The 115,213-nt window shown below is 45.9% G+C and overlaps 2 protein-coding genes and 1 long non-coding RNA gene across 5 annotated transcripts; 1 reads left to right on the top strand and 2 right to left on the bottom strand.

Annotated features, from left to right (window-relative positions):
- The first annotated feature begins 26,387 nt into the window (after positions 1-26,387).
- LOC115094226 lies at positions 26,388-66,311 on the top strand. 2 transcript variants are annotated; one of them, XM_029607053.1, is made up of 12 exons: positions 26,388-26,705; positions 26,982-27,093; positions 38,496-38,589; positions 39,584-39,638; positions 51,541-51,681; positions 52,320-52,480; positions 52,819-52,917; positions 60,594-60,739; positions 62,263-62,347; positions 62,758-62,870; positions 63,344-63,428; positions 63,881-66,311. In XM_029607053.1, exons 1-12 carry the CDS (start codon positions 26,588-26,590, stop codon positions 63,935-63,937), a joined length of 1,266 nt encoding a protein of 421 aa, XP_029462913.1. In that variant the 5' UTR covers positions 26,388-26,587; the 3' UTR covers positions 63,938-66,311. The 2 variants fall into 2 exon arrangements, with proteins under 2 accessions (XP_029462913.1, XP_029462912.1); XM_029607052.1 differs by having other exon boundaries at positions 26,393-26,705; positions 62,263-62,434.
- A 680-nt stretch (positions 66,312-66,991) lies between these two features.
- NUPR1 (nuclear protein 1, transcriptional regulator) lies at positions 66,992-70,626 on the bottom strand. The gene is made up of 3 exons (XM_029607054.1): positions 70,302-70,626; positions 68,204-68,357; positions 66,992-68,050 (listed from the first exon to the last, which is right to left on the bottom strand). Exons 1-2 carry the CDS (start codon positions 70,609-70,611, stop codon positions 68,215-68,217), a joined length of 453 nt encoding a protein of 150 aa, XP_029462914.1. The 5' UTR covers positions 70,612-70,626; the 3' UTR covers positions 66,992-68,050; positions 68,204-68,214.
- Positions 70,627-85,395: 14,769 nt separating this feature from the next.
- Positions 85,396-114,965, bottom strand: LOC115094225. Of its 2 annotated transcripts, none has more exons than XR_003857512.1 (3): positions 113,880-114,965; positions 113,344-113,424; positions 85,396-86,012 (listed from the first exon to the last, which is right to left on the bottom strand). It is a non-coding gene; the product is annotated as an uncharacterized LOC115094225 (long non-coding RNA). The 2 variants fall into 2 exon arrangements; XR_003857513.1 differs by lacking the exon at positions 85,396-86,012 and adding an exon at positions 103,018-103,462.
- Positions 114,966-115,213: the final 248 nt, after the last annotated feature.

The following is a 115,213-nucleotide window of genomic DNA, read 5'->3' as shown; positions in this document are numbered from 1 at the left end:
GCGCCCATTGATGACATCAGCCTCCTAACCTTATAAAGGGCCTTCCCAGATGCTCACTCTCCACTTTAGCAATGGGTAACCTGCATCCTGTGGAGCTAGTTGCTGCCTTTCTGTGTTCCTGATCTTGCATCTCTCCAGCCCAGCCTGCCTTGTCCTTCCAGTCCTGCTGTCTCCACCTTTCCCAGTGTCTTCCATGCCTGCCCTTGGACTGACTACTGGATTCAACCCTAACCTGAACTCTTGACCATTCTTGCCAGCCATTCTGCTCTTGTCCATTCTTGACCATTCTGCTATTGACCTCAGCCTGGACCTCAACCATTCTGACCCTAGCTTAGATCAGGACTTACATCCTTACCAAATCCCAAGAGACTCACACCTAAGACCTGCCAGCCCCCAAAACTCAAGGGCTCAACCCAAGGGGAAAGGGATTGGTATAGTTGAAGTTCCTGACCAGTGCCTAACTAGCCTAGTCCCACCAGCTGTCGGGGAAGACCTACAGGGCCTTCCCTGTAGGTTGAATCAACATCCCCATAGCAACAAATGTCCACAAACCTTACAACTAGGCTTTTCTGGTTTATGGCTTTAACTGTCCCAGCAGCAACATGTGAAGTAGGACGGTAGATCCTGGCATTCATCACCTCCAGCACCTATTTGGTGGATTCCCATACCTACATCTCGTGCACCTCCTTTAGCTCCTGCTGCACAGGCATGCCAGACATCTATGGAGCAGCCCAAAGAGGAGAGAGATGGTAGGAGGAAAGGAGCCTCTTACTGGCTCCTCTTGTTGCTCCTGCCGGCCCCTGTTCCTCCCACTGTTGCTCCAAAGCAAAATGGGAGTTCAAAAGGTATATGAGGGAGATAACAGGGGAGACAAAGAAGAACATGGGAGGGAGGAAGTAGACAGAAATAGGAAGGGGTAGGTGGAGCTTATTACTGGTTCTTATTTTTGCTGCCATAGGTTCCTCTGTCACTCATGGTTCAATCAGCTGTTTGACAGTGGTGAATTTCTTTAAAACTTTTTACTGGATTGGGGCCAGTGGTGGCCTCCTCTTCCATTCTGACTACAGTGCAGTAAAGGAAGTGATTGACCACAACTCCAAAAGGTTCAAAGTCAGTGACCTGGCAGAAAATCAGTATCGGTTGCAGATGGTGTGATACATTATCATCTTTGCTCTATCCCCCTCCCCACTCTCATTTTCCCTTCTGTTATTTCTTCTCTCTCTCTCTCTCTCTGACTCCATTCTGCTCCTTCCAGGTTCCTTTCCATCTTCCCTCCAAAGTTGTCTCTCCACCTACCCCTTCCCAGTTCTGTCTTCCCCCCCCCCCCATGTTCCTTCAGGTACCTCTCCATTTCCCAAGTCCCTTAAATTTACCTCCATCTCCCCTTTCTGTCCTTCAGGTTCCTCTCAGTTTGTTGGGGCAGTGGCATATCAGCAGCTCTTACCCCCATGGTATTTGCTTCCTTTGTAATCAGGAAGCATTGGAGTGGAATGAGGTGAAGCCGCAGACATTGAGAGTCCATATTTACTGTGTCCCCATATTGCCGGCCTATCATCACTGCCACTGATCTGACTGCCATAGAGGAAGTAAGGCAAAGAAAGGTCAAGTCTTCTAAACACAGTAATGTTTGGTATGGTTTTTATCAGAGGGATGTCCTGTATTCTAAGCATACAAAAGTGGCCCCCTAGTGTTTTGACATTTACCACAGTCTTCAGCATTCCTGGGATGGTAGCAAAGCTCCCCATGGACTGCTGATGCACAGGAATTGTAGGATTTTGAAATATTCAGAAAAACTCCAGTTTAGGATTTTTTTTTTTTATTGGATAAATACCCTTTCCCGTCGATAGCAGGGCTGAATTAGCCATGCTGTCATGGGATCTGTCAATCAGGCCCGGGAGGCGGAGCTTGTCAAAGCAGAGAACAGAGCTTTGCTCTCTGCGGCTGCGCGTATGTTCCCGCGCAGGAAAGTAACGGACTCTCCTCAGTCTGTTTTTTCCGCGAGCGGGAACGCACGCGGAGCTGTTATTCTCCTCAGTTTAAAAACAGAAATAAAATGTCTAAACCCGGGTTTAAACCCTGTGGCTGTGGAAAACGGATGTCGGTAACGGATGGACATGATCGCTGTTATCAATGTCTCGGGCCGCATCACCATACAGAAAATTGTGAGTTTTGCTCAAAAATGTCACCACGAGCATTAAAACAGAGGGCCTATAGGCTTCAGGAACTTTTTGCCTCCCGCGATCCGTCAGAGGCTCATTCTTCGCCTGGCCCGTTCACTTCATCGGCTCCGACAAAAAAGAAATCTTTGCCGTTTAAACCTAAGTCCTCCACTATAGGAGGTAAGAGGAAAGCAAAAAATCAAAGGCCAGTGGGTTCTAATAAATCCCCAGTGCCTGTAGAGCCGCAACGTACCTCATCGGAGGAGGATTCCTCCGCGCCGAAGACTTCTGCGCCTACGGCGCCAAATGCGCATATACCGGCGCCAAAGTCAGAGTCTGCGCACAACTTAGCGATTCCGGCGCGCACGGCGCAGAGGAAACTACCGCGCCGACTAATTATGCGCACGGTGCCAGAAACACCTGTACGCACGGCGCCGAAGACATTTGAGCGCATGGTGCCGGAAACACTTACGCGCATGACGCCGGAAATACCTGCACGCACGGCGCCGAAAACATTTGAGCGCATGGCACCGACTATAAAGAAACTTATGCGCATGGCGCCGAAAAACCCTGTGCGCTTGGAATCAAAGGAACATGCGCATAAAACTACAACCGCGCACAATTCTACTTCCGCGCACAGACATTCAAGTGCGCATGAGTCTACAGTCGCGCATACGCGCATACCTGCGCATACCTCTACATCTGCGCGTAAACATATATCCGCGCATAAATCTAATTCAGCGCATACATCAAGATCTGGGCGTAGAGACCAAAATTACTCGCCTCAAAAATTAAAGAGGAAGTTGAAGCGAAAACGATACCCTTCACACACCTCTTCTTCCGAGACGGAAGTCACAGATACGGAGTCTGCATCTGAGGACTATCATAAGTACTCACATCACTCCCATTCTAAAAGATTAAAAAAGAGGAGTGCGACATGGGAGATGAGTCCTTCGACTTCTAAATCATCTCATAAAGTTCCGTCTACTACCGGCTCATTAAGAAAACCGGTACAAATTCTCTCCTCTAACACTTCTTCAGATTCAGAAGTTCTAAAAAATACTCCAGACAAAAAGACACGGAGAGATAGAGAGGTTCCTACAACGTCACCTCCAACAATTATTCCAAAACAACAAGACAATCGTATGATAATGCCCTCTCATGCAAGAGAAGCATTTTTTCAATTGTCGCAGTCTCTAGCAGGATTTTACGAGACGCTTCAATCATCATTTAAAATATCTAATACTTCTGAGGACAATGCTATAAAACATAAAGCACAGTCTAATGAAGAGCAGTCGGCGGAACCACCAACATCTCCCAGGACAAACCAACCAACTTCACCTACTCATCTACAGGATACATATTTTGATTCTCCTTCAATACAAACATCCCCATCATCATCGGTGGGATGTCTGTCAGACACACAGGACCAACTACAGGAGCCACATTCTCCTCCTGAAGACCTTACATACCCAAAATTCATAGAAAAAATGGGTACAATTCTACACCTAGAGGTCCAAAAAGAAGCAGACCCTAGAGCGGAAACTCTTGGACTTCTAAAGATATTTGATACTCAGGTGGAACCAACATCTCTTCCACCACAAGAAATTCTACACTCCGTATTACAAAAATCCTGGGAAACGCCTTATACAACTGCAGCTGTTTCTAAGAAAACAGACATGAAATTTCGTATGAAGAAAGCATCACTATATACTCTACCACAATTGCCTCACGCATCAATCGTAGTAGAGTCGGCGTTGCAAAGGTTCAAGAAAACAAAATTGCACACTACTTTCCCCCCAGGGAAAGACAACAAATATTTGGATGAATTTGGTAGGAAAATATACCATAATTCAATGTTAACGGCAAGAATTATGCAACATCAGTTCTACATGGTGCAATATCTGTATGAGTGTATGCAAGCTATGAAAGGTATACATTCCTCAGTAGCGGAACAAATACCTCAGCCTCTTCATGATATGGAAGAATGTTCTCGACATCTATTGAGATCAATCTATGAAGCACATGAAACGTCATCCAGAGCGTCTGCAGCAGCTATTGCAGCCCGCAGACTAGCATGGTTACGTTCAAGTTCCATAAGAGATGACTTGCATGTGAAACTAACGAACCTCCCATGCACGGGAGATAACTTGTTCGGAGAGAAGTTCCAGGACGCAGTAAGTAAATTAAAAGAGGAAGCTCTAGCAGTACAATCTCTAACATCAAATCCTATTTACTCGACTACACGTCGTTATGTGGGGTCTACCCGTAGACAATCATATGGCAGAAGACCCTATAGATCTTATCAATCTTTTCGTACGCAGCCATACCCTGCCTACCAACGTCCTGCTCCACAAAATAATACCTCAAATCAACGAAGAGGTAAACCACGTAACCAAAGGCAACAGGCACAACAGCCGACTACTGCTGTAAAGCCAACCTCATCTTTTTAGTTATTCAGCCGCCACCACAACATCAAGCTCCTCCAGGCAGAATTTGTGCTTGCCTGAAAGCCTGGGAAACAATAACATCAGATCAATGGGTTCTGGAGATAGTACGTCAAGGCTACCAACTCCAATTTGTAACAAAACCCATCTTGCCTCATCTTTCCACATTCAAGATCTACAATTCCCATCCACAACTGGGGGAGGAAATTGCTTTGCTTCGCAAGCAACAAGCAATTCGACAAATCCACCCACACCCCAAATTAGCAGCATTTTATTCCCCGTACTTCCTCATACCCAAGAAGTCTGGAGGCCTTCTCCCCATACTAGACCTAAGGGAGTTGAACAAATTTCTCACCAAGGAGAAATTCAAAATGGTATCGTTGAAGTCAATTCTTCCTCTCATTCAAACCAACGATTGGATGTGCTCCATCGATCTGAAGGATGCTTACACGCACATTCCAATCCATCCATCCTCGTGGCGTTACCTGTGCTTTCGCTACAGACATCAACACTACCAGTACAAATTTCTTCCCTTTGGACTATCGGCTGCACCCAGAGTTTTCACCAAATGCATGATAGTGGTGGTGGCTCATCTCAGGAAACAAGGTATAACCATCTTTCCATACCTGGACGATTGGCTAATAATAGCCTCAACTCCGAATATCTTACAGGATCACCTCAATCGTGTGATACTTTGCTTACAACAACTAGGGTTGGTGATAAATTTTCAGAAATCACATCTACAACCAACACAGCAGTTACAGTTCATAGGCGCATGCCTGGACACTACGTGCAACAGGGCATACCTCCCAGACGACAGAATATCACGTTTCCGTCAACTTCTGCACAACTTGAAACATACTCAGAGGCCATCAGCAAGACAAGTCCTGGTAATTTTGGGCCACATGGCAGCGGCGAATTTCATGGTGCCCAACACCAGGCTACACATGAGACGCCTACAATGGGGTCTGAAACGACAGTGGAAACAGCATTCACAGCCATTGACACAAAAAGTATTGCTGACTGCAGAAATGAAAAAAGATATAGCATGGTGGCTCCTAGACTCCACCATGTCCAAGGGAGAACTGTTCAGCCCCCCTCCTCACAATGCAGTCCTAACCACAGATGCATCTCGCAAAGGATGGGGTGCACACCTCGAGACTTACGAAACCCAAGGATTATGGACACTCTCAGAACAGAATCTACAAATAAATCTACTGGAACTCAGAGCGATTCGCAATGCATTGCGAGTCTTCCAAGACCACCTGAAGGGACGCAGGGTCATGATCTACACAGACAACCAAGTAGCGATGTTTTACATCAACAAACAAGGAGGGTCCGGTTCATGGCCCCTCTGCAAAGAGACCCTGACAATCTTCGAACATGCTCACAAAAATTGCATACACCTGCAAGCAACTTACCTACCAGGAGTTGCAAACACAAGAGCGGACAGACTAAGCCGCATCTTTCATCCCCACGAATGGACACTCAACTCAGAAGTAGTCCAGGACATATTTCTACAGTGGGGGACACCTTCCATAGATCTCTTTGCAACAGAGATCAATTCTCAAGTCTCCCAATTCTGCTCGATAAGGCCAAGCCAATTCAGGATTGCTCAAGATGCCTTCCTCATTCCGTGGACGACAGGCCTTCTGTATGCCTTTCCTCCCATACCTCTCATAACAAGAACAATTCAGAAGTGCATAGCGGACAAAGCTCAACTGATACTCATAGCCCCGGCATGGCCGAGGCAACCATGGTACAGTTTCCTACTTCGACTATCCATCAAGGATCCAATTCTATTACCGAATCGTCAAGATCTTCTAAGCCAAGAGCAAGGAACACTCCTACACCCACTACACTCATCTCTACACTTAACAGCTTGGAGATTGAAAGGCTCCTTCTGACAGAACAAGGAGTTTCCACTTCAGCACAATTCATCTTGTTACAATCAAGAAAACTCTCAACCAGGAAAAATTATAGCTATAAATGGAAATGCTACTCTACCTGGTGCACTTCCAAAGGTGTACCGCCATTGGACTGCTCCCCGGAATTGCTCATTGATTATCTTCATTCTCTATATGTAGTTGGACTAGCAACATCATCCATCAGAGTTCATCTCAGCGCCATAGGCGCCTATCATAGACCAATCAATGACATTCCTATATCCAATCACCCATTACTGACTCGTTTCATAAAGGGTTTAACACACATTCGTCCTCCGGTATCCAAACCTCCAGTTCCATGGAACCTCAACATAGTTCTGGAACAGCTCATGCTTTCTCCATTTGAACCTATGGACTCAGTACACATGAAATACCTCACTTGGAAGGTAGTATTCCTGGTTGCAGTAACATCAGCACGAAGAGTTAGTGAGTTACAAGCTTTGGTCCACTATCCTCCATACTTGCAATTTCATCAACAAAAGGTAGTTCTACGAACTCACCCATCCTTCCTACCAAAGGTAGTTACCCCATTCCATCTCAATCAGTCAATGGAATTACCAATATTTTTCCCTAAACCTCATGCAAACGATAGGGAAAAGCTACTGCACACACTGGATTGTAAAAGAGCTTTAACACACTACAAAGAAAGGACGAACTCGGACTCCCGTGTTTCTCAACTCTTTGTTTCCTACGACCCGAAGGCTCCTGGACTGCCAGTAGCCAAACGCACCATCTCCAGTTGGATAGCGCAATGCATCAAATTCTGCTACGACAAACAGAATTTACATTTACAATCTACTCCTAAAGCTCACCAAGTCAGAGCAGTAGCAACATCCTTGGCACACCTGAAGAATGTGCAACCCATAGACATTTGTAAGGCAGCTACATGGTCATCACTGCATACCTTCACATCTCATTACTGCCTTGACCAGCAAGCAACCACGGATGCGAAGATAGGGCAAGCAATACTGCACTCTCTATCCTCCTGTCCACAGTGACTGCCACACTGTCAATGATCACGTCCAACCACATATGTCATATATGACGTGATCGGGAGCTTTGGACTCCCATGACAGCATGGCTAATTCAGCCCTGCTATCGATGGGAAAAAGCAAGTTTGCTTACCGTAAACGATGTTTCCGTAGATAGCAGGATGAATTAGCCATGCTGACCCACCCTCCTCCCTGGCAGTCACCTAGTCTTCGACTACACTACAGCTTAATTACAGACTGAGGAGAGTCCGTTACTTTCCTGCGCGGGAACATACGCGCAGCCGCAGAGAGCAAAGCTCTGTTCTCTGCTTTGACAAGCTCCGCCTCCCGGGCCTGATTGACAGATCCCATGACAGCATGGCTAATTCATCCTGCTATCTACGGAAACATCGTTTACGGTAAGCAAACTTGCTTCTCTTCTGGGGTAAATGGGGCATGAGTCCCTGTTAAGGTCATGTCAAACGAATCTGATTTTTTATGGGGTAACTAGAGAATTAGATCAAGGACAGGCATATGATGTGATTTACCTGGAGTGCAGCAAAGCTTTTAATACAGTCCCACATAGGAGGCTTATGAATAAAATGAGAAGCCTAAGAGTGGGTTTTAAGGTGGTGGAGTGGATTTCAAATTGGCTAATTGACAGATGGCCGTGAGAAAATGGTAAATGGAACCTACTCCGAGGAGAGAAGCGTGATAAGTGGAGTGCCTCGAGGATCAGTTCTGGAGCCGGTTCTGTTCAATATCTTTGTGAGTGATATTGTGGAGAGGTTAGAAGGAAAAGTTTATCTTTTTGTTGATGACACTAAAATCTGCAATGGAGTGGACACACCTGAAGGAGCAGAGCTAATGAGAACTCATCTAAGAAAGGTTGAGGATCTCCCTCATATTTTTTGCAGTGAGATAGATTTTTTTGCCAGATCCCTTTTTGGGACTCCCATGAAGGGGCTGAAGACCTGGGAGCCTCACTCTACTCCTTAGGTGAGGCGAGCACCAGTGACAGTACCCAACAATGTGAGATTTTTGATGGCCAAGATGTATCCTTTTTTTTTCAGAAAGGAGGGCTACTTAAACCTTGCACCCTTTGGAGAAGGCCTTCCTGGATCCAAAGTACAAGGACTGAAGACCTGTGAACCCTAATCTACTCCCTAGATGGGGAAAGCACCGGTGACAGTATAACAACAGTCACCAAGAGATCTTTGTGGCAAGCATTTGGATATTGTTTTTTGGGAAGGTTTTTTGACCCACCCCTTCCCATAAGGGTTCCAGGGCTGGGATAGCCTGGTTCCCATTCTTAAGTCTTTTCCTGCACAAGAAGTCACCAAGACTAAAGATCAAGATCTTTGAAGACCTCCTCCTAGGATTCCCACCCTATGGGACCAAGATAGGCTGAGTGTCCATGAATAAATTGGGCTCAGGTAGGACTTTTCATGCTTAAGGGGACCCCTCCAATAGGATTCCCGTTTGGCCCACTGGGAGAGTTTTGTGCATTTTAAAATCATCATGGGAAGCTTTACCCAGATACCTGAGCTAAAAGACACCTACCCAGGAGAAAATTACCTCTGTACACCAGTCAGCTGTAATTTCACCTTTATGGATAAATGGACTTTAATTGTTAAAGAATGAGTAAACTTTTAATTTAATACATAATGCTTTGTCCTGCCTGCTTGTCCCAGCATCTCACCCCTTGAGATGCAGCATCTAACATGACACCATTGCCTGGGCCATAAGCAAGAGCTTCCCCCAACAAAAAGGATCCACCCTGTTGCATCAGAGGTGGACCCTTGGGCCGAGGTGGGGATGACGCAACCCGTAGGCAAGGTCCTACGGGTCCCCACCGTCAGCAGGCGGAGTGGGCTGATAGAGGCTGCTGGAGCTTCACCTACACCAGCCCTTGTTCCCTGTGGGTTGAGCCTTTGGGTGCCGGGGCCAGCAGGACTGAGGTGGGCCTCTGTATGTAGTTGCAGAAGAAGTTGGTTCAGCCCAGAGACAGCAGGTGAGAGATGGTACAGTCTTACTCTGGACTGGGTAATGTCCTGGAAACTCGGGCGCCAATGGAACAATGGCAGACAGGGGGTGCTCGAGCAAAGGCAGGCTGAAGCCTGAAGAAACCACGTCCAGGGAGTAAGTTGAAGAGGCATCCAAAGGCAGGCTAGAGACAGGGCTGGCGGCAATCTGAAGGCAGTGGCAAGCAAGACTGAGGTCTGATCACGGAGATAGTCAAAGACATAGGCAAAGCAGAGGTCTGGGTCCGGAGATAGGCAATGCGTAGTCGGACGAAGCAGAGGTCGGGGTCTGGAGATAGGCAGTAGCATAGCCAGGCGAAGCAGAGGTCTGGGTCTGGAGACAGGCAATAGTGTGGTCAGGTGAAGCAGAGGTCCGGGCTTGGAGAGAGTGAATAGCGTGGTCAGGCAAAGCAGAGATCCAGGCTTGGAGAGAGTCGATGGCCAAGTCAGGCAAAGCAGAGTCAAAGTCCGTGTAGTCAATCAGAGGGATGAAGCAGGATAGGAACAAGGAGACTGGAACCAGGAACAACGAGGAACATGAACGCAGGCTATGAGGAGAATCTCTAGGAGGCAACAAGTACTTGACCAGCGAGGAGAGCTGTTGGAAAGGCAATGCTAGGAAGCGGAGCCTGAGCTTAAATATTGTAGCAGCATTGACATCATCAACCGGGGCCAAGGCTAGGTTCCCGCCGCAGTCCCTACTTAAACTTCAGTGGTGCGTGCGTGCGCTCCTAGGGAGGGGCGCAGTGCAAGTAGCAGTGTCTCTCCGCGGGTCACGCAGAGAGGCCCAACGAGAAGTGGAGGCAGGACCGGGAACACCAGGAACTGCAGCAGGGCCGGAGGCACTGAGGGAGGCCTGAGGACAAAGCTGACAGCCAACCATAGCCAGCGAGGAGGAACCAGGAGCTGGAGCCACTGTAGAAAGGTGAGGGGGCCGTGCAGGGGGTCTGCAGCAGATGGCATGAGCAACAAAAACAGGCTCCTTCCTCTTCAGATGCTAAATCAAAATGACCACACTCTCTAGACCACTAGCCCCCCCCCCCAGTGCATTAACCCCTAGATTTATCAAAATGCTATAAATATAGTGGGGGAAAGTGCCCACGATAAAAAAGGGGGCATGGTTAGCCTAATTTAAATTGATTGCACTGATCAATGCACTGCAGAGTGCATTACTGGGAAAAGGGAGAGAGAGAACCTCTGTAGAGAACACCTTGTCACTCTACTATTTACCACTGTAAGAGGGGGCACTTTTAATGCGGCGTGGGGTTTGGGGGGTGGGGTAGGTTTGGGGAACAGTTTAACATACACAGTAGGAGGTACAAACAGCAAAGTTGACATCAGTGAAGATTTTCTGTCATTTGGAGTGATGAAAGGTAAAAGAGGCGGGGCCCCCTCTTACAGTGGTAAATAGTAAAGTGACATGGTGTTCTCTGTACAGGTCTTGCTCTCTCTCTCTCTCTCTCATATCTATGGCAGAGGGTGCATTGAGCTGGTCTCGGTTAAGTGCAGAGTCTACTTCACAGACAGGCAGAGTCATCTCAACCTCTGTTATTTCCTTTAGCTGTGGGTGTGAGAATGAACTGCTGTGCTCAGAGGCGAGTGTTAAGAAATAGTCTCTGGTAGGCTGAACAGGATCCTCTGAGGGAACCTGATAAATCTGGATCTCTCCACTTTCTTGTCCCGCTGCAGCTTGAAGGCTCTTAGCTTGGGCTTCTGCAGCAGCGGCTTTCCTCCCTTGACGCAGCACTTCTAGTTCAGCATCCAGCTCGGCCTTCCTGCGCGTGGCTGTTGCTGCTGCGACGATGATACTGCTTTCTGTTCTTCTGCTTGCAACTCAGTTTTCTTGCATGTACCGTAGCAGTGGCAGCTGCTGTACATTCTTCCTCTTCAATTCTAACTCTGGCAGCTTCTTGTTTACTGAAAAAAGCACGTGCTCGTGAAGGTTCTGCTTCTATATATGCTCTAGCTGTGGCCGCACTTAACCAGGACAGGTTCAAACAAACTGATTTCAATGACCTTGACGTCTTTGAGGATGGTCTGGAAAGGTTGGCGTACTGAGATGCAGTTTCCTTTAAATTCTCTTTGCTTGTACTTGTGCGACAGTGCCTTGCACTAAATTGTCATGTTTTAGATCAGTGTCCTTGTGTCAAACACTCCCTTCAACGCTCTTCTCAGTATTGATGCTTGTCAGAAATGCAAGGTATTTTTCTGACTGTCTATAACTATACTCAAGTTAAACTATGGCTTGTTGAATCTTTTCTATATGTGTAGCACTAGTGAGTTCATGTTTATGAGACTCTACATCTCCCCACATTTTATGTATATTCTTCAGATAACCAGTTTGCTCAGATTCAAAGTTTTTATAAGCTTTTGCTATTCACACATGCTTTTTCCTAGAAGCCATGGTCACTAAGGGGTCAGTCTCATTCACATATTTACTGGGCACAGCATTCCCTGATTAAAACGCTTCAGCCATTGTGACAATAGCAAAAACATCAAATTACAACTCTGAGCAGCTCAGCACTGCTGTGTAGGCTACTGATAAAATGTCTGTTAGAGGAGGGAACCGGTAGGGAATCTGAAACTGCTTCTTGACTGTATAACTGCTTTGCACAGTTGAATGATTTTAGACAGATGCAAACAGCAAAACACAAGACTGAGTTTAATTTGCAGATTGAAGTAACTTTGTTACTTCTTTTCCTAGGAGAGTTCACAAGGCTTGACTTCCAATGAATCCTTGGTTTATAACTCCTTTAATTGCTATGAGGCCGATATTCAGAAGCCATTTAGATAGATAATTGAAAAGGTATTAATCTAAATAGCAAACCAGCAATATTTGAAGCCATATGCAGCTAAATTTAGAATTTAGCTGCATAATTCGGTAGCGGTCCAAGGATAGACAGGAGGTGTTTCGGGGCAGGCTAGAGTTAGCCTAAGCGGCTAACTCTGGTCACATTCAGGCTGATACAGTACCGACGCGTAAAATAAAGTGCGGGACTGTCTAGCGCCCGCTCATTTGCCACGCGCACAGTTTGGTTCACAATCTGCTCGATTCAGTATTCAAATTAGACGCAAATCCAAGCGGCGCCTATCGCATGGTAGGCGCTCGCTATCGATTTTACTGTATAGTCTTTATAGAACTCCTATACAGTATCCAGAGTGTGCTGCTTCCATACATGTCATTTCAATGGAACGGTAATGTCATTTTTAAAATGTAACGAAAATGTAATGAATTCCAAACTTTTCATCGATCTGGAAACTTATCCCGTTGTTCCCCCTTTGTGACATCATTGCTATGTCATAATCCTACCTTGGAAGTGTATATAAGTCGCATTGCCAAGTAAGAAAGTCCCTTTGTATTTGGTTCGGGCCAGGACAGAGCAGTTACAGCGGTACCTTTGGATATCTTTCGGAAGATCGGCAACGCTTTCAGCAGGTAAGAGGCATATTAATGACGCTTGGACACCGCATGGACACCGGGAGTCATGTACGCTCAGAGGCCGCTGCCTTGAGCACCCGGACATCCATGATCAGAGGCCCCGCTCCCTTTCAACGTCCATGGCAGCTGCCTTCAGCACCCAGATGTGGAAGGGAGCATGGCCTCCAACCATGGACGTCCGGGTGGCCATGGACGTTGCAAGGTAGCGAGGCCTGCCTCAGACCACGCCGTGGACGTTCCTGCCTCTTTCCGGATGTCCATGATCGGAGGCCCACTCCCTTCCAACGTCCATGGCAGCTGCCCTGAGCGTCCGGAAAGGATCAGTAGCGGGGCCTATGACATAGAGGTTCCCGCCTCTTTCAGACCGACATCCTTCGGTCTTGGGCCATCCATTGTGTCATTTTTTCTTTCATTTTGCTGATTTGAGTCTTTGATGTATGCTCTCCATGTGCTCCTCTTCCTTTGGGGTCATTCTTTGGTTTTGCTGATTTTGACTCTTTGCTGTTTGCTCTCCACATGTGCTCCTCTTCTGTTTTGTTGATTTTGACTCTTAACTGTAGGCTCTGCATGTGCTCCTCTTCCTTGTTTTGCAGATTTTGACTCTTTGCTGTTTACTCTCCACATGTGCTCCTCTTCTGTTTTGTTGATTTTGACTCTTTACTGTATGCTCTGCCTGGGCTCCACTTCCTTCGGGGTCATTCTGTTCCTGATTATCTCTCCATTCATTAATCCCTTTCCTCCGTTTTTTTCTCTTATTCAGGCAATCATGCCAGGAAAACATTCCATTGCACGGGTAGAGGCAGAGTCCGGAGATCGGCAACCACTGGAAGGAACTAGTTCAGGCTCTTGCTTGATGCTGTCCATGGGCCCCTCTTGTTTCTGGTTCACAATTTTTTCATTAATTCTGCTTTTGTCTATTTCCGTCATGCTGTCTCTATTTTCATTAATCCCTATTCTTCTTTTTTTTCACATTCAGGCATTATGATGGCTGGAAAACTTTCTATTGCGCACGTCGAGGCAGAGTTCAGTGAACATCAACAGCTGGAAGGCACAAGTTCGAGCCAACCATCCAAAAAGCGAATCCGTAACGCTCGCTTCACGGATGAAGAAAAAGAGTTACTGTGCCGTGCTGTCTGTGACAAATATAAAGTTCTCTGCCAGTCCAAGGTTTCTGGCTCCACGAAGAAACGGAATTGGGAGAAAATCGCACATGATGTGTGCTCCCTTTCTGGCATGCCCAGGGACGTAAAACAGGTACAGCACCGTAGCGCAACACTAGAAAAGAGGTGAAAGAAAAGGCTGCCAAAATTGACGCAGCAGCAAAGAGGACCGGTGGAAGGCCACCTTGTCATATAGTGTTGACCCCTGTGGAGGAGCTGGTTCTCTGTACTGTGAGGCCAGAGGTCATCGTCAGCGTGCACACACAGTTCGGCACTGACACAGGAGCAAGTCCAGGTATGCATAAACATATATCTTGTTTGCATTGCATGTTAACTTTTGGGTTCATGAGGGGTAAACTGACAACTCTAACTGCAACCTCTTTCTCCATCTTTCTCCACAGATCGAGTGAACGATGGTGACGTAACTAGCGACGAATCCATTCCCACGCCTGACGAATTTATATTTCCCATGTCGAACGCGGACTCCCCCAGCCAACAAGTCTCCACAGAGGAAGTGGTCACACTTAATCTGTTCGATGTGTCTCCTGAGAGCCAACAACCTGAGGCATCTGCACCCCTGGAACCATTTGTAACACAACCCGAGGCATCTGTCGCCATGGAACTATTTCTAGCATCAGAACCATCTCCGCTACAGGCTGCTGCTCCACCGGCACATACAGTATAAGTATTTTCAAATATACTATGAAGGCAGAACATTGCAACGTAACTGGGGATCTCCCTACATACGTCTTATGGTGTTAACCAACTCCTGTACAGCTCTGTGAAGAGGGTGTGATTTTGATCCTTGACAGCATGTCTGTCTTTCGGCTGAGGAGTCAGACCTGGATTTGTCAATAGGCACACTAGGCCTATATCTAGATGGCAAAACACTTTGAGTAAAGGCTGACTGAAGATTTGCTGCCTTCCAGCTGTGCTGATTCTCACTCAGAACAGTCATTTGCTTCCTGATCCAACCCTCCCCTCCCAGACAGCATGCAGGGAACAAGAGAGGAAGGGTGAGTGTTGCGTCCGTCGGTCTCAGATGGCTTCGACCCTTCTGCCTCACCTTTTTCTCTGCTCTCCCCGCTAGCCTTGGGAAGATGGCCACCGCCGTGTCTGCAGGCCGCTCTCTCCGGGATCCCCGGAACGGCTATGGCAAAGCCGCAGGCCATGTTTCTCCTAAGGGCCTCCTAGGGTGCACGCGCGCACGCCAGCCACGTCTTTATCCACGTCATGGGGGGAACCTCGGGGGCGTCCCCCTTGAGTGACGTCACACCATCCGGGTATTTAGCCTACGCTTGTTTGCTAGCTCGTTGAGTTAGCAAGGATTGGATTGAAGGATTGGACTCGTCCGGTCTAAGCTACTCTGCCGCATCCGTGCTGCCGCTGGAAGCTCTCTCTGGCCTTCGGGGTATTCTCTAATCTGGGTACCCGCTCCTCGGGGGCCCTCTGCTTTCTTTCAGGGATCAGGGATCAGGGTTCATGAGGGGTAAACTGATCAGGTACCTGATCAGGTACCTTGAGGAGCGAGTACCTGATCAGGGATCAGGTACTCGCTCCTCAAGGGCCTGCTCTCCCTGCCTCGGTGCCTGTGCCATCTACTTCTGCCTGGTGGAATCGCCAACCTACAGCTACCATCTAGTGAGTAATCTAACTCTCAGTCTGTCTCATCTATAGCTCTGCTGTGCTGGGAAACCTACACCGGAATCCCCTATACCAACGTGGTGAGACGGGTTCCCTCTGCCGAGGGTCCCGGGACTGCTACCCCTGGATCACCTCACTGCTGCCACCTCTGGTGGTGCACATCAAGCTGTACAATAAAAGAGCTATTCTGTGTTTGTGCGTCCTGAGTCTAGCCCAGTACTGTGGCTCCCCACGGGGCTCCTCCCTGTGGGCGTGATCATCTCCCACAGTACCCAAGAATCCACCCAAACACCTCGAAACCATAACAGTGAGTATGGAGCAGACATAGCAGTGCAAAGAGAGTGGTCCAGAGAAAAGCAACCAAAATGTTGTGCGGTCTGTACAGAAAGCCATATGAGATGAGATTGAAGAACCTTAGGGGCGGATTTTAAGAGCCCTGCTCGCCTAAATCCGCCCAAAACCGGGCGGATTTAGGCGCGCAGGGCCCTGCGCGCCGGTGAGCCTATTTTACATAGGCTCACCGGCGCGCGCAGAGCCCCGGGGTTTTCGGAAGGGGCATGTCGGGGGGCGGGGCCGAGCGCCGCGCCGTTTTCGGGGCGTGTCGGCAGCATTTTGGGGGCGGGCCCGGGGGCGTGATTACAGCCCGGGGCGGTCCGGGGGCGTGGCCGTGCCCTCCGTACCCGCCCCCAGGTCACGTCCCGGCGCGCTAGGGGCCCGCTGGCGCGTGGGGATTTACGTCTCCCTCCGGGAGGCATAAATCCCCCGACAAAGGTAAGGGGGGGGGTTTAGACAGGGCCGGGGGGGTGGGTTAGGTAGAGGAAGGGAGGGGAAGGTGAGGGGAGGGCGTTAGAGGATTCCCTCCAAGGCCGCTCCGATTTCGGAGCGGCCTTGGAGGGAACGGGGGTAGGCTGCGAGGCTCGGCGTGCGCCGGCTATACGGAATTGATAGCCTTGCGCGCGCCAATCCAGGATTTTAGCAGATACGCGCGGCTACGCGCGTATCTACTAAAATCCCGCGCACTTTTGCTTGCGCCTGATGCACCAGCAAAAGTACGCCAAATCGCGCGGTTTGAAAATCTACCCCTTAATATGTATACCCTGGAAGAGAGAAGAGGCTGGTAAGATATAATATAGACCTTCAAATAGTGAAAAGAATTACTGATGTACAAAAATCAAATCTTTTCCGATGGAAAGAAAGCTGTAAAACGAGAGGTTATGATATAGATCTCCAAGGTAGAGACTCAGAACAATGTCATACAAACACTGCGGCTCTGTTGTGGCATTGTTTTGTCTTGCAGCAAAACAAAGCTGCATTGGCCCTTTAGGTGCATTGACGGTCCCAATCTCACAGGGATGCTTGATGCATCTCCCTGGGAATAGGGAAATACTACAGTACCTGAATGTAATCCGCTCTGAAGTGTCACGATAGGTGGATATAAATTGTAAAAAACTCCACCAACCTGTAATCGGATAACTTTAAGACTGCTGGGAGGCAGTCCTAGAATAATTATCTGGCTACCTCAGCTGGATAAGACTGAATATGGGCTGGATGATATTGCTCCACCCCAGAATGCCCCCAGCCCACCCCTGAATTATACTGGATAAATACTTAGCTGGATATGTCAGAAGCAGTGGCGTAGCCAGAATTGATTTTTGGGTGGGCACAAGGTTAACATGGGTGGGCTGTAGGCATGCAGGTCTACTAGTTGTTTTTTTTACTGATAAATAATGCCAAATTATGCAGCATAGCATTCACATCTACGCCTAAGTATGAGGTTTACTTAATGATACAAACATAATTCACGGTGATTTGTGGTACTTTAGCCTTCTTATTATTACGATTTTATACACGGCTCCTACCTGTCCATAAATTTTGAGAGAGCGGTTGTGTTGCTTATATTTAAATTGCTAACATCTCAAAATATAGATATATATTTTTACCTTTGTTGTCTGATCTTTGTATTTTTCTAATCAGTTGGTCCTGGTCTCTTTTTCCCATTTTTTCCCTTATAGCTCATTTCCTAATTCCTTTTCAGTGTCTTTCTTCTATTACTGTCTTCTTCCCTTCCACACACACACACACACACACACACACACATACACACTTTCTCTCACAGACTCCCTCTCACACACTCAAGCTCTCACTCTCATATGCTCTCTCCCCCCCCCCCCCCCCCCCCACAAGCTCACATTCAAGTTCTCACTTTCTCACCCCTCCCCAGGCTTATATTCTTATGCACACATAGACGCACATCCAGACTCCCATTCTCACCCACACACATAAACCCAGACTCCCATTCTCACCCACAAACCCATGCTCCCAGTCTCACCCACACATATTCAAGCTCCCATTCTCATCCATACATATACACATTTAAGGTACTATTCTCACCCACACATACACACATTCAAGCACCCATTCTTATCCACATATTCAAGCTTCCATTCTCACCCACCCACACAAACCCAGGCTCTCATTCTCACCCATATATACACACATTCAAGCTCCCATTCTCACCCACCCACAAACCCAGGCTCCCATTCTCAACCACACATACACACATTCGAGCTCCCATTCACCCACATATTCAAGCTTCCATTCTCACCCACATACACACCCAGGCTCCAGTTTTCACCCACACACACTCCCATTCTCATCCACACATACACATTCAAGCACGTGCACAGCTTCCACTTTCTCCCCCAGAGCAGGAAGATCAGCTGCCTCTCCTGCTGCCACCGGACTCCTGCTATCTTCGGGCCCGCCGAACTTCCTGTTTGGGGGTGGGGAGCGGAAGCGCAGCGCACAACGTCCGCTTCCTCCCTCCCCTCCCCCCCCAAGCAGGAAGATCGGCGGGCAGTACGGCCCGACGCCCCGAAGATAGCAGGAGGCCGGTGGCAGCAGGAGAGGCAGCTGATCTTCCTGCTTTGGAGGAGAAAGCGGAAGCTGTGCGCGGCGCTTCCGCTCCCCCAAACAGGAAGTTCGGCGGGCCGTTTGGTCCGAAGATAGCAGGAGAACGGGTGGCAGCAGGAGAGGCAGCTGATCTTCCTGCATTGGGGGGAGGAAGCGGAAGCTGCGCGCGGCGCTTCCGCCCCCCCCCCCCCCCCCCCGAACAGGAAGACCGGTTGGCCATACGGCCGCAGCAGCGCTTCCCCACGTGTGCCGTGATGGCGCGCGAGGCGTGGGTTCTCTTGTTCGCTGTCGCGGGGATGGGATCCCGCGACAGCCTTGCAGTTCCGGTGCCAGTTGGGTGGGCCTGGGTCTAAGTTGGGTGGGCACCTGCCCACCCAGGCCCACCCGTGGCTACGCCACTGGTCAGAAGTAGTGCAACAGGCAGGATTTTCAAAACTCACTGTTTGTCTGGCTAAGTCCTGATCTTATGTATGTCTGTATGTCAATTTTTGTATTAGTATCTTGGATTCAATACCTACACTCGATATGGATCTTATAATTTTCCAAAAAATCTTATTTAACTATCTGAAAAAATGTTTTATAGGAAGAGCGACAGAGCAACATTTTGCTCTAGATTTGATTATATTTAGTGGATTGCTGTTTATAGTGGTGTTTATATAGAATTTGGTAAGTCCTGATCTTAGCCAGAGAAATACTTTGAATATGGACCCCACGTTCTTCTTAAATTTTCTTAAGAAAGGGGAGCTAAGTCTGCTTCCTTGACCTGATCCTATCACTCGGTGGGATCAGGTGTATCGATCTGAAATAGATCTGACGATCTTAAGAAAAGCAACACTGCATCTCAAAAAACTGGCTTACTCTGTCATGACATGGAATTGTTTGCAATCCTGCTCCTTTCCATTCTGTTTTTAGAATGTTCAGTTTTATCAAGATCTATACCTGTCCATTTGCCCTATGTCCTTAGCAAGCTGCATTCAATTTACTCTTCCCATGTCAATCATTAACATCCCCAGGCTTTTTACCCATGTTTAACAGTATATTTCTTGACCTATGAGTGACTAAGTTAGTAATTGTTAAACGGCTGGACTAAGCACAGTCAATTATATCTCTTAGGTTTCATTATTCAACTTATTCTTCTCACAATTATGTTTATAATTAATTGATATATCTAGATCCTGTACAGATAATGTAAACTCACTCCTTGAGGATTGTGGGTAATGTAAGACCATTCCCTGGGAATGCTAGGGATTTGGAGGTACAGTAAGAGCACTGTCTTGTGGTTGCTGGGGATGGTGGGTAACATTAAAATGTCTCCCCAAGAATATTGGCCTTGCTGGATATGTGTGAATGCTCCTCTGAGGATTCTAGGAATTGTGGATGATGCATGAGTTTGCCCAAAAGGAAAGAAGAGGATTGTGGGTAATATGGGAGCTGCCCTGGGAATGCTGGAAATTGTTCATAACCCCCTGACCGGGGAGGGGGAGGGTGATGGGGGAAATTCCCTGTTGTTTAAGGGACATCCATTCCATCTCTTATATGGATTCTTCAAATTAGGTCATGCTGATGAGGAAGTGAACCTGATGGGAACAGCATGCTTCTCCTAAAAACCTGTTTTGCTTTATGGGTAGAGAGGACATCTCCTCCATGATCTTTGACTACATCCATAAAACCAGGCTGGCTCAATGATGGACTTGTGACATGCTGAATCAAATTCCACACAAAATCTTCCAACTTTATTTTTTGGAATATCCAACCAGCCAAGAACTATTTACATGGATAAGAAGGTGTTTCAAAAGATACTGAACCAGTCAGAAAAGTCATGGGCTTCCTTACAGTGTGATTATTTATTACAATTACTGCGGACCATAAGGGGCCGATCTATATCCTCTCCACTGCCTCTTCTGTCCTTCAGCCTTATGGGAGGGCTGTTTGTTTCTTCTGGACACACAAACACATTAGCACCAAATTCCACCATGACTTTTCCCAGGGCACTGTTTGCCTCAAAATAGCCATGGACCCCCTTACCCAAACTCCTCGAGAGGAGGACAGCACCACTCTGGTCACTAGCCCCTCCACATTACCACTACGGTAAGCTCCTCTGAGGGAAGAGGAAACCTCTTCTTCCTTTCTGTGCTCGGTTCCCCAGACACCACACATCCAGAATATTACAAAGCGGTTCCCCACTGGGTTAACTCACTCACTCCTGGCACTTCTCCTTTCGAGCCGTAGGGCGGTTCCCCATGGAGGGAAAGAACCTTGCCACTCTGGTACTCCTCGTCTCCACGCCAACTAGGAACGGGAGGGAATAGACTCCACTTCACCTCCTCTTAGCCTCAGGCCTCTCCCCTTGAGGGAGAGAGCCCCGACAGGTTTCCACTCCCCTTGGAGGGTCCCTGGACCACCCCAGCCATTCAGACTGGGGTCCTCCAGGCAATTGCATGGCTGGAGGTCCCTAATCCCCACCCTATATGGGAGAAGGCAGGGGAGGAAAGACCAAACTCTGCCAAAACCTTCCCCATTTATACTGCCCCCTCCTTAAAATCCACCAATAAGAGAACCCCAAACTGCTAAGGGAACATAAACACTTTTTCTCAAAACGTACATACACAATTTACATCATTGCATTCCATGGTCATTTCATGGTATTTGCATGGTAACTATTTAACACACTTGTTAATCAGTCAAGACATGCTGAGGGCAGGATCTCCCCCACCCAGACGGCTTTGTACACTCAGAGCCAGAATAAAAGAGTCAACCCTAGGGGGTTGCCGCATGTAGTTCATGTAAATTAACGCCTGTGAAATGCTAGGAAATATTGCTGTTCTTGTGCTCTCACTCTGAGACTGCAAAAACTTATAGGAAGGTAATGTTAGAGCATTCCTACTCTGAGATCACAAAGGTCACAGGTGAGAGGCACTATGGGAGCTCTTCTCCTCCCTGCTCACGTTCACAGGCTTCTCATATTCAGAGGCTGTAAAGAGCAGCCCCTGTGGTAATCATTATCTGAGCTCCAAGCCTCAGTTGACCATCAGTATGCGCCCTCCCCATCAGGTAACACCATATTCACCATGCGAATCATTACGCCAGCTGCGAAGCTCCATTACAGGGATGCCGTGGAAGAAAGCAAGGCTCTTCCATGACCGGCTGTGGCTAAAATTAGGGGGTATTATCCTTCCAAAATCTTCCTGCGAAGATCCTGGGAAAGGATCTGGAGCTTCCAGGCCCGGTCAGATTACCCCCGCTTCTCCTCCTACCCCAAAAGCAGGTAAATCCTCCACACACCTGTAATGTAGGGAGACCTTCTCGCCTGCACCTAACCTGACACAGGTAACTCCCCATACGCCCCGATACCTTTCATACAGAAAGACTATGCCTATTCCCATACTCCAGGTACCTGCTGATTTGCATCTACGGTATCTTAAAGCAAGTAACTTGGCTTCTTGATCTTTTGGCTAGCATCCAGTTGTAGGAATTGAGGAGTTTCTTCATGGCCTTTTAGCTGAGACTGAGAGCCTGAGCAATACTGGGGATTAATGCCCTGCCACTTGACTCAAAAATAACCTTTTTATTGAGTGGAGACAATATATTCAAACAAACGCCCGACTCCGGCCGAGTTTCACCCCACCAGGGGCTGCCTCAGGGGCTGTATGAAGAAATTCTTTTTGAAAATGCTTTTTGTGAAACAAACTTCATTCAACATTTGCTACAGCAAAATCGTGATCGCTCGCATTCTCCGCTCAGGTTGTGGACCAACCTGAGCGGAGGCCACTCCGAAATCGGAGCGGCCTCGGAGGGAATAGAGGCAGGCTGCGCGGCTTGGTGCGCGCCGGCTGCACAAAATCGGCAGCCTTGCGCGCACCGATCCTGGATTTTAGAAGATACGCGCGTACTTTTGTTTGCGCCTGGAGCGCGAACAAAAGTATGCGAACGCGCCGTTTTTAAAAATCTACCCCTAAACGAACTGAAACCTGAATTTAAAAAAAATGAAGAAAGAAAAGCAAAACAAAAATATTGGGTCTGCACGTCCCTACAGCCTGGGGTGATTAGTGGCTGCAGCTCAATCATTTATCTGGGGAAAAGGGAACAGACTCTGGATTTGCGCTCTGATTTTCTGCTTTGTGGACGTTAACCGCACCCACCCATGGCCTTTTCTTTCTTACCTGGAGCCTCTGCTAATGCAGAGAAGTCTTTTTCTTAATATGTCTAATTGTTCCCAATAACTGCAATTATTGCCAGTTAGGAATTTTAGGTACCTCTTTACTGAAAGGTATTTCTCTTTTCTTTTTCCTGCAGCTTCACTTCCCTTACTCTTCCTGAAGTTCACCCTTCCCTGTCTAATTGTTGCGCCTCCCGGCTGCGTTGGTGCCGCGACCGGGCCTGCTCACCTCGCGCTTCCCTCCATAAGCTCCGGACACTCTTCCCTCGCCTCGGCTGCCAGTTCTCGGCGTCCTCTGTCCCTTCCCCGCTCACCGCCAACCTCGCAGCGGAGCTCCTGTCGGGGCTTTGCGTCCTCAGCGTCCTCGGCCCCGCCCCAGGAGTGTGCGCGGCCCACGTTCCGCCCTTTAAAGGGCCCAGGGCGGGAACCTTGGCCCAGACGCCGCCCAATGATGTCACCTAGGCTCCGCATTTAAGGCGAGGCTCTGCCCCCAGAACCTCGCCTTGGCAAACGGGTCATCTCTTAGGAGAAGCTAGTTGCCATCCTGTGTTCCTGCATTCTCTTCCTTGCCTGTTCCAGTGTTCCTGCGTTCCTGTGTCTTCCAGTGCTCCCGTGGTCCTTCCTGTGCTTCAGCGTCTGTTCCTGTTCCTGTCCCGCTACCCAGGTTGTACCTTCTCGGACTGATCTCACAGTACTGACCTAGGCTGGCCTGACCACATCTGGACTGATTCCTGGTATTGACCCCTGCTTGCCTCTGACCATGATTGGACTGATATCTGGAACTGACCCTTGCTTTGGCTGACTACCCTCGGACGGATACCTTGGCTTTGACCCTTGCGGTCCATACGGACACTCTCTTCGCTGCCCCGGTGACCATCAGGCTGGCCTGTTCGGATGCTACCCGCGCCTTCTTCTAACTATACTTATAGGCAATGCCTATCTTGACCGGAGGACCTCCAGTTCCTGTCTTACTCCTTTGGTCTCCGGTTCTCTCCGTTCTGGTCTAGTCCAGCTGATCTCCACAAGCCGCACACCCTTGCTTGTGGTGGGCACAACTCTCTGCTACCTCTCCGGGAGACCCTCAGAGGCCCACCTAAACCCAGGCGGTCTGGGAATCCAAGGGCTCAACCCAAGGAGCCCCCGGACTGTTATTGGTGAAGCTCCAGCTAGCCTCGTTCTCCTTGTGTGCTCCGCCTCCTGGCGGCAGGCGTCCCCTGGGAACCCTCAGAGAGCCGTACCAATCCTGCGCCAGGCCAAGGGTCCACTTCCAGCGAAACACTTACTGCCCATCTCCAAACCTGAAACCCACTGCCCCCTTCCTCCATCCATTCTTTCTTCTACCTCATGAACTTCATCACTTTCTCCTTCTCATCTAATTGCCGCTCTAAGACTCCCTCATCATTCTCCCTGCCATCTTACCTCTGCATTTTATTTCTCCTCTTCCTTCTTCTCTCATCTGGTGATATCAGTCCAAACCCTGGCCCTTCAAGGCAGCATTATTTACATACATCGACCGGGCAACCCCTTAACCTTTTATATATATATTCCTCTACTGATTCCCTCTCTCATGTTCTTCATGGATATGCTTGCTCAATTTCTAATAAACTTGTCTATGTTCATGAACTTTTTATTCCCTCCATTTTCCTCGCTCTCCCCTGAGGACTTTTGCCTCTGTTGCTGTTTGCCTCTTCTTTCTAACACACTTTGCTCTGTTGGTTACTTGGGCTGTGTTGGTCCCTAGGGATGTGCAGGTCAAATAATTTCATTTTGGTTTGTTTTTTTCATTTCAGGGAGGAGGGGGGGTTTCTTTGTTTTTTGGTTCAATTGATGTTTGTTTTGTTTCCTGAACCAAAATGAATATTAAAACAACAACAAAAAAAACCAACCCCAAAACAAAACATAAAAATACGGAAATGGTCCTCCCAGAGCCCTGTAATCCATTCCAATCTGCAAATCAAGCCTCTGGGCCTCAGCCTACCTGGCTGGGCTGAACACTCTGCTGATGTCTGGGATTATGAAGAAGATTAATATGTTTTGGTGAATGCCATTTTGTCCAACATATCTAGTTGGTGCATTTCATATATTTTGATTCTTTTTGCATGGTTATTACTAAGAATTTGTCCCCAACAAATCTATTATTTGAGGCTCTGATAATTTCTTTATGGAAAAATTCCTTTATGGAAGGGAGGCTAACTCTTAAGTGCTAGCCACAGATATATTGTTAGTCCAATAAAAAGATAGCTCCTACAACTTGCTTGTTGATACACATTTCTATATATCTACATGGTTAACATGGCAACCACAGTGGTGGAAATTGCTTCAATCCGTTTTTCAAGCATAAAAACTTTGGGGCCAATTTTCAACGGGTTTATGCTAACTATTGGAGTTAGGCTCCTAAATTGCTCTTTTGAAAATGTACTTGGGCTGACTTCCTAAATTTAGGTCTTAAAATAGTGGGTGGCTACATGGACAGAATTAGCATAGGGAGACAAAGGAGCTTAGCTCTGATTTTTAGTACTAGGCATCTAATTTAGGTACCTAAATCTACGCAAAAGAACAAAAGTCCTAAATTAATGTGAATTTTCTGCTGAAAATAACTACCCAATTTAGTTGCCAAAATTTAGGAGAATAGCTTTTTTGGAATATCTGCCTCCTTAGCATCCAAGGCAGTCTTAATAAACACTTTCATGTGACCTTTTTTGTGCACTTTGCATCATCTTAACTAAATTAAATAATATGCCCTCTTTGTGGAACCCTTTCCAAACGTAATGATAAATTCCACAAGATGATTTATATTTACCCCTGCCCTTTTAACAGCATCACTTCTACTTTAGCTCACCTGAATTAGGATGGAGAACTATTCCTTGACTGAGAAAGGCTTGTTATAGCAAAGAATCTCACTTAACCACTTAGGTGGTTAATACAGAGTTATGACTTCGGACAGATGACCAATTTTGATCAAAACATTTAGAGTGAAAGAGTGCAGTGCTAGTCACATAAAGGAGCTGAGATCTCCCATTATTGGGATGATGTTAATCGTTTTTACCTGAAAAAATACAAAATGAAACTCACAAGTCTAAACCGAAAGGCAGAAAGAGAAAACCTATTATCTTTCTCTTTAAAAAAAAGAAGTATGGAAAGAGAAAGTTGTGTGATAGCTCCTATTAGTGTTTGTTTTTTGCATAGCACAAGACAAACTTAACGGCCATTACCATAAAATATTCCCAAAAGTATTTATTTATTGACTTTATTTCCCAACACAATCACATGCCAAACCTTCTCCTCAAAGTTTTACGCATGCAATTACTAAATATATACCAATATTACATAACACTAATGTAAAAGTCTTGTATTATCCACTCTCCAAATCCCACTTTAAGAAAAGTACTTCTGGTGCAAGTGTTGACGGGGTTTGTAGTCAGAAATGTAGGAAAATCCCTCTTAACACATGAACCAGATAACTATGCTTCCCATAATGCCTGAGTCCCGACACATGGCGTCGTGTCCCGGGCTACAGCCAGGATCCCAACGTGGGGGGAGTTTTGGGGGATTTAGTTCCAGTTTGACGACATTAATGGTGACCACAGGGCAACACCCCATAGCTTCGGACTACACCTCCCAGTATTCCACGGGCTCGGCTTCTGGGGGCGGAGCTTGACACCCGGAGCCTGGCTGACTGAGAGAGCCGGGATCCTGCTGTGGGGACCGGTTGACGCCGAGCTGCCAGCATGTCCGGGAAACTGAAGTCCAGAGCTGTGGCGAATGCGGATGCCATGTCTGGGGTGGTGTCTGTGAATGAGAAGATTCTGCGGGAGTGTCACGGGCTGTATACCGAGCCAGAGACTGGTGAGTGCAGTGGGGAGGGCGGGGGGGTCGTTGTTCCGAACTGCAGACCGGTGAGTGCCGGCATGGGACTGACTGTTGCACTGAGCCAGAGACTTGGGAGTCTCGGGGAACTATTGCACCAAGTAGGAGATCGGTGTGTTCGTGTCGAACAGATGTGGGTGGGATCTTGGTCTGTCCCGTTATCGCACTTTGAAAAGAGTATCCCGCTTTGGCCCCCAAGGAACTCGGTGGGTCGATATTTTATTCCGTTCTCTCGTGCTCTTTCTCCCCCCCAAGGTCTCATTGCTCTGGCCTCGATGCTCAATTTGACCCTCCTGGTCCCTCGCAAGAAGATCACAGTCATGCTGATGGGGAATCACTCTGCCGGCAAGAGCAGCTTCATCAACTGGTATGTTTGTTACTGGTCACGCCCCCTACTCCTTTCATATCCTAGTTCTTTCCCACGCATTCTCGCCTTTGTCCTTTTGGCGTTTTGCCTTCTCCTCTTCCTTGCTCGCCCTCTTTCCTCCCCCCATCTCCTTTGTTCTTTCTAGTTGTGAAGAAGCGAGGGAAGAACCAGAAATCAACTATGATCTATGATGCTGTACCAGGGAGCTGATGTAATAAAGTGGGTGGACCTTAGCGTGGGTTTTAACCCGTGTTTTATTGTACATTTTTCTATGTAAAATTAACCTTGGTAGTTAACAGGGTTTTTTTGAATGGTTAAAATAGTACTAGAATTAGCATGTCTAAATGCAAATTGCAAGGTAATTAGCTTAGTTATTACCCTGCAACGCAGAGAAGTGTTCTAAAAGAAGGGCTACTTTGCCTTCCTATTTTTACCATGGAAAATTGTTCAGAATTGGAGTTAAACTTCCTATAAGTATTCCAAAAATAAGTTAGAAGCAAGCACTATATACTATACAATAATCCTTTCCTAAAGATGCTCTATTCTATTTAAAATATATTTTTATACTAGTTAGGATGTCTTCCTACCTGACATCATTCAGATCAAAGAGGAGTAGCAAGTGTCTGTCAGACAGAAAAGTCACTTTCAAATTTGTGGGCTAGCAGAAATGGTGAATTTTGAAAGTGGGAGAAGAAGTGACGGTGAATACCAGTGGTGGTGTTTCCAGGAGGGGACAGAGAGGAAGTAATGGCACAGCATTTATGCCGGGTATAAGGGTGCTAGTCGCAGCTTCAGCTTTCTCTCCTGGGCTGGGGAGATGGATGAGAGATGTATATTTATTTATTTATTTTTATATACCGACATTAAAACCAGCTGTACCCTTTCCTAGCTTCCCAGTGCTTTTCATTCATCTTGAAGTAGGTGTTTTCTAAAGATGTCCCCAAACAGAACCTGATTTATTACAGAAAAGCAGTATGGCCATATCAGAGATGTGGTAGCCCTGTAGTGATTGCAGAAGATGGAGCCTTTTTTTTTTTTTTTTTTAATAAAAAAGAGTTCAAAATAGAGAGTGTGCATTTCCCTGTTCGTACCCAGATTCTTCCAGACTCCTGGGTTTTGCCTCCTATCCAGCAGATGGAGATGGAGAAAGTTTTCTGACACTGCCACATAACCTGGTGTGCCACATGTAGTCCCTCAGTATTTCTCTGTCTCCAGCAGATGGTAGATGTGCAAAACCTGCAGTCTGGAAATTTTAGTTTTGGAAAAAAAAAAAAAAGGAAGATAGAAACAGAGAAGATCGTTGGAAGATTTCCTCCCGGGAGGTTGGCAGGTCCTGTGGGACCATCCCTCCTGGTGCTGAGGTGGACGAGCAAGGGGTTGGGGACCCTTAAATAGTTCGGTCCTTTCGTCGCCGGGTGTAGCAGCTGGTGGAGCCAGTTCCCTCTCCCCCAGGAGGACTTGCAGAGCCTGCTGCCCTTCTTTTTAAAGTTTTTTGTTTTTTTTTTTTTGGTGTAAGTATTGGTCGACCCTGGGTGGAGATCAGGGTGGCAGCCTTGCCAGGGGCTTGGCTGCAGCAGTTCTCATGGTGTTTCTCTGAAGTCCTTTGGGCAGCTGCCTGCACACGTGGTCGGGCAGGCTGAAGTCAAACCATGTGGCAGTAAGTGCACCGTGTGTGGCTATGCACGTGGCTGTCCCGTACCAGCTTCTGTTCCTGGGGAGAGGGCGGCTCAGGAACATCAACTGCAGCGTCGGGGAACAGTGAGAGCCTGGAAGGCTCGCATGTGCAGCAGCAGGCCCCTTCCCAATTAACTTGGGAATGGCAGCCATTTTGTCTTCACTCGCGGCAGCTGCTGAAGCCACGGGGAAGGGAGGGGGATCTCCCTCCACAGCTGTCCCCGGAATGTCAGAGCCCCTTAGAGGGCCAGGGGGCTCAGTCGAGGGAGGATGAGGACCTCCTGGGGGAGGATTATGATGATCCTGCAGCCTTCTCATCAGACTCTGTCTTTTTGCTGCACAAAGTGTACCTGGCCAGGAAAGCCATGGGATGGCGTGTTTTCAGGCAAGAGGGGTAAATGGGCCCACAGCCCAGGAAGAGATCCAGGGTTTTGTGGGCCAGCGCTGTGACGAGGATTCGCCGAGTCCTTAGTAGTCTACACAATCAGATGTGGCGGACGAGGCCTCGGAGGATTCAGAAGATGGGGATCTTCCAGCGGAGGACCCTCCTGAGGCCGATCCTTCTCCGGAAGGACAGGATCCCTGACTGTTGAGGGAGACGATCCGAAGGTAGTTCGTCTTTCCACAGGGAAAAGCTGTGGCTCCTGATCCCCGGGGATAAACGTTCCGCAAGAAGAATCTGATCAGGCAGAGGTGGATCCAGTCAGGGATGGCTTAACAGGTCCAGCAAAAGCTTTCCCCTTTCATAAGTCAGTTAAGAAGTTAGTACTCGGGGAGTGGGATACTCTGGAGACTGGTTTGAAGGTTGGTAGAGCAATGGATAAGTTATATCCATTGCCAGAGGATGTGCTTGAGCTGTTGAGACTTCCAAAGGTGGATGCCTCAGTGTCTGTGGACACTAAGAAGACAACCATTCTGGTGGCTGGTTCTGCAGCTCTGAAGGATATGCAGGATAGGAAGCTGGAAGTCCATCTCAAAAAGATTTTTGAGGTGTCTGCCCTAGGCAAACGTGCTGCGGTTTGCAGGAGTTTTATGCTTTGGGCTGATCTGCGCTGGGTTCAGCAGTTGCAGGCTGAAAATGCGATGTCTGCATCAGAGGCAAAGCAGGCCGAGCGGCTAGAGGCTGTGGTGACCTATGGAGCAGGTGCATTATATGACCTCATCAGAACTTCCTCCAGAACTATGATGTCAGCGGTCTCGATCAGGTGGATCCTTTGGTTACGGAACTGGTCAGCGGACGTTTGGTCCAAGTCTCGGTTAGGAGCATTGCCTTTTAAAGGGAAACTGCTCTTTGGGGAGGACTTGGAAGACCTCAAGAAACATCTGGGAGAGGAGAAAGGGCATAGATTGCCAGAGGATGTGCTGAAAGGGGGAAAAATCTTTTCCTGCGCATTCTCGCTTTAGGGTGAATAGGCGTTTTTGGCAGAATAGGGTTTCAGGAGTTGCCCAGAAGCAAGGCACTGGAAGACAGCAGTCATTGAATCAGTCCTTTCGAGGTTGAAAGCCAAACAGAGATGGTTCCGGCCAGGGTGCTGGTGGAGCCAAGTCCGCCCAAAGAAGCAAGGCCGTCCACTCCTCTGTGCAAGCTATAGGGGGTCAGTTGACTCTCTTTGACGAGGAGTGGGCCAAGATCACGATGCACCAGTGGATCTTAAGTGTGATGAGAAGTTTGCGCTTTAGAATTTGCTCATCCACTAAAGGACTTGTTCATGGTCTCCCCTTGCACTTCCATGGCAAAACGGCGGGGGTGGTACAGGAAACCATAAATCAGAGATGCTGGGAGCCATTGTTCCATCCCCGAGGAGAAGCCAGGAATGGGAAGGTATTCCATTTAATTTGTGGTCTCAAAAAAGGAGAGGACCTTCCTCCCAATTTTGGACTTAAAAAAGGTGAACATGGCTCTCAAAGTTCCTCGTTTTTCGGATAGAGACCTTGCACCCTTGTCATTTCAGCAGTGCACAAAGGAGAGTCCTTGGCTTCTCTGGATTTGACTGAAGCATATTTGCACATAGTGATCCATCCAGATCATTGGAGGTTCCTGATCGTTGGGACACATTTTCAATTTTGCACCCTTCCGTTCAGGTTAGTGACTGCTCCGAGGACCTTCACTAAGATGATGGTCTTGGTGGTGGCTCTCAGGAAGGAGGGCATTCTAGTTCACCCATATCTGGACGATTGGCTTATTTGAGTGAAGTCAGAGGTCCTTTGCAGACAGGCAGTGGTGTTGGTGCTACAACAGTTGAGATCTGTTGTAGCACCAAAATGTGCATTTTCCCAATCTTGTGCAAAATGATCTGTTGTAGCACCCAAAATGTGCATTTTCCCAATCCTGGTGCCAAAATGTGCCCCAAAATGGGCACATTTTGGCACCAGGATTGGGAAAATGTTTTTCACCAGGGAACATGTTTGCAAATTGCAGAGGCAGATTCTCGGGTTGTTTTTTTTGGAGAGCAATTCTCAGGGTCTGGGATTACCTACAGGTTCTCGTTTCCATCGTTTCCTCTTCAGAGCTGGTTCCTTGGATGTTTGCTCACATGAGACCTCTGCAGAGGGTGTTGCTTTTCTGTAGAATCCGTTGTCAGAGCAGTTTCATCTGTCACTACCTCTTATGGAGATAGCCAGATCCAGTCTCATGGTGGTTTGGTCAGGACCAGTTAGGTTGCAGAGTAGACTTGGAGGTTCCGAATTGGATAGTTGTTACCATCGCTGCCAGACTCATTTGGCACAGGAGGTGTTATCAATTGGTTTGAGATGAGAGCGGTGAAGTTCGTGTTATGGGCTTTTCTACCTCTATTGTGCGGTTTGCTAGAAAGTATCTTGTTGGATAATTCGATGATGGTGGCTTTCATCAACCAACAGGAAGTGGTGCAGGTGTATTTTGTCAGTCAACAGCTGGATCCGGGAAAGTGGGAGTTATCTAAGGAAGCAATGCGTCTTATTCGTTGCAGATGGTGCATGCCCCACATGGACTTGATGGCAACTCAGTGAAATGCCAAGGCACCACACTTCTTCAGCCGCAGAAGGGAACGCAGAGCAAAAGGGGTCAATGCCTTGGTACTTCCATGGCCACGGGATATTCTCCTGTATGTGTTTCTGCCATGGCAGCTGGTGGACAAAATATTGCAGCAAGTAGAGATTAATCTGGGAGAGGTGATTCTAGAGGCACCGGAATGGCCTCGGTGGCCATAGTTTGCAGATCTGGTCAATCTAGCGGTGAACGGGCCGTTGCAGCTCGGCCATCTACCAAAGCTTCTTCACTATGGTCCCATATTTTCAGATCAGGCAGCTTGTTTCTGCTCGTACTTGGTTTTTGAGAGGAAGCGTTTAAGGTAGAAAAGGTATTCCGAGGATGTCATTTCGTCTCTGTTAAAAGCTAGGAAGACTTCCACGTCCTTAGCATATGTGAGGGTTTGGAGAGTTTTCGAGTCTTGGTGCGCAGAGCAGGGGATTGAATAGACTTGAGCATCTGTGGTGCACATTTTGACCTTCTTGTAAAGGGGGTTGGTGAAGAGTTTGGCCTCTAACTCCCTTAGAATTCAGGTGGTGGCATGGGGCTGTTTTCAAGGCAAGTTGCAGGGAGCCTTAACTTGGTCCTTGGCTCCGTTCGAGCCTCTTAGAAGAACAACTATGAAGGATCTCACCCTAAAGGTTGTTTTTCTGGTGCCAATTTGTTCCACTAAAAGGATTTTGGAGCTTCAGGCTTTGTCATGTAGATAGCCCTCTTTGAGAATTATGGATTCCGGAGTCTCGTTGCGTAAGATTCCTTCCTTCCTCCTGAAGGTGGGGTTGTCATTCCACTTGAGTCAATCGGTAGAGCTTCCGGCCTTCCTAAACCTGGATGCAGCAGTGCCTCATGCGAGAAAGCTGAGACTCTTGGATGTAAAACGGGCATTGTTGTATCTTAAGGTCACTAATAGCTTCCGATTGTCGGATCATCTTTTTGTGCTATGGAATGGTGCAAAAAAAGGACAGAAGGCTTCAAAATCCACCATAGAGCAGGGGTTGAAGGAAGCGATAGGTTCAGCGTACATCTGTCAAGGTCGTGCTATCTCTGAGGTTTTAAGGGCTCACTCTACTCAATCTCAATGTCAAATGTCAACAGGTATTGCCACAAGAGATTTGTAGGGTGCCTACTTGGAAATCGTTGCACACTTTTGCCAGGCATTATCATTTGGATGTTCAGGCTCCGGAGGCCATGGGCTTTGGTGAAAGTGTACTTTGAATGGGACTCTCGCAGTCTCACCCTGTTTAGGGAAGCTTGGGTACATCCCAGGAGTCTGGACTGATCTGGGTATGAAGAGGGAAAGGAAAATTGGTTCTTACCTGCTAATTTTTGTTCCTGTAGTACCACAAATCAGTCCAGAATCTTGCCCAGTTGATGTGGGGGGAATTGGAGAGTCCGCTTGATCTATTATTGTAAATAGGTTAACGAACGGCACATGTTTTGTTTAGTTTCTCACATTAAGGCTGGAAAGGTTTTTTCCATTATAAGGTTCCACTTCCTATTGCTCGTTCAGGGGGACGTGATTGTTACTTGTAGTTATGTTCGTTGGTATCTTGGCTTTGGTACAGGTGAATACTGAGGGACTGCAGGTGGCACACCAGGTTATGTGGCAGTATCAGCACAACTTTCTTTGTCTCCATCTGCTGAAAGGGAGGCAAAACCCAGGAGTCTGGATTGATCTGTGGTTCTACAGCAACAAAAATTAGCAAGTATGAACTAATTTTCACCATCTCAATTTAACTTTCCTTACCATGCTCTCATATTCGATTTGTTGTTTCTTTTGTTATCCATTTGTTTTTAGCATGTTTTAATTGTTTTTAGTGCTTTTTGTTGGTTCTCGATATGGTTAGTATTAACTGATTGCTATGGCGGGTACAATTTAAATTTTATGTCAAATTTTATGTTACTTTTATGTTATTTTATGTATGTTTATTGTAAACCGTTTTGATTAATTCTTTGAATTGTAAAGGCGGTATATAAACATTATGAAATAAATAAATAATTTTCCTATAGAACACGTTGCTCCAAGCATTCACGTGCATTTTTATATTGCTTCAAAAACACCATACATTGCATTAACCGATGTGTCGCCAAACACACACAAGTGTGTCTGCACAATTCTCGATCCACCGCTGGCTCAGCTGCTCCCCCCTGCCCCAGCAAGATGCAAACTGTTCCTCAACCTGGGCTTGAAATGCTGACAACCCGGGCAGAATGCAGCAGGAGAGCTGGAAGAAGCACTCAGTCAGAGGCCCTCACAGCAAGGTCTTTTCTTCCCACCCCACGGCCCAGAAGAGGAAGTGGCATGCAGCGGAAGCGTGCGCAGGAAGAAGACCATTCTAAGATACAAGTGCGTGCAGCATAGGCCCGAAGGAGAAGAGCAGCGCAGCCCAGAGCAAACTCAGCCCTCTGCGGTTGATGGGACTTATTTCCTGAGCCTGTATGGTTTTCTGCATGGAAACTCAGGTCCGTCATAGCGGCAGTTTGCAAGGGAGAGTTCTTGGCATTTCTTGCCTTAACAGAGGCATATCTGCACATAGCCATCAGGCCAGAGCACCAGAAATTCCTGAGGTTCATGGTCCTAAGGGAACGTTTTTGGTTTCGAGCCCTTCCCTTCAGCTGGCAATGACTCCACGTACTCTCACCAAGGTGATCGTGGTGGGGGCAGCCGCATTGCAAAAGGAGGATGTGTTGGTGCATTCAGTATCTGGATGACTGGCTCATTATTGCAAAATCAGAGAACCTCTGTCAACAATCAGTACAAAAGGTACCAATGTGCTTGAAGGCTCTAGGATGGGGAACCTAGCAACGAGCTATTTAGTCCTCTTTCAAACTTTGGAGTATCTGGGAGCTTGTTCAACATGCTGGTGGAAAGAGTGTTTTTCAGGGAGAGAGATTGCTGAAATTGCAGAGTCAGATTAGGCTTCGGCTAGAGCTTTCGGTGCCCAGGGTCTGGGACTATTTACAGGTCCTGGGTTCTACTGGCATCAACATTGGAATTAATGCATTGGCATTTGCGCATATGTGGCCTCTGCAGGGGTCTCTTCTCTGCCGCTGGAATCTGTTATTGGAAAAGTTTCATCTTCCTCTTTGTTAGAGAGGGAAGCCAGGGGGACAGTCTTTCGTGGTGGTTTATTCTCACCACTCTCGAGCGTGGTACAGAATTGGAGGTTCTGAATTGGGTTATAGTCACCACTGATGGAAGCTTCTCCGGATGAAGGGTGGTGTGGCAAGATCAGCCAGCGCAGGAGGTCTCATGGTCTATCAATCAGAGATGGGAGAGGTGCATTTCACATTGCTTGCCTGTCTGCCAAGGTTACACGGCCATTCTGTACAGATCCTATCAGACAACGCAACGATGGTAGCCTACATCAACTGTCAAGGCAGAACCAAGAATCAGGCAGTGGCTCGAGAGGCTTGGGAGTTGATTCTCTGGGCAGAGCAACACTTGGAGCAGCTGGCATCACAAGAGTGAACAAGGTTCAGCCAGATTTTCTCAGTCTGAGAGAACCCAGGAAATGGGAACTGTTGGAGGCAGCGATATGTCTCATTCATAGAAGATGGGGGGGGGGGGGGGTATCCCGACCAAAGAGATCACCAAGACGTCATGATTTTAAAACTGCTGAGCAGAACATGGTACAGAAGGAATTGGAGCTCTGGTGCTGCCATGGACTCAAAGGATTCTTCTTTGCCTCTTCCCTCCGTTGCTTCTGGTGGATGAGGGATTATGGCGGGTAGAGAAAAATCCGGGCAATGTGATCCTGATAGCTCCAAAGTGGCCACATCAACCATGCTTCCTAGATCTGATCAACATGGCCATAGACAGGCCCCTGAGGTTTGGACATTGGTCAACTCTTTTCCATTAGGGCCTAATATTTTTGGGTCAGGCGGCTTCCCTTCTGAGAGGAGACAACTGAGATGGAGAGGATATTCTGAAGCAGTTATTTCCACCTTATAGCAGGCTAGGCGACCTTTCACATCCTTGACATATGTGCGAATTTGGAGGATCTTCAAGTCCTTGTCTGCTGTTGATGGAGTACAGCCTCAGCCTGTTCAGGCTGTGGTGTCACACATTTTTGACTTTTCTACAGAAAGGTTCTGGTCAAGGGACTGGCCTTTAACTCTGAGTCCAGGGTAAAGCACAAGAGTATCCTCTGACCGCACATCCGGATGTTGTACGGTTCCTTTGGGGAGCTAAGAACTTGTGTCCTCAGGTGCAGAACATTTGTCCATCTTGGAATCTGAATTTAGTCCTTAGAGGATTGTGTGATTCTTGGTTTGAACCACTAAAGAGAGCTATGGTTAAGGACTTGACTTTTAAAGTGTTTTTCTTGGTGGCTATTTGTTCAGCCAGGAGAATTTTGGAGCTCCAGACACTGTCATGTCGAGATCCCTTCCTAGAGGTGTCTGATTCGAGAGTATCTTTGTGCATGGTGCCTTTTTTTCTGCCTGAAGTAGTCTCCGCATTCCATCTTAGAAAGTGGTGCTTCCAGCTCTTCTAGATTTGGATTTCTCTACGTCTCATGCAGGGGGAGCTTATGCTCTTAGATGGGAGGCATGCATTATTGAAGTATCTAAAGGTCACATGATTTCCATAGATCGGATCACTTCTTTGTACTGTGGAGTGGTCCAAAGAAGGGAAATAAGTAACTAAGGCTACCATTCTGTGGTGGCTGAAGGAATCTATCGAGTTGACTTACATTTCTAAAGGGCACCCGTTGTCAGGGGGTTTAGGGGTGCACTCGACACATTCTCAGGAGACTTCCTGGGCTGAGTCACAACAGGTGTCTCCACATGAAATTTGCTAGGCAGCTATGGGAAAGTCGTTGCACACTTTTGCTAGGCATTATCCATTGGATGTCGGGGCTCCGGCTTCCATGTGCTTTGGTTGAGAGTGTTCTACGAGCGGAACTCTCCAGGTCCTACCCGAGTTAAGGGGAGCTTATGTACATCGCAAGAGTCTTGACTGATCTGGGTACATACAGGGAAAGGAAAATTGGTTCGTACCTGCTAATTTTTGTTCCTGAAGTACCAAAGATAAGTCCATAAACCCACCATTTACTGGGGGGAGGGGGGAAGAGTCACTGCTCGTAATGTTGCTTTGTATATAGTGTGGAGTTGGAGGTTTTCAATGCTGATCGCTTATGTTAAATATGGGAAACATGTTTTCCATTATCTTTTTGGGCAACTTCACTTTCTTCCGGCTCGGAGGGGAGGGGGTTTGCTTATTAGTTTGTTTAGAAATTTATGGTTGTGGCTGTCATCTTGGCTTGGGTACAGGTCAATACTGAGGGACTGCAGGTAGCACACTGGGTTATGTAGAGTATGTTATTTATTTATTTAACATCTTTTTTATACCGACATTAAAATACACATCATATCGGTTTACATTGAAACGAAAGGTTGAAATTACATGGAACAGGGGAGGGGAGAACTGGGAGATGATATGCGTAAGAGAGAAGGGGCTCTAGAGAGCCTGAAAAGTCAAGCAAGGGGAAGGGGGATAAGGGGATGAACATATTTACAAACATTTCACAGTATCTGTGAAACTTTCTCTGTCTCCATCTGCTGGCAGGGAGGCAAAGCCCCAGGAGTCTGGACTGATTTGTGGTACTACAGGAATGAAAATTAGCAAGTAAATGTAGGTGTCACTGTATCTTGGCTAATGCCACCATGTGTCTTCTGTTTCATTCTGCTTTACTGGGGGACCTACCTGCTGAAAAGGCGCATTAGAATCTACAAGTCAGTTTTTGATATTTGCGCACGGACACGTGAACAGACTCCAAAGTTCCCACTTGTGACCTGATCCGTCTTTCTTTTGCTCATTTTACCCCTTGCTGTCCTGCTTTCTCTCACCCCCATCCCTCTTCTCTACCTCTTGCATCCCTCTCTGCTCTCCTTGCCACATGCAGTATTTCTACCTCACCCACCTCTTGACTTTGCCCTTTCCTTGTTCTTTTTTGAGCAATCCCCACCGCAACCTCTTTCTTATTTACACTTTCTCCGTTCCTCTCAGAAGGCAGAGTGCTACACCGCCAGTACAGCACGAGAGGCCAGAAACAGGTCCCTCAGGCACGGCTATTCCCGCCGCCTCCTGGCTTTATTTATTTATTTATTTAAAGGATTTATTTATTTATTTATTTCAAATTTTTCTATACCGACATTCTTGAACAAAGATATCAAATCATATCTGTTTACAATTGAACATAACTGTCGCGGCTATGGCGTTACATCGAACATAGAACATTGAGCAATAAACATAGAACAGGTCAACAGTTCAACAATAATAAATAGTGAAATGCTTCATCATAGAGTAACATAATATATATAAATAGGGGAACAACAACTGGGGCGACTGTATGCGTAATATCAAAATATGTTTAATGAAGTGTCATTATGCAGCTGCATAGTGGATTTATTCCTGCCTGTCCACAGTTTTAGGTGATTTACAAAATTGTGAAGAAATAACAGCCAACTCAAACTTATTTGTCTTCAGCGCTCATCCTAACAACCAATAGGCTATGAGAAGAGGTAGGAGTAACATTGCTTCCAGCTTCTCTCTCCCACTCCAGGACTGGTTCCGACTCACCTGTGTAAAATTTCCAGTTGCCAGTGGTAAACTAGCAACCAGAAATGTTGTGCCTTGCTGTAACTCTAACTGTGGACATGTTGGCTATGACATGTTTTCTTCAGAAATAAGCGACAGCCTCCCTGTCTCTCACAGGTACATAGAGGAGCACATCCAACGAACAGGCGTGGCTATAGAAACCCAGGGCTTCAGCTTCATCACCAGTGGTCGGAAGCGGGAGTCTCTGACAGTGAGTGATGGGGAAAGGGACTCTTATCCTTATGTACAGCCAGGAACCACAGTTGTGTGAAGCCAAGGCAACTGCCAGTGAACTGTTGTAGAATTATGGGAAACTGTCCTCCTGTGTTGCCACTGCTTATAGCTGCAGCTGCATCCTCAGTTCTGACTCCCATGCCACTGCAGCTGCCCCTCACTGGCCTGCAGCTCCTGCTTTCCTACCACACTGCTGAGGCCTCAGGCAGCAGGAAGAAGGCAAGCAGTGAGGGATTGGGGTCCTGGTTCTGCAAGAGAATGGGGGGGCGGGAGGGAGGCAGAAGTAAGAGGCTTCATAGACTGGTGAAGAAGCAAACAGAAGAGAGGGAAGGAGAGCCTGGAGAGGAGAAGAGTGCAGGAAGAAGAGAAGGGAGGGGTTATAGTAAAAGTAGGATGAGAAGAAAAAAGGGATGGGAGAAAGGAAGTGAGAGAATGCAAAAGAAGGAAAAGAACTTAAAATGGCAGAAGGCATAATGAAAAAACAAGAAATTATCTAGACAGGCCCACACAAATTAGGAAAATTTATTTTGTGAGTATTAACGTAAAGTGAATGTAAATTTACATAAGTGTGCCGCAGAGTTTTCTAATTCTTGCGGCAGTCTCTACCACAAGAAACTAAGGGCTGTAAGTCATCATTACAGCCCAGCGCTGAGAGATGAGATCCATTTTAAGCAGTAAGGCCTATATCACATGGAAGAGGTGGAGGCTAGCGAGTGCTCTCTGACCTGGGGTTCTGTTCGGGGTCAGTCTGTTGGTGGGTATGGCGAGTACCGCAGTACTTCTCTGGGTTGGGTGCTGCCTGAGACGGATTGAGGGAAGGATCTGTGAGACAGAGCTCTGTCACATCCAGAGTTTGGTGAAGGTGGAATTTTGAGGAGAGAGACTCTGAAAGTAGGGGTGTGTTAATCTGTCTATTTGCTTTTTTTTGTTTCTCTTTGCCAAGTTCTAACCATGTTGTATCTGTCTGCTAGGGCAATGCCACGCTACACCTGTACCCTCACTTCAAACCACTACAGAACTTTAAAGGTAAGATTTGGGGGTTTTTTGTGTTCAGTTTTTTGTTTTTTTTTTACCAAACAGAGATGAGAAGAGAAAACAGAGTCACTTTAGGATAGAACATGACAACAGATAAAGACCATACTGCCCATTCACATCTCCTGTTTATTTTATAGTCCTTTCTTCTCCCTTTGAGATACTCTGTGCTTATACCATGTTTTCTCCTAGGACAGCAGGATGGCAGTCCTCACACATGGGTGACATCATTAGATGGAGCCCGGCACGGAACTTTGATTTCAAAGATTCTAGAACTTTCAAACATTCCCTACTGAGCATGTGCAGCTGTAGTCAATACCCTGCCCCCTAGGCAGAGTCCCTCGGTCTTTTTTTTTTTTTCACGGAGCCATATGGTCACAGGAGCTGTGTGTCACGATATTCAGCTTTCCTCTCTCCTCAGTTTAAGTGACTTTTTTTTCCTAGAACTGCAACTATTTTCTTCTTTTCTGCCGGAGCATAGTGGCTTTTCCCATTTTCACTGAGCAGAATCTGTTACTTTAAAAAAAAAAAAAATTACTCCTGTAGTTTCTGTGTCCTCTCCTTGCTCTGTCTGTTTTTATCTTTTTCTCCGGTGCTGACAGGACCGACTTCTGCAGTCCGGTGATCTGTGTAGGCTGCTGAGCCTGGGGACTTGCCTGAGTTCTACCTGAGCTGGAGTTCCATGGCGGTTCACCAATCAATTGGCATTGATGTATTCGGACAATGGAACGATCAAGGACCATATCATTCCTGGGGGAGGGAGAGCTCATCCTCTCCACATCTCAAGGAACTAGTCTCCACGGGTGGCAACCCTGGATGACGTTGCCTCCCCTCCTGCTTGCCAGCCTTGGCAATACGGTCTCCATGGCAGAGAGGGTGAGCAGAGCTTGGGCTAGCAGCCTGCTGCCGCACCTCTGTGCCACATGAATGGTTGCCCGTGCATGGCTGTCACCAGCGCACCGTTCATCTGACGCATCAATGTCAGGACTGCGTCGGGTACCGGGCCCATCTTTGAGTACCATGGTCATCCTTAACACCGTCTATGTCCAGGATCACCCTCATTGCCATCTAGGTGCGTGACCGTCCATGATGCTGTAGTGGTCTTCCATGCCGTCTGCATTGGTGGCACTGGAGTCTTGTTGCACGTCGCGGGGACGGAGTCGACTCCTTCAATGCACCCGATGCCACGGTGCTTGATTCCTTGGTGCACTCGATGCCCTCCCTGCACCTCTATGCTGTGGTGACCACGGTACCATCGTTTCCACGATGCCCGCAGGGCCTTTGATCCATCAAAGTGCGTGCATGGCCACCCTCGGGGCTGTCGAGGTTGAAGCGGGGGCAGGCCCTTGGTCCTGTTGAGGTGCGTAGTATCGATGCTGCGGCAGCCCTAGATGCTGTCAAGGTGCGTACCCTTGAGGCCGTAGGTTGTTGAGGTGCGCAACCTTGGTGCCAGCATGACTTCAATGCCATCACGATGCACTGCAGCCCCAATACCATTGATGCCATCGAAGTGTGGGGCCACCATAGAGGTCTTCGGACCACCAGTGCCTCTCATTACCGCCTTGACTATGTCAAGCTCCGCTGACCAGGTACCGGGTTTGCCATTGAGCAACCTTGCTGCCCCGAGGCCATCGTCCACCGGGGCTCTCTGAAGCCCCCACGTGACCCTGCAGCCCTGGGGTGGCAAGGGTTTTGGCTTCTTATGGATCAAGCGCAGGGGCAGCCATTTACTCGAGGCACACTGGTGCATTTGTCCGCAGTGGTCTGGTGTTCTCAGGGCTCCTGGGTGGTGTCCACTCCAGAGTACTGAGAAGTTCAGAGCTGTGTCTTCAGCAGATGATCCCAGCATTGGAGGCCCTGCTGGGATGCACTCACCATCCATGTTTTATCAGTGCTAGCAAGGCTCTCATGAGCCCTAATGCTTGCAAGGCCATTGAGCTCACGGCATCGACAGCCCTGGAAAAATAAGTGAACCGCGGGGAATTGCCATTGGCACTGGCGGTCGCTGGTTCTTTTTGGCATCTGACCTGTGGGTGGGCTGCAGGGCCTCTCCTTGCAGACGCTCATGGCTTCCTTGGTCAATACCTTCAGGCCAGGTCCCTGTCAGGGACCACAGGCGGTCGACGTCCATGGGCACCTGTGGCACCAGGGATAGCTCTATATACCGTTGAACCGATTATAGTTCGTTTTAGCACAGTCAAGGCCCTGGGTGCAGAGACATTGGTGAGCGTGAAGGCCCTGTGGGCACTAGTGGCTGCAGTTGGAGATTGCAAAACATGGCCGCAGTAATCCATAAGCACCCGCGATCGCTGGGGACTTTGCTGCTGTCATTCCCTGTGGGACTCGCAGATGAACCGGTTCCAATGCAGTTTTGAGGGCCCGCCTCTCGATGCGTTACCAGGTACTGGAGGGGGTGATGCCATAGACCGCCATCCTCCACCTTGCCTTACCCAGAGCACCAGTGGCGCTGGGGACGCCATCGTCTCACTGTTCTCTCCGCTCCGCTGGATTTGCTGTGACATCAATGCACGGCTTGCGTAGTTGGGAAAGTTAAGGCATCTGTTCCAAGTGCCTCGGATGCTGGCAGGCAGCATTCTCCCTGTCTGTGCAGTCCATAGCCATACTAGGATTCGGTCATCTTTCCTATGGTCTTAGCCTCCGCATCAGTCCGCACCGCATAGTGCTGAAAGGCACTAGTGGGGGAGGTGTCACTCTCTGCTTGGTTGTGAGGCGGCATGTAGTCTCTGGCTCTGGCACGAGGGCCGCCATTCGTTGATGGGTCAGTGTGTTTTCGTAGCGGAGGGTTCCAGTTGCCCTCTGCTGCCAGGGTGTGTACGAGTGTGGGTTTTTCCCTACGGGCGGTCAAAATAGGTGTTGTGTTCTGCAGCCTCAGGACTGACTCCCTTTGACAGGATACGGTACACTAGACACATCACACTTGTACTTGTACGTCAATGCAGCACGACAGTAGATCCCAGGACAATGAATATATATTCTATGTGGTTATATATGTCAATCTCAAATAGGAATAATAATAATACAGTCTAGCACATCCCTTACATAAAGCCATCCAGTCTGTAGAAGAGCACAGGGCACAGCATGTCTTTCAGACTTTTATTTTATGCTGGGTGGGAAGGGAGGAAAATGTCTGTGTTGGAGTTTCAGGAGAGGATAACTGCCACAAAGCTAGTCTGTGCACATCACAAGCAAAGCGGCTACTGTCTCGGAGATAAATCACCCATTAATCTAGGGATGTGATCTGCACTGTATCAGACAAGGCCTGGTGTCTGGGACTTCGCTGGAGTCCTGCAAATTGTAGGTCAATGTGTTTGGGACTGGAATCAGCCATTCCCTTATGGTACTTGAACCCATCCATGTTCACAAAACGCAAGACTGTAGATCTGAAACAGTTCTCTTACTCGGGGAAAGGCGTTCCAGCTGGCAGCCTGAAGAGCATGGTGTTGGACTGCACAGGAGAAAAATCTCTGTAATCTGCTTTAGTTAGTGATTCCACTTTTTGCATTGGTGATTGCCGAGATGTCGTTTCACCATGAAAACAGATCTTGCTTTCAGGTTTTAAAGAGCATCTTTCTTAGCATTCAGACAGGATAATCCACCAGTGGGTTATGCACCTCCTACCAGCAGATGGAGACGGAGCAAAGCTGATGTCACGGTATATGTACGCCCCCCCTCCCCCCAGCACTGACATCAGCCTGCCAGTATTCTCTGTCTCCAGCAGATGGTGGATGTGCATTTACCTACAAGGGATTGCTTGGGGAAAAAAAATTAAATAAAAAGGAGAGAGGAGGAGAGTAACACATCGCTTCTTCTGAGGTGATACCTTATGGTCCCTCCCTCAGTCGAGTGCCTTGGTCTGGTAATCGGTTTTTTGGCGTGGACTTAGCTGCCAGGAGAGAACAGCTGAAAGCCTACTGCAGAGCTTTCCAAACTTTTCATGTTGGTGACACACTTTTTAGACAAACATAATTTCGGGACACAGTAATTCAGTCTACTAGTAAACCAGAGGTTAAAGGTTAAACGAACAAAACATATTTCGACAATTTATGTATGTTTCCTTAAATATATACATAATAAAATGTTTCATGACACAACCTATCTCATGAAAACCTTAAATTTATATTAAAAATATATATTCCAAGATTCATGTTATTGTTATAATTTATGAGAAACAATAATAAAACAAATTGTCTGTCCCCCACACACTCATCTCTCTCCTCCCCCCAGCACATGTCTGGCCCCCACACACTCATATCTCTCCCCCTCAAGCACATGTCTGTCCCCCCAGCACGTTTGCCCCCCACTCACTCATCTCTCTCTCCCCAGCACATGTCTGGCCCCCCACACTCATGTACCTCGTCTTTTTGATTGTTGCCAGTTAAGTGCTTCACTCCCTTCCATGATCACCAGACACTGCTGCTTGCAGTCAGTACTCCTCATGGCCAGGCCTCATCAGCAGCAGCAGCCAATGCAAGGATGGCTGGGCTCGTTCCACCCACCAAGCCCTCCAAAAAAACGCGATTGACAGCAAAAATCACCCAATAATAAGCAACCCATAAACTGAAAAAAAAAGTGAATCTCTAGAAAAAAAAAAGCCCAAACTTGCGTCAGAGTTGACCGGGCTTGCGCGACACACCTGCACACTGCAGGCGACACACTAACGTGTCCCGACACACAGTTTGGAAAGCTCTGGCCTAGTGGGTGCAGGAAGCCAAGTGCGGTGGTGAAGGCATTAGCCCTCTCCCCCCACAGCCGGAAACTGACTCTGTTCTCAGCCGGGATGAGCTGAGTTCAGATAAGTAGTTAAAAAAAAAAAAAAAAAAAGAAGAGAAGAAGGAAATGAGAAAGATAATGTTAGGGATTCCTCTGCCCTCTCTCCTATTCTGGTCTCTGAGCCTCGGTGGGCCAATCCGACGTTTGCCTCCGCCTCCCTGGAGGGATGTGGAGTTGTCAGTTTTGGCGGATAGAGCGGTCGTTTGGACTATGCCCTGCTCTCAGGATTTCTAACTTGCCAAGTGGTAGGCTGCGGTGGCATTTGCGTGCTTTTTTTCTGCATAGGTCTGCCGCGACAGTGCCTGACGTCGATTCATGCCTGTGGGTCCAGGATGGGCATCTGTCTGGGCCATGTGGTTGGGTGTACAAGTTTGGAGCATCTGAAGTACGTGCTTATACATGTAAGCGTCCCGTACTTGGGCGTCCTAAAAAACTTTTTGGACCTCCTAAATTTGGGCATACTGTACAGGTTTGTCTTGTACAGATGCACAGTTGGATGCACAATTGTCAGTCACTTGGTGTATCCATGGTGCCAGTAGCAAAGAAGCCTAAGCGCCTTGCGATTTACACTGCTGCAATATATGCGATTTATCCTGCTGCTTTGCAGCCTGGGGTTCCCTCTAATCTGGTCAGTGCTGGTCAGTCTCAGGGAGAGTTGTCTCTCACTGGTTTTTGCTGCGCCTGGTCCTTCCCAGCAGGATGCAGGAATGGGTCTGGAAGGAGATCTGTCAGAGTTTTCGCTTGGTTTTGAGGCCCCCTAACTGGATTTCAGCAGGGAGGACAACTCTGTGAGTGCCACTCCAGCGCCCTCTGGTTTTGGTATGGATCCTTCTGCCCTTCATGGGTGGAATTGCTTCAAGGGCCACCGTCCCTTCTACAGGTACGTTCGGCAGAGCCAGCCAACCTAAAAATAATAATTTAGGATTGCAGGCTGCAGAATCCTGCAGGTCTTGTGCCGTGGGTAAGCGTTGGAATACACCTCAGCCTGTTGTGGATCACTGATGGGGACCCAGGTGGCACAGATGATGAAAGTGATCCTTTATTTATTTAGAATTTTTTTATATACTGACATCCGTTTGCACATCGTATCGGTTTACAAATAACTTGGAACTTTTAGGCATAGCCTTTACATGGAACAATAGAACAAATAACTATATGAAGAAAGGAACAGTAACAATTAGCTACAGCATATGAAATCACAAGATCAATGGCATAGAGTAATAACACTGATTAAAATCTGAGTAAGCATGATATTTACATAAAGTTCGAAGGTAAAGAGTGAGATACATGACTTGAAGAGTGTCAGATCATGTGGGAAAATAGCAGCAAATAATACAAAGTTATTCAGTGAAAATATTACACAAATTTCAGGGATTCGTCACAGGGTGGGTAGAGATATAGCGTGTTCTGTCATATAGAGTGTTCTATCATAGAGATAAGTTGCTGGCTCTTCTCACCCTGACACTGAAGATGTTGGGAGTCCTGGATGTTGCTTCCATTTATGAGCCAAAGAAGTTACTTCCCCACTATGGATGCCTTTCAAGGCCTCATGTTCTTGAATGGGACGCTCTGGAAGCTGAGTTTAGAAAGGGACAAGCCTCGACAGTGCTGTACCCCCCCCCCCCCCCCCCCCTGGATCCAGCAGCGAGAGAGAGAAGTTGCGTTTTTTTTTCTAAAATGGGAATGCGCTGGTGGGTTCTGTCACCAAGCAGACGATCGTTCCTGTGGGAAAGGGAGGGGCATTGAAGGATGCAGATAGCTTCTTGCTGCTCCCTGGTGGCTCACTTGTGTCTGTTCCGATCTCAGGAAATTGATGAGTCTGGTTTGAATAGCTTTTTGGCAGATGCAGGCTGGACCTGGTTCGTACCTCTGCTGGAGGAATGGCTTTGGGGATAGCCAGGTGGTAGCTGTGGCTGAGCCATTGTTTGACCGATACAATTTCAAAGTTTAATCTTAATTCAGAAACTGCTGGAGTAGGTGTGACTATTGACAAAGATATTCCTCCCGACGGTGTGGTCTTACCTACAACTACTAGTTTTGATGGTAGCTACCCTGGAGGCTTGGCCCTTAACTCCTTGAAGGTGCAGGAGGTAGATCTTGCCTGGTTCCAGGGTCAGGTGAATGGTAGACCCTTGTCAGTCCTTTCCGATGTGGTCTGGTTTTTGAAGGGGATGAAGCATCATTGTTCTCCCTTACGGTTGCTAGTGCTCTTATGGAACCTTAATCTGGTTCTAGAACTTTTGGGCAAGTTTCTCTTTTCGACCGCTATGTCACCTCTCCTTGAGGTTACTGAGTTTTTAAGGATGGTGTTATCATGGCAATTTGTTCCACGCATGGAGTTTTGTGCTGCAGGCTCTTTGGCTGGAGACCGTTCCTGAGGGGCAGTCCAGCTTCGTTCTGTTCCGTCGCTTTTGCCAAAAATGGTCTGACTTTTTGGCTTGGATCATTCAATTTCCCTGCCAATGCTGGACAGGGAGAGAAAAATAGATGTGAAGGAATATCCTTGGTTGTGGACTTGGTTGTCAAAGAGGCAACTGTTGAGGTAGTTGGAGGTTTCTAAACCTCTCAAGAACACTGACCGCCTGTTTGTTCTCCACGGTGACAGTAAACAGGATGAGTTGGCGTCAAGGAAGTTAATCTCAGTTGTGTATGTGAATACTGAGCAGCTGCTGGACTAAATTAACAGAACACATGCAGGTAACCTGTATGGCATGGTAACCTGCACAGTGCTGCAGCTGCTATCATGGGCCACTTGGTGGGCAGACTGGTTGGATCATTTGGTCTTTATCTGCTGTCCTTACTATGTTATGTGCACTTTGTCGAGGACATTACCATTACCTACATGTGACGCAACAACAATACTTTGAATATGGCAATAAGGTGAGCAGATTGTTAGCTTTAAAACTTAAAAACAAATCATGTTACACAAACTAAAACGGAGGTGGGAATATGCTTTTGGGAGACAGCAATTTGTAACAGATTTGTTCTTCGGTGATTTATATAAATCTGATATTGATGTTTCTGAGGAGGATATTGATTCATATTTGGATAGTATAACACTAAACCAAATATCTATTAGTGCAGGAGAGGATGAACAAAGAAATGACTAAATGAGAAGCATCATAGGCCATATGTGAGCTAAAATCTGGCAAGCCTTTGGGGCTCAGTGGTTTTTCTGCCAAGACGGAAAGTCTTCCAAATAAGAAGTATCCCCTAATTATGGTCACCATACCAAGTCCTACCTTCAGGTCTCTGCAACTGGACAACAATCTTTGAGTTCTAAAAATTAATCTTATTTATATTTTCCTCTGCAACTGGACTACAATTTCTAAGTTCAAAATTCATTTTATCTTATTATTTATATTTGGCATGGTTAATATGTCACTATATCCAAGTTAAATATTTAAATTATACAGTTTATATTACATAATTTTATTAATTACAAGTAAAACTATTCTATATTATTTATTATCATTATGTTAAATTGTCATCCAGTTATAATGTTCCATATGTACCACTGTTCTATGTAAAGCCCCCTTATCTCTGTTGGGCAGTTTATCGTTATATGTAAACCGGAGTGATTTATAGTCTCTATAAGAACCTCGGTATATAAAAATTAAAAATAAATAAATAAATAAAATAAATTTTCTTTTTTTAATTTTTATTGAATTAAAAGCGATACGTTGCCAGATGCAAAACAGTTGAAACAATATAAAAGATTCAAAATGCAAAATAACACATCTGGTCTTGATGTACAAACGGTTTTAGGTTAGGTTCAGATTGTATAAAACATTTTGAGAAGTGTTGGTGGGCCCCTTAGTTTGGTGTTCAATGCTTTACTAGGTGAAGGTGCTTTACCACTCTCTCTGAATATGGTGGGCATTACGGTTTTACCTAAGGATGGGAAAAATAACTTTGTGGGCCTTTTTGGACATTAAGCTACTGGCTAAACTTCTTGGGGCACTGGTGCCTGATTTTAGTGCATGAGCACCAGTCGGGTTTTTTATTTGGAAGACAAGCGGCTGATAATATAGGACGATTATTGAACCTGGTTTGATTTACTAAAAGGAGGGCTATCCCTGCGCTGCTTTTCTTGGTTGTTGCCGGCATTAGTAGCATGGGATTTATTTAACGTTTGGGACCTTGCCAGGTACTTGTAGCCTGGATCGGCCACAGTTGGACACAGGATGCTGGGCTTGATGGACCCTCGGTCTGACCCAGTATGGGAGGTCCTATGTTGATGCTGAGAAAGTGTTTGATAGAATTCACTGGCAGTTCATGTTCATAGTTTTGGAGAATTTAGGTGTGGGTTTTAATTTTCTAACCTGGATCCATAAAAAGTATTTATCTCCCACCGGTGGCAAGTGTTCAGGTTAAAGGTGGTGATTCAGACAGGTTCTCAGCAGGGGTGTCTGTTTCTTCTTCTCTTCACGTTACTAATGGAACTTTTTGTGGAGAGGGTAAGGAATGTGCCTGATAAAAGGGGCATTAGGGCGGGTTTGGCCGAATACAAGATCTTAGTCCGCAATCTTGCGTTCGCTTTAAGCTGAAGATTTTGCTTGTGGCTTTCCTAAAATAAAATTCAGGATTTTGGGAAAGTCTTGGGATTCAAAATGAATATGGATAAGTCAGAGATCTTAAATATTAATCTTTCAATCCCATTGGCACAGTCTTTGAAGCCGCAATATTCTTTTTAAATGGGCTAAAGTACTTGGGGTTTCAAACTGAGGATAAACTTTTCCAGTTCAATTATCTCCCAGTAATTTACTAGTCTTTCTCAAAGGTTGGAGGTATGGTCCCAATTTCAGCTTTCATGTTTAGGGAGAATAGCCGTGATTAAAATAACCTGGTTATGCCGGGTGGGTTATCTTTTTCAAATATTGCTAATCAAAATTGCAGGCAGAACCCTTAAGGCATTGCAGAAGGAGATCTTAGATTTTTATCTGGAGATGAAAGCCCCCTAGGGTGAGTCATCTGTCCTTTATCAAGCTAGGATAGCTGAGGGACTGGGGGGTTTCTAACCTTAGAGTACTACCTAGCTTCGCAGGTATGGGCTCTCACTAATTGGCATAGGAGGACCAAATTTAAGCATTGGGTTCAAGTGGAGCAATATTTTTTTGGAATCCACTCCACTAAAGGCTTATTTTTGGACACCCAAGCAAGCATGTATTCCCCATACTATAAGCTGTCCTTGTACTGCTTTTGCTTTGAGTGGAAATCACAACTAATTGGTAGCAAACAGTATTCATTGCTAACTCCAGTTGGGTGTAATAAACATTTTATGTCGGGTTTGCAATCCTGTGGGTTTAGGATGTGGATATTCTTGGGCTAAATCAGTTAGGTTATTTTTGGGAATGGGGAAATAACGGTCTCCTTTGAGGTCTTGGCTGAGAAGTATCCTCTAACAGGGAAGGATTAGGTTCCCCTACTTAGAGGTGAGACATTTTACTAATGATATGCAGGTGACTTACTGAAGGGGGAAATCATTATTTGAAAGAATATGTGATAAAGCTGGGGCATCTAAAGGAATAATCTCTAATAAATGGGGAACTAGAATCAACATGTAAATGTGTTATAGCTTGGGACATTGTATGATGATCTATGGGTATCCTGTTTTTCTAGACTCAAATGTTGACTCTCTACTCTTATTGTTGAAAATGGTAATAAGCTTTGGCTTAGGTGGTATCCGATTACCTACTGCAGGAAATGTGTGTATGTGGTGGGGGAAGGGAGCAGGGGTTCTTTTTGCTATATCTGGTGTGGGATTGTCCTGAGATTCAGGAATATTGGGACAAGGTGACAACTATGGTTTATGAAATAACACATTGTAAAGCACTTAAGGATCCTAAAATGTTATTGTTAGGCCTTCCTGATCCAAGTATTCTGTGATTCTTATTTCTAATGTGATTATTGCTGGAAGGTGCAAAGTTGCACACTTTGCCAGTGGATAACTCCTGCTGAATTTGGCTTGGCTGCAGCATCGGCTATGGAAGGCTTATTTTCTGAGTAAATTAACTGCTGTGGTGAATGATTCTATAGGCAAATTTTCTGCCATGTGGAAGCCTTTTCACCAATGGTGTGAGATTTTTAGGGACCTTTGTTTTCAGTTATTTTAGTTTCCCCTGGAATTTTCAGTGTTTATTATAATGAACAAAAACAGGAGAAAAATTGGTGGAAGAGTCATTTGTTTCCACTGATTCTTCTCCTTTTTTTTAATGATAAACAGATAAATTGTATTTGTGTGTGTTTTGTTTCCTATGAACTCCTTTGGGTTTTTGTTGTGTATAGGGAGGTTTGATAAGGGTGTTTGAGGGCTGGGGGTAGGGAATAAACTGATGAAAATAACTGAACCTGATTAATTGGATGATTATATGATCCTTGCTTTTCTTAAAATACTGTTCATAGTTCATTAAAGTTTAAAAAAAAAAACCACAGGAAAATAGAAAACCTCCAAATTCTGTCCTGTCTTTTTTTTTTTATTATTATTTTTTTAACATTCTTCCCTGAGACCTCATCGCTCTTTCCCCTCCACCAGTGCATCCTCACCACACTCTGTCCTTTCTTACTCATTTTGTTTGCTTTTCTGTTCCTGCTGTTGAGACCAGCCTGTTACAGCTGCTCCCACTTCAGGCCTGCCCCTCGGACCCCCCACTCTCCTAGCCCTGCTCCTGAACATTTCTGTCCAGCTCCCTGCACCGCTGTTACCTCATCTCTCAGTGACTTGGAGCCGCACAGTTCCTCTCCACCTGTGCTGAGAACAGTACCAGGAGTATGGGCACCGCACCCAGCTCCCACAGAGAGCTGCAGGGAGCTAGCAGACAGATGCTCTGCGTGGTGGCAAGGAGTGAGGCCTCAAAAACAAGGATCCTTGGTGCACTTTGGGAGTTGTTGTGGCCACCAAACCTCTGTTGGCATACTGGCCCTCCTGTTCCCCAGAATCTAAACCCTCTTCCATTGGATGGTATTCACCTTAACTAAAATCTCTAATAATATCTTTTGCGCCTGTCTGTCCCCTGGAGTTTTCCTTTTGTAATTCCTCTTGTACGATGATGGTCATATACTGTATGAATTGTGGGGTGTTTATTCCTCCCCATCCGCGTTCTAGGTGTGTCTGAATACCTGAATACTGAGATCTCTACCTCTAAGCAGAAAAAGTTCAGCCTGGTGACCTTTGTGGACACTCCGGGCTTGGTGGATGGAGACATGAAGTACCCTTTTGATGTGGACAAAGCCCTGCTCTGGCTTGGTGAGTGACTCCTTCATAGGGGTTGGGAGGCCTGGGGAAACCCATTCCTGCAGGGAGTGTTAATGCTTTCTCCCCAAGGAAGTACTGGGGAGGGAATCATCATCATCCAGCTCAGGGCGTGACTCTCACCCATGGAAAAGGCTGAGAGAAGTCCAAGACCCCAGCTTTATAGGTTGGTTTTTCAGAACTCTTTGAAAGGATGATGGGAAGGGAGCTCGGTGTGTGATTTATGCTGCTACCACTACCACCACTTAACATTTCTATAGCACTACTCGACATTCGCAGTGCTGTACAAACAACGCATAGTAGAACTTACAATACAAACCTACAGGACAAGGGACTTGGGGAGTTTCATATGGTAAGACAATGGTTAAAATTAGTTAGAGGTTGAAGGGTCTCTTCTTTCCCACTCCTCTCTCTCCCTCCCCCTCCCTCTCTTTTCCTGTTCCCTCTGGAGCCGTGCCATCGTCTCTGTCTCTCTTTCTGAAAAGCAAAGAAATGTTATTGCCATAACAAATTATATGTTGCCAAATCAATTTATTAAGTTTGCCTCCCCCCCCCCCCCCCCCCCCCTATGTTTGGTTTAATATGGCTTTGTGACTGCTGTGATATCATCTCCTCCTCCTCCTCTCTCTCAGGAGAGCTCTGCGATTTGATCTTCGTGTTCTTCGACCCGATGGGGCAGGCTCTTTGCAAACGAACCTTGAACATTGTGGAGAGGCTGAATGAGCAGCATGGGGACAAACTGCGCTTCTACCTAAGCAAAGCCGATGAGGCAGGAACAGAGAGTGACCGACAGGTACTAGGGCAGGGATCACCAAAGGTGACAGGAGTGTGTGTTTGGGGGGAAGAGGAGTGTGACTGAGAGCCATAGAGGGTTAACTGGGGGGGGGGGAGAATAGGGGAAGTGGTTATCAAGAGACAGGTAAGAAGTGGGACATAGCTGGGGGATGAAGAGGGGATGCAAGAGAAGAGCTGGCAGTTGGGTGTAAGGGGCTCAGGTGCTGTTGCAGCCATGAAAGGTATGGGTATTAGATCTGAGATTACAGCCCTGTGATGGAGGATTCTGGAGAGGGGTGAGGAGACTTTTTGAAAGGGCGTGTTAGTCTCTCTGTGACTGTCCTTCCCCCTTCTCAGAGGGTGCTGATGCAGATTGTGCAGGAGCTTTGCAAGAGACCTGGACTCAACAAATGCGGCTTTGACATGCCAACAATCTACATCCCGAACCCCAGCAAGGTCAGTGACTCCTTCATAGGGGGTCCCCCTCCTGCCCATGAACCGTGCAGATCCCTTACGCTCCTCTGTCAGTCTCCTACTTCAACCAGCGAGGCTTTCCTGTACCTACCCAGATCAGCCAGACGAGCGGGTTAATGCATCCCTGCCAGCAAATGGAGGCAGAGAATAAAACCGTGAGGCACTGCTACATAACCGAGAGTGCCACCTGCAGTCCCTCAGTATTTCTCTGTCGCCACCAGTTGGTAGTGGTGCGTTTTTCTGAAAGGAGTGAAGCATTTGTGCCTGCCAATATGGAAATTGTGTCCCCTTTGAGCTCTTGCAAAGGGCAGCTTTGAAGGATCTGACCTTAAAGACAGTTTTTCTGGTGGCGATTTGTTTGGCCAGGCAGATTTCGGAGTTGCAGGCTCTGTCGTGCAGAGGCCCCTTTTTGCGTATTTCCAATGATGGGGTTACGTTGCGAACAGTTCCCTCCTTTTTGACGAAGGTGGTATCTTCGTTCCATGTCAATCAAACGGTAGTTCCCTGTATGAACTCAGATCAGTCCAGACTCCTGGGTTTTGCCTCCCTTCCAGCAGATGGAGACAGAGAGAAACTACGAGAGCACCCCCTCTTTAGCCAGTGTGCCACCTGCATATCTTCAGCAGATGGAGGTGGTGCAAAACCTGCAGTCTTGACACAACCTTAGGGTTTAAAAAAAAAAAAAAAAAATATACAAATCAATAGTCAGGAGAAGATAAGTCAAGCAGGACAAGAAATCTTCTACCAGACCTCCCAGGTTGTCAGGTCCTAGTGGGACCATCCCCCCCGGGTAGCAGGTACTCTAGGATCCTGGGTGGGAACCCTGTTCTGCTCCAGTTTGTGGGCGCTGGGGCTGACAGCCGGTGGTCCAAATCTCTCCCCCTCCAGCGCAGATCCAGAGAAGCCTTGCCCTCCTTCCTGGTAATCTCATTTTTAAAAAAGAAAAAATGGTAACAGCCACTGACCGGCTCCTGCAGCCTCGCCACATGGCAGCACTCCCGGCACAGGGAGCCGGTGTCAGGGCGCCCAGAGGGGATCGCATTTTCGAGCTCCTGGGTCCCGCTTCTTTCTGTTTATTTTCGGTGCCAATCGCACACGCTCCTCTGCTCACGGACAATGCCTTATGATCTTTATTGCTCAGCCTGTGGGGAGCCAGCTACTTGGCTCTCCCGCACGGACCTCTGTTCTCGTTGCCTCCCCAGTGGGGAGGGCTTGTCAGGAATGTCGGCAGCAGCAAGAGGCCCGCGTTGACAGAGCAAGGCCGACCCATTCCCGCTAAGCGTGGGAACGGTGGCCATTTTGCAAGCATTCTCAGCTACAAAGGGAAGATTGGGAGGGGGGGAGGACCTCCCCCCTGATCTGTCACCAGCCAACTTGAGTCCTGGGCCCCCAGAATTCACTGCACAAGCTCTCTGAGGAGGATGTGGACCCCCGGGGAGGGAGTTGAAGAGTCCGGCAGGGTATACCGCTGACTTTGTGCTGTTAATGCACAAAGCTATATGACCACGCAATCCCAGCAAGTAGGTTCTTTTCAGCACAGGCTGGGCGAGGGGCTGCCCAAGAAGGTGCCTAAGCACCCAGAGCCACAGGGGGCCACTCGAATCTGGAAGGTCAGAGGCTCCTCAACTGATCCCCCATCAGTGGAGTCCGTCCTCGCAGGACCTTTGGGGGATGATCCCTCCTTTTCCTGGGGCGGATCAAAAGGAGGATCGGAGAAGGCTCTATCTTTAGTCGGGGACGATCCAAAGGTAGTTCGGCTGTTTCAGAGGGATGAGCGCTCTCTCCTGATTCCCACATGTTCTGGCGGAACTAGGCATAGATGTTCCTTAGGATGACCTGGCCCTGGACATGGTGGATCCAGTCATGGCAGGGTTGCAAGGTCTGGCCAAAACATTCCCTTTTTATAGGATGGTTTAGCAGCTCATGGTCCGGGAGTGGGACACTCTGAAGACGGGCCTCAGAGACGACAGGGCTCTGGATAAGCTCTATCCTTTGCCTGAGGAGATTCTGGCGCTATTGAAGGTGCCTAAGGTGGACACTTCAGTGTTAGCTGTCACCAAGAGAACCACCATCCTGGTAGCCAGAGTGATGGCCCTGAAAGATCTCCAGGACAGAAAACTCGAGTTTCATCTCAAGCTTATCTTTGAAGTTTCCGCTCTTGGAATTCAGGCGGCAGTCTGTAGCAGTTTCATGCTTAGCCAGCCTGAGGTGGGTGCAGCAGTTGCTGAGTACCAAGGACCTCCCACCTCAAGAGGTGGCACAGGCAGAGCACTTAGAGGCAGCGGTGGCCTATGGAGCAGACGCCGTAAATGACTTCCTTTGTACCTCCTCCAAAACTGGTGTTGGCCAGGAGGCTTCTGTTATGCAATTGGTCTGCTGACGTTTCCTCTAAGACCCAGCTTAGTGTGCTCCCTTTTATTTATTTATTTATTTATTTGTAGCTTTTATATACTGAGGTTTAGCACAAGCCTTCATCCCGGTTTACATTGAAACAAAACAATTATACATAGAACAAGTTGTGAAACGAAAGTATATGCATATAGCAGGTCATGGAACAGGTTGTAACAGGAAATAATTAAAATATCTTAAGTCAAATAACGAAAATGAATATAGAAACGAAAAACGAGGAAGGTAGGTACAAACGTGTGCTCCAAACACAAGAAAGTATGAGTGGGAAATGAAAGGAAAGAGGGGGGGGGGGGGGAGAGATAGAAGGTAGAGGTAGGGGGGGCGGATGGGGCGGAAGGAGGGGGGAAGAGGCGAGGGGTAGGGGAAAGGGGAGGGCAAGAGGGGGGGGCAAGGGGAGGAGGAAGGGGTAAAGAAGAGGAGAAGAGAAGAGGCAAACTTCTCTTTGGTGAGGACTTGGAGCAGCTGATAAAGTTTCTGGGCGACAATAAGGTGCACAAGTTACCTGAAAATAAACCTAAGGGGGGCTAAAGGTTTTCTTGCAAACCGTTCTCATTTTTGGGGACAACGGCACTTCCAACAGAGAAAGGCGCCTGGAACTGGCTAAAGGCAAATCTCGGGGAGATCCCAGTCCTGGACTCGGTCCTTTCGCGGACAATGAATGGGCCGCAACGGGGCCGCTCAAGGGTCCCTCGAGTCCAAATCTTCTCAATGAGATATGGCCAACCCATTCCTCCATCCCAACAATTGGCGGACGGCTGACCCTCTTTCTCAAGGAATGAGTCAAGATAACGTCAGACCAGTAGGTGCTAAGCATCATAGAACACTGCTATGCTTTAGAATTTGCTTGCCGTCTTGGAGACCTGTTTATGATTTCTCTCTGCGGTTCACCAATGAAGAAACAGATTATGCGGCAAACCGTCCAGAGGCTGGAGGACCTAAGGGCCATTTTTCCCATTCCCCAGCAAGAGTGGGAAACAGGGCATTATTCCATCTATTTCGTGGTACCGAAAAAGGAAGGGACCTGAAGAAGGCGAACAGCGCCCACAAGGTGCCCCGTTTTTGAATGGAGACCCTGTGCTTGGTCATTGCAGCGGTGTGTAGCGGGGAGTTTTTGGCTTCCCTGGTTCTGACAGAAGCCTATCTGCACATCGGTATCCACAAGGATCATCAAAGGTTTCTCCATTTTTTATGATCCTAAGAATGGATTTCCAGTTCTGTTCCCTCCCATTCGGTTTGGCTACGGCTCTGCGCATTTTCACAAAGGTAATGGTAGTGGTGGCGGCAGTTCTCCTCAGGGAGGGGGTACTGGTTCACCCATGCCTGGATGACTGGCTCATTCAGGCGAAGTTGGAGGAACTCTGCAAGCAGGTGGTGGGTGGGCAAGGTCTTGCATTGACTGCGGTCCCTCAGATGGATCGTCATTCAGTCAAAAAGTCATCTTCATCCTTCTCATGTCCTGGATTTCCTAGGGGTACGCTTAGACACCTGAGTAGGCAAGGTCTTCCTCATGGAGGAATGAATTGCCAAATTGCAGACGCAAGTTCAACATCTCTTAGCAGCTCCAGTACCCAGGGCTGGGATTATTTGCAGGTCCTTGGCTCCATGGCGTCCACTCTGGAGTTGGTACCGTGGACGTTTGCTCACAGCCCTTGCAGAAAGTGCTACTATCCCGGTGGGATCCGATGTCTGAGGAGTTTCAGGTTCCCTTACCGCTCACAGTCTGCCATGTCCAGTCTTGATGGCTTGCCCAAGATCATTTGAGGCGCGGGGTGGACCTCGAAGTGCCTCACTGGGTGATAGTGACCACGGACACCAGCCTCTCAGGTTGGGGGGCAGTGTGCCAGTCTCAATCAGTCCAGGGCCAATGGTCGATGGAAGAGGCATAGTGGTCCATCAAATGCCTAGAGATGAGGGCGGTGCAGCTGACATTGCAGAGTTTTCTTCCTCTCGTGCACCCCCGGGCAGTACGGGTTCTGTCGGAGAATGCGACGACAGTAGCCTGCATCAACCGTCAGGAAGGAACCAAAAGTCATCCAGTGGTTCTGCAAGCAGAAATGCTGATAACCTGGGCGGAACAGCTAGCCTTGTTGGCGGCATCACACATAGCGGGAATAGACAATGTGCAGGCGGATTTTCTGAGACACCCGAGGCTAAACCCCAGAGTGGGAGCTCTCATTTAGATGCAATGACCCTCATCTCTCGCAGATGGGGTGCTCCTCATCTGGACCGTATGGCGACTCGGCAGAATGCCAAGGCACCATTCTTTTTCAGTCACAGAAGGGAACATGAAGCGGAAGGTGTTGATGCCCTGGTGCTCCCTTGGCCACACGACATTCTGCTCTGTGTTTCCACCATGGCCTCGCAGAGACAAGATTCTAAGGTGAAAAGAAGTTCACCCAGGGAAGGTGATTCTCATGGCTCCGGAGTGGGCCCGAAGACCCTGGTTCATGGATCTGATCAACCTTGCAGTGGAAGGACCCCTTAGGCTGAGTCATCTTCCAAATCTGCTTTGTCAAGGTTCTATATTTTTCGAACAGGCGGATCCCTTTTGTCTACTGGCCTAGCTTTTGAAAGGCAGCGGTTAAAGAAGCGTTATCCAGAAGACGTGATTACCATCCTTCTTTGGGCTCGGAAGACCTCTAACTCTCTGACTTCAGAGTGTGGAAAGTCTTCGAGATGTGGTGTCGCGAGCAGGGTGTCCTTCCTCGTCAGTCCTCAGTGGCGCAGATTCTGGTGTCTTACAGAGAGGCCTAAGCAAAGACTTGTCTTTTAATTCCCTTGGGGTGTGGGTGGCAGCCTTGGGATGTCTGAGAGGCAAGATTCATGGCACAACCTGGCGGCGTATCCTGAAGTACATTTCCTTAGAGGGGCGAAACATCTGAATCCCCCAGACGTCCAGTATGTCCATCTTGGAGCCTTAATCCGGTCCTTAGGTCTTATGCGATGCTACCTTTGAAGAAGGCCACTTTAAAAGATTTAACACTTAAGGCAGTGTTTTTGGTGGTGATATGTTCAGCTAGGAGGGTATCATAACTTCAAGCCCTCTCATGCAGGGAACCTTTTTTACAAATTTCTGATTCTGGAATCTCACTCAGAACAGTTCCTTCCTTTCTCCCAAAAGTTGTTTCAGCTTACCACTTAAATCAGTCAGTGGAACTTCCGGCTTTTCCTAATATTGGGCTGGATACGCCTCACGCTAGGGAATTGAGGCATCTAGATGTCCGGAGAGTTCTCTTGCGGTATCTCGAGGTCACTAATGCTTTTTGGGTCTTGGATCACCTTTTTGTTCTATGGAGTGGTGCTAAGAAAGGTCATAAAGTGTCAAAAGCGACCATAGCCCGTTGTTTGAAAGAGACCATTGCTTCCACTTATATTTGTCGCGGTCGGCCTGTCCCAGAGGGTTTGAAAGCTCATTTGATCCAGTCGCAGGCTACTTCCTGGGCAGAGTGCCAGTTGGTCTCGCTGCAAGAAATTTGCAGGGCGGTGTCCTGGAAATCTCTGCGCACTTTTGCCAGACATTACCGTTTGGACATCCAGGTGCCAGACGTCAACAGTTTTGGGAGTAGTGTCATTCGAGCGGGACTCTCAAGGTCCCACCTCAGATAGGGAAGCTTTGGTACATCTCAGCAGTCTGGACTGATCTGGGTACGAACAGGGAAAAGAAAATCTGTTCTTACCTGCTAATTTTCGTTCCTGTAGTACCATGGATCAGTCCAGGCGCCAGTCCATTAGGGGTGACCAGGTTTTTTTTCTTGAGAACCTGTTGCTTGTCTGATTTAATATGGCTGAAGAAGGATACAGGTTTCTCCTTATCCTGCTCATACAATTCTCATGTACATAGTTAGATTGGTTTTTCTTGTCCTTTGCTTGACATGTCCATTAAAGTGTTAAATGTTTTCTGCTTTGGTAATTTAATACTGAAGAGATGCAGGTGTCACACTAGCTTAAGCGGGGGTGCTCTTGAAGTTTTTCTCTGGCTTCATCCGCTGGAAGGGAGGCAAAACCCAGCAGTCTGGACTGATCCATGGTACTACATGAACAAAAATTAGCAGGTAAGAACCAATTTTCCTATCTTCAGGCCTTTCCAGAGTGGTCCCGGAACTCCTCTCAGGAGAGGGAACTGCATCTGTTGGATGTACGCTGGGTTATTTTGTATTATCTGGAGGTCACGGATTCCTTTCAGCACTCAGATCATCTTTTTGTATTGTTTGGAGGAGTGAAAAAAGGTGTGATAAGGCCTTGAAGGCCACAATTGCACGATGGCTTAAGGAGGCTATTTGCTCTGCTTACCTTTTGTAAAGGTCGTAGGGTTCCAGAGGGACTGGAAGCCCATTCTATCGGGGTGCAGGCAGCTTCCTGGACAGAGTGTCAATTAGTTTCTCCTCAGGAAATTTGCAGAACGGCGGTGTGGTCTTTGCTACACACTTTCACCAGACATTTCACCGTGCACGCCCAGCAAGAGGCGTTGTTTGGTGAGGGTGCCTTGCGCGCAGGTCTTTCTGGTTCCCACACAGTCTAAGGAGGGCTTGAGTATATCCCGCTTGTCTGGACTGATCTGGGTATGTACAGGAAAGGAAAATTGGTTTCTTGCCTGCTAAGTTTTGTTCCTATAATACCACAGATCAGTCCAGAGACCTTCCCCGTCATTGCCAAAAGACTGTTTTCTGATAGCCATCGTAAGATGGTTGCACCTTTCTGATTAAGTTTGTGGAGTTTTATGGAGATCAGAGGGGGCTCCAGGGCAGGGGCCTTACCTGTTCGCCCTAGAGGAGTTTTAGGTAGTTTCTATTTTCTTAGCTTGGGTACAGGTCAATACTGAGGGACTGCATGTGGCACACTCGGTTATGTAGCAGTGCCTCAAGGTTTTGTTCTCTGCCTCCATCTGCTGGTGGGAAATCATAACCTGGTTGTCTGGTCTGATCTGTGGTATTACAGGAGCGAAAATTAGCAGGTAAGAACCAATTTTCCTTTAATGCACATATTCTGCAACGTAAGGATCCCCCTTCATTCCTGGCCAACACACGGACACGCTCCCACAATCTTGAAGATGTAATGCTGATCTTTATCCTTTCTCCATAAGAAGGTGCAGTACTACTTGCTGTACTTCTCTCCCACCATGCCCCGATAAACATTAGTGTTCAGCCACAGACCAGAGTAGCTCCGCATTTCTCTTGTTCCTATTTGCCTATACAGCAGGGGTTCTCCCACCCGAGCAGAGACTAACCTGCCCCATCTCCTCTGTTTCCCAGCCCAGCCGCTGCGTGAATCAGATAGAAGAGGTCTGTAAAACCGTGGAGAAGACGATCAATCAGACAGTGCAGAACACCCTCAACTCGCTGGAGAAGGACTGTGAGCTGATCACAAGCACGGTGGAGAGGGTGCTGAAGCAGAATGAGTGAGTGCTGGGGAAGGGAAAAAAGAGAGAAGTGAGACGTCTGTGAGCAGGTAATGGACACTGTGGAGCAGGTGCCGCAGCAGGAGGGAGGAAATGGATTTGGCTAGTACGCTGAGCTGATCTGGAGAACAGTGGAAAGGGTGAGGGAGAAGGATATTGATACAGCTATGATTTTACTGGACATGACAAACACGAGTCTCCCTTTTTCACATTGCAATTGGATTTTATAATGCGTTTATGTTGGTAGCACAAAAGTCTATAGGCATGGGAAACACAATGCCTGCTGTGGATTTTGGAGTTTGGGAAAAAAAAATCACCTCGTTGGAAAGCACAATATAGAAACATAGAAATGACGGCAGAAGAAGACCAAACGGTCCATCCAGTCTGCCCAGCAAGTTTCGCACTTTTTTTTTTCTCATTCTTATCTGTTACTCTTGGCTCTTAGTAACCTTTTGATTCTATTTCCCTTCCACCCCCACCATTAATGTAGAGAGCAGTGTTGGAGCTGCATCTAAGTGAAATATCTAGCTTAATTAGTTAGGGGTAGTAACCGCTGCAATAAGCAAGCTATACCCATGTTTATTTGTTTACCCAGACTAAATAATTCAGACCTTGTTGGTTGTTGTCTGTATATAGATCTACTTTTCTTCATTCCCCCTGCCGTTGAAGCAGAGAGTTATGCTGAATATGCATGGAAAGTGAAGTATCAGTCTTTCTCCCCTGCCGTAGAAGCAGAGAGCTATGCTGGATATGCATTGAAAGTGAAGTACCAGACTTATTTGGTTTGGGGTAGTAACCGCCGTAACAAGCAAGCAACTCCCCGCTTTTTTTGTGAATGCAAATCTTTTTCCACGTTTTCTCTTGCCGTTGAAGCTTAGAGCAATGTTGGAGTCGCATTAACCGTGTGTATGTTTATTGAATAAGGGTATTATCTCCAGGCAGTAGCCGTCATTCCCGTGAGCCACCCACTCTTCATTCACGTCCTCTAGACTTTATGGATCCACAGTGTTTATCCCACGCCCCTTTGAAGTCCTTCACAGATCTGGTCTTCACCACTTCTTCCAGAAGGGCATTTCAGGCATCCACCACCCTCTCCGTGAAGAAATACTTCCTGACATTGGTTCTGAGTGTTCCTCCCTGGAGCTTCAAATCGTGACGGGTGTGGGGCTCCATTCTTGAAATACCATAATGAGCGAAGGGCAATGCTGTGTTAGTTTTTTAGGTTTTTAGGGCTAGAAGGTGCAGTAATCACAAATACAAATGTGATTGAAAGGGGGTTGAAAGTTCAAATCATGCAAATAAATGAAAGCAATATTATGATTACGATAGATATCGGGGAAACATGATGTGGTGTCTGCTGAAGGTGGGCGGGAGCGAGAGTGGGATATCCCTGAGTGGCAGAGGGTGGAAATGGAGAACTAGGGACAGAATATAGGGCTGGGGGCGGAGGGATGGACACCTTGCCATGAATCAGTTAACACTTTAACCTCTGTGTGTCTCTCTCTCTCTCTCTCTCCTGGCAGTGAGATGAACAGACACAACAGGCGCACCTGGCTGAAGGGCTGTCTCTTTGGCCTTACTGGCTTGCTGCTCCCCGTCTTCCTCCTGGTCAGTGTGATTTTAGGAGTGACATCTCGAGAGCTCTGGACTGCAGTGTTGGGGGACAGTGGCACCGAGGCGCTGGAGATTTATACGGTATGGGGTAGAAGAGAGCCCGGTGACATTCAAATTCCTGGTGCTGCTGCACCTCACATGGGTGGGGCTGGGGGTGGGGAAGAGGTGTTCTTCCACTTATCTCCCTCCCCCCGAATTTAACCAGCTACTCCTCTCACAAGGAAGGCATTGGCAAGCTTGAGGTGTGTTGTGCAGAAGATTTAGCACCTGTTCACCACCCTCCCGGGATTAGTGGTGGCTGGTTGGGCAGATCCTCTTGCACTGGTTAGAGGCCCATTCCCTGTTGTTCCTTCGACGGTGTGCTTTGTATGTGGGGCTGGATTTCCTTCTTTTCCCTCATCCAGGGCCCTGTGGCAGTGGTGTGGCAGCTGATCCCTGAGGAGCAGACCCTCTATGTCTTCCTGGGCCTCTCTCTCCTGTCCTTCCTGCTGCTTCTGCTGGCCAGATACTCGTTCAGGTAACGAATGGGACTTTTGTTACCCTAAATTTGGGGAGGAGACTGGAGGAGGTCACTGCCTCCCACCTGTGCTGCTCATGCAGTGTTCCCTACAGCTGGGAGAGGCTGGGACGGCGGGAGATGTGAGCTCCTTTGCGATGGGGCACAGTAATAAGGGCATGGATTTAAGTGGCCTGGTTAAAATATATATATAGGGCCCCCCTCCTATTAACTCAGCTAGGGCGGCTTCTCCTTTTAGTTCGGTGGCAGCCCTGCCCCGATTTGGAACCCGAAGGGTTAGAGGTTCCAGTTCTAACATCTGCAGCTGGAAAAGCATTGCTGCAGTGCTGCGAAATCTGCAGTGGAGGTTTGAAGACTCCCATCCCCCACCGGTCAGCACCCCTGCATCATTCCCTCCAGTACCTCCTGAAGGAGGACCCCGCAGGAGCTGTGGAGGGGAGGCACTCGCTGGTTTCTCTTGTGTCTCCCTCCAGGACCCAACGGACACTCTCTAAGAAGCAGAAACGTCGGCTGTGGGAGCAGCGGGAGTATGTGCAGGAGGTGGTGAGGCAAAAGAAGGTGAGGGGCAGGGAGAGTCTGCACAAGCAAATGGAGGAGGGGGGGGGGGGGGGAAACCCCATTGAGCCCGGCATCCTGTCTCCAACGGGCACAAGTACCTGGAAGATCCTAAAAAGTACATCTGTTTCTTATTGCTCGCTCCCAAGGACAGGTGATAGCTTTCCCGAGTCTACCTGCCTAATACCTCTGTGGCCTTACTCGTACCGTCTGGCCACAGCGTCCACAGCTTGATGGGGAATTGTGTGTGGAAAAAATATTTCCTACGGTTTTGTTTTCAATCTGCTGTGGGTTTGATGGGAGTGCCTCCTTGTTTTAGTAGTATTTGAAGGGGTAAATAACTGTCCCGCCCCATCCCAGTTATGATTTTATAAACATCAGCGCTCCATTCTTCCCATTAAAGATGTTACGCTGGGAGAGTGCTTCCTTCCCGCTGATTTCCCTTCTCTTCACAGAAGCAGCTGTATGAAGAATACCTGCGGCAGAGTATCGGGGAGCAGGACCTGAGCTGAGAGAGAAGTCAGATCTTTACCTCCCTCGCTGGAGGCAGGCGGACACAGGGATCTGAGGTGAAAGGATGGACACACAGCTGCCACCACTCTCTCTCTCTCTCTGCAGAATGGAGAAGCAGCGCTGATGCTATGGGTCCCATCTTATATCCAATCTCCTGCCCATCGGTGCTGTCTCTGCACCCTCTTACCTGGCTCTGGAGAAAACAATCCTGCCCTAATCTCTCTCTCCTACCTGTCACCTCCACATCTCTATGCAAGGGGAAGGAATGAAGATTAGAAACTCCGCAGCCCTCTCCTTGCACGAGGGATGCTGCCCAAGATGTGTCTGGACTGATCTGGGTACGTGCAGGCAAGTAGGGTTTGTGCCTGCCTTTAGAGCAAGACGTCTGACCTGCTTTCTCTCCTTGAGAATCTCAGAAGCTGTGAATTTCCTGACACTGACCCTGTGGTGGGAAACCCTCCCCCCTCATCCCTGTGACGTAGCCAATGCTTGTAATCTGACTGCCTTAAATGTGAGATCAGACTCTTACCCTGAGCCATGGGAGAAGCTGCCCGTTGTGCAGATAGCTGTAGGAGCATTTGTTTCTTTTCCTCCACTCTTTACTGTATGACAAGTTTTTCACCCCCAAGTTGTAAGAATAATAACTCTGCCCTTAGCTAGAACATTGTTCTCTCCCCATGTTAGGAAGGGAATATTTCACTACCTGCATCTAAGGATAATCTGACATGGACTGCAGCTCCTCTGGTAGGGATACTGCCGGTTGTGTGATATCAGCTCGAGCCTTATACAGCCCTGCGACTGCAAGGCAGGCAGCTCCCAGTCCTCAAGGGCTGCAAACTGAGCAGATTTTCAGGATATCCAATGAATAGGCATGAGAGAGCTTTGCATGCACTGCTTCCATTGTATACAAATTCCTTGTGGATATCCTAAAAAGATGACTGAGTTGTGCCCTGAGGACTCTTGAGAAGACTGGTCTACGCCCATGCTATTGTGAATTGTTCCCCTCCCCCACTGATTCTGACTTCTTTATCATACAGATTTCCTCTGTCTGCCTTCCTTCTCAAATGAAACATTTTCTTACAGTTCTTTATGGTAGGGTTTAGGAACTCTAGGCCACTAATGCATCTGGTTTTTAGGATATCCTTGCTGAATATGCATGAGATGTACTACCTCCATAGCTCATGCATATTCAGTGTGGATCTCCTGAAAACCAGATCTGTTTGTGGTACTCCAGGACCAAAGGTGCCTAGCCTTGCTTTTATAGGATGATTGAGTGTTTATTTTGTAGCAGTGGCTTTCTCTCCCTGCTCAGGCCTTATCCTGAATAAGCTGTGATAACTCTCTCCAGTCCTCACTGCCTCTACAGCAGGGCCTCCCAAACCTGTTGATCCCACAGCCACAGTAAATATGCATATCATGGAGACTCGGTATATGCAAATTTCTCATGCATATTCATTAGGGATATCCTGACAGTCTGACTGCTGTGGGGTCCCCCAGGACAGGTTTGGGAAGCCCTGCTCTAGAGAATCCATTGCAAGCTAGCTGTGATGTGCAGTGGCAGCTGCCACTTATCCCACTGCGGTCTCATTCTAAGATAGTGGTATTCACTTCCAATCCCCAGGGTCACGGATGGGGTTTCAGCATATCTTTAATGAAAATGCATGTCAGGATTGCATTCACCTCAGTTGTATTCAGATCTGTCTCATGCATATTCATTAAAGATATCTTGAAAATGTGACCTGTTTGTGGCTTTTGAGGCCTGTCCATGAATACCACAACTCTTAAGACAGCAAGACTAAGTATGAAAGATCTCTTTAAGGAAGCGAGTGCACGGTGACTCTCCAACCACGCTACAGCTCAGTGCCAGCATATTGCAGAGGTCTTGACTACCTTTTGAGGCCATACCTTTTTCCACACCCCCTTAACTATGCAGCTCATAATGTAAGTGCCTCCTCTTCAGCTTTAGGTTTCAAATAGCAGTAGCACCACCCAGCTCCTGTGGATTTCAACAGCAGTGTAGTAAGTGCTGCAACTACACTCTTTCACTGAGCCACTGCTGCTGGGGGTTAGGGGCTGTGCTGCTTTTCCAGCTCAGAATTCTGGCTTTAAGCAAGAACTCTTGGAGGACTGCTAATACCATTCGTGAGAAGCCTTCTGCTTATTCCACCAGCAATTTCATATATTTGCACTGTGAGAGGGTTTGGCTTGTGTGGGTTATGAGGGCCTTGGGCCATCTTTCACTGGCCGAGGACCACAGCTCCTTGTATTTTATAACCACTGGGGGACTGGATGGAACCTACAGGCAGCTGTAGCTTCCCCTTTTGTAGTGTAGTATTTTTGTACAAATGCAATAAATGTTTTCAATTGAATGAGTATAACTTGACCACTTTAATTTCATTTTTTTTTTCTTTATTGCCTGCTGGCTTTGGAGGATTGTTAGTAATGGGCACACTGATAAAGAATAATCCACTACAGTGGGGAGCAGGCTATTAGATCTGATGGGAGCTGCAATGTGACAAGTAAAACCAAAAAAGAACTCTTGTACAAGATTTGTTTTTTTGCACCACTCTTTATTTTACATAGAAGTAAAACAAAAGCTAGGAAAAATAACCTATGCCCATCCCAGAAATCATTACATGCTGCATGTGTACATGAATACCACTGTCTCGATTCCTGGTAGTGATGGGACACCATTTACAGGCTCCTGATTATGTATAAAAATTATTTTACAGCTTACTACACAAACGATCTGATTGCACACAAGGTGCAAAGTAGAAACTTGCAGACAAGCTGTGGATTAATCTCCCTGACAAGCCTGCACGAAAGAGAGCTGTTTTACCCCACACACGGTTTTCATAATGTTTACAGTTTAATGTCACACAAATCTACAATAGTCTAAATTAAAACTAGATTACTTAAAAAATCACTTCAAAAAGGTCTGAAGTGATCCCCATTCCCCACTATTTTGCCTTACTGCGTTAATCCTGGTTTTATCCCACTGCACCTGGAGACTTGTAGCTCTGCTACACAGGTTATGACAGATTTATATTTCCAATGGAGCTGATGCAATAAGACACATGCTGAAAACTGGTGCTCATATTGAGCGCCTGGTTTCCTAACACACTTCCCTGGGCCCCCGATGCTGTATTTAAGTGAGGAACTGCATAAAAAGGGTACACTAGGGAATTGTGTCCCTGTAGTGCTCCAATGCACTAGGTGCCCACCTTGCAATGGGAGCTCAATACGAGTGTCCATTTTTTATCTTACTTCTTCAAGCTAATTTAAATGCTCCTTGCTATGGGCATCTTACATGTGTGGCCATAATTTTTGTAAATCAAGCCAGTATACATTTATTTTTCAACAGTGCAAGCAGTAAATTTAAGTGTCTAAGTATGAGGATACAGGGGGCTGCTTTTTTTTTCTTAAGCCCTTGACTCATGAATTGACTTTACTCCACCGCTGTGGAGTAAAGTTGAATTTACAGCATTAAGAAGAATGCGTTGGGCACCCAACACTTTCCTGCATTGGAAGAAGAATAGCTAATAGTGCCCATCACATGTAAATTCCACATAGATGAGGCTATTGGCTATGCATTTGTTTGCGTGGGTGTTTTGGACACGCTCATTTTCTTATTGCATCAGGTGCTGATCTAGGCATCCAAAATGTGTGCTAAGCTGAATGCATTTTATTGCATCAGCCCCAGGGGGGTGAGGGGAATAAAACCAGGACTGGCTCAGCTACTTCCCTAATGACAGCCCGTTAGTGACTAATCCTCAACCATCTATCACACTACCTCTCCTTGAAGCTCCTCCTGCATGCAAAGGGAGTGCTGGGCTTTGTTCTTCCTTGACCTCTCTCTGCCACTGCCTGAGGCAGAAGATCTCCATGCAAGCCTTCTGCCACCTTAAAATAATAAGCTATTCTCAAACAGACTGAGGGTAAGAATGCTGAGCTTGTACAGAACCTTCATTTTCTTCCCCCTGTTGCCTTCAGCCTTGATCCATGGCCACCGCCAGTGGTGAAATCACCGCGTCTGAGCCGTTACAGATCCAAAGTTGCATTCCGAAGCCAGAGCCGTATTTCTAGAAACCTGAGAGTACAGTCCGGTTTGCCTTTGAGAGTCCAAAGAGAAAAGGAGAATGTCAAAACCCTCTCTACCATTTTACTGCTCTGTCCTATCGCCTCATTATTACTCCCTGCATGCTAGACCTTTGTGGTCCACTAGCTTTCTTGTGACTCCCATCTGTGACCTATTCTGCTCTCACCTGTGTCTCTCTCACTCCTGCACGTTGTGGTCCTTCTTCTTGGCCTCTGTCCGCTGCAACTTGTCTACAATTTTGCGCTCATGCCCACAAGGATTGCTGCGATTGGTGTTCTCGCTGGCCTCTTTCTTGGTGCGTCCTTTGCGGCTGGCCCCACCTGGCAATAAGAGAAGCAGATTAGTCAATGGTGAGATTCCCAGGCTGCAGCTGTGCACATCAGTTCACACAAATATACCAATAGTTGCTCTGCCCAAGTAGTGCACAGTCCCACCCACAGCTGCCTGCACCAATCATCTAAGCCAGCAGTGGTGCCTTGGCTGCATCCTCCTCTGCCCAAGACCTGACTCTTGCTATGAACCACATAATACAGTCACATCCCATGCAGTTCAAACGGCAAGCTGGGCCCCAGTAGCAAAGGAGGAGGATACAGTCCCAAACTGCTGCTATTCCTAAGCAATAGGAGTTGTTTGTGCATGTAAGAAAGGAGATAAATAAGATGGGTAGATGAGACAGGATTAGTACTGTGTGTGAGCATAGGTGCCAAGTAAGAATGAGAATGAATCCTTGTTTTCCCTTCATCTCCTGAATTGATCTCTACTTTTTTTTTTTCTTTAGATAGATTTAGTTCACACCTTTTCAATGGTAGCTCAAGGTGAGTTTCATCCAGGTACAGAAGGTTTTTAAATCTAAGGGGCATATTTACTAAAGGTTTACTAAGCATTTTTCCCAAAATGGGAGAAAATAAGAGCCCTAACAGGCCAATGCAATTATCTGTGCATTAAAGAAAAGGTGGGATTTCAGTGCAGTTTTAACTTTTGATGCAATAAACTAATACCATGCTAATGCATCAAGAGTTAAAATAAGTAGGTTGACTGGAAAATGTGCATTCGGCACAGGCAGAACACACATTTTCTCTCTGGAAGGGGGCACGGAATCGCTTGAAACATCAGTGGGAGATAAGTACTTATCTGACTAGCGGTTAGCCTGTGCCACTTTGCCAGATGATGACGTTTTTCAGAAGTGAAATTAAATGTATTTTTTAAATGTTCAAATATATGTATATAATTTATACAAGTATGCTACAGAAGTGTCCCAATTCTTGCCACAGGAAACGGGTACTGTGTGCATGGTGTAGACTGAGTAGCCCTAAAGAAAACTTAAGGCATAAGAAACCGGGTCAAACCAAGGGTCCATCAAGCCCAGTATTGTTTCCAACAGTGGCTAATCCAAGTCACAAGTACTCAAACATTAAAACCTATCACAAGGTTATTGTAAGCCTTGTGATACAGGGCCATGATGTGAAGGGAATAGCAGCAGCATCTCTAAAATCCATGCACTACCTACCTAACTAGAACACATTTTTTGCTGGGTCTTTAAACTGTTTCCCAACCTCCACGGACTCGGTTTTTTTCAATCACATAAATCGTTATGATGGCTTTACCGAATGACGCTATATAAAACTCAACAAATAAACACTAAAGTTTAAAGAGCTCCCTACTTCTTTCACAGGCGTAATGACTACCATCTCGATTTTTCCTACAGAATGATTTTATGCAAGCGCCATGGTGCTCCGAGGAGTTTATTGAGATATTTCTCCCAAACCTCAGTTATAAGAGACTGAAACCTTTTTTCACCCACCCTAATTCCTGTGCCTCATCTGTTACTGGAGGCATCTACTTTAAGAACTCGCCCTCTCTGTAAAGCGCACCCAGCTCCTGTCTGAGAAACTCAACAGCGTTGCAGGCTGCGAGGTCGAGGTCATTTGTTAGCCTACCCAATTCAATAATACCACAGACTAAAAGGTCTAAGGGACTGCCGATCCCAGCCAGAGGAGATCCACTTGGCTCGGAGCTTGTTGAAAGCGCTTTTATTCCTCTGGGTGGAAGAATTTCGCAAGAGTGGATCTTGTTTACACATCAGAGCCGTTCCAGTGGCGCCTCAAATAACATAAAATAACTTGTGGAAGGTTTTCGCTTGCACTCAAAAAAAAAAAAAGTCTGGCGTTCTCCTGATAAATAAAAAAATCTTAAAAGATCTGAAGATGTAAGACTCTATGTCCGGGCGGGATCGGACAGAGGCGAGAGGGGAGGAAGCCACTTACTAGTGTAGCGATCGGTCAGGTTGTAGAAATCGTATTCGTCGAAGTACTGGACCTCAAAGGCTGTGGGCTGCAGCTTCCCGGCTTCCACGAACGAGGTGCTCATGGCTGAAACGCTGGCGGGGCGAGACGGCAAAGCTTGCTGAGAGCGCCGCACCACCCGATCGCCCTTTCTGCGCTGTGTACGCTGCTCCTGCCTTTGTCCTCGCCTTATATACACACTGTGCTGGCCTGGCCTCTCCCCCTCCTCCAGTTGCATCAGCCTCTTGGGGGTCGGGCTGGGATTCGCGGTGCTTGCCAAGCATTGCGCCATCCCTAGCCCCAGCCCGTGACTGCCTGTCTATGTGGAAGCGCGTGACGGGAGCACGTGCGCATGGTACACAAACAGCAGGCACGCGCAGGCCACTCTCTGACTCACCCACGTCTCCTCCGCTGCAAGCAGGAGTAGAAGAGACCCCATTATAGCTGGGGGTCCCGCCGCACTTGGTCTGTGTGTCCCAGCATACGCCAGTCTTTCCTGGCTTCCTGGTGTTAGAAGTGGTACTGCACCTTCTCAGGAAATTATACCGTGAACGCAAAGTCCGGGCGTCACACACAAGTAGGCACACCCTCACAGCAGTGTGCCTTTCAATGTATACATTTATCAGCCTAAGCAAGCCCCCTCCCTGGTCTACCCCACTTTCCCCTCCCCAATAACTCCCTCTGTGTTTTTACAAATTCCCTTTCTTGGTCATTCCCTGTTCCCTTTGTCCAGGTGCTGCTCATCTCATGCCAACCTCTTTTCTTTACTCCTCCCCCACCCCCCTCCCCTTACCTTCTCTTCTGGGGGTCCAGTAGCCAATTACTGAACCCCTTTGTCCCTGCTGTGCTTATCTCCCTGACTCCTTCCACTTGTTCAATCCTGTTCCTGACTCTCCTCCCTTTTCCCTACTGTATGTGCAAATGTCCTTGCCCAATAAGATACTGTTCATGATGCCTTCCTCTACCTGCAGTTTCTAAGTTACGTTTTCTGTGCAAAAGTCCTTGCTAAAGCCAAGTGCAGGGAGGGAGGTGGGGTACAGTCTTATCTCTACTTGCCTCCTTCCAACTGCTAAAAGAGCAACATTTCTCTCTCTCTGACAATCTGTCATTCACATGCATCCTCCCCTGTCTATACTATATGTGCTACTCTAAGCAGATTGTGGTTTCTAATTTGTTCTTATGCCTTATTGTTATTGTTGCCAAGAGGGGGTTGCTGAGTTCCTGCTTATATTCTGCTAAGCTAGTTTCTAACAGTTTCTAGCAACTTGCAGTTTCTCTCATTAGCTCTTTATGAAAAGTAAAATAAAATGCAAAATAAAAAGGGAAAAGAGGTACAGTTCTTAACCACTGAAATAGCAACATTAGTAGGTCTTTGCTCACACTGTTGGTGAAGTCCTATATGTCAGTGCGTAAATAATTTAAAAAGAATAAAAATAGAATAACTGTTGGGAGTGGGACCCATTAGGTCTGCATGTGTCCCAGAGAATATCCACTCTTCTACACTTAAATCTTTCCCGTGTTCCTGCTGCTGTAGTGCCTGAATAATTTACAAAGAAAATGTACACTAATTGTTACCTCAGTTCTATGCCACGTCTGGCTGCACTTTCTGTAATTGTAAATGTGTGTTCAATCACATAACCTTCATATGCTGACTTTTAATCTGTAAAATGGTGGAGGGGAGGGGAGGGAGTTCAAGAATAGAGTTGAAGGAATAATAATAATATTGCCAGTTGAAATCTGCAAAAGATTTGCAGTGAAGTCAGTATGGTTATTGTCTGTTGTGGGGTTTTTTGTTCTTTACCCCCCCCCCCTCCTCCCATTCCCATCAGTAACTCCCTCTCCCCCTCCACCTATGTGTGTCACACACACACATATTTTATATATATAATTTCCACGCCCCCAGCTTTCTCTACCAGCAAGGCCATCAGAAGGGCAAGGCGGGCAGCTGTGCCATCTGAGGAGAAACCCACCCTTTACTTCCCAGGACACTGTTTAACCAGGTGCAGTGGCATCTCTAGACAGAAGTATTTGTGGGGTAAGCCAAAGTGACATTTCCATACATCATGCCACCTACCTCCCCCGCCCCACTCCTAGTCCCAACCTTTAAATTAGCTATAAAGACACTACAAGAAAAACTACCAAAGGCTTGCTATACATAAAGAAACCCCCATCCAGTTTCATCCACCCTGTAAAACTACCATTGCAATTATATGATAGCATCATTCAACAAATTCTTCTTTATGGGAGTGAAGGAAGTTCATACAGGATGGGCCAGAATGAATCTCAACATGAACCCTTCACTTCCAGTTCTGTAACATACACTCTGCATCCACAAAAATTCCACCAACAACAGACCTAGGATGTTTCCATGCAAATCAACAAAAGTATATTCAAGTTGTGGTGTCAGCTCAGGAACAGCAACACACACCCCTTCCATTCCACTGCCAGACACTTTGTGAAGAAACACGTATTTTCTTATGTTGGTTCTGAGTCTTCCCCCCCTGGATTTTCATTCTGTGACCCCTAGTTCTACCGTTTCCTTTCCAACAAAAAAGGTTCAAAGTTTGTGCATCATTAAATCCTTTCAGGTATCTGAAGGTCTGTATTATATCCCCTGCACCTCCTCTCTTCCAGGGTGTATCCTGTATTAACTCTCAGAACTCAAACAGAAAAAAAACTCTACCTATGAAAAGTCAACACTAAATATTACATCAGGCCCTAGAACACCTATTGTGGAAACAGAAAAAAATGGACCTCTACAGAGCACTACATGAGAGCTATATGCTAGTCGAATCTTTCTCCTCAGTCACATATTCAGAACTTGTACAGACTTCTCACCTAATACAGACTAAGGGACCATAAATTAGAAACAAAAACATGCAGACTGAAATGGAAACTTTGAGAAGCCAGACACCATGAGCAGTGCAATATTGGTGAAAGTGAAACAAAAATATATTTTATCCTATAATTTGCAAAAGAGATGCATGTTTCCTGAATCTGACACATTCCAATCCCTACAAACTGAAATTTTTTTTTTAAGTTTGTGGTCTGGGCTTTTTATTTTTCTAATTGGGCTGGTGCCAGTCTCTCTTTTCCAGTTTCCTCAAGTCAGTCTTCACCTAAGTCCTTTTCCAGGGTACCCTTTCCATTTTTTGTATCTATGTCTTCTTCTCTTCCTTCTCTCCAACTGTTTCTGACATTGATCTTTCATCTTTTTTCTTCAGTTCTCTCTTCTCTGCCTTTCTATCTACTCATAGCTAAATTTTACTCCTCATTCTCCCCTTCTCTCACACTCCAGTCCTGTCTCTCTCACCTCTCATCTACCTATCAGTTTTCCATCTCCCACTTTTGCCTCCTCCCCAGTTTCTTCCTCTGTCTCACTCCTTCCCCAGCTCCCTCTCACTCATTCCCTAGTTCTCCATTTCCACCCTCTGTACTTCTCTCCTAAGCTCTCATCCGCTTTCCTCTAATTCTCATTCTCTTATCAGCCCCAGCTCCTTTCTTGTCCAGTGTCATGGGGCAAGGCAGGATATCAGCATTCTCTCCTGCTTCCCATCCCCCAAAAGAACACAGTATGCAAAATTGGAAATTAACATGGCCGTGGTTTATTAACAATATCATTCCTAAGCCTGCCAATCAACAATTATCACCCCTCCTTTCCCCCAAGTCTGTATGCCACCACTTCCCAATGACATACAACTCAAACCCCCTCTACTCAAGACCACCCCCGCCACTTGCCAGTTTTCCCTACCACGTCCCAGCAGGAAGCACCTGTAATAATGCAGTGACCACACTGCCAAGCAGCCACGTGTAGCAGCCCCCCCCCCCATAACTCCCCAAGGGTTAAAATTAATCATGTACACTTTGAAGTGCTGAAAAGCAGAATATAAAAAACTAAATAAATAAATAAGTAACAACTTACCAACTTAGGCTCGGGTTTACCGCCACAAACAAGGATTATCTAAATAGCTCTTGTTCCTCCAAACCTGTGGCCAGTCCCACCTTACATATAAAAAAACCAACCTCTTTAAAGGCTCCTGAGGTGCATTGTTAAATAAATAAGACAATACCCACATCCGACAAATGCATGCCATCAGAACTATACAGTCCTACACATGCATCAGCCCAATCATGCTGAATCTGAAAACCCTTTTTCAACCCCCACGCTTCCAAACTTCTACCTGAGCACAATGCCTGACCACCCAAAACGGGTATTTGGCATCATATTCATCAGGAATACAAAATCTTTCCGAGTTGCTGCAATTAGCCCCCTACAACACCAAGAATTTACATTATTACCCCCCCAAATGCACAACGATGACTGCTAGACTATGATGACTCCTTTGTAAGTCCATAATAATGGGAAATAACTGGTTCTAAATCATCCCATAATGTCCAAACCAGCAAACCCGCTGACCTTCTGCAGATAAACCAAGATGTGCTCCGTATGGTCTCGTCAAAGCCCTTCTATATGCCCAATGGACAAATGAGTGGTCCACAACCCAGGCATACTCACAATCAATGCCGCCCATCCCTAACCCTGCAAGAACAAAACACAAACAGATTGACCACCCTTTCTTCATAAACCCCTATATCCCATGCCCAGTTTATCTCCCCGTCCTGACATAAGCAGCAAATGCCTTGGAGTGCCACAGACCAATACTTCTAATTTGCTCCTGAGACATCCCTGCCTTTGTTGCACTAGTAACCGTGCCTATCTGAAAAGAATGTGTTTATACATCCCAATCCAACTTGCCAATGATCAAGCGCAGCACACTAGTGAACCGAAACCACGTCAAGGACAATTCATCAGCATGCATTAAAAAATGCCCCCCTTTATCTGGTCTCACTTGTAAAAAAGCCTGCACACTCCACACTGGACAAATCAGAGAATGAGTCATACATCCCAGCCGAACCCACTGCCCCTTGCCCCTCTGATCAGTTTTAGACTGATGAATACATAAACGTACCTGATCATTAAACATATACACATGTTCCATCAGTAATCCTCTGCTTCCCGGGTTTACCACCAACTCCGCAACTAGTTCTCCCATCCTCATGGCACCAAAAAAAGGCAAAGACAAACACCATTCAAAAAAGTAATACCTCATACAAGGACCAACAAACAGCCAACAAGTAACCCAATGTGGCCAACAATTCCATGGGCTGAATAGGCTTCCAAAATCACTCCTCAAGTTCCCCCCCCCCCCCCCCCCCCTACCACCTGTCTGCCAACCAGCCAAAAGGCATATAACACAAAAATGTATTGCTGGATTATCTCACCCTAAAACCTTCTGAAAGAAGGAAAACCCAAACACCTGTGCTCTCACAGTTGCTAACAAATAACCTGTCCACTTAGTCCACAAAATGGATTGCACCATAGCTGAATCACCCACTAGTCCACCTCTCCAACCGTGAGCCTACAAGAAACTAGCAACAACACCTTGTCCTTTGGAATAGGAAGCCCAGGTTGATGATGCCATAGATGTTTTAATCATATCCCATGCTCCTTCATTCCAAACTGCCAGAGGTACTCCGGAGTTTGAGGAGCCAAAGCCCGAAAGATGTCCCACTTTGAAAAGGAAACAGCATCAGCAACTGAGTTATCGAATCCAGGAACATGCCTCGCAATAGCAGTCATATTCCAACGAAGACACAATAATACCAACTTCCGCAACAATGACAACACCCACTGACATTTGGCCAACTCCTGTTTATAACCTCAACCACTCCAAGGTTGTTACACCAGAACAGAACTTTCCTATCTTGAAGAAGATGGCCCCACAATGCCAAGGCCACTACAATAGGAAATAACTCCAGGAAAGTTATGTTCTTCATAATACCTGACTTATCCCATGACTGCGGCCATTGACCCAATAACCTCGCCTCATTCCAATACACTCCAAAACCAGCAGCTCTCACCACATCCGTATACAGCTCAATGTCCCGTTTGAAACCTGCTTGGCTTACATAATACAAACCCCGTTAAACGGCTCCAAAAATTCAGCCCATACACCCTGTTCTTCCCTGATTCTATGAGATACTAATAAAATGATGCCCCGCCTTCACACCTGCAGTTGAGGCCAACAATCTCCAAATGAATGCTTGACCCATAAGAATTACATGTCACGTAAAATTTAAAGATCCGATTAACGACTGCATCTGACGCAATGTCACCTTCTTGGCTGCTTGAACTAAATTAATTAATTCTCTAAGTCTCTGCACCTTTTCAACCAGTAGTCTAGAGACACCATGTCGTCAGAATCCAGCTTTATGCCCAAAAATGTAATCTTTGATACAGGACCCTCTGTTTTTTCAAGAGCCACTGGGATACCAAAACTCTGAGCAACTTCCAGGAACCCTTTCAACAGATTACTACAAGTACTCGTCCCTGCCGCACCGACAAACAAGAAGTCATCTAAATAATGTAAAACGCTGGGCAAACCTGTCACCTGAACCATCACCCAGTGCACGAATGTACTGAATGCCTCAAACAAAGCGCAGAACACTGCACAGCCCATAGGCGAGCAATGATCAACAAAGTAACTGCCTTGAAAAGCAAAAACTAGTAATGGGACGCAGTTAGGATGAATGGGCAACAAGCTGAAGGCTGATTCTATGTCTGCTTTGGTCATAAGAGCCCCCTCGTCACCGCCGCGTCAAAAGATGTATAACGAACTGAGCACTTGGCCTTGAGCACAAAATCATTTACTGAATGTCTCGGAGGGAGCAACAAGTTAAGTATCAATCTATGTTTACCAACCTCCTTTTTAGGAACTATTGTTATTGGCAAAAGGTGCATCAACCAGAATGAAGGAGAATCAAAAGGCTCCGCAATACAACCCATAGATATTTCCGACCTTAATTTCTCCTATACCACCGATGCAAAATGTGTAGCAGACTTTGTATTCTTAACCATACCCCCAAACCCCAGGCCCTCATAAGGAATAATAAACCCTTTACCAAATCCTTCCTTTAATAACTCCAAAGCTCCCTTATAGGGATATCTCACGCCATTCTTACATCGCCTCCAAATGAACAGGTGTCAGAGCTAAAGAAGCTAAACTGTTACGGCTTGGCTCCATGCCTAACCAGTCCTGAAGGTTTCTTAATGCACTTGCTAGCTGGGTGCCCAGCTCTGCATATGGAACAGGCGTGCATGAATTTACAGTCAGGGAATAAGCAGGACATTTTATTAAATCTCCAGCAGAGATCAGAAGACCTTGACAACGGTTTTCCCATATTACTGACCTTTGGGACCCACCCTGACTCACGAAAGGAACTCGCCTGAATACCACCTCTACCTGTCTTATTACCACCACCATGACCTTCATTAGTCATCTGAATTAGCCATAAACTAATGTCCTGAGTCCCCCATGACATATGACGATTTCCCCGATTTCCCTCCATTTTATCCCAAAACCTTTCATTGTAATTAAGTCATGCCCACCCCTCATAATCCTTATAAGCTCCCAAAATGCTATCCCCATAAGCCAACAAAGGCCCATATTGTGATGGATCAACATGCCCCACCATGTTCACAAGCTGTAAAAAACAATGAACCCAATTCAAAATATTCCTGGGAACTTTATTGGATGCCCCACTGTTCTTCTCCTTTTTACCCTTCTTTTTTCCCTTCCTCATCCCCCCTCTGCCCCTCCAATAGTTGAAAAATATCAATGTAACGCCTCTTCTCAATTTTCTTCCTTGAACCCCTTGGGACCCCCTCCCACAATTCTGTTAATGCAACAGAAAGTCTGTGTAATGTGTCTTGGATGAGAGCATGATGTCTTGACGAGAAAATCTTACTCTTACAAATGGAACAGGTTTACGTCATGGTGCTCTTCTCAGTCCCTTGACCCCTTTACCGGTTACTGTCCCTACTACCCCTAACTAATCAAGGGTAAAAAGGAGAATCACGAGGTTTTTGGACTATCTCAGGCACTTATCAGTGTCAGGTCTCAAAACGTCTTCCATCAGAATGCATGTCAGTGCAGTAGCCGCCTTCCATAAAGATGTCGGGTATGTACCCATATCAGTACAACCCCTTGTAACATGTTTTCTGAAGGGCTTGCTTCACCTCAAGCCTCCACTGCGTCCTCCGGCCCCTTCTTGGGACCTCAATCTGGTTTTGGGTCGGCTTATGACACCACCATTCAAGCCTCTTCAATCCTGTGATCTTCGCTATCTCACATGGAAAGTGATTTTCCTTCTGGCAATCACTTCAGCTCGCAGAGTTAGTGAATTACAGGCTCTAGTTACCTATCCGCCTTACACTAAACTTCTGCAGGACCGGGCAGTACTCCGCACTCACCCTAAATTTTTGCCTAAGGTAGTTTCAGACTTTCATCTCAATCAATCCATTATACTACCTACCTTTTTTCCCAGGCCCCATTCCAATCCAGGAGAACAGGCTCTGCATACCCTTGACTGCAAACGGGTCTAGCGTTCTACCTAAACCGTACAGCTGCCCACAGGAAAAGCACTCAATTGTTTGTCTCTTTCCATCCTCTCAAATTAGGGCAACCTGTGGGTAAGCAGACTCTCTCCTCCTGGTTGGCGGACTGCATATCCTTTTGCTATCAGCAAGCGGGCATTCCACTTCAAGACCGTGTTAAAGCACACTCTGTGAGGGCCATGGCGACTTCAGTAGCACACCTACGCTCGCTGCTGCTTCCTGACATTTGCAGGGCTGCCACCTGGAGTTCTCTCCATACATCCACAGCCCACTATTTTTCAACTATTGGAGGGGCAGAGGGGGGATGAGGAAGGGAAAAAAGAAGGGTAAAAAGGAGAAGAACAGTGGGGCATCCAATAAAGTTCCCAGGAATATTTTGAATTGGGTTCATTGTTTTTTATTAAATAAACATACACATGCTTACTGTGACTCCTACATCGCTCAAAGCTTCAACAGCAAGAGGTAATGGAAAAAAGGATTTGCACTCACAAAGAGGGGAGTAGCTGGCTCGTTACGGTGGTTACTACCCCAAACCAAATGTGCCTGATACTTCACTTTCAATGCATATCCAGCATGGCTCTCTGCTTCAACGGCAGGGGAGAAGAAAAAAAAACCAACAAGGGCTGTACAACATAGTCTAGGTAAAACAAATAAGCATGGGTGTAGCTTGCTTATCGCGGCGGTTACTGTCCCTACTACCCCTAACTAATCAAGCTAGATATTTCACTTGGATGCAGCTCCATCACTGCTCTCTACATTAATGGTGGGGGTGGAAGGGGAATAGAACAAGGAGCTAAGAGAAACAGATAAGAATGAGAGAATAAATGTGTGAGGCTTGCTGGGCAGACTGGATGGGCCATTCGGTCTTCTTCTGCCGTCATTTCTATGTTTCTATGTTTCTATATTGCTTGGACAAAGCCGGAAGACAAGATTCCATCTTTGGCCAATCTGTCCTGCGTAACCTATTCACAACTTGACGTACCAACACCCTTCCGCCTGCCCGTTAGGGTTCAGGATGCCCTCGGCCAAATTCCACCCCAGTTGTTGTGCCTGTTACACATCTTGGGTACATTTAGTGCATACTCGGACATCCTCAGCTTGGTACGCACCCATATGTGAGGACTACCATCCTGCTTGTCCTGTGAGAAAGCAAATGTTGCTTACCTGTAACAGGTGTTCTCACAGGACAGCAGGATGTTAGTCCTCACGAAACCCGCCCACCGCCCCGCAGTGTTGGGTTCGTAACGTTTTCTTATTTTATTTTTTGGCACTACCTGTAGCTTTTAAACAAGACTGAAGGGGGACCCTTGCTGGCTGCAGGGTTAGTGCCATACTGGGCATGCCCAGTAGGGGCCAGTCAAAGTTTTGGAAACTTTGACAAAAGTGTTCCGTGATTGGGCTCCATCCTGTGATGTCACCCATTTGTGAGGACTAACATCCTGTTGTCCTGTGAGAACACCTGTTACAGGTAAGCAACATTTGCTTTATCCCCAAACTTGAAGTCAATTCTGCTCCTGAAGGTCATGATCCTCCCATTCCCATTCCACTCCAAGAACTTTACCCCCCTTTTTGCTCTCCTTTAGAAATCCCCTTCCCATCCCTAGTACTGCACTCTGCTGCCTTTAACCCCTAGCCAATATCCCCCTCCGCTTTGCACATCTGCAAAACTTCCTGCACCTCCCTGATGCCACTCTGCACTGAAGTTGCAGGGAATTCATCGCTGTCCCCACCTTGAACCCAGATAAATCATAATAAGGAGGACCAACAAGCCTGGCTGCATCTGGAGTAATGTTTACCACATACCACCACTTCTGCTGCCCGCCACCTCAGGCACAACAGGCATCCTCCCTACTTCCCCTCCATAAATGAAAGCTGCCCGCACAGGACTTGTACACAGGACCAGCCCCATGCCCATAGGCAAGTCCCTAGCATCGCCTGAGCCCGCCCTGGCCATCATACCACCCACGACCGGCCCACCAGACCGAACATCCTGTTAGAATCAGGCTTATTGGGGGCCCCACCATGTGAGGCGGAACAATGGACAACAAGCTCTGTCTGAAAACTATCACCTGTCTGGTCCAACATCTTGCTTAAGCCTCTTTCACCTTTTTTCATTAAGAACATAAGATCATAAGAAATTAACATACTGAGTCAGGACAAGGGTCCATCAAGCCCAGCATCCTGTTTCTAACAGTGGCCAATCCAGGCTACAAGTACCTGGGAAGTACCCAAAGTAGATGCCAGTAATAGTAGTGGCTGTTCCCTAAGTCAACTTGATTAATAGCAGTTAATGGACTTCTCCTCCAAGAACCCAAACCTTTTTTAAACCCAACTACACTAACTGCACTAACCACATCCTCTGGCAACAAATTCCAGAGTTTAATTGTGCGTTGAGTGAAAAAGAACTTTCTCTAATTAGTTTTAAATGTGCTGCTTGCTAACTTCATGGAGTGCCCCCTAGTCCTTCTATTATCTGAAAGAGTAAATAACCGATTCACATCTACCCGTTCTAGACCTCTCATGATTTTAAAGACCTCTATCATATCTCCCATCAACCGTCTCTTCTCCAAGCTGAACAGCCCTAACCTCTTTAGCCTTTCCTCATAGGGGAGCTGTTCCATCCCCTTTATCATTTTGGTCTTCCTTCTCTGTATCTTCTCCAGTGCACCTATATCTTTTTTGAGATGCGGTGACCAGAATTGTACACAGTGCTCAAGGTGCAGTCTCACCATGGAGCAATACAGAGGCATTATGACATTTTCCGTTTTATTAACCATTCCCTTCCTAATAATTCCTAACATTCTGTTTGCTTTTTTGACTGCCGCAGCACACTGAGCCGATGAGTTTAAAGTATTATCCATTATGATACCTAGATCTTTTTCCTGGGTGGTAGCTCCTAATATGGAACCTAACATCGTGTAACTACAGCAAGGGTTATTTTTCCCTATATGCAACACCTTGCATTGTCCACAATAAATTTCATCTGCCATTTGGATGCCCAATCTTCCAGTCTCCTAATTTATCACAATCCGCTTGTGATTTAACTACTCTGAATAATTTTGTTTCATCTGCAAATTTGATAACCTCACTCGTCATATTCCTTTCCAGATCATTTACAAATGTATTGAAAAGCATTGATCCAAGTACAGATCCTTGAGGCACTCCACTGTTTACCATTTTCCACTGAGAAAATTGACCATTTAATCCTACTCTGTTTCCTGTCTTTTAACCAGTTTGTAATCCACGAAAGGACATTGCCTCCTATCCCATGACTTTTTAGTTTTTTGAAGCCACTCATGAGGGACTTTGGCAAACGCATTCTGAAAATCCAAATACACTACATCTACCAGTTCATGTTTATTAACCCCTTCAAAAAAATGAATAATTTGTGAGGCAAGACTTCATTGTTCCTTCACGATGTGTCTTCCCCATCACCCTCGCTGGACACAAATACCACCTCAGCCAGCCTCTAGACTGCCTGAAGCACAGGAGGCCCAAGGGACACAAACACCGCGAAGAAAATTTCAGGCCGACATCACCGCAGCCACCAAGGATCTGAGAGGAAAAACGGCTCTTCAATCCCACCGGGAAAAAAGGTAAAGAAAACACGCCTCTCCCCACTACCCAAAAGCCATCATGACACAGACACAACTAATCAGGAGCACCTATGGAATTAGACTTTTTGTAATGCGTATTGGATGTGAGCTTGGCCCTTAAAAAACCATGAACTAACAGAATTACCATTACAATATAGTAAACTTCCCATACCAAAACAACCCTAACACCCTTATCTATGAAAAGGCAACACTGCACAGATTACACTAATAAAAGCTCTTATTAGGAAACTAGGCTGTTATAGATCCCTACACAGAAATTACATGCTAGCAAAATACCTCACCTCGGTCACATATCCAGAACACAGAGATACCCTGATCAAATACAGAATAAAGAGATCAGAAAGTATAAACAGAAACGTGCTGAGAAGAACTGAACTGGAATCCATAACAAGCCATCTTCTATATGCAGAGCAACAATGGAAAAATAGAAACATTGCCATTCTTCATAAAACATTAAATAAAATCAAGAAATATAAAACAATCATAATAGTAAAGTCATATTCATAAAAAGATTATTTCAAACCAGTTAATGAACAGAATATTGAAAATTTCCCAAACACCAAACAAATATTTTAAAAAATCTGATGAATAAAACATTTTCTATTCTTCCCCTCCAAAAAAAAAAAAAAATCAAAAGAGCAGAATCATCAAATTATACCCAATAATTAAAACTAATAAAGATTTCAAAATTGCTCTCTATACCTGGTATTTGATTTCCAGTCACCCTGAGATTGTTGTGGATTGGCGGAGGTAGGGCCGCCCAAATTTTATCGTCTTACTCACATATGCACAATAACACATTCATTCTCTCACTCCCTCTTTCTAACATACACAGGCTGCCTCTCTCTCACCCTCACATTATGTGTGTGTGTATGCGTGCCTATGAGAGCCTATATGTAACACATTGGCTCTCGCAGGCACACAAACACACAAGCTCTCACACAGACACATTTATAGGCACACAGGTTCTCACACAGAAGCTCTCACACAAACACATACAAACAGGCTCTCTGACACACACAGGCTTTCACTCATACATATAAGCTCACACACACACATGGTTTCTTGTTATCATCGGGCTGTGGTGGGATGACCTCCACCATTGTCCCGTGGGCCTCCTGTGCTGTCTTCGGGCCATGCTGGGATGAGCTCCACCATGGCCCCACAGGCCTCCTGCTATCTTCGGTCCATACAGCCTTCCTGCTCGGGAAATTTGATTTCAAGTCACTCTGAGATTGTCATGGATTAGTTTGGGGAGGGAATGGTACAACTTTATCCTCTCTCTCTCACATATCTATATTCTCTAAGACACACAAACATACTTTCTTACTCACACATCCTCACACACACGTTCTCTCTCACATGCTCTCTCACACACATACATGCACACACATTCTCTCTGTCCCCAGAACATACAAACAGAGGCTTCCTTGGGCCTGCACAGCTTCTTTCGCACATACCCATGCAGTCTTACATGCTGTTTTCTCACAGGCACACATGCTCTCTTACATGCTATTTGCTCACACATATGCTCTCTCACACACACACACACACACACAAACACTTGCTCTCTCTCTTCCCGGAACATACCAATAACAGAAACCTCTCCTTGGGCCTGTGCAATGCCTCTCACACATACATACACATTCTGTCTTACATACTATTTACTCATTCACATACTCACTCTCTCTCTCTCCATGGAACATCAGCCTTCTTTCTTCAGCTGTGTGGCTCCACTGACACAACAGCCTCCTTGCCACACAGCTCACAAACGGAAAAATCATCTTTTGGCCAAGCAGCCCTTTAGGTGCAACCAGGGGTGGCTCAAGGCAATCTGCTGCCTGAGGCGAGGGAAGAGATGTGCTCCCTCCACCCCGAGGCCTGGTGCAGTGTAAGTCAAATCACTGAGATAGCAAGGAGGTGGTGTCCCCCTTGGAGTCTGGTCCTCTCGATGATTTTAAATGGTGAAGAAGTGCACAGGCAGGGATGAGAGTTCCCAGAGGTGTAGCAGATAAGAGTTTCAGGGATATTTCTAAGAAGCTGGCAATTCTGCCACACTTCTTAAGCCTACCATCTACATCCCACCATTCCCCAGCATTTGCACCCTGGGGAAGTGGGAGATGGACGAATGGTGAGGGTCTATGCGTGGCGCATCTCTTACAGCCAATGCAAGGGTATTAGGTGCTTGGTGAACCTTACAGCCTTGCTCTGCCCCACCCCAAGCTCTCACCACAAGCAATTAAAAACTATGCACAACAACAACAGACTTTACATGAAAAAGGACTTTCAAAGTATAGTTTTCTGATGTAAAAATATCACTTAAAACAACATGGCACTGCTGTGATGCCAGAGAGGAGACACTGCAAAAAAGACACTTGGAGCCCATATTATATTAGGCTTATTGTAAAAATGTGTTTGATTTGGGCTTAGTCCTCAAGAAAGCCATAAATAAACTGAATTACAATTATAATATAGTAATCATCCCTTACCAAAATTGCACTAACATCCAGCACTCAAGAAGTAAGAACCCTACCCATGAAAATGCAATAATTCAAATATTTCACCAGGCCCTAAAAAAACAATACATCCCCTATTAAGAAAACAGAACAAGTCAGGTTGTTATAGATCCCTAAATAAAAATTACACAGTAGCAGAATACAACACTTCCATCACACATTAGAACACAGACATTCACCAAATACAGAATAAAGTGACCATAAAGTAAAAATAGAAATATGCAGACAAAAATTGAATTGGAAATTGCAAAAGGCCAGACTCTGTATGCAGCGCAACAATGGAAAAACAGAAATATCACCATTTCTCATAAAACAATAAAATCAGGAAATATAAAACATCAATTTATTTATTTATCTATTTATTTTTATATACCGTCAATCTGTGGACAATCTAGACAGTGTACAATTAGTCATATAGATAAGAAAATACATAACAATGCATCGTAAAAAACAAGGTTAAAAAGTAATCAAAATATAAACAGTGCATTACTTTGTAAAATAATAAAAATAAATAAATAAAAATACAAAACTTAAAACAACCTAGCAAGTAAAAGAAAGTAAAAATTTAAGTAAAAACAAAGTAAAACAAATATCAAGTAAAGCCAGGTGTTACAACTTTAAGCAAGGAAACAGCTTAGTGGGGGATCCAACAAACATATTGATTATTTCTTTGCTGCTAATTCATAGGCATTTTTAAATAGTAATGTTTTCAGCTTTTTTCTAAAGAGTTTCATGTCCTTTTTTTTCTAAGCTCCTCGGGTAATGAGTTCCATAATTTGGAGCCTGCAACCGAGATAGCCCGTTCTCTAACCTCTGATAGATGTGCCGTTCTGATCGATGGTATTGATAAAAGACACTTATTAGCTGAACGAAAGTTCCTTTCTGGAGTGTGAAGATGTAATAAAGCGTTTAGCCATTCAGTTTGTTTGTGATGTATAGATTTAAATAGAATACATAGAGACTTATACTCAATTCTTTGCTTTATCGGTGGCCAATGTAATTCAATAAAGGTTGGGGTGATGTGGTCAAATTTTTTTTCCCCCACATAACACTCTTGCGGCTGCATTCTGGAGAAGCTTCAGTGGTCTAAGATGGCACCCAGCTATTCCAGGAAATAAAGCATTGCAGTAATCAAGGGTAGAAAAAAGCAAAGATTGTAAAACAGTTCTGAAATCGTTAACATCTAACAAGGGCTTAAGCCGCTTTAAAATTTGTAATTTAAAATAGCCATCTCTAATTTTATGTCTCTATTTAATCTAAAATCAGAATCAATTAAAATACCAAGGTCTTGTACTTGACTTGAAGATTCAGTCTGCATGAAATTGGTATTAAAATGGAAAGTTTTACTAAAATTGGACTTTCTGCTTAATTCTGTCTTTTGATTGTTTAAAATCAATTTCATATGAGACAAAGGTTGTCTAATTGAATTTAAATAGATTTCAAGTTCCTTTAAGGTGTCCTCCAAAGTATTTTTTATAGAAATTAGAAGTTGAACATTGTCAGTGTAGATATAGTAGATTAGTCCTAGTCCAGACAATAATTTACAAAGTGGCAAGAGATAAATATTGAAAAGGGTTGCAGATAATGCAACCCTTTTTAATATTTACTATCATGAATTTTTTTAGTGTAATATACTCGTTTCACACGATTTATTTCTATAATAAAACCATACTAATAAAAAACATATTTCAACACAGCTGACAAACAGAATAACATTCTACAATTAATTTCATATTAATTCATTAACTTTTAAAAGTTCCCAAACATCAATAAAATGTCAAAACAGCAGATACATCAAACAACATCCAAAAATAATTAAAATTAATAAGTATAAAAAAATGTCCAGCTTTCCATACCTGGGAGCTTTGATTTCCAGTCACCCTGAAATTGCCCTGGATTAGCAGGGGAAAGGGTGAGGACTCCACACAACTTTGAGCCTTCTCTCTCACATACACACACTTTCTAACACACATATGCTCATTCTCACATACATGTTTGCTCACATTTACACATGCTGTCACACACACACGCTCACTCTCACATGCTGACACACTCGCTCACATTCCCATATGCTCTCACACACACTCACATGCTCTTTCACACACAAGCTTGCTCACAATCTCACATACACACTCACATAAGCTCGCTCGCATGCTTATTCTCCACGTTCTCAAACACTTGCTCACACGCTCCCCTTTCCCTTCCTTCTCACTCACCCCTTCTCTCCCCTTTCATCCTCTCACTCTCAGCCCCCTTTGCTTTCCTTCTCTCCTTCTTCTCAAACACTCCTTACCTCCTCCCTTCCCTCCCCCTTCTCTCCACACTTTTCACTCAATCCTTTTTCCATTCTCTCTCACTCACACTCACCCGCCCCCTTCCCTTAAACCCCACACACCAGATCTCTTTTTTCTTCCTGCCCGCAGGATGTAGGATCCCCACAGGCACTTCAAAATCCAGCACAGGCCCAGGATCCCCACAGGCATGTCTAGCTGCTGCTGCTGTCAGCTTCTTGCCCGTGGGGCCTGGGATCAGCTCGGGCATGTCATAACTCTGTGCAACCGCCACCGCTATCTTCTTTCTGCTCACTGGGCTATGATCCCCGTGGCACATCATAATTCCAACTATCCCAGTGTCTTTTTTCTCATGGGGCCTGGGACCCCTGCGGGCATGTCATAAATCCATTCCTCTGCTGCCATCTTCTTGGAGGGGCTGGATCCCTGTATTGCATCAGCCTGAGACAGGGGTCTCTTTGCTTCAGTCACGTGGCTGAAGAAAAGAGACCCTTGTCAGCTGGGCCACGAGGCAAAAAAGAAAAAGTCAGGCAGCCCAAATGACAGTGGCCTTTTCTCTTCAGCTGCAAGGACCCACCAACAGGGGCCTCTTTCTTTTCTGTGGCCCAGCTGACAGGGATCTCCTTCTTTTCCGCGGCCCGGCTGACAGTGGCGTCTTCTTTTCCTCCGCACGGCCCGGCACTAGTTAGCCCTGCAACCTCGTGACTGGCCTGACTGGACCACCGGGACCTGCCTGAAGCCCCGATAGGCCAATCCGCTCCTGACACCCTTCCCCCTGTTGGCACCTGGGGCGGACTGCCCCCCTCGCCCCCACCTTAGCACGCCTCTTCCTTTACTCATCCTCATCTGGCATGATCCAGCTTCCTTTTTCTGTCTTTTATCCCTTTCTCACTTTCCCATTTCCCTTCTTTTACCTCCTCCCAAACTCCATTTCTACACAATCTCAGTCCTTTCACAGACCTGTTCTTTGTCCTCATTCTCTCATCCCCTATATCTTTACACTGCTTCTCAATCTATTCCCAGCCCCTCCAGATCATTCACACCGTTTCTCCACCACTCCTTCCCCCAGACACTCTTCCCCTTTCTTCCCCCTCCCTCCAGCTACTCTTCCCCTTCTCATCCACTTCAAACATATTTTTCCCCTTCTCATCCTCTCCCTGCAGACACTCTTCCCTCCTCACCACCTCCTTAACAGACTTCTCCCATTTTCACCCTCTCACTTCCTCGGCTCTTCTCACTCTCTCCTCTTCAAAGGCAGTCCTCCCTTCTCACCACTTCTTCCTACAGGGGCTCTTTCCCCCTTATGACTCCCTCTCATCAGATGCTCTCACCCACTTATTTTTCTTCAGAGGCTCTTCCCCCTTCTCACCCACTCTCCGTATCCCTGCACATCACGATGTCTCTTCCACTGGTGCTGTGCATGGCCGGCCCCTGTGATTAATGGGACACTGCTATTTACCCTCCTGATACTCCTCCTCACCCCCTGGGCCGCCAGCAGGTGCAATATTTAATTGCTCTTCATTTGCTTCCAGGTGACCAGTATCCTAGTATGAGCAGCATGATCCCGCAATTCATAGCATGAGATTGGTCCTGCAGCAGCAGGAGATGATATGCGAATAAATACTGCTCCACCATGTACATTCTGAGTGTGTTAAACCTTTCTTTATAGTTTTTCTTTCATGCCCTGTATCGTTTTAGTAGCTGTTCTCTAAACTGTTTCCACAATCTTACAAAGATTTGACCTCCAGAACTGAACACAGTACTCAGTCAGTTTAGGATCTCACTAGTGACCTATACAAAGGCAATATGATCCCTTTTTTCCTGCTAATGATACTATTATTTATGTGATCGTGTCCCAAAGAATTCAAATGGTCTGACACACATCAGCAGGCCTTTGCAGCAACAGCCCCTTCCCTCTGAAACTCCTTCCCAGAGGAATTGTGCCTAATTCAGAACTGCCTCCATGTCAGAAAGCTGATGAAAGCCTGGCTTTTCTGCCAGGTGTGAGAAATAAACACAACTGATGAAACAAACCATACACTCTTGACTCAACTCCAGAATCCAGAGCAAAATCATTGCTCCACTATGAGAAATATGCTCAAGGGCCAAAGAAAGGATTCTGCAAAACAAATACTTGGAGCGGCATAACGAAGAAATTGGAGTCTACAGAGCAATCAGGACAGTGAAATTTAAGATAAGTGTTATTTATTTGTTGAGTTTTATATACCGTCATTCAGTTAACCTTGTTCACTAAATATACAGGAAGAGCTAGAAAGCATTCCTTAAAAATAACAACTTTTAATAAAAAGGAGAATAAATTTTCTATTAAAAATCTAAAAAGATAAAAGACATATAAAAAGATTTTAGCTTAAAGTATTTTTGGATCATAAGCCTATGGTTAAAAAAAAAAAATCTCAGGTGTGCAATTCACTTTTAGTGATGTCAGTCAGATGTTAAGAGAATCACAAATAAGTGATCATGAATCTCCGGAAATTTTATAGGTCTTTAGAAAAGGTAAACGAAGTTGTCCTTACATATGGCTATTTAACAATATATAACCTAGTGTGCTACCTGCAAGCCCCTCAGTATTTCTCTGTCTTCAGCAGATGGTAGAGGAGCAATTCCTGCAGGCTGGAAAAAAAATACAAGAGAGAGAAGATTTAAAGGATTCCTCCCAGGAGGTTTCAGGGCCCTGGAGAGGCCATCCCTCCTGGTACTGAGGTAGAAGAGCAGGTGGCTCGGTCTTTTCGCTGCCGGGGATGGACAGCTGGTGGTGCCAGTTCCCTCTCTCCCAGGAGAACCTTTGGGATCCTGCAGCAGTTGCCTCAGTTGCACAGGGAAGTAGCTTTTATTTTGTCAATCTTTTAAAGTTAAAAAAAAAAGTAGTGTTTTCATTTTGTCTTGGGAACAAAGTTCAGTGGCAGATTTGAGTGACAGCTGGCGAGGCTGCGATAGGGATCCCAGCATGAAGGTGAGTTCTCAGATGGCAGCTATTGGCCTGCATGGCTGAAGCATGGGGAATGATGCTGGCAGAGCCTGTTGCTTGTACAGCAATGCACTCTCGCACACCAGCCTCTGCTCACATTGCCTCTGTGGTGGGGAGCGCAATTCGGGGCAGGCAGCGGTGACACCTGAAAGGCAACGGAGGCACAAAGGAGGCAGAGTAGCTCCCCAGAAGGCTGCGGACATCTTCCTGGTGAGCATGGGAACAGTGGCCATCTTGGCTTCGGCAGATGCAGCTACGGATCCTGCAATGTTGTTGGAAGATTCCCCCCTGCCACTGTCCCTAGCCATACAGAGCCCCGTTGACAGGCAGGAGGCTAATTCGGATGAAGAGAGGGACCTCCTGGGGGAGGAATCAGGTGATTCCTCCATGTTTTCTTTTGAGTTTGTGCTACTCATACACAAAGCTTACTTGGTCAGGAAAACTGCGGAGTGGCAGTCATCTCAGCCTAAGGGGTCCTCTTGGACCGTGGCCTGGGAAAAGACTTCTAGGCAGACTCAGAAGGTCCTATGGATGTCAGCTCATATGAATAGACTGCAGGCAGACTCTGAGGATTCAGAGGAGGTAGTTCTGCCGGTAACTGTCTCTCCAGATACAGGTACTGCAGATACTGGTCCAACATTGTGGAGCCAGATGAAGGGTTGGACCAAGTCCCTATTGCGGAAGGGTGCGATCCTAAGGTGGTGTGTCTCTTCTGCAAAGAAGAACCATGGCTCCTGATTCCCCATGTTCTGAAGGAGTTGGGAATCAAGGTTCTGCAAGAGGAATCTAATCAAGAAGGGTAGATCCAATCATAGATGGCTTAAGGGGTCCAGCAAAAGCCTTTCCATTTCACAAATCAGTAAAAAGGTTAGTGGTCAGGGAGTGGGACACTCAAGAGACTGGCCTGAAAATTGGAAGGTCTATGGCTAAGTTGTATCCATTGCCGAGTGTCAATGGTCACTAAGAAGACCACCATTCCAGTGGCTGGTTCAGGATATGCAGGACAGAAAACTGGAAGTTCATCTCAAAAAGATTTTTGAGATGTCTGCGTTAGGCATATGGGCTGCAGTATGCAGCAATTTTATGCAGAGGGCTAGCCTGTGCTGGGTACAGTAATTGCAGACTACAAGGCTGCTGTCTGCGTCTGAGGCTAAACAGGCGGAGCGTCTAGCTGATGCCTTGTATGACCTCATCAGAATTTGAAGAGTTATGATGTCAGTAGTCTTGGCCTTGTGTCTCCATTGGTTGAGGAACTGGTCGGCAAATGTCTGGTCCAAGTTTCAGTTGGAAACATTGCCTTTTAAGGGAAAGCTCCTATTTGGAGAGGACATGGAAGAGATAATGAAGCGTCTTGGAGAGATCAAGGGGCATAGATTGCCAGAGGATAAGTCGAAAGGAGGAAAGGAGTCTTTTTCTATGTGCTCCTGATTCCGGCCTAATAGGAGATTTTGAAAAAATACAACTCCACCGGAGGCCCAGAGGCAAGGGGCTGGGAGGCAGCAATCCTGGAGCCTGTCCTTTTGCATGGGAAGAAAACCAAACTAGAATAGCCTTGGCCAGGTGAAACTAAGTCCTCGCAATGAAGCAAGGCTGGTCCACTTCTCAATTCCTCCTTCTTTTTTACGAGGAATGGGCCAAGATCACGATGAGCCAGTGGGTCCTAAGCGTGATAAGAGATGGTTACATTTTAGAATTTGCTTGACTGCTAAGGGACTTATTTATGGTCTCCCCTTATGCCCCATTTGCTAAGAAGAAAGTGATCCAAGAGACCATAGATCATTTGCAGAGGCTGGGAGCCATCATTTCCATACCTAAGGGAGAGTGGAGAACAGAAGGGTATTCCATATATTTTGTGGTGCCAAAAAAAGGAAGTGTCGTTCCATCCAATTTTGGATTTAAAGAAGGTAAATGTAGCTCTCAAGGTCCTTCGTTTTTGAATGGAGACTCTGCACTCGATCACTGCAGTAGTGTGCAAAGGCGAATTTCTGGCATTGCTAGATTTGACCAAGGTGTACATGCATAAGAACATAAGAAAATGCCATACTGGGTCAGACCAAGGGTCCATTAAGCCCAGCATCCTGTTTTCAACAGTGGCCAATCCAGGCCATAAGAACCTGGCAAGTGATCCGTCCGGACCACCACTGATTCCTGAGATTCATGATGCTTGGGAGGCATTTTCAGTTTTGTGCTCTTCCTTTCAGATTGGCGATGGTGGAAGTGGCAGCGATTCTCAGAAAGAGCATATTAGTTCATCCATATCTGAACAATTGGCTCATTCAGACAAAGTCGGAAATCCTCTGCAGACAGGCAGTATCTCAGGTTCTGCGGCAATTGAGATCCCTGGACTGGGTGGTAAATCTAGCAGAGTCATCTCATCCCTTCTCAAGTTTTAGATTTCTTGAGATCACGTTTCAGTACCAGGATAGGGAAGGTGTTTCTCACCAGGGATCGCATGCATAAACTATAGGCGCAGGTTCACAGTCTGTTAGAAACTACTGACTACCTTCAGGTTCTAGGCTCTATGGCATCGAGTTTGGAGTTAGTTCCTTGGGCTTTTGCACACATGTGACCTCTGCAGAGGTCTCTTCTTTCCCAGCGGGATCCATTGTTGGAGCAGTTACATCTTCTGCTGCCACCCGAGGGAGTTGCCAGGTCCAACCTTTTGTGGTGGCTTGGTCAGGCCCATCTGAGCTGAGGGGTAGACTTGGAGGTTCCAAATTGGGTGATAGTTACCACTGATGCCAGTCTCACCAGATGGGGAGTGGTGTGCCAGGATCACTTGGCCCAAGGGCAAGGACAACACATCACAGTCTATCAATTGGTTGGAAATGAGGGTGGCGCATTTCACATTACTTGCCTTTCTGTCTCTGTTACATAGTCGCCCAGTACGAATCCTGTTGGACAATGCAATGATGGTGGCTTACATCAATTCGCAAGGGGGAACCAAGAGACGAGCTGTAGCTCAGGAGGCCCAGGAGTTGTTTCACTGGGCAAAGCAGTATCTGGCATTGCTGGCTGTATACCATATAGCCAGGGTGGATACTATTCAGGAGGATTTTCTCAGACGGCAGCAGCTAGACCTCAGAGAGTGAGAGCTATCAGAGGAGGCAATGTATCTTGTCCGCCACAGATAGGACATTCCCCAAATGGACTTAATGACATCTCAATGGAATGCCAAGGCACCTCATTTCTTTTGCAGACAGGAAAATGGAGCAGGAGTCGATGACCTGGTTCTACCTTGGCCCCATGGGATTCTTCTGTATGGGTTCTCCCCATGGCTGCAGGTGGGCAAGGTTCTATGGTGAATAGAAAATCATCCAGGAGAGGTGATTCTAATGTGCCACGATGACCATGGTTCGTGGACCTGGGCAATCCAGCAGTAGATGAGTTGTTGCAGCTTGGTCATCTACCGAAGCTTCTTTGTCAGGGTCCAATATTTTCAGATCAGTCAGCTCACTTTTGTCTCGCAGCTTGGCTTTTGAAAGGAAGCATTTAAGGGGGAAAGGCTATTCGGACGATGACATTTCCACCTTACTACAAGCCAGAAGGCTGTCCACTTCTTTAGCTTACATGAGGATCTGGAAGGTTTTTGAGGCCTGGTGTACAGATTAGGGAGTGAAACCTACTCAGGTGTAATTGGCTCTAGGGATGTGCAGCAGGGACGGATTCGTCCCATTCGGGATTTAGATTTGTAGGGGCCCAAATCCGTTGCATCCGTTCTCGGGGGCCCCCGATCCATTCATATGTCAAAAATATATTAGTTCCCCCCAAAAAACCCCATCCCAACCCTTTAAAGTTATTTATCTACAACCCCCCACCCTCCTGACACCCCCCCCCCCCCCAAGATTTGCCAAAAGTACCTGATAGTCCAGCGGGGTTGCTGGAGCGATCTCCTGCACTCGGGCTGTCGGCTGCCGGTATTCAAAATGGCGCCGATAGCCCCTGTGACATAGTAAGGGCAAAGGCTATCGGCGCTATTTTGAATACTGGCAGCCGACGACCTGAGTGCAGGAGATCGCTCCAGGACCCCCGCTGGACCACCAGGGACTTTTGGCAAGTCTTGGTGCCGATAGCCTTTGCCCTTACTATGTCACAGGGGCTATCGGCGCCATTTTGAATACCGGCAGCCGACAGCCTGAGTGCAGGAGATCGCTCCAGGAACCCCGCTGGACCACCAGGTAATTTGGCAAGTTTTTGGGGGGGGGGGCGTCAGGAGGGGGGGGCCTATTTGTTGGTGATCCATTGTATTCGTGGGGGTTTACCATATGTTTCGGAACCCCCACGAATATAGCGAATATGGCATATACGTTGCAGATTCACAATACGTCAAAAACGAATGCACACCCCTAATTGGCTCACTTTTTAACATTTTTACGGAGAGGGCTGGTGAAAGGTTTGGCCTCTAACTCCCTCAAAGTGTAAGTAGCGACTTTGAGCTGTCTTCAAGGTAAGGAGAAAGGAATATCCTTAGCCACTCATCCGGATGTGGTGCAATTTCTCGGGGGGGGGGGGGGGGGGAAGCATTTGCATCTTCCTGTGCAGAAAATGTGTCCTTCCTGGAATCCTGAGAGGGATGTGTGTGGTTCCTTTTCAGCCTCTAAAGAGGGCAACTACAAAGGATCTCATTCTTAAGGTAGTTTTTCAGGTGGCTATTTATTCAGCCTAAAGAATTTTGGAGCTTCAGGCATTCTCATGTAGAGATCCCTTTTTGAAGATCTCAGATTCTGGGATCTTGTTCTGTATGATGCCGTCTTTTCTCCTGAAGGTTGTGTAGGCAATTCATTTGACAAAATATGATACTGAAACTGGTTACCATGCGGTATATATATATTTATATTGTTAGAAACACCGGCCGCGGCGCCCCATGGCCAGGTGTCATGGCCGCCGGCCACGGCGGGCCGCAACCGGGATCGAGTCGGCGGCCACGGCAATAACTAACTCACCAGGAGCTTTGGGGGCTCCTGCGGCGGCAGGCAGCCCCCTGTCTTTACTTCTTTGCGGCTTCTGCTGCTGCCTATCGACCACATGGGTTCGACGGTCTGGCTCCTCAGCCTCCTAGGAGCCGCGCGCGCGGCTGAAGAGAGAATTTAAAGGAGCCATGACAGGAAATTGTCATGGCTCCCCCGGGGACTCCTCCTTCCAGTTCCGGTATATAAGGCAAGGTCTGATGCTCAGACCTTGCCTTGGTATTGAGGCTCTGTGCTTGGTTTCCTGTGTCGGTGTTCCGGATCCGCTCCTTGCCCCGCTTCTGCTCTTCTCCTCATTGGACTGATTCTTTGGCTCCTGACCCTCAGACCGGTGGTGGTGATTTTCTGGTATAGACTTTGACTGGCTCTGGACACTTCTCCTTCTTTGCTCCTGGATCGGCTTCGGGCCATTCTCCCGTTTGCTCCTGGACCGGCTCTCGACCTCTCTCTGGACTTCGACTCTTGGACTGGATTGGGACTATTCTTCAACGTATACTCCCGGACTTCTCACGACCTGCTGGAGGCGCCAGCCGTCTGGAACCTACGACCTGCAGGAGGGGCCTGCATCCAGACCATCTTCATTCTTCAGGGAGATGCCTAAGTCCCAGCGGCCGTGTCCCTACGGGCTCCTCCTGGGGGGATCACGAGCTTCCAGGGTGAAGCCTTCATCTCAACATCTTCAACAGGCCTTGCCATCTGATGGTAGACCGACGAGGGTTAACTTCCTTCTCGGCAGTGCAGACTCTATCTCAGAACAGGGGTCCACTCTCCGATTCATAACATATATATAAATATGAAACCACATGTAGAAAAGCCAATAGTTGTATGTCAAGTGGAAAAACCCTCATGAATGAGCTAAGGGTATAACGCTTATCATGACATTTATAACTTATTCACTTATAATAGTAACATAGTATTTGTTACCAAAGTGTTATGAAATACCTGCTCAGAAAGTATAATCATTGGGTTTTTCACTTATTACATTTTATTACACGCCACCTTTTAAAATGCTTGCTTAAGAAACCCAATATTAAGCAAAAGATACTTATCGTTTGTTTGTCGCAGCGGCACTAATTCATTTGCCCTGCATTTGCCCGACACAGCGCGTGTTTCATAAACCTTCCTCAGGGGCTTGAGTAGTTGCATTAATTAAAATGCCCGTTAATGCCCAACATCTTAGAGAGTTGACTAACTCAAATTAATACGTGTCTTTGCAACCGAGAAAACTTCTCCCATTATAACACAGTGGCCAGAGCGTTTCAAATGGATCCGCCATTTTAATCACCTACGCTTTTAAACACTCCCGTGATTCATCATTCAACCAATCACTCACTGAACCATTACTATGTGAACCAATAGAAAAACCAAAACAAGCTCTTTAAACCGTCATCCATTCAATATTTTCGTTCATGCCAGATGGAAATTCAGAAGACAAATTAAAAATCCAACATTGTTCCCTATAATTTAATTGGGATCGAGTATCTCCTCCTCTGGTAGATGTTTGAACAATATCCAAAATAGTCCATCACAATTGTTTTATGATTTATGTTGCATAGGCCGCTGGCACGTGCAAAGCCCTGGGACGCGCGTAAGTCCCGGGGCTTTCCTTGGGGGGCGTGTCTGGGACGAGTTAGGGGGCATAGCATTCGGGAGCGTTCCGGGGGCGGGGCCATGGGCATAGTGCCGGCCCAGGGGCATTGCCAAGGCCTCTGAAGCAGCCCCCAGGCTGGGGAATGGCGCACCGGCAGCCAGCCGGCGCACGCAAGGTACGCCTTTTTCGACAAAGGTAGGGGGGGATTTAGTTAGGGATGGGGGGTGAGTTAGATAGAGGAAGGGAAGTCGGGGGGGGGGAGGGTGCCCGGAAAAAAAGTTCCCTTAAGGCTGCTCCAATTTCGGAGCGGCCTTGAAGGGAACGGGGAAAGCCATCGGGGCTCCCCTTGGGCTCGGTGTGTGCAAGGTGCACATGTGTGCACCCCCATGCGTGCACCGACCCCGGATTTTATAACAGCGCACCCATGTTATAAAATTGGGTGTAGATTTGTTCGCGCTGGGTTGGGCGAAGAAATCTACGTCCGCGCATATGTTTTAAGATCTGCCCCTTAGCTTATTCATGAGGGTTTTTCCACTTGACATATAAATATTGGCTTTTCTACATGTGGTTTCATATTTTTTGGCAATCCATTTGAGTCAAGATGGTGGAGCTTCTGGTTCTCCAAAATTTGGACATGTCAATCCCGCACATAAGGTATTTGCAGTTCTTGGATGTAAGACTCTGTTATGTTATCGCAAGATCACTAATAGCTTCTTGGTATCTGATCACCTTTTTGTACTAAGGTGCTAAGGTGCTAAGAAGGGGCAGAAAGCCTCCAAATCCATTATTGCACAGTGGTTGAAGGAAGCAATAGGCTCAGCATACATCTGCCAGGGATGCCCTATCACGGAGGAGTTAAGGGCTCACTCTGTCTCAGAGGGCTTCTTGGGCTATGTGTCAAAAGGTGTTGCATCATGAGATTTGTCAGGTGGCCACGTGGAAGTCATTGCATACTTTCACCAGGCATTATCATTTGGATGTCCAGGCTCCAGAGGCCATTGGCTTTGGTGAGTGTTCTTCAAGCAGGATTCTGGCAGTCCCACCCTAGTTAGGGAAGCTTGGGTACATCCTAGGAGTCTGAACTGTTCTAGCTATGAATAGGAAAGGAAAATTGGTTCTTACCTGCTAATCTTCGTTCCTGGAATACCACAGATCCATCCAGTGTCCCACCCTTTTGCTAGGGAGACTCTGCTCATACTGTTATTGTATATATGCTGAAGAATTGCTCAGGATTTCGTTAATGTTCTCCTGCAGCTATGGTTGGAAAGGATTTTTCCATTTCAAGTTTCCACTTTCCTCTTGCTTGTTGAGGGAGTGTGTTCAATTACATTAGGTTTATTATGGTATTCATCTTGGCTTGGGTACAGGTCAATATTGAGGGGACTGCAGCAGGTGGAAGTCTAGATTATATGGCAGTGTCAGTAAAACTTTCTCTGTCTCCATCAACTGATCTGTGGTATTCCAGAAATAAAAATTAGCAGGTAAGAACCAATTTTCCTGTTCTAGCATTGAGCCCTGTTGTACTCCACTGGCCTAGAGAAGTCAAAAAAACATCACATGTGAAAATCAAATTGAGAAAGAGAAAAGGCAACAAAGGCAAAGAAAGTCATACAAAGTTGAAAAGGGGAGGTTACCAGCTGTGACTAAGAAGACAAATAAAGAAGGGATAGACTAAGATAAACATCCCATGAACATGTGAGAAAGGGAAAGAGAGTTATACAGGTTCCTATGCAGAAAATATACCTAGCACAGGGGCTGGCAAACCCCGCACCTTCCTCCCCTGGCACACAAATGGTGGTATATGAAATCTTTCCTCCTGACATGCCACTTCTTTCTGTATATGGGCAAGCTGTAGCACTCTCACAATCACAACCAGCCCGAGAGTTGTGAAAATGCTTGCCAAGCTGGCATAAAGCAGCAGCATCATCCTGGGCAAAAGCGCAGTTATACGCAGCTGGTGTAATTTAGTCAGGCTGCTGGATCTCATCAGGGTCATGCCCCCTTCCCTCAACCGCTAGGGTTTCACTGAAGGCTTCAAGTAGACTTTGCCCAGGGACCCCTCTCTTCATCCTACCAGAGTAAGAATGAAATGATTTTCACTGCGAGGGAGCCTTCCCTCCTTCCTCCATGATAATAAGGAAGCTTTTGCCAAAGGAGACCTCTTTCCTCCTTCATCTCTGCAGGCAGGGACCAGCACATATCTCGTTAGGAAATGTAGGTTTATTGGCACTTTGTCAAAAAAAAAAAAAAAAAAGTGTCACCTCAGTGACACACAGAACACAGAAAGACGTTCACCACATACAGAATAAGTGAGTACAAATTTAAAACACAAACATGCAGACACAGATTGAACTGGAAACTTCAAGAACTGTGAAAAATCTTTACTATTAGGCTTTACTAATGTCTGTCTCTCCGGTGAACTAAGCTTACTGTATGTAAAATCCTTCCCCCATCTAGGTCTATTCTCCATAAAATCCTGAGCTCAAAGGCTCTGCATGTAGGAATTCTCCTTCTCAGCAGCCTGCCCGCAGACATTAGGACTTAAAACTTCCGCCTGCAAACTGGATACTGTGAAGGGGGAAGATCAGTATTTACAGGCCGATACTGTAAAGTGTGTCTAGCTAAGCGCACTGTTTTTAACCTGGGTTGGATGCACGTTTTGGACATGCATCCTCAACCCTTTATACAATAAGGGGGTTAGCGTGTCCATAATGCGCATCCAAACCCCCCAAAACCAACAGCGCTCATCATAAACAAATGCATGTTGATGAAGCTATTAGTCATTCGCCCTAGATACTGTAAAAAAAAAAAAAAAAAAAGTGCATTCCGATATGCAGCCCAAAAAAGTATACAGAAAAACAGAAAATACTGCTTTTCTGTACATCCTCCAACTTAATATTGTGGCGATATTAAGTCAGAGGAACCAAAGGTTAAAAAAAACAAAAAAAGTATGCCTGCGGCTCAGGTTAGGAAAATGGACGCTCAGTTTTGCAAGCGTCTGTTTCCCTAAACCATGGCTGTTCTCCCAACCCGCTGACAGCCACCTCTCCTGGGCCAAGAAGGTGCTAAGGGCGTGCAATTGTCCCTGGCACCTCCTTTTAGTGTGACCCCTCATTTGCATGCTGTATCACACATCCAGGAGGGCTGTGCGCACATTGAAAAAAGCGGGTGCTGAAAATGGATGCGCTTTTTTAGCGCATACGTACTGCATCGGCCTGAATTATGTACAATCACAAGCTCCCTTGCTGGCCACTACTGCTGGTATTGCTGTCACTGACATCTTTGCCATGTTTACTGTGCCATTTTTGCCACCACTACCAAGCAAATAAAGAAGAAATTGCCTATTAGCCTAGGATAGGAAAGAGAAAGATGCCTCAGTAAGGCTACTTGCGGCTGAGAAAGGAGAGAAAGGTCCAATATGAGTGAATGTGTGTGTGTCTATCATCAATCCCCAAAATAGTATCCACGCTACTTAAAAAAAAAAAGTACTTCTCTCTTAGTCCCTTGCCCCTTCTCTCCCCAAACAAGCTCATCCAACTATAAACCTGTTAATCTATTGATATTTAAAAACTCCTTAAGAGTTTGCGGCCTGAATACTGCTCAGCCAACAAGCCTGAAGCAAATGTGAGATTATTCTCTCCACGTCACATATTTTTAAGATGATCAAATTATGAATGTACATGAAAGATGCATGAATGAACAGTAGTCATGGTTGAAGCCTTGACGATTGGTGCTACTGCTCACGAGTTTCAAGCTGAATCAAAGAGCAATGGGAATGACAGAGGGAGGTAACTTGCCAGTTATGACTAAGATAAAGGTGGGAAAGACACATTACATGGGAGAAAGGCAGATTGCAGTGCTAGCCCAAAAAGGAGAGAAGCCTTGGACAAAGGCTTCCTGATGAGCACTGGATAGGAAGAAGGGAAGAGGTGCTATGCAGCACAGTTCCCTGATGAAAGCCAGCTGGGAAAGTGTAAACAGAGAGGATGTACAGGGTTGTTCCCTCTTGCCCTGCAATCCTGTGTCCTTGATACTGTAAGAACATGTAAGGACACTTTTATTGATAAGAATGTGGCATGTGTGAATTATTAACCATCAAACAAACAAAATACACAGCGGCAGCTTAAACCAATGTGCAAGCACTGCCTGGAGACCCAACAAAGGGCCAAAGAACTTTATCCTGGAGGATTTATTTATTTACAGCAATTTATTACCCACCTGTTCTGGGATGTTTACAAAATTACATTCACAATTAAAATCAAATCACATACAAGGACATAAAACAGAGTAGCAAAAGCAAAAGATAGTGAGGTAAGTTTTCAGAAGATGCACGTATAAAAAAAATGCTATGTGCATGCATAAAATAGCATGTATGCGAGTATATACTATTTTAAAACTGCAACATGCGCATGTATATCGGGAACTGCAAGTAAACCTGCATGTGGAAAAAAAGGGTGTGCCAGGGGTATTCCCAGGAGGGGCCAACAGTTATGTGCATAAGTTGCTACTTTAAAACCTGCCAAAATAACATGTCTTTTACTTGTCTATATTTACTTCTGCTCAATATCTGGTATGAGTATAAACATTGTTAAATTGAAAATATGACAGGATAAAGGGTCTGGGTGCAATGGGGGACTTCAGGCTGAAGAACCAGAAGGGTCTTCATGAACCGCAAATGGACTGAGCAAACTGGTAGACCATTGGGAAAACTGGATATTTCATTGCTGCATGCATGTTGTAAAAGACCCTGACTTATGCATGTAAAAGCCAAGTTACGGAAGATAACAGCATCAAATTAACGTGATTAAAATCTACACGTTCATCCTTTTAAAATTTGAAATATAAATACACAGGTATATGAGTTGCACACACTTATCTGGCTAATTTCCAACTTATTCAGCTAAGTAGCACCTTTGCTGCTACTTAGATGGATACATTTGAATTTATCTGGATAAATAGTGGAACTTATCTGGCTATATTCCGATTTATCCGGCTAAGTAGCAGCAGGCCTACATAGCTGGATAAGTCTGAAAAGTGATACTTTTCCATCTAAATAGGGCTTTTCAGACTTATCTGCAGGCCTGGATTTCTCAATAGGCACAACAGGCCTGTGCCTAGGGAGGAAAAAATTCGGGGGGGCAGCAGATTGGCTGAAGATTTGCTTCCTTCCAGCTGTGCTGAATCTCACATAGCAGAGAACACTCTGTTCTTCCTGACCCAGCCCCTCATCTCATAGGCAGTGTGCAGGGAACAGGATGGGAGGAGTGAGCCTACTAGATAGAGCAAATGGGGTTAATTTTGGGAAGGATAGGAGGGGCTGAGTGGGGATCATTTGGGGGTGAGAAGACCAGCTGAAGGATGTCTGTGTGTGAGAGAAAAGAGGGCAGTGTTTGTGTATGTGAGAAAGGATTGGTTCTGCTGTGTGTGTGTGCCAGATTGAGTGGGAGGTTAGAGAGGAGATACAAGAGGGAGCAGGACTGAAGCATGGTGGGGATACCTGCCTCCTCCCCCACCCATTTAGATCCTCTCTTCCTTGACCATAGATTATTTCCCCCAGATCCTGGAACCTCACTTCCTACTTACCTATTTCTTCTCCCCAGTCCCCACAAACCTTTCTACTCTGTCCTCCCCTTCCTCAATCCCAGAACTTCCCTCCCTCTCCCATCCTAGATTACTGATCTTCTACCCTTCCCCATCTCTTCTCTCCATCACCAGTCTTATTTCCTTTTCACACTCCTCCCATTATCCCCAATCCTCTTTCTCCTCACCCCATTCCCTTCTCTCCTCATTCCTAGTCCTCTCACCCTATTCTTCTCCTTGCTCCATTTCTGAGATCTCCTCCCTCACCTAATGTAAGAACTATTTTTCTCACCCAATTAAAAAAAAATTATACAGAATACAAGCAAGGCTAGAAAAACATTTCATTTTTATAACATAAGTGCCAATGTATTTCATAATGGTCTAAATTTTTGCCACAGAATCCACACCTGAGCTGCTGCAGAAAACTGAGCCAGTGCTTCCTACGTTTTGCCTGACACTATTCGGGGGGTGGGGGGCAACAGCACCAACAGTGCCTAGGGGTGACAAAACTCTAAATCCATCAGTGCTTCTACTGCAACTAAAACTGCCTCCTGTCTGATCACAATGGCATGAGGTTTTATTTGCAACTACTTTGCTTTTTAATCAAATGTTTTAAGAAAAGAGATCAATCTCCTCTAGGCAAGAGGACTAGGAGACTATGGTTAAATAGTTTTATCTGTTGGTTGAAATTTTTTACATTCCTAGTTCTTAGTCTAAGGAAGATTTGTTTTAATGGTTCTTATACATCATGCTTTATTATCACGTTACAAGGGATAATTAGTCTTGTATAGTTTATCTGACATTTAAATCAGACAAAATAATGTCCAGAGTTGGATAAAAAGTTTTATTGTAGCAGCATTAAATTTATAATGGTTTTATATACCCTAGATATTGTTTTAGGTTTCATGTCTAAAAGAGTAAATCACTCTTGTTACACAGGTTATGAAAATCCCTGTATATAGTTCAAAGCCAGCTTGCACTTTTCAAATGCAATCTAATTAACTATCCCACTTAAAGTAATAATTTAGCCAGATAATCTTACACTGATTAGGAATGCATGAAGACATCACAAAGACGTTGGGTCATCCTTCTGGAGAATCAGGGTCCTGTCTTAACATGGAGGGTAGCCAGCTGGAACTCAAGACAAGCAAACAACTGGTTAACACCACTGTCTGAGGGCAGCAGACCCAGAAGTTACAGACACCTTTGTAGGCAAGGGACAGGGTGAAGATGGCTTGGCTTACCAGGGTTTAGGAAAGGATGAGATCAGCAGGTGCTCCATAGTTAATGAAGCAGGGCTAGGCTGAGCCCAGTCTTGAAGCTTAATTTAAGCTTTGTAAAAATATCAGGTGCAAGGTTCACAGATGTGAAGTTTGCGTCAATGGCAGCAAGCAGTGCTGTCCTGTAGTCCCGAATCAGTGAACCTAAAGTCTTTTTCTTCTCTCAGGACTTCATACATATGCATAGCCATAAGATCCAGAAGTTAATATTGATTGGATATTACCACAATCCACTGGCATAGGATTGATGGGTTTCTGATATGACTTCATCTTAGCTTGTATGTATATTCATATTTTCACAGAGATACTGGTGTGAGTCAGAAGACATCTGGTGAACAATAGTAGGCCTCTTAACTAGATACAAAGTTTGTCAAGGCCATAGATTTAGCAAGTTTGTATCTGGCAGTGCCAGCAAAATTATAAGGAAAAGACAGATTGCTTTATATGAAGAACAATAGCAGCTTCTTCACCTCTGTGTGGTTCTCACAGGCATTCAAACTGGGGGGACTTCCATCTTATGTTGCTCAGGTCTGCAAAATTTAATTCAGTTGTATATGCATATTCCTGTTAGAGTGACTGGTTTATCCTTACAATATGTAAATCAGTTAGATCTGAGTCAGGGATTAAGAATAGTGATCTAGGCTAGAATGGTATGTTGGCCTTAGCTTTTATTCTGTTTCTTTTATTTGTGTAATTCACATTTGTATGATGTTTTTAATTCATGTGTTAATTGTTTTGTTTATTGACAAACTAGAGAGTAGGTTGACAAACTAAAGAGTAGCAAATCACCTGGACCGGACAATATGCATCCTAGGGTACTGAAGGAACTAAAAAATGAAATTTCTGATCTATTAGTTAAAATTTGTAACCTATCATTAAAATCATCCATTGAAACTGAAGACTGGAGGGTGGCCATTGTAACCCCAATATTTAAAAAAGACTCCAGGGGCGATCCAGGTAACTATAGACCAGTAAGCCTGACTTCAGTGCTGGGAAAAATAGTGGAAACTATTCTCAAGATCAAAATCGTAGAGCATATAGAAATACATGGTTTAATGGAACACAGACAACATGGATTTACCCAAGGGAAGTCTCGCCTAACAAATCTGCTTCATTTTTTTGAAGAGGTTAATAAACATGTAGATAAAGGTGAACCGGTAGATGTAGTATATTTGGATTTTCAGAAGGCATTTGACAAAGTCCCTCATGAGAGGCTTCTAAGACAACTAAAAAGTCATGGGATAGGAAGCGATGTCCTTTCGTGGATTACAAACTGGTTAAAAGACAGGAAACAGAGAATAGGATTAAATGGTCAATTTTCTCAGTGGAAAAGGGTAAACAGTGGAGTGCCTCAGGGATCTGTACTTGGACCGGTACTTTTTAATATAAATATAAATGATCTGGAAAGGAATATGACGAGTGAGGTTATCAAATTTGCAGATGATACAAAATTATTCAGAGTAGTTAAATCAGAAGTGGATTGTGATAGATTACAGGAGGACCTAGCAAGACTAGAAGATTGGGCATCCAAATAGCAGATGAAATTGAATGTGGACAAGTGCAAGGTGTTGCATATATAGGGAAAAATAACCCTTGCTGTAGTTACATGATGTTAGGTTCCATATTAGGAGCTACCATCCAGGAAAAAGATCTAGGCATCATAGTGGATAATACTTTGAAATCGTTGGCTCAGTGTGCTGCAGCAGTCAAAAAAGCAAACAGAATGTTAGGAATTATTAGGAAGGGAATAGTGAATAAAACAGAAAGTGTCATAATGCCTCTGTATCGCTCCATGTTGAGACCGCACCTTGAGTACTGTGTATGGTTCTGGTTGCCGCATCTCAAAAAAGATATAGCTGCGATGGAGAAGGTACAGAGAAGGGCGACCAAAATGATAAATGGAATGGAACAGCTCCCCTATGAGAAAAGGCTGAAGAGGTTAGGGCTGTTCAGCTTGGAGAAGAGACGGCTGAGGGGGGATATGATAGATGTCTTTAAGATCATGAGAGGTCTTGAACGAGTAGATGTGACTCGGTTATTTACACTTTCGAATAATAGAAGGACTAGGGGGCATTCCATGAAGTTAGCAAATTGCACATTTAAGACTAATCGGAGAAAATTCTTTTTCACTCAACGCACAATAAAGCTCTGGAATTTGTTGCCAGGGGATGTGGTTAGTGCAGTTAGTGTAGCTGGGTTCAAAAAAGGTTTGGATAAGTTCTTGGAAGAGAAGTCCATTAAGTGCTATTAATCAAGTTTACTTAGGGAATAGCCACTGCTATTAATTGCATCAGTAGCATGGGATTTTCTTAGTGTTTGGGTAATTTCCGGGTTCTTGTGGCCTGGTTTGGCCACTGTTGAAATAGGATGCTGGGCTTGATGGGCCCTTGGTCTGATGCAGCATGGCAATTTCTTATGTTTTTATGTTCTTATGACCTAGTGAGGACACGCGTATAGTAGCAGGCTGAGCATGCTCAGTCTACTGGTCAAAGCTTCTAGAAAATTTGACACAAATTTTCCATGCCAGGCTCCATAGGATGATGTCACCCACATATGAGAACTATCATCCTGCTTGTCCTAGGAGAACCCAAGGGCAAAATAAAGCCAGTGGGTAGTCGAAGATGTGAGTTTTAATTTGAAAACAGAATCACAGCAACCCAGAGACAAGAAATTCCATTTAGCTGAGCAGGAGAGCAAACAGTAATGGTAATCAGTCATGATTTGCATGTCCGTGTCACCTGTTGCCCAAAAAGGACCCAAGAGGCTACAGAGACAATCATAGAGCCACCTCTGGAGTGTGGAGATTGGCAGCACATAGCTAACACCCCTATAAAAAATGTTTCCAAACTTCTGGCATGCAAACATACAAATAAAAATAAAGCGAACACATTTGTAGAGGCACAGAATTCTGTGTGCTGCATGCAGGAGGGATGAGGTCTCAGCTTCTCTGAGGCAGTGAGTCAACATGTTCTAAATAGCCATAATCATAGGAAGAGTGTACAGCTAGGACATCTGAGAAGTGAATATCTGCAGGAGTAGAACCAAAGAGCCTGTGGGGGAGCCCAGGAGGTGAGCATTGCTGCAGGAACACAATCAGCACAGCCCAGAGGCAGGTGATTCCATTCACCTGAGCTAACAGCAAACAATAACAGTGATCATCATCTTCAGTTGCATGTCTGTATCACCAAAACAGGACCCAAGATCCTACAGAAACAGACATGCAGACTACTTCAGGGTGTGGGGACTGACAACTCATGGCTACACCCAGACTGCATGAGAGCTTCTAAAAGAGGGAGGTGAGAAGATGCACAAGCAGTTATAAGCAGGAGTGGGGAAGTGGGCTGTACTGAAACAGCATCAGCATATACCCTACATATGCCCTGTTTGTTTATACACTTTCTTTAAACATCCATTGCTTGCTATTATCAGAGATAACATATTAGGCTACATGGATCTTTTTTTTTTCTCTGAGCTAGTTTGGCAAGTCTTATGTCCTTATTCCCTTTCTTTCTTTACATATCTTGAGCTCTCTTGCAGTTCTAGGTAAGCGCAAGGTTAACACATTCCTGCCTTGTAAGCTGTGCTCAGCATTTTTGCCCTTCTTTGGCTTGATAACAAGAGCAAATGATTAATAATAATAATAATGACCTTGCACCATATCAGTCTTGGCGTCTCCCAACTGCAGAGCTATAAACATATACCCAATCAGCATCTGCCTAATAACTCCACCTGTTTATATCTCGTGTTTACCCATGTTTGTATAGCTGAAGCGATATCAGTGTTTATAAAGTTTTTTTTATAACTTCTCCTGCTTAGCTGTCATGAAGCCAAGGAAATTGGAGAGGCACTACCGTGCAAGTCATTATCAGAAAATTCCCATGTAGGCTTCATGCTGATACATGTACAGCACAAATACACAGACAGTCGAAAAGATGATTTTTATCAGATGCCAGAGTATGTATTACTTTGATACATACAGGTAGGGCTGGTGCTAGCGTTTTTGCTGCCTTGTGTTATCAATTACCATGCTGCCCACTTCGTCCCTTTTTTTTTTTAACACAAAATTTTTGGTTTTCCAATAACCTTATACACACTTAAAACTGTCAGTCTCACACCCTGCCTCAGGCCCCGCCCCCCTTCCATGCTGAAAAAAGCCCTGCTCTCTCTGGCAAGCCAAACTTTAAAAATTGACACACCTCCTGACTCTAACCCTATCCACAAGTCCAAAATCCCTAAACTGGGTAGGAGTGATCCCCGAATACTCCTGCCTCCACCTACCATTATGTAAAAACGGCACCAGCTAGCCCTGTAGCATAAGAACATAAGAAAATGCCATACTGGGTCAGACCAAGGGTCCATCAAGCCCAGCATCCTGTTTCCAACAGTGGCCAATCCAGGCCGCAAGTACCCAAAAACTAAGTCTATTCCATGTAACCATTGCTAATGGCAGTGGCTATTCTCTAAGTGAACTTAATAGCAGGTAATGGACTTCTCCTCCAAGAACTTATCCAATCCTTTTTTAAACACAGCTATACTAACTGCACTAACCACATTCTCTGGCAACAAATTCCAGAGTTTAATTGTGCGTTGAGTAAAAAAGAACTTTCTCCAATTAGTTTTAAATGTGCCCCATGCTAACTTCATGGAGTGCCCCCTAGTCTTTCTACTATCCGAAAGAGTAAATAACCGATTCACATCTACCCGTTCTAGACCTCTCATGATTTTAAACACCTCTATCATATCCCCCCTCAGTCGTCTCTTCTCCAAGCTGAAAAGTCCTAACCTCTTTAGTCTTTCCTCATAGGGGAGTTGTTCCATTCCCCTTATCATTTTGGTAGCCCTTCTCTGTACCTTGTCCATCGCAATTATATCTTTTTTGAGATGCGGCGACCAGAATTGTACACAGTATTCAAGGTGCGGTCTCACCATGGAGCGATACAGAGGCATTATGACATTTTCCGTTTTATTCACCATTCCTTTTCTAATAATTCCCAACATTCTGTTTGCTTTTTTGACTGCCGCAGCACACTGCACCGACGATTTCAATTTGTTATCCACTATGACACCTAGATCTCTTTCTTGGGTTGTAGCACCTAATATGGAACCCAACATTGTGTAATTATAGCATGGGTTATTTTTCCCTATATGCATCACCTTGCACGTATCCACATTAAATTTCATCTGCCATTTGGATGCCCAATTTTCCAGTCTCACAAGGTCTTCCTGCAATTTATCACAATCTGCTTGTGATTTAACTACTCTGAACAATTTTGTGTCATCTGCAAATTTGATTATCTCACTCGTCGTATTTCTTTCCAGATCATTTATAAATATATTGAACAGTAAGGGTCCCAATACAGATCCCTGAGGCACTCCACTGTCCACTCCCTTCCACTGAGAAAATTGCCCATTTAATCCTACTCTCTGTTTTCTGTCTTTTAGCCAGTTTGCAATCCACGAAAGGACATCGCCACCTATCCCATGACTTTTTACTTTTCCTAGAAGCCTCTCATGAGGAACTTTGTCAAACGCCTCCTGAAAATCCAAGTATACTATATCTACCGGTTCACCTTTATCCACATGTTTATTAACTCCTTCAAAAAAGTGAAGCAGATTTGTGAGGCAAGACTTGCCCTGGGTAAAGCCATGCTGACTTTGTTCCATTAAACCATGTCTTTCTATATGTTCTGTGATTCTGATGTTTAGAACACTTTCCACTATTTTTCCTGGCACTGAAGTCAGGCTAACCGGTCTGTAGTTTCCCGGATCGCACCTGGAGCCCTTTTTAAATATTGGGGTTACATTTGCTATCCTCCAGTCTTCAGGTACAATGGATGATTTTAATGATAAGTTACAAATTTTTACTAATAGGTCTGAAATTTCATTTTTTAGTTCCTTCAGAACTCTGGGGTGTATACCATCCGGTCCAGGTGATTTACTACTCTTCAGTTTGTCAATCAGGCCTACCACATCTTCTAGGTTCACCGTGATTTGATTCAGTCCATCTGAATCATTACCCATGAAAACCTTCTCCATTATGGGTACCTCCCCAACATCCTCTTCAGTAAACACCGAAGCAAAAAAATCATTTAATCTTTCCGCGATGGCCTTATCTTCTCTAAGTGCCCCTTTAACCCCTCGATCATCTAACGGTCCAACTGACTCCCTCACAGGCTTTCTGCTTTGGATATATTTAAAAAAGTTTTTACTGTGAGTTTTTGCCTCTACAGCCAACTTCTTTTCAAATTCTCTCTTAGCCTGTCTTATCAATGTCTTACATTTAACTTGCCAATGTTTATGCTTTATCCTATTTTCTTCTGTTGGATCCTTCTTCCAATTTTTGAATGAAGATCTTTTGGCTAAAATAGCTTCTTTCACCTCCCCTTTTAACCATGCCGGTACCATTTTGTTGTACAAAAATATATGCACTGCAAAAGACGACACATGGATCCTATATGGTATCACGCCTACCACAATGCGTGTTGGGTGTGGATGTGGCCCTTGGAAAGCCTTGAGTAAGATGAAATTAAACTTTACTGTTGCTGGTTAATTTCTTTCCCTTTCGTCCAAACAGACCAATCCAGACAAGTGGGTTATCTCCTCCTATCAGCAGATGGAAACCCAGAAAAAAAAGCTCAAAGTTGACGTCACTTCCCCTATAAAATTGTGGTGCTGCCTTTCTCTCTTCAGTATCCAATGTCAAAGCTAAGATAACCGAAGGCAATGGTTTGTTTTGGGTTCTAGGTTATCATTACAACCAAAACCTGATACAGCCAAATAAAACTTCTCTTCATGGCTAAACCCAGGAATAAAAATCTTTACACCAAGCTCAAAATTAGGCCCACTACCTTCAGCATGAGCAACAATGTACTATTAGATTTCTGATCTTATCAGAATAAGATCCTTTGATTCTGAGACTGCCTTGGGTGGACTAGTCAGGAAGGACTAGTCAGGAAGCATTATTCCAGAAGATAATGGCAGGGCAGTGCCCTTGCCTCCATTGCATCCCTGCTCAGAGCACCTCAAGATGGGGGTGCAAGTGGGGAGAGAATATGCTTGGATATAGGAGTTCTACGTTATCTTGGCTTCTGCCCAGACCAGGTGGAGCTTTGGCTTCTGCCCGGACCAGGTGGAGCTTTGGTACATCCCAATTATCTGGACTGGTCTGGCATAGGTGATAAGAAAGGAGAAATTAAATTTACTTGTTGCAGTTAATTTCCTTTCTTTCTTTTAGTCCTTCATGGGACAGTTAATTTCCTTTCTTTCTTTTAGTCCTTCATGGGACAGTTAATTTCCTTTCTTTCTTTTAGTCCTTCATGGGAAGGACTAAAAGAAAGGAAATTAACTGCAACAAGTAAATTTAATTTCTCCTTTCTTATCACCTATGCCAGACCAGTCCAGATAATTGGGATGTACCAAAGCTCCACCTGGTCCGGGCAGACGCCAAAGCTCCACCTGGTCTGGGCAGAAGCCAAGATAACGTAGAACTCCTATATCCAAGCATATTCTCTCCCCACTTGCACTCCCATCTTGAGGTGCTCTGAGCAGGGATGCAATGGAGGCAAGGGCACTGCCCTGCCATTATCTTCTGGAAAGACAGATTCTGATTCCACCTACAAAGCCTCTTTCCCATCCTTAAGTGGGGTCACTGAGTGTACTGTTCTCACAATTTGTATGCCTCTACTTGAGTTACTAAAGAGTCAGCTAAACCTTTTTTTTTCTTTCCCAGCTTTCAAATAGAATAAACCCAATAAATGTTCGAATTAAGAACTGAATGATAAATACTTTAAAACTCACTGCAAACGGCATGCTATCAAGGATAGCTGCACAGATAGCAAACCTAGTACAGCTGTGATGAGAATCTCTGAAAGCTCAGTCATAGGCAGACAACTACAACTGTAGAAGAAGCTGTAACTACTAGTGTACAGCAAGGACCAGCAGTGGATGGGAACTAGATAAAGGTGAAAAAAGCGATACTTCTAAGAACTTGTACAGGATATAGGAGAACTGTTAGTTTGCCAAAAGCATTTTCCCGACTGAAAATCTCTACAGAAAGTAAACTTTTCCAGGCATTCTTAAGGGGAAGAGAACACATACAGAGAGAGGGAGCAAACAGGAATAGATCCAATAGGGAACTTAGAATCATTAAAAAAAATAGCCAATCAGGAAAATGAGGTCTACATATGCAGAGACTCTAAGCTAAGCAACATGCAGGTGGTAGTGTAACAAAGAAACATACACAGGAGTGGGGCAATCTGCTCCTCGCCACGATTATTCCTTAAATTGATGCCTTAGAACTCACTAGGGTAGATTTTTAAAAATTGCACGATCGCATACTTTTGTTCGCGCACCAGGCGCAAACAAAAGTACGCTGGATTTTATAAAATACGTGCGTAGCGGTGACAGACATGATCTTACCGCAGGGACACGGTTTGAAGCCCGACTGTTTTTTAGACATTTTCTAAATAAATCCAAACGATGTGAGGAGAATGAAGCTCCGCGTGCGCTCCTGCGCGTGGAAAAAAACAGACTGAGGAGAATGTTACTTCCTGCGCGGGAACACACGCGCAGCCGCAGAGTCTCAAAAAGTCTAGACTCTGCTACTTAAGCTCCGCCTCCTGGGCCCTGATTGACAGTTCCCATGACAGCATGGCTAATTCAGCCCTGCTATCGACGGGAAAACTACAGGTACTGAAAAGAATAAAACCTTTCCTTCACTTTCAAGACTTCCGAACAGTTCTTCAAGCAATAATCTTCTCCAAGATAGACTATTGCAATTCTATTTTACTAGGTCTCCCTTCATCCTCCACCAAACCGCTTCAGATGATCCAAAACGCTGCTGCCAGAATACTGACAAACACGAGGAGAAGAGACCACATCACTCCCATCCTCAAAAACTTACATTGGCTGCCAATACACTTCAGAATTATTCATAAGTCCATCACCATGATCTATACAGCCATCCATCACCACGCTCCTCTTAACCTACAAATCCCGCTCAGACGACATTCCTCTTCCAGACCCATTAGAGAAGCATACAGAGGATCACTGCATGTACCACATACCAAAACCACACAACATCTAACATTCAGAGACCAGGCCTTCTCTACAGCAGGACCACCGATATGGAATTCCATTCCACCGGATCTGCGACAGGAGCCCTGCCTCCCTACTTTCAGAAAAAGGCTTAAGGCTTGGTTATTTAAACAAGCCTTTCCAGACCCTGCCTAAACCTCAATTCAACATTAACTTCAGTCAGACACTTCAGAATATTGTATATACTGTAAATAATTGCGTCTCGTTCTGTTAATTCTCTCTAGCTTCTCCCTCTTCTCCCAGTTTGAACAGCCTTGTTTTATTGTAACTTCATGGTTTCTTTGCACTTGTTCCATGTTCTTGTTTCATCTACACCCCTTGTTAATTGTAAACCAGCATGATGTGATTCTATCATGAATGTCGGTATATAAAAACCCCTAAATAAATAAATAAATAAAATAAAATAAATGAAGGTTGACTACTAGACCAATAGAGAAATTATATCTAGCGAGTTCCATATATAAGTATATATACTCCTGCAGTGACATCAGCCTGCCAGTATTCTCTTCAAAAGCCAACTATGGACAGAGTAGCCAAAAACTTGATTAATAAGAGATAACCATTTCAGAACACAGCCAAAGAAACACTGATCTTAGACAAAGAATGCATTAACACTAGCTTAGGGACTAGATTAACACTTACCAGTAACCTCTGGAACACGTAGCCACGCAGGAGGACCATAACACGATCATTCGGCAGCCAAGGGCAGGAAGCTGAATTCATCTAGAAAGTTGACAAACCTATCACACTCACAGAAACTCTATGACCTGCCTCCCACCCTTCCCCAGCATTTGAACCCTGGGAAAGTGGGAGATAAGTAAATGGTGGGGGTCTGTGTATGATGCACTCTCTCTGGGATGGTGCAAGAGTATTAGGTATCTTAAGCAAACCTTAACACACTGTGTCTTGTCCTCCCTAGCCCTCACCGCTCAGAATTAAAAATTATGCATTTATAATAGATTTTATGTGAAAAAACATCAGTCTTCTAGGTAAAAATATCACAACATTTATATTTACATGCACTGTTGTGGTACCAACCAGAAAAACCTGCAAAAAAGCAAAAAGTGATACTTGAACCGATATGATATTAGGCCTATTGTAAAGTGTGTTAGGTGCGAGCTTGGCCCTTAACCATAAGTAAACTGAATTGCAATTACAATATAGTAAACCTCCCATACCTAAACAGCGCTGCCAGCTGTGACAGTTGTCGTCTATAGGTTGCCCCAGGGACTAGTGGCCTAGAATCAGGAAAGTCAAATCCATCTTCTGCATATGCCAGTCACCTTTCTTTCAGGTTGAGCTCTCTGGTTCTGGTGGCCAGTGAGGCATGAGAAATGGGGGAAGTCACCGACACGAACAAGGAGCAAGAGGCCTGGAATGGAGCAAAGAGCTGAAACAAAAATAGAAACCAGAAACCCAAAAAAGATAACAGGCAGGAACACTGAGTGTAGAATCTGCAAACAAAGTCTTCAGAACACAGGAATAGAGCCAGAGTACAAAGATCAGAAGGTGGGATCAAGCTCTGACAACTAATGAAACTGTCTGAGTATAAATACAAGTCTATACAGGAAACAAGATGGCCACCAGGAGGAAGAGATGGGCACTGTATTGGAAGGACTGGATAGATAGTCCAAAACAGCTCACAATGCTACTTGCAGGTTGGAGGAGAATCCAGCAACAGTTCCTTAAACCCATACACAAACAGTTGCAACCCTATCTATGAAAAAGCAATGCTGCAAATATTACACCAGACCCTAAAACACCTGGTCTGCTATAGACCCCTACATAAACTACACGGTATCATAATTTCTCACCTAGGTCTCACATGCCGAACACAGCATCCCTCATCAAATACAGAATAAAGTGGCCATAAAGTATAGAGACATGCAGACAAAAATTGTACTGTAAACCACAAGCCAGACTGTATGCAATGCAAACTGGAAAAACAGAAATATCACCATTCCTCCATCTTCAGCTCACACAGATAACAGGACTACTACTCTGTCCTCATGGAGCTGGACTGACACTGCTCTGGATCCTTTCTTCTGGACACACAGGCCAACACTGTTTCTGCTCCTTCTGGCCACAGTACGGCACCTCCTTCTCACACAGGTCCATGTGATACAACTTCCTCTCCTGGGTCCACACAAGCGGGAAGAACAAGGAGTTGTACTCATCGCAGACCTGCCTCTGCTTTGCTGCCCTCAAACTGAGGTGCTCTAGGCAGCCACCTAATCTGCCTAGTGCTTCTAATGGCCCTGCACTCTCTTCCACTCATACCCCCTTCTTTTCCCTCCCCTCTCACCACCTTCCCTTCCTTCACCCCATCCCTCTCACCACATAGTTCCGCTAACACCTACCTTTTCACTCACACCTCCCCTCCCTCATACCTCCTCCCTTCCCCTCACTCACAATTCCTTCCCTTACCTCATACTTCCTCCCTTTCCCTCACATCTCTTTCCTTCCCTCTCACTCAACAACCCCCTCTTCCATCTCACACCGTCTCTTACAA

This window comes from Rhinatrema bivittatum, chromosome 6, assembly GCF_901001135.1.
Source record: "Rhinatrema bivittatum chromosome 6, aRhiBiv1.1, whole genome shotgun sequence".
Classification (NCBI taxonomy): domain Eukaryota; kingdom Metazoa; phylum Chordata; class Amphibia; order Gymnophiona; family Rhinatrematidae; genus Rhinatrema; species Rhinatrema bivittatum.
The sequence above is the reverse complement of the archived record's forward strand: the minus strand, read 5'-3'. Positions and strand labels throughout refer to the sequence as shown.

What these genes read in the sequence shown, in the direction of transcription:
- LOC115094226 (XM_029607052.1), top strand. Translation starts at nt 26,588, where the DNA reads ATGTCCGGGAAACTGAAGTCCAGAGCTGTGGCGAATGCGGATGCCATG. An exon ending in GAACAGAGAGTGACCGACAG is followed by an intron (nt 52,481 to 52,818) that starts GTACTAGGGCAG and finishes CCCCCTTCTCAG; the next exon opens with AGGGTGCTGATGCAGATTGT. An exon ending in AGGGTGCTGAAGCAGAATGA is followed by an intron (nt 60,740 to 62,262) that starts GTGAGTGCTGGG and finishes CTCTCCTGGCAG; the next exon opens with TGAGATGAACAGACACAACA.
- NUPR1 (XM_029607054.1), bottom strand. Translation starts at nt 70,611, where the DNA reads ATGGCGCAATGCTTGGCAAGCACCGCGAATCCCAGCCCGACCCCCAAG. An exon ending in CCTGACCGATCGCTACACTA is followed by an intron (nt 68,358 to 70,301) that starts GTAAGTGGCTTC and finishes TCTTATTGCCAG; the next exon opens with GTGGGGCCAGCCGCAAAGGA.